The sequence below is a fragment of the Ambystoma mexicanum genome, chromosome 2p (assembly GCF_040938575.1).
Source record: "Ambystoma mexicanum isolate Mex_15411 chromosome 2p, UKY_AmexF1_1, whole genome shotgun sequence".
In the NCBI taxonomy this organism is placed as follows: Eukaryota; Metazoa; Chordata; class Amphibia; order Caudata; family Ambystomatidae; genus Ambystoma; species Ambystoma mexicanum.
The window spans coordinates 1329365027-1329509205 of NC_090923.1; positions in this window are offsets into that span (position 1 = coordinate 1329365027).

Here is a 144179-nt window from a genome sequence, read left to right on the forward strand (position 1 = left end):
TTTACTAATATCATACCCCAAAATAGCAACATTTTTACCAAGTTTCACCTTAAAACGCTGCCATACCTTCTAGCATAATTTTGAACACTTATATACTCTTTTTGCACCTTTTTCCCCTGTTTTTGTGTTTGTCGACGTCCGCAAACGTCTGACATCATCACAGACTTTCTGAACAGTTTCACGTGACCATGCGCACTGCATGATGATGTGTCCACGAATGCGTCCGCATTTCACAAACGTGTCTGTGCTTTGCAAACAGTTTGGAACTGCATTTTCTGCTGATCCAGGAACTTTTAAGCTCAAAATATACCCTTACATAGCTCCTACACCTTTTCTTACTCATTATCCATTAACAATCTAGCACAGAGCACGTACTTGGAAGAATATTAGCAAAACTGCTATTTATCTTAAAAATGACATCAGCTATTGCCATCCCTCCTCCCCAACAGCCAACACCACCACCAGCTGGAGGACCTACACAACAAAAAAGCGCAGTATTTCAAAAAACAATGAAGAGGACCAAGAAGATGAGGTAGAGGAAGTGCCTACCTCTAGCACCCAGTGAAAATCATGGGTGTGGCAGTTATTTACAACTGTTGGGAATGTACCAAAAGCTAAAGTTACCAAAGTGAAATGCACCGAGTGCAATGCTGTATTCAGTCGCGGACTACCTAGACAATACTTCTACGGGATCACTTCCATGCGCCACCATACCATATCCAACCAAAGCAATGCTCTCAGAAAGGCTGCTCCTTCAGTAGGAAGTAGTAGGTTGTCTTCCTCCACCTCATGTTCCTCAACCAATACTGTAACCACACAGCCTCCTTCTGTGGGACACCAAATCCCACAAGCTACCTTGCAAGCGATAAAAGAGGCAAAACAACAGTACTCTGCATATACTGCAAGGCACCAATCTGCAGGGGGGAGCAATTTTGAAGTGCTTCTGAAGCTGTAATCAAGGAGAATGAGAAGCACTGTCCCCTACCTTAGATGTAACACACATACACCATCTTCCCCTGTCCACCTGCCCCTCCATATTTGTGGTTGGTGCCTCATCCCTCATTTCATTTGCCACCTTACTTTCCGACCTCTCATGCAAAAATTAAAAAACACCCCAAAAAAGATTCTGTTAGGAACCACCTTTCACAGTTAAAAAATAGAACTCAAACAAATAATCTTATAGACTCCATCTACTTTACATTTCTCAGTAAATTAGTTAGACTCAAATTTCATTAGCATTTTATGTTATGCTAATGGGAATAATGGACAATTGTATACTAGAGAAAAATATAAAAGGACAGAAACAATTTTTTGTCCCAAATATGTTTCTCTAGCATGCAATAGCGACCATAATCGATGGACCTTTATAACTATCCGCTATCTCCACAGTCCCCTTTCTAGGCCATGGATCATTAAAAGACCCGGATGGCATGTGCACACCATCGCACGGGACAGCCCTTCTACCCTTTTTAATTTTATATTTGCAACACTACCCTCAATGCCTGCTTTCAAACAGTCATGCATCCATCCACCAACCACTTCCAAGAGCTGTACATATAACCCTATGACCATATTAAGCTTCACCACACCAACTGCCACTTAACAATCTACTACAAATCTTTTGCATCTGCATTTTCTTTACTTATACAAAAAATTGTACACAGTGCTCCTATAAATGCACATATGCATTGTGCAGTGAGAGAAGTGCATAAAAAGAAAGGCGGTTCGAATGGGCAAGCGGTCATGAGAACCCTGGAAATAAATACCAAGGGATGCCATGGTGGGAGGCCACTGGCTAACTACTGGAGCAGAGGAGTCCAGAGGGTGGGATGCATCTTTACCGTAACATCCCTTTAACAATGTTTTTTTCTGTCAATTTAATAGGTTTTTATAAGTGAAAATGTTTCATGGTGTTACCTCACAGGGTATAAGTTTTTAATAATCCCTGTTTTCATATGTATGAAAGAACTATAAACCGCCTTTAAGAAACATATTTTTTGCAACATATACTTATGACTGTTGTTATCAGCAGCGTATGCTCGGGATGCAAATCATTGTTCAATTGCCTACGGCATAAGGCTCCACAATGACCCCAGCCAAACCAAACCATCCCTATTATTCACTGGACCTACCTTGCATCCTAGCTCAGTGTCCACTATACACATATAATTTAAACAATGGCCAGTGCTCATGGATTGCAGCCATGGCCAGTCTCCAAATCCATGGGGCCTGGGTTTAGGCCATGCTGCATTATCCAATAAGCAAATCAGAGAACGCATTTGCATTTGCTGAGGGCCAGTCCCACTACCCAGACACCAAATGTATATCACTAGTTGTTCTACTTACATTCTTACATGTTAGAAACATAGAACACAAGACATACTTCCAAAAACATAATTTAATATCCTTGATAATGCTCATTGCACAGGTTTGTTGCAATCTAGTCCACCACTTCAGGCTGTAACCGCAAGCAGAATATTTTTTTTTCCCATTCAAAACTACTACTTCGGCCATGCAGCATCCCACAATAAGCAAATTACAGTATACATTTCTCCTTGATGACAACCAGGCTCATTCCCCAGACATCAAAGTTATATCACTGTGTTCTGAACTTATATTTTCACATTTTCAAAAAAATTAAACATAGGACATATTTGCAAAACCATGCTTTGAAGTTCTTGCTGACCATCCTTGTGCATATTTGCTGCAATCCCATCCAGCACTTCAACCTGCACCCATGAGCAGAATTTGTTTTCCTTTCGAACCTATCCCAATTTCGAAAAACCTTACCACATATCCAGTCCCTGGTGGCCATGCCCACTTTAACCCCATTGCTGGTCCCTTGTGGTGATGGCCAGTTGCCTTTGGCCATGACCCAGACAATCTGGCCACTGCCGATGGCCTCAGGCTATACCACAGTCACCAAAGGTATATCACTATATTTTGTATCTACATTATGACACTTTAAAAATAAATAAAACACATGCACATTTGCAAAACCATGCTGCTGCAAATCCGCCATGTTTTATTTTTTGAATAGTGTCAAAATGTACGTACATGAAATAGTCATATAACTTAGCCCCCACTTGACAAAATCCATTCAGACTTTGCCCAAACATTCAAGATTGGTTCTATAATCCTTCTGAAAAAAGTTTGTCCACTTTCATCAAACAGCAACAAAGCTATAGGCCATCTAATAATGTTGAGACACCCCCTCTAATTTTATGTCCCCTCTTGACAAAATCCCACCGAACTTTGCAAAAACATTCATATCGAGGTCTACAAATATTTTTGCACACTTTTGTGCGGACTTGTCAAATGGCACCACATTTATACGCCTTCAAAATATTTTGGAACACCCCTCTGATTTTTGTTACCTCTTGACAAAACAACACCACACCACACTTTCCAGTACAATTCAGAGTCAGGTCTAGAATGAAATTCCAAAAGTTCTTGCAGTTTTATTGAGTGGTGCCACAGTTATAAGCCATCCAAAAACTGCTTTTCACCAATCATGTAATACAGAAATAGCCCTGTATGCCCCTGAACATCTCAAATGTTTGCGAACATCACAGGGCTGCCCTGATATCCGGACTGTTCACGGATGTCGTAGTTGAAAACACACCTGTTTTTTGTGCTTTTTAAGGCTATATCCCATCCCACCCTCATCACCACTCACCTTCACAGAGATTGTTTTATTAATTTGACAAATGCAATGTTGTGTTTTTGAATATGTTTTTACAGCGCTGTCCATGGACACCGGAGGCTGATGCGAATCCAACATGTCAGGTGTTTCCCAAAAATATTACGCACCTCACGATTTTCACCACCCAACCAGCGAGCACGTCCGATGTCCGCTGACCTCATGTCACCCTCTGGCCCAATCGGAGGCCCATCTGTGGACCGAATAGGAAAGTCAGTTTAGGGGCCGAATCCAGATTTCACTAATTTCATTTTACCTACTTTTTGGCCATTTTAAAAAAAACCTACTGGACACATTTAAACCAAATTTACAAAAGCACGCTTTAGGGACCAAGCCGCCGCTACTTCCACAAATTTGGTGAAAATCAGTCCAGCCGTTTGTGCTGTAGACGTAAGCACATTTTATTTTCCATTGCATCTATGGGAAAAACCACACTTTTGGGGTCCCCCGCCCCCAAACTTTGATCCCTTCTGTACGAAACCTCTGCAAACTTTACAGAATCAATCTGACAGGGCCATATACTTCATTTGCAAAGTTTTGTGAGGATTTAGTCGGGGGGGGCAAAGTTATAAGCTGCACAAAAAGTGCTACTCTTATGGGTTGAGCAACCTAACCATAACTACACAGCCGCTACCGCAGGCTGTGTAATAAAAGGAAATGTGTGGCTATGTGCGTGTGTCTATTCAAAATGTTTTGCATACTTCCCAAAATGCTACAAACCTGACACTTGGCATTTGGGTAGGTTTCATGGTGTAGACAATGTAAAAGGTATCAAATAAAAATATACATTTGTCTGTTTTTTGGTCTAGACCACTATTGCATGGTGTGTCCCATGTTTAGGACTAGGGATGCCAGGGGTCAGGGACCACCCCTCGCTACTTGATTTGGGCCCGGTGGTGGTCCATGGAGGATCCACCAGGCTCCCCATCCATGCCTAGCTTCCTGTGCCAATCTCTGACAGTCACCCCAACATACCCCGTCAGTAGATTTGATACCCCCCTGATATTTATGCTGAAGAGTCCACTGCCTTCATTCCATTAGAAGTGCCAACTCATGTCACTAGAAATCATATGAATTATATAAATCAAATTTCAAAGTATGACTATGTTTAACCAGATTTTTAAAACATTGCCCCTTCCATGAGGGTTAACAGAGTTAGTACTCTCACATAATTTTTTTTTAACAGAGACACACTGTGGGATCAAAGGAGTTCACAGAGTTTTGTGGTCCCAAGAAGCCATCATCCCCAAATCAGCACACCAACAAAGGAAACTCTCACCTACATTTGACCGCTGACCGGGTACTTTGAAATTTCCATCATTGTGGAAACTGTGAAGACACAGAAAGAAAAACTACAATAGTGGTGCCCACCGAATTACACGCAGTCCGCAGAGCAGTATGCGGATCCACATACCAATGAAAGACAACTGGAAAGTGATAGTCCCAGGGAAAGCAGCTAGACCAGTAGACTGGCATGTTCCCTCCACCAAACCAACTATGGGTACTTTTGTGTTCTTTGTCTGGCCCACTACAGTACAAGGAGGGATGGAGAATCAGAAATCTGTGAAAGCCAGGAGTTGGCCGCCAGTGGTTGTGAGCAGTGCAGTGCATTTCGGATAAGCATGGAGGGTGGACAAAATAAAGAAGGAGGGAGTGGCAGAGGAAGTCCCAAGGAGAACAAGGAAGGAGGAGGACAGCGGAAGAGCAGTGGAGGAGGAAGAGAGAGAAGTGCAGGATGAGAAGGGAGTAGATGGAGGAGGAGAGGAAAGAGAGAAGGGAGAGCAGACTCAGCGAAGTACAGGTAGAAATGCAGGTATTAACCAAATTGACCTTTTACAATTGACCTTTTGCACAATTTACCTAATTATAGTGGTCCTAATTGACCATCTGCACAATTGACCTTAATATTATTTTAGTTATGTTCTATATGTATTGGGTTGGCTTTGGATTATAAATAATGTGAGGGGATTGGGTGGGGGGTTGCGGGGTATTTTGGATTGGGTTGGGGGTTGCGGAGGGGTTTCCCCCCACACATATGTCCTAATTGACCTTCTAAATTAGGTCAATTCTCCCGAGGTCAATTGTCCCGAGGTCTATGAGAAAAGGTCAATTAGTATGAGATGCAAGTAGGAGTGGAGGAGGTTAGTCCCAATGGGGGAATCAGGAGGAGAAGGCAGGAGAAAGACATGTGAGCAGAGGTGGAATTGAAGAGTCAAAGAGACAAGAGAGAAAGCATGAGAGGCTGGCACAAGAATATCAGCAAGAGTACAGGAGGGAAGGAACAGTGTGTCAACCAGGAAGAAGAGAATGTGGTGTATCCCAGGGGGAAGGGTGGGGTATTCATTCATTCATTTTGTCATTTGTTATAGTGCCCCTCACCATAATCATGGTCCCAACGCAGTATTGGTTGAACACTCTCAGACCAACAGCGGTCTAGAAATTTGGCAAAAGGTGCTATTATGCGTGTGTGCATTTCAGCCATTATAGTTATGCGAGGGTGGGCAAAACCCTGGTAGTCACCCATGTCTACAGTTCAAAGAAAGAATAATTACCAGAGAAAGGTAGATGAGATACTAGGAAGAGTGAAGAGAAGGAAATGCATAGCATCGAGGAGGAAAGTGACAGTTAAAATCAGAGAGGGAATGAGGATGTTGCCAGGGAGAAAGGAGAGCGGAAGGCGGCCTGGTCTGGAACTGAAACTCTGCCCCTTCTACTGAATGGCCTGAACAGTGGAAAGACAACTTGTCTCCAAAAGCCTGCAGTAGGGTTGAGCCTGATAACCCTTGCACACCCTGCAATGCTGAGAAGCATCTCAAATCATTGGAGGGCAGGACCATATGGCCCAAGAAACAAGCTGTTGTTTTGATGGGATATCTTACCGAGTGACATCCTGACATCAGCTACTAAAGACAAGCAAGCTGCATCAGCAGTCAAGAAAGAAGTGCAGAGCACTTAAAACTCCAAGGCTTGCCAGTCACATTTTGTTCCCCTCCCGGATGGCAGAATCGAAGGGAGAGGGCGATGAACTTAGGACTGCAGTACTACAGAGAAGGTTAATTTGTGTTGTTGTGTTGAAAGACGTCCCCCTACAACCAGAGCTCCTGCAATTCTTAGTTTTCTGTCATTTAATAAATACCCTTAAATCCTGTCCTGCCTTGTCGCAAGCTGAAGTGGATCGTTCAGGCTGCGACAATTGCAACAATTGCAACAATTGCAGAAAATTAAGCAGCACCTCATGTTAGAAAAGCCATTGACTTGCACTTGAAACCCCCATTTTAAAACAGCAAAAGAAAACCGAGAGTCCATTAAACCTAAATTGAAAAACTATTTCCTATATTGGCCAAGTCAGATAGCCACAAAGATTTGAGCAGAAGAGAAGATTTCAGCTGCAACTGTTAGATAGGCAATGTCCACTTAGTGACAAGAGGCCAACAATGGCCTCCCTCAACCATTGGGTTTGTCTCTTAATACTATACATTTGTACTGTCGATGGTTGCCTAAAGCAACAGAAACACACATGTACAGTTTAGATCCGTCCCCAGCTTATGTTGCATTGACCAGGGACAAAATGGCCGCCTTGAGAAGCTAGAATTGAGGTACCCCAAAGTCAAAGAGTGACTGACTTCACCCCTCCTATACTGTAACTCGCACAGATTTGGGGTGGGCTCCCTGGCAGAAGAAATATATAGTATAGTTGCAATGCTGGTTTCTATATTGTTGAGGGTGGACTCTATGTTCCTTTGAGTACATGGAGCATAAAAAGGTATTTAGCACCAAATGCCCCAAGACAGCATGAGGCCTGTCATGAGCCTCACGTTTTCTGTGGGCAGAAGAGGCTTGAAAGATGAGGGCACTCAGCAGCAGGGGCATTTATTTTTGAGAACCACATGTTTAGTTTCGCCATGCAAGGTGGGGCACTTGAGGCCATATTATCTTGAGAGGGGCTTCACACCATGCAGTGTGGCTGTACATTGTTGGGAAAGTCACGAAGTTTGTTTAGGCACAAGTGTCATGAAAGGGTCCTGCTTGTAGTCCGGCCATATATATGTTATTCTCTGCCAATTCTTGGGGTGTATCACATACATTGCAGACGATTTTGCACCAGTATCAGGCAATTTAGCACCAGTATTTGCCATGGCCAAAAGGGCAAGGTGCCATTTTTGCACAGGTCAGCCAGTACAAACATAAGCTTTGTACTGGTCAGTCTGTGAAAGTGTCAACGTCCTCCAGGACAGTAAAAACTAACATTTGAGTCAAACTGATTCATCTTTCCAACTACAGTTTTCTGTGAAGATGCTATTTGTGAAATACAGGAAGTCAACCGAGCCATCCCTGAAGAAGAAAGGAAAGAGCTGAAACATTCTTGTGTTAATACATGTTGTATTCCACCAGTGGAAACATGATATGCTACAGGACACACATGATATATGATATTTACATAATATCTATGATAACTATTCAAATGGGGAACACACGAAGCCCGAGAGAATGATAGAGCAGCGTGCTGGTACAGGGGCATCAAGGAAGAGTGTTTTGCGCAGGGACAGGGTTTTACCTGATTGTGTTGGAATTGTATTTATTTATTTTATTGTCCATTTGTAAGGCGCTTATAGAAGTAGATTGTGTTTCAAAGTGCTCACAGGGCAACAGGGAGGGAAAATGGGAATTAAAATCATGAAGGAAAGAGGCAGACCTGCTAGGCCTTGTGAGCATTCAGAACGTGCAAGTGCAGAGAGTAGAGAAGGGATGGGGGACAGGGAGGAAGTGCTAGGTATGCCAGGAGGGAAGTAATAGGGAGTGAAGAAGTGCTAGGGAATGGTCAGCTGCCAATAAATAAATAAGTGCAGGCCTGCGGTGGAATTGGCCACTGGTGTTAAGGTAAGTGCTGGGAGCAGGTGGAGGTTGAAGGCGATTGGGTGTGGGAGGCCATGGCTCAGAAGGGCACATAAGGGCCCTGGTCACCAATCTCAGCAAATGTAGAATTAGCAGAGGAGGGAGGAAGGGAAGGAAGAGGTGAAGAGAAAATTTACGAGGTGATCCAGCTGAAGACGAAGAGGAGAGGGGAGGCTATTCCGTAGGAGGGAGCCTGATGAGGAAAGAGATTGGCCACCAACTCTCTGTTTAGTGAAGTGCTTGACACACAGAGAGTTGGTGCCGGAGGAGCGTAAAGTTCTGGAGGGAGAGGATTTAGTGAGAGCAAATTGTAGATAGCGTGGTCCTTGGCCCCTGATAGCCTTATGGGTGATGCAGAAGGATTTGAATTTGATCCTTGCAGCAACTGGGAGCCAGTAGAGAGTTTTTAGGGCTGGAGAGAATCAGTCCCTGGGTTTGAGGCCAAGGATAAGGTTTGCTGCCCTATTCTGGGTTTGCTGGGGGGTTCGTAGAGAAGAAGAAGGTAGATTAAGGAAAAGGTTATTGCAGTAGTCTAGCCTAGAGAGAACCATAGCTCTAGAGACTTTGAGCTTTTGAGAGAAAGTGAGGAAAGGGAGAATTTCTTTGAAGAGGTAGAGTTGAAAGTCAGACTTCTTGGCAATGTCCTGAATGTGAGGGAGGGAGGAAAGAGAGGAGTCGAAGATGACTCCAAGGTTTCTGGCTTCAGATGATGGAGAAGGGGGAGAGCCCATAGAGGATGGCCTGAGTGAAGGGGAGAAAGAGGGAGCAGGAGTCCCAATAGGAAGGACCTCAGTCTTGCTGCCATTGAGGCAGAGATCATTGGAGGTGCACCAGGACTGATGGCGGATTGGCAGTGAGGTATGATGGAAGAAGTAGGGGGATGGTCAGACGGAAGTTTGAAGAAGAGTTGTGTGTCATCTGCATAATACTGGAAGTTAGGGGAGAAGCTGGAAATGAGGTATGCCAGTGGAGTAAGATAAGTCTTTAATAACCAGGGACATAGGTTGGATCCCTAGGGAACACTGCAGGTGGAGATAGAGGTAGTCGAGGCGAAAGAGCCCAGAATAACCTGGGATGGATGCTCCTGAGGAAGGAGGTCAGCCAGTCCAAAGCCCGCTCTGAGATACCAAGGGTATCATGGAGCCTTTTAATGAAGATAGAGTGGTTGACCTTATCAAATGCAGAGGAGAGATCAAGTAGAATGAGAACAGCTGGGGAGTTGGAGTCAAGAGATGCCAGCAGTTCCTCAAGGGTGTTCAGAAGAGCAGTTTCTGTGCCTCTGGGGGCTCAGAATCCAGATTGATGATTGTGGAAGCAACCAACAAGTTCAATGTGTTGGGTAAGTTGGGGGAAGGCACGTTTCTCAAGGAGTTTCCACAGGAAGGGGGTGATAGATATGGGGCAGTAGCTGGCTGGACAAGTGGTTCTGCTGATGGTTTCTTTAGGAGGGGCGCACAAGGGAGTGCTTGATGGAGGAGGGGAAAGAGTGGTTGCAGAGATCAGCAAGTGCAGGGGCAAGAGAGCCAATGTTGTCCTTAATGGTTCTGGAGGAGCAAGGGGAAACCTGTTTGGAGGAGACCTTTATGGAGCTGACAACTCTGATGACCTCATCAGGTTTGATAGGGGAGAAGGAGGAGAGAGAGGCAGAGAGGTCAAATGAGGCAGGGAGGTGGTGGAAGGGTCCAAGGGGGTGGGCGGGATGCAAGGGTGCTCAGGATGTAGTAAAGTGTGTGTCCAATGCGTTGCAAAGGCCCTGGAATGGAAGCGGTGAGGAGGAGACTGCAGAAGGGTTGGCTAGTTCCCTGCAGATTTTAAAGAGTTCATCCATGTTGTTGGATGCACCAGAGATGCAAGCCTGGATGTGGGCCCTTTTCTTGGAACTGATGGACAATCTGTATTGCCTTTGGAGCAGCCGACAGGCCAGTTTGTCAGAGGGTGAGCCTGCGTTTCAGGGCTGCGAGTTCAGAGTCGTACCAAGTATTATGCCTAGATGCAGGTTTCAGGCGGATCCTGAAAAGTGGAGCAAGAATGTCTAGAGTGTTAGTAATGGCCAGGTGGAGGTTGCTGGGAGCAGAGTCAGAGGTAGAGTCTGTGGTGGAGGGAGTGGGGTTGAAGGTGGATGCAAAAGCAGCAGCTGACACTCGTTTCATCAGACAGATTTTCATAAATGAGGTTGGTAGGGCTGGAGGAGGTGTGTTCAGAGGGCCGGGAGGACCCAGGTGAGAGGAGAGGAGGGAATGGTCTGACCAGGAGCGAGGAGTGGTCAGTGGGGAGGAGAGTGAAAGATTGGAGTGGATGAAGGCATCAAGAGTGTGTCTGGCCGAGTGGGTTGGACCAGAAGGGAGAATGGAGAGGGAGAGCGAGGTGCATTCACAGAAGAGAGTGGATGCCATGATCAAGGAGTCCAGATTGATGTTGAAATCACCCATGAAAAGGAGTTTTGAGGTGGTTGTGAGGAGAGAGAAGGAGAAATAATACCATTCAGAGAGGAACAACGTGGTAGAGCCAGGTGGCCTGTAAATAGTGGCAATGGTAAGAGAGAAGGTGGGGGAGACAACCAGCTTGCAAACCAGACTCTTAAAGGAAGAGTAATGCTGTGTGGGTATTTCCCCTGTGTGGGTATGAGGGAGGAAGGGACCCACTCAGGGGAAATCAGGGCAGCCCCACCGCCAATACGATTAGGGTGAGGATTGGTAATGATCTTATAGCCATCCAGGAGAAGGGAGTCAAAAGCAGTGATTGAGCTGGCATTGAACCACCTCTCGGTGAGACCAAGGATATCGAGGTCAATGTCTTCAAGGAGACAGATGTCAGCAGAGTGTTTGATGGCAGAAGGAGCATTGTGTGGCTAGATTCAGGAGGTCGCCACCTTTGAAGGTTTTCTGAAAAGGAGTACAGGGGTGTGGTAGACCAGTCAGAGGAAGGGGGACAGAGAGAGTGGAGGAAGGAGTAGAAGGTGTGGGAAGGAAGTTGAGGGACGGCAGGTGCCGGTCAAAGAGAAAGAGGTTGGACTGAGTACCCTGAACCAGGATAGTGCCAGTGTGATATACATTAATGATACACCTGGATGATGTGAAGCCCACCAAGAGGACTTCCCCTTTGGTGCTACCATTAATGGGAGAGGACGAGTGAGGAGAGAGAGTAGAGATAAGATGAGGAGTCCATAGATCTGGGGAGGGTACAGAGAAGAGGATATCAGTGAAGACCTGTATAGAAGTTGCACTGACATAGGTGTCTGCGATGGGTAGTCTACGGTTAGTGGTCAGGATGTATTTTCTATGCTATTTCCTTCCAGATTTCATCAGAGAGGGAGGATAGGTGATAGTGTAGCAGTTTGGAGAAGATGAGGGAGATGGTGAGTGCCATAGGGCGGAAGAGGATAGTTATAGGAGAGAGGAGTGGCTGCACAGCACAGTCCAAGCACAAGCTCTCCAAGTGGCCTAGTAGTTGCAAAAGGACACAACATGCAGTGCAACATGGGGTGCAAAGATGTTAAGAATACACACCAGGATTCAAAATTCAAAATAGGGACTCAAAATGCAGTGCAAAGTTGAGCGCAAATATGTTGAAAATACACACCAGGATTCGAAATTCCAAAATGGGACACAAAATGCAATGAAAGAAGAAGTAAAATAAATAAGGCAAGGAAGGCAGTGTGATATAGGCAAAGCTTGGTTCAAAGTTGTCAGTGGAGCAGGTAGTGAAAATGTTCAGCCATCACTCACTGATAAGTGTGCAGAGGTGGAGAGGTATAGGGATCCAAGTTCGTGGGGTAGTAGGCTGCACACCAGGAGGCTGTTCCATTCTTTTAGGAGACGGAAAAGGGTGGGCGGGGCCCTCATGGCCTTATATGTGGGCCTTGGTCCTTATGGCCTTATATGTGGGCCTTGGTGAGAGGGCAAGTTAAATCACCTGCCAACACCCTGCTATGCCAAAAGAATGCTGTGCAGCCCAATCAGGGTTTAGGAGGTGGGAGAAGGGACTCAGAGGTGCCTTCCTAGTGTGGGCAGGAGGCGACAGCCATCTTGGAAGTGCCACAAGGAGCCTGTGGTACCAGTAGGATCACAGGTTTCTTCCTCTGATAAGCCTGCTACACCCAGTGCTGCTGGCTGTGGCGTGTTACCAAGCAGTGGATCTACCTGCAGAAAGTGCCCCTCCAACAAAAACACATTTAAAGATTAAAAGGCAGTTTTTCAATTTTTTTCTTTTTCCTTTTCGATTTTGCTCATACCGCTCGTGCTATAACCAGGTGTTCCCAGCTGATTGTTGCAGACTTCATGGGTGGTGTTGTGGCCTCAGGCGTCCTGCAGGGTGTGGGGAAGTGCGGGTCTTCATGACTCTAGCGCAGGTATGGCACATCTGAGCCAGTCCCCGGGCCTAGATGTGGGCCTTTGGTGAAGGGGGTGGCTAAAGCCTACTGGCACCCTGATAGGCCAAAAGAATGCTGTGCAGCCCAATCGGAATGTAGGAGGCGGGAGAAGGGACTCAGAGGTGCCCTCCTAGTGTGAGCTGGAGGTGGCGGTCGATCTGGGAAGTGCCGTGAGCAGCCTGTGATATCAGTAGGCTCACAGGTTTCTTTCTCTGATCAGCCTGCTGCACACAGTGCTGTCGGCCATGGAATGTTACCAGGCAGTGGATCTGCCTGCAGAAAGTGCCCCTCCGACAATCAAACATTTCAAAAATAAAATGTAGATTTTTGATTCATTTCTTTTTTTTCTTTTTGATTTTGCTCATAGGCTCGTGCTATGACCAGCTGTTCCCAGCTGATCGTTGCTAACTTCATGGGTGGTGGTGTGGCCTCAGGAGCCCTGCAGGGTACAGGGGAGTCTGGGTCTTTGTGACTCTCGCGCAGGAGCTAGGTTGAAAAAGCCATACTTTCTTTGTTTTTGTTGCTAAAATGATCTAGGTAATTCTGTTTCTGAAAGAGTCAGCTATCAGATCCCTTTCCAAAAAGCTCCATGCCATAATTATAGAGCACCCATATTCATTTGGTAAGGCCATCTCCTATAATCCCTAGCACCTACCCTGTAGTGGCAGCAGGACATGTTCAAAGGTCACATTTCTCATAGCTGCTGGGACACAAAGTTCCAACATGCAGATGTAGCTTTTTTATTGTCTACACCTCTTATTCAACACATAATAATTGTATATTACTCTGAATGCTTATGTTGGCATTCATTGGTTGGATTTGCCCTTTCCAACAAATCCAGAATGTTTTGGGGGGGTTGAGCTTATGGCCCTTTGGAACGTGTATATGTAATGGATGGGATTGCACCAGAATAATTTGGAGTCCAAATAACCCGGACAAACTCAAGAAGATGGCAAGTTCAAGTTTTATTAACAATGATCTAAAACAGGGAGTTTACAATGAACATCAATGGACGGAGACTCAGTCACTGAATGATTCCACTAAAAACATACTTGATATACTCAATTATACATCAGAGTGATGTCATACTACATGGCAATAGTGAAAAACCTATCAAGGGTCGGGATTGGTTGAGGGAAACATCTAGATATGCAATCATATATGAGCTAGGATTGTTACTGGCCGTCTACTGTCAGGTGGACAACTTATGCCTACCTCGTCAAACATGTAATTTCAGAAACACTAGTTACATCGTGTTTCATTGGTCTTCTAAACTATAAGGTCCTTCGTTATACAGATGGATACAATTGGTTGTCATGCTTGTGCATTGTCTGGAACATTTGGTTAATTTAGCAGCACGTAAACCCAGGTGCATGGAGAAAAGACATGAAGCTACCTCACCTCCCTATTAATCCAGCATCTCTCTCATCACCCATGCCTTTTGCCATTAAATTGTCTTTGTACTTGGCCTTGCAGAGTATTCTTGTCTTTGGAAGAATGCACAGGAGTGAGGGCAACTCCAAGTTCAAGCTCTATTTCCATCCTTGGCTCACGTGACAAGAGACCACAATCTGATCCATTTAATGCTCTAAATTAATTTGAAACTTGCCATTCTTTGTTTTCTTTCCGACGTGTGTCATTTTATATCAAAAAGCTATACATTCTAGCATGCGTCATTGAGATTATAACGTTTTGTATATCAACTTTATAGCAAAATTCAATGTTACAAAGTGACAAAGCAAACTCAATAGCCCATATACATTTCTTGACATCATCTATACTATCTATAGAATTTATTTCCGCTCCCGATCACCGTGGGGTGGAACCCTTCTCTGACATCCTCACTGTGTTACTCTGCAAAATCCTAGATTCAGAGTCCCCGCCTTCAGAGCTCACTTCGCTCTCAGCGCTCAACCAAGCAACACCGTCGCCTGCTATGCCCATCTTTATATAGATTTTATATAGAATGTATATTTACATATATAAAATGATATAAGATGTATACCCACTGTATATAAAATAAACATTTCATATTAAATCAATATCAAACATTTTTATATCATTTTTATATCAATGTATATGAGGTTTATATCAAAGCCTATCAAAAGGGGGAGGGACTAAGACCTGTCAAAATTTAACACGAGAGAAGAGGGGGGCTCTCCCTACTACTGAGACATTTAAAACTTTGAACAACCAGCATGGACCACCATCCTATACATAAATATATAAATCCTTTGTGTAAAAGAAAGCAAATGGTTCGAGGATTGTGGCACTTTGGGGAGTTGCAGTGCTTCAAAGAAGGAAAAGACAGAAACGTTTCATTTTCTCAGCAAACCTCGAGGAAGGAGATTTTGCTTCAAGAAAGCGTTTTTGTTAATAACAAGGAGAGACTGAAATCCTTAACCTAGTGTCAAGGCTGGGAAGAATATCCTGCTGTGACAAAGGAGATTGAAAGAGTGAGAATAAGTAAAGTGTATACTCACCCTTACAGAAGCCTTACTGAGGCTCGGAAACAAAGCCTCCCCATTTCTCTTTTAGTGAGGTGTTTTCTAAAGTGGTATGGTCAGATAGTTGGATAGGATTTGTAATAAAATTGACATTATTTTTGAACTTTAACATACATCCTTACCTTTTTGTTTTGCTAGGTAGGGAAAGTCCCTCATAGAAATAGGGCAAGTTAGGCATTTTGACATTTGAATCTATATATATAAAAGTCAAAAATTGTTTGGGGTTTTGTGCTTGGCGAAGCTGGCATATGGGAGGAGAAGGCGAGGCGTATGGGAGACGAATGGACCTGAGGGGCGAAGGTGAATGCAGGTAGCATTACAGAAGATTCCAAATTGTTGCTATATAGAGAGGGGTGGCGCGCATTCCTGTTACTCTTGTACGAATATTGCTAAAGTGTTATTTCACAAGTGGCTGTGTAACCGAACCATCCTTGCTGCTAAACATATTTCTGTCAATTAAATTAATAATAAGAATCAGGATATGCTTCTGGGCACAGTTACTGAGTGCAACACAATTGATACAGTGGTGGATTCTGACAAAGATGTAAACTATCCAACAGAATTCCTCAACTCAATCGAACCCTCAGGAATGCCACCACATCAGCGTCAACTGAATGTTGGGTCACCCATCATGCTGCTTTGCAATCTCGAACCATCCAAGATGTCTAATGGCACAAGGCTGTGCATCACAAAATGTCTGACCAACATAATTAAAGCAACAGTGTTGACTGGGAAGGGAAAAGGAGAAGATGTATTCATCCCCCGTATTCCACTCATTCCGACAGATATGCTGTTCGGTTCCAAGCACCCCCAGTTCCCGATCAGGCTGGCATTCGGTAGCACGATCAACAAAGCACATGGCCAGTCAATCAAGTGCACTGGTACCAACTTGGAATCTTCATGTTTATCCCACATGCAATTACATGTTGCCTGTTCTAGAGTGGGTTCCCTGAATCAGTTGTATATCTTTGCTCCAACTGGGGAAACAAAAACATTTCTTTATAAACAAGCCATACAATTAACATGTACTTTGGAAATATTAAACTTTAGATCCATAGTTGTTGGCACCGTCGGCATGTCATCGATAATACTGCTTAGGAACCTCCATGGTGTTCTGACGTACAGTTATAAGTTTCAGAGTTCTTTTTTAAGAACACAAAACTGTGTTGTGTTTTCTTTGTAAGAAAACCTTTATTAAATAATCATAAAATGTAGTGAATTATTCTTTTCACCATTCTTATGTAGCCTTTCCAAAAACCATAAAGCTACCTTAAGGGATTTCTTAAAAATAATACTGAGGAAATGGAATCCCGGGCAGCGCCGGGTATATCAGCAAGTTTTGATTAAACCATTGAACCTTGAGCAGGCTCAGACTCACCTATATGGAAATAGGGCAATGCCTGAACCAAAAATACAAAATGCTAGTGTGGGTTAATTTATTTGGTCAAAGTGGGCCACTTTTTAGGCCAATGTGGGCAGTTTGATAAGTTACGTCATCATGTGGCTATCAGTTTTGAACAGTGTTACTGAATAAATGTTCTTTAAAATGCACAATTTGTATCACATTTTATCCAAAAACTCCCCCTTGAGTACTTCTCAAGCAGTCTGTCACAAATGGAATGAATTGCCATTTGCGTTTGTGGGCCACTTTTTCATTGGTGCCCAAGACAATTGTATTCCCGAGTCCGACCCTGACCATGAGAAAAAATCATCTGAGTCCTTCTTCTGGTTCACCACAGTGGACATGTCAAACCAACCCTCGAGCGACCCAACAGCACTTCCTTCACAGTCATAACACACCATAGCAGGGAGTCAGCAAAGGGGTAAGCAGTTGCATGCTAGGGAGGAGAGGGAGAAGGGAACCATTAGGACTGTCAGTTCTAATATATGTTTTTTTATTCATTTCATCCTTGTGTGGTACTGGATTCTGCAGTTACCAGGTGGTGCCCTAGTTTCCTGCTCAACCCAGCCCCTGCTTCTTTCAGGGATCACAAGAAGGGGAGAACCATGGGGGTTTGCAGCTACTCCAATCCGAGAACAATGCTTTGATCAGCAGTCATGACAATCCCCTGTAACATTCTACCTTTCTAAGTATAGGAATCCCTTATCTTAGTTGATTCATCCTAGGACTCCCAGAAGAATAAGGATTCACTGGAACTCTATTGGTAATGCAGTCTGTTCCAAGTCTTCTTCCGAAGAGGTGAAGACAGAATGTGCCAAAGCAGAGCCAAACACTGCTCCCCACCCATCCCAAAGGCACATTTGGGGTGAAACTGCTGTAAGTACCCCATTCAAAACTTCCTGTTTGGGAATGGTAGAAGAAATTACTTGCGTTGCCCCTGGGGACCCTTGGCTGGATCGCCTAGCAAACTAGAAGTCAATAAACAGACCTGGACCATGGTTCCTTCTTTAATTGTCTTGTGAGCTACACCAACCCAGACATCGCCTCCCTGTCCCAAGCTCCTTCACGCCACATGCTGTTGCTACTTGTACTGCGTTGCGAGTTGGACACAGTCAACCAGCTCCACAACCCATTGCTGAATCACTGTCTCAGGAGGCTTGTAGAAGCCTGGCTCAAAGCTGTTGAGCCATAAAGGCAAGAACATAAGCAGGGTCTTTACAGCTCTGCCATCCCGGATACAAAGTGCTGGTATTTCCATTTGCCAGCACTTTTCCAAACCGGCAGAGTACAGGTTTGACAGTGGGGGTTACCTGATTTACCTCCAGCTAGTTCCCACTGGCAAGAAACAACTGGTATTACCGGCACAAGTATTACCTGTGTGTGTTATCTAGTGTAGAGGAGGTCCCAGATATAGCCTGCACTCCAGCCACCCAGTTTGAAATACCAGGAACATACTCGCCGAGATATGTGACGTATGAAGAGCAAATAAACCAACAGAGAGCCACACTGGGGCTCTGCCCAGTACCCATCAGAAGAGAAATACCTGTTGAAGTGCCAATAACCAGACAACCATGGGCAGCACAGTACCCATTGAGACAACCATACCAACAGCTGACACGACATGAAGACTACTTTCAGACTGTCCCAGAAGAGACCCAAAGGGCCTTAATAGAAGGTGAATGGTGACGTCACGAGGGCCCGGGCAGACGCACAGATGAACAAACAACAACCAAAAGATAACACACTAAGACAAAACACCATGAATAAAGATATCTCAGACGTAGAAGATAAAACGATTTCAAAATATAAAGAAACGCAACCATAAAGCAGGATGAAAATATGCAACCAGCTAACGCCTGTACATAGGCTTGTAGTGCAAGAAGCTAGGAAAACAGTACAGCTTGCTATGCTTAGTAGAAGAATGGAGCGGCAAGCGCCAACTATATACATGTATATATCTACCTCAATGAAGCACATTATGTAAGTGTAGTCCACTTCACATGAAAGCAGAATTCAGCCCAGGATGGTAGGGGCCTAACAGGCCCGGATTCATATACCAGCACAAAGCCAGACGAAAGAGCGGAATCGAAATTTAGCAAGAAGCAGCTCGTGCCTAGGAATTCGAGGTCAACCCAAGGAAGGTAGGAGAGCGGCAACTCCGAAGAATCGAAACTTAAGAGCATAGCAGCCTGCCCGTTAAGGTCGAGATAAGGAGGCCCAGGCAGGTGGCGAGGCCGAAGAGAGAATCAAATACACAAATAGATGGAAAATGAAGCAGCTTCACAGTGTACTGACACGTGACCAGCCAAGCGCGAAGAGGTACCAACGTCTGATGTCACCCAAAACCAGAGGATGCCATAACCTTCCCTGATAAGAAGCTACGGTTTCGAGGCCGTCCTCAGCCAACTAATTGACACATAGCCCTAAAGTACTGATTGATGGAAGGGAGGCAGGGTGAATCTTGGGGCATGCCGCATCTGGGTAACCATTCTGCAAGATGCTAATTAAAGTGGAGATATATGCCTAGGCGTATAACCGACCCAATCACAATGGACCAAGTAATCTAGGGTCCTATAGCTAGTAGAACCAATGAGACGTCGTACTTGTAGTGACATCTAGCATGAGTGATGTATTGGGATGGGCACAGACGCCCACCTGATAAGAGTTATCCAATCCTCGCACCCCGTTACCATATACAGTTATAGTACCTATACTTAAGTTACCTTTTCCAACCAATAGAATTGCATGACAAACTTTCGAGTGTTACACGTCAATGATGACGAATATTGCCTATAAAAATTGCTGTTTGAATAAAGATTGTGGAAGTTGAAGCGAGACGGGCGATCGCATCACTGATGATTTCCTAATGTTTCCCTGTTTTTTGGACTTGTCATTAAACAGACTTCCTTTTGCCAAACCATTGAGTTGTTCTTATTGATTGGTGTTGGAGTAAGAGAATCCTGCACCCCATCCTCCTTAAGGTGCAGCTATCTCGTCTTAAAGTACTTGAGGGTGAGCTCTGATCCCATGTGCCCGTCAGAGGTCACTCTGCCCTCCTGCACACTTGGTAGCAGAGGATGGTTTTGACCATCGATTATTGATTATTGATTAAAATAAGACACCTATTGACCGTCGACATGGAGTAACTCTAGGTCTTCGGCAATATCACGAGTCCTTCATCATTTGGCTGAGTAGACTGTGAAGCTTTCCGTGGACAATGATAGTATAAATCTATCTAAAATCTGCAGTGGGTCTGAAGGAACCCATTTTATAAACAGAAAATCCTTCCATTCCTACGGGCAGTGGCACAGACCAAAGACCAAAGAAGGCAATAACGGAGGCGGTGATCCCGAAGATCCAGAGAGGAACCATGCAAGCGGTGAGTGAAACAAAAAATATAATGCTTTGGCAAATGTTGTAGGCATTAGAACAAGTAAGGGAAAAGGTAACGGAGGGAGGGGCAAAAAACAAAATAGTCAGAAGTAGAGAAGACTGTATATATATAGGGGATAATGACTCGAGAATAATTAATATATTAAAGAATACCAGGATGGACACCTGAGATTGTAAAGAATACCAGGGTGGACACCTGAGATATTAAAGAATACCGGGGTAGACACCCGAGAAGAGAGAGCATTTCAGGGCAGACACCTGAGGAGAGAGAGGATTCGTCTTGTTTCCTGCGCTTTAATATAGCGGTCAAAAGAAATGTGAACTCATAGTCCCACATAATAGGGAAAGAATAGGCTACTATGACGGTTAAAGACGTCGTAAAAGGAATTTGTTTAAACTCCATGTCGGGGCATTAAATAGAAGGCAGAGATATTTGTGTCCAGCTGGTGTCTGTCTAGTCCGTCAAATGTCTGTTGTACCTGTTCTGTTGTATGTCACATGTAAGAAATGTTGTCTTGTATTGGTTGAAATCAAATAGGGTTTTATGCGATTCTATAGTTGAGAGGGAATCACACATGGATTGATGTTTTTGAGTAAATTGGTGATAAAAAAAAGTTTGGGGCGGGAAAAATTGGATTGGAGCTTGCAGTGTTTGGTGCTCGCTCATATTATTGACAAGTGTTAAAATTGCATGGAAGCATTGAAAAGTGGTGTTTTAGAGGAAAGTAGAACAGATTTAAGCATGGAAGAAATTACACCATTAGCACACTTATGTAAGCAACTGCCGAAACATGCACCTGAGCTTAAGAAATATAGCAGAGAGTGGGTTAAGGGCACCGCCCACAAGATGTTTATGCCGTGGCCACAAAATGGGTCTTTATCTAAAGCCGTCTTACAACACAGGACGACTTACTTGCATGCCACAAATACAGGCAAAAAATGAGAAAAACGCCTTGCTGTTCTAGAACTTTGGAAAATGTTCGAACAGTCGAAGGAGGAAGAGCCACCCGCAGACTGGATATTAAACGTATGCACGGAGGGGGGTGAGACGCTTACCGCGCCACCTGCCCCGCCTGAAACAGGAACCGAGGGAAGTAAGCCTGTTGGACTCTACCCATTAAGGGAGCTTAAAGCAGCCACAGGGTACTGCAGCCCTGCATATGAGTCACGTACTTACAGTAGGGATGAAAACCGAGGGAAGGATCAGGACAAGATCCTTACCTCCGCAATCCCGAGGGACAAGGAGAGATGAGATGATGAGAGGAAGGATCAGGCACAGATTAGTGCATCTCTCGATAAGGAGAGAGAGGGAAAGAAATTGAAAGAAGGTGAAAGCAGAACTGATGAGATAGCATTCGCAAAAGACGAATGGATGGGAGGACAGATATTATTGAAACTCGATGGAAAAGGAAGTGATGATGTGAGACCGATAGAGAGGTTAGATGAGGCGCAGAGAAAGGAGAAAGACAAGGAGTCAAGGGATGAAAGGATAAAACGGAAGGAAAGACTGAGGCGTGAACAGCTATATCGCAAAGAGCAAGAGAAACAGCTCGATCGCAACAGAGAGCAGTCTATGCCTTGGACAGACAGAAACAGCAAGGTTTAAGGTTTAGAAGAAGAGCAAAGAGTACGTGACAAGATAAGGAGACAAAGGGATGAGGAAGTTCGAAGGGAAAATGAACGTAGAAATGAAAGGAGAAGAGAAGAATAAAAGGCCAGAGAAGAGGCGAGGAAGCGCAAAGAATGTGATGATGTCATAGAACGTAAGCGTAGACAGAGGGCACGCGATCTTGAATATTTGGAGCGAGAAGTTAAAAAACCCAATCCTGTTGTAGAATGGGAAGACGTTGAAGAATTCTTCCCTGCGTATGACTCAGTACCGGGCACGACCAGGGCAAATATTGAAGATGATTTCGACACTAGAAGCATCGGGGAAACGATCAATAAGATATATGACGAAATGGGGTTAGAACAAGTATCCCCAGGGGAAAGGGAAGACGAGCGCCTGGAGAGCACTCAGCTGTATGACACTGAGGATATCACCCGAAGTAGTGGGAGCAGGAGACTGTCCCTGGACAGACTAGAAATCAGTAAAAATGATGATGACACAAGGAGTTGCGTGAATTGGGAACAATCAATGTCTGACTCTGTCACAATCACACCTTGTAAGGGAAGAGAGTTTGACACTCTCTCCCGAACCACAGAAGCCGAATGAATCGACCCCTCCCACCGTGGTTGGCACAGGTACCTGATATAGATATACAGAGGACACCACGTGGCAGCCAATGGGGGGAAGAGGGCTTAGGGAGAGGTTGTGGATGGGGTGGGGGAATGAGGAACACCGGAAAGAGGGTAAGGAAATACCTAGTTTGGATAGGACTGGGGAAACACAGGGTAAACCTTAGCTACACAACCCTATCATACATATTCAGATGCGTGATACCACCTGTAGAACTAACAAATACACACATAATGCGAATAATTCCTAAACAACCTGCCTCCTAATCCTGTCTAATACATATACCTGGAAATTCAACATGAACATGTAATGAACACTTTGCCATAAACGAGATGAAGCAAACAAATGAGAAGATTCCCAGCATGATAAGACACACACATGGCCCTGTGGGCAAGCATAAGCGACATGTAACAGAACGTGAACTCATGTAGTAGCAGATTCTAGTTAACAGCACTAGTTCTTGCGAACACACATAACTTCCTGATTCCAGGAACTGTTGCGACTTAACCAACAATGGGCCTCGTTACAACCCAGGTGTTAAGGGTTTAACAGCGCCGTCGGCGCCGTTAAACCTTAACGCCTGATTACCATTTTAACGCCTGCTTTTAGCAGGCGTTAAAATGCAAGGCGCTAACCCGCCCTGGTGCTGATTACGGCACCGTAATTTACGGTGCTGTAATTAGCGCCTTCCCCACTCCCATTATGCCCTATGGGGCAAAAATGGGAATGGGGAAGGGTAAATGGGGAATGGGGATTTACCGCCCCACTCACCTTGGAATGGGGCGGTAAATCCGCCATCCACCATGGTGTAAACAGAGTAAACAGAGTTTACACCATGGTGGTAAAGTAGGGAACTTACCGCCTGGGTTGTAATGAGGCCCAATGACTTGTGATACTGGCCGTTTTGCAGTTGAACGTTCGTAATTACACAGGTTCCATCAAGGGTGATTACAACACAACAATTAGAGATAAGCCCCATCTCCCAAAACCGCCATGGCAATGCATTAGTCTGTCTGTCAAGGACAGTAGAATCAAAATTCCCTCCAGTACTTATCTTTAGTCCGGGAGCCCCACGGGACTACCCGGACAATGTGAATTTCTGCAGAATAAGGCAAGCCGGCTGCGTCTCTGTCCTCCTGCTGAAACGCTAGTCCTCCAACCGTCAGCATAACCGTGCGCTGGGTGCACCCCAAACTCCTGCTTCCTCCGACAGCATAACGCCTAGCAAACTAAAATAAGCCGCACCTGTCTGGTGCCGTTGCCGGTTAATAAGCTGTGAGTAATCAGAGACAGCTGGCAAGGCGTGTGCAACCCAGGACTACAGGCTAATTCTGCTGGGAAAGGTAGTCTTTGCTTCCCCAGCTCTCCAATGCACTTCATCGTGCATAATGTAACACTCCTCGTCTGCCCCATCATCTATTCCTGACAGACTCCGGAGAGGAAACGGAGCGCGAGACAAATGAAGAAGGGAGACGGCGCCAAAAGCGGCCCCCAAGGGACAAAGGGTTACGATGGTCAGATGCTTGTGAGTCCACACCAAGGACATCAGAGTCTACCACACAGTCGTACCGGCATGATGGAACACCCCATGGTCAGAGGGGGGTGTCAGCACCCGCCTATGTAGACAGGTTGAGGACAATGCCAGGCAGACAGCGATGCAGGAATATTACCCCAGCGGTAGACAGGAGAGCTATGAGAGAAGAGAAGGAAGGCTGCGCATTCCAATTTTCGCTGCTAGAAAAGGGGGGAGCAAGACTGCAATATATTCCATGGCCACACATGGATCGAGAAAACCTGAAAAACAAGCTTCCAATGCTGACATCGAGAGCCGGGAAGTGGATAATTGAGTTAGAAAAAATGACAGGGGGTTTCACGCTCGCAATAGGGGACATTAAAGGTCTCCTGATCGCCATACTTGGTGAGAGAGCAGACGATGTGTGGACACAGGCAGGGTACCCTGGTGTAACCACAATTAACACAGCTCACGACAGAGCACCATTTAATAATTGCAGAGCAGCAGTATGGAAAGCGCTACGAGTGCTGTACCCAGACACTTCCAATATGGGAGCGATAATGACTCGAAAAATGAAGGAGTCAGAAGATCCGTTGATTTATATCCAGAATTTCCAAGACGCGTGGGTGCTCGAAACGCATGAATCTTGGATGAAATCCATACCGGTGTTTTACCACATATTATGCCAAGGGTTGCCAGAACCAGTGCAGAAACAGCTTAAGAAATTGGTAGGGGTTGAGGCTAAACCTTGGGCTGAAATACAGTTAACTGCCACACATTACTGTAGATTGTTGCAAGAAAAGAATCTGAAAAAGGAGGCAAGACGAAAGGGTGAGGAAGCGAAGCTGGTGCAAAAGAAATTATCAAAGTATGCTCTCGAAAGCGCCATGCTAACTTGCCCAGCTGAACAGAACTTACAACAGGTGGCTAACCCACAGCAGAACAACCAGGGTAACGTAGCACAGTACCCAAGGGGAAGACGATTCAGAGGAAGAAGATGGCAAAGTAATCAAGGAGGTTTTCAGAACGTGCAAATGGGCAACCCAGATATGTCAAACAGACAAATAATTTGACCACCTTCAGTATGTTGGCTTTGTGGAATGACGGGGCATTTGGCACGCACATGCAGAAGTCAAGGCGTGTGGCAGAATAGCCAAGGAATAGGAGCCGGCACAGCGAATCCACCTGTGATCTCACAACAGGGCAATGCCCAAAACCACACAGTGCAGCAGCAAGCACCAGGCGTGCAGGGAACCAAGGGTGAATGTCGTTATAAGGGGTGAACATTATTCCTTCTTAGTTGACATGGGTGCAACACGCTCGTGCATACGAGAAGGCAAGGTTTCCTTTTCCGGCGAGGCCATAAACACTCAGAGTTTTACAGGAGCTCACAGTCGAGTTCCCTTTACAGACACACTCCCAGTCTCCGTAGGAGAGTGCGAGATGAATGTGCCTCTATTATATTCACGTCGGACCCCGGTAAAAATTTTGGGTCGAGACTTAATGACAAAATTGAATATGACAATATTGTTCACGGAGGAGGGCATAGTATGCTCCACTCCAGGAATGCATTATTCAAACGTGTGCAAAATGATCAGGGCATACTCAGGACACATAGCCATGAGGGCCGTACCTCTAGAGCCAGAGGTCTTTGCATATGGCATGCGTGTGCTTATGGAAGGGTTGCCAGGCCTCGCAGATAGAACTATGAGAACCCCTGATGAGTTTCTATTCAGACCAAGAATACCTATGCATGAAGAGGAGGGACAAGTATTTCCCTTGATAATACATGCTGCAGCAGTACAAGGGAAAATAGCATTGGTCGAAGGATAAAATGATGAAGGCAGACAATGGTGTGCGATTATCGCCATTGAAGAAGGGTTTCGAGTGACTGACGTCACTGATGATGATCTGTTAGAAGAGCAACCAGACTCAGAAGAGACAAGAGTAGAAGTGAGTCTCACATTTTGGGTAAAAATGATCAAAAGAGAAGTGCCTCAGAGAATGATGTTGGCACTGATCTGTCCGGAATACTTTGATGATGACATGGCCCAGGTGCCTGTCTCAGTATGGACTACAGGACCTTATGATGTAGGCCTCCTGAAGGGGGTGGGAGAAGTGAAAATTAAACTGAAACCAGGAGCAATTTTATCAAGGGCGCAACAATGTCCCATGTCCAGAGAGGCGGATGAAGGGATCGCGAAGACAATTTCCACCATGATGGATCAGGGCACCCTAGTGACATCAGAGTCACCCTGTAATACAGTGATTTATCCTGTCAAGAAATCAAAAGGAAGGTGGTGGCGTTAAATCCAAGATTTAAGAGCATTAAACAATATTGTTGAAGCCGAGTTCCCTCTAGTCCCTAATCCATCTACAGTCTTATGTAATATACCCACTGAGGCAAAATATTTCACGGTGATTGACTTGAAAAATGCCTTTTTCTCAATACTGTTGCACCGTGACTCTCAAGATCTGACGTCATTCACTTTCAGACAAATGCGTCTGAAAAGCACGAGGTTGCCACAGGAGTACTGTGAGTCCCCGTCCATTTTCAATAGAGACCTAAGCAATATTGCAATAGATAGTGTTGTCTTGTAGTATGAGGATAAAATTCTAATCTGCAGCACCACAGAGGAGCTGTGCAGGCAGGACTCTATCCGGCTATTGACCATACTGGCTGAGAAAGGTTATAAGGTTGACAAGGAAAAGTTACAATATTGTCAACAGGAAGTGCTATACATTGGCCAACTCATCTCGCATGAAGGCAAGAAAGTGACCCCAGAAAGGGCTGAAGCCATCTTGAACACGGCTAAGCCACTCACGATAAAACAAATGCAGAGCTTTTTAGGCCTATGCAATTATGTTAGTGCTTGGGACTTCGATTACAGTACATATACCAAACCCTTGCTCCAGGCACTAAAGAAGGCCCAGGTGACAAAGGAAAAGATTGAATGGTCTGAGGCAATGGAAAAAGGGTTTGCTGAACTCAAGAGAGCGATTTGTACAGCTCCATTTCTTGGAATTCCTAATTATGCAGAGGAATTCTACCTGTTTTCACACACAGGTGGCAACGTTATGACGGCAGTGCTCGCTCAAAAAACTTTGTTGGGTTACAAGCCCCTGGCATACTACAGTGGGATCCAGGACCCAGTAATGAGAGGCCCTTTCCCATGTGAAAAAAGTTTAGCTGCCGCAGCGTTTGCCATAGAAAAGGCAACCACTATTGTAATGGGATATTCCATGATGTTATACGTCGAATATTCACTATTCGCTATTTTAGAGAAACCTAAAGGCACGTTGACATCTCAGAGAGCATCTGCATATGAAGTGATCATATCTAACCCATCGATCAAAATAGTTCGATGTAAAACAGTGAACCCAGCTACATTCATAGCAGAGCCAGTCACTGAGGGAGAGCCGATACATGACTGTGCAAACTATGAAGAAGATTCTATGATGAAATCCACAGGGTGAGATCATTTTTATTGATGGTTCTTCAAGAATCGACCAAGAAGATGGACAAAGATATACAGGCGTTGCCGTAATGAAACACATAGGAAATTGAGAATTCCGGGTACTCGTCAGTGCACGAATATCATCTCGCTATTCAGCACAGGCTGCAGAATTATTGGCATTGCTACTTGCCATAGAGAATCACGCAGATCAGGAAGTAATGGTGTACAGTAACTCTGCCTGTGTGACGTCCACAGTGCACGAAGGACTAGCACACTGGAAAAGGAGGGGCTACCTCCGAGTGGACGGCATACCAGTGCAACATGAAGCCTTATTGGACAGGCTGATCAAGGCACTACAGCTCCCAGTGGGCATAGCAGTGAAATGCGCCGCCTACACCAAAGGGACAGATTTTGTGTCATGCGGAAACCATGCAGCAGACACTGAAGCCAAGCGTTTGGCATCCAAAAGTGAGACGATCATGGAAGTGGAAGTGACATGTACTCATGAGAGAATGATGGTGGCACGAGCCACACCCGAAGCCTATAGTAATATGGGGCAGACACAACTAATGGAGCGTCAAGGGGAGGCCCCGCAGGACGAAAAGAACCTGTGGAAACGTCGAGGGTGTTCTTTAAACCCCTCTGATGGATTGTGGCGGCAAGTCAGCACTCGTAAACCAGTAATGCCTGTAGCCCTACTAATAATAGCATTGGAGCAATTGCATTACCCACTACACATGTCAAAAGAGAATATAGCAGCAACGCTCGAAGAAGACTGATTTATTCCGAATTTAGCAAGCATGTTGCATAATTTATGGTGAACTGCATAATCTGCCAGCAATTCACTTCTGGGCACACATTAAAAGTAGTGAGATGAGTCATCCCTCGGCTAAATGGGCCTTTTCAGCAATTACGTATCGACTATGTCGACATGATTCAAGTGTGTAACGGATACAGGTACTTAATTGTAGCGGTGTGTCCATTCTCTAGATGGATAGAAGCACACCATGTACACACTCAGACTCTACCTGTGCAGCCACATTTCTGGTGAGGGAAGAGTTCCCTTGATGGGGGGTGTGTGAGGTGATGAGATCAGAAAATGGGGCTCATTTTGTACATTCAGTCTTTGAGCACATTAGCTTGTTGCTTGGTATAAAGCACAAGTTCTCATCGGCGTATCATCCGGAAGGTAATGGTATCTGTGAGAGGCTAAACGGCTTGTTAAAAGAAAGGATAGCCAAGTTGAAGCTTACTCTAAAGAGGGGGTGGTTGCACTGCCTTCCACTGGCATTGTATGCTCTTTCGGAACCAACCAGGCTCCGACGATCATTTTATGCCGCATGAGATAGTCACAGGAAGGAGAATGAATACTCCCCTACACCCCCGAGTCAGAGCTAGATGTGATGCCCAGCCAACCCGAGAGGTCCTGGGATCTAAATTACAAGAATATCTGTACTGCATGACGTCCAGTATTACTGTAATTTCAGCGAACTGCAGTGACGATGAAAAGGGTGCAGCACAGCACAAAAACGCAGCAGGGGACGCTACAACAGACCCAGCTCAAGGTCTACATGTTCCACTCGTCTTTCCTGGAGATGTGGTGGTAGTAAAAAACCACACGAGGAAGAAGTGGGACGAGGCAAGATTCAATGGTCCTTTCATCGTGGAGGACTGCACTCCATCGGCTGTGAAAATACAGGGCAGGAGAGCATGGATTTTTCTCAATGACATTAAACCCTATATCGGAGAAAGCCCTTTAGCTGCACCCCACTGCAAAGAAACTACAGACTATGGGGAAGAACCTCAGCACGTGCAGACGAGATCCATGATGAGGAAGAAGGGCGCATGAGCAGCAAAGCCAAGACAAAGAACTCTTGAGCAAATTGTGGCTTAAACTTGATATTTCCTCTTAGCAAAAAGGGGGATAAGGACATAAAACGGACATTCTGTGCATGCTAGTTGCAGGGTGAAGAAGAGAATTGCACATTTAAGCCACAACACGTTTTGCTGACACGAACTTGTGAATCAACCCACACTCCAGCATTGTTGAGAAACAAGACTCTAACAGACATTGATCTTGACTTTTACCTTAAGAGCTAAACACAGTATCCTGAATCATCAAATATCAAGACTTTGGTGTGCAGCACTTATGGTGTCCCCCAGCAGAAATATCACAAGGGATGTGCTAACCTACTTTCAGTTAGTATTGGAATCCTATCCATCACTAGTCCCTACCAGTGTCTCAGACTTCATCCAAGACCCTGCCAACAAGAAGATAATTTGGTAACTACTTACCGTCATCACAAAAGCCTTCATTGAACTGCCTGAACACAGTGATAAGGAGACAAATGCTTCCACCACAGGCGATAGTAGATGAACTCATCAATATGCTTTTCTTTTGTATCATAGAGGAGTGCCCAGCAATCGTTGGGAGAACCACTGACACTCTTACTTGTATTCGAGATCCAGCAAACTGTGAACTCTTGAGCCAGCTGTGGACCAAGCTAAGTTATCTGGTCACAATCCACGCCTCCACGTGTCAGGAAAGTGCAAGCATTGTTCATGTCAAGGGAAGAGCCTATAATCCTGAACCCAGAAAGACAGGATGAATGTCATTATCACCAGGAGACAGCAAATATGCATACCATGTCTTCTTTCACCTCATTGAGAACTTTCCAGAGCTAGTGGGAAGACCAACCAATGTTGACGTACTTACATTTGTCAAAGATCCAGTGAAAACTACTCAGCTAAACATGCTCTTGCATGCCATTATAGCTCACATTAAGAACACTAATGTCCATCGACTTCTTGGGAGATTCCAGTGAAAACTTCCGCTGAGGGACCGATCGAGGAAGCCAAGGCAAGCACTTCATCTTTCTGCCAAGGGACAGATCGAGGGAGCAGAGACAAGAACTTCACCTTTATCTGTGATTGCCATTTTTCCCATTTCTTCACATTGAACAGTGTACAGCATGTCCTCAGGACTGAAGCAGATTCGGGGGTGGACTGGGAACTCACCTACTTGTAACTTGCACTGTAAAAGTACCTTATCAAAGTGTTAGTCTAATCTATTTTTCCATAGTCTAGCAAGGATACTGCATCCTGTATCGAGAGACAATCGTCACCCGCAAGAGGGGTGACACTTGTGAAGCACCAGACACTTTATGATACAAACTGTTCGAGAAGAAGCGAATTGGGGGAAAAGAATAAACATTTACATTTTGTTATGAGCGGGATGGGGGACCAGAACAGTAACCTCGTTCTCCCACAAGCAGAGGGGTGCTCTAGCTTCTCCGGAAGGAAATGCTGCCGCCTCACGTACCGTACCATAATGTATCTATGCATTGTGTTTATCATTATTTTGCTGTCATTAACGATGCATTTTTTCTTGGTGCACGAAGCTTTCCAATTTCGGTGCACCCACCTGATGATGTACGCATGAGTCCCACAAAAGCACCCAGACCCTATATAGTAATTCCAGTCCCAAGAAAATCAGATGGTAAAGTAAATGAACTGAAAATGAATGTAATTAACAGTGACACATACACACTTGAGGTAATGAATGAAAAGAAGAGCTGGAGACAGGGTCAGCACAGAATGAATGAAAACTTAGCACTGACAACTACACGTACCCACACACTGAATGCACACAAACCAGGGCATGTGTCAATGGCCACAGGACCTCAAGCAAAGGCAATCGAGAGCACGAGACTGCCTACCGAACAATTAGCCCCAGAAATTAATGAGAAACTGAGAAGAATCAAGTAAAAACCCAACGAAAGAAGACTTAACACAAGCCTTTAAAAAGACATAAGCAGCTATAGGAGAATTCAATGCAAAGACACAAATGTTAATAGATCATTTATTCCCATTTATAGCTAGAGCAAGGAAACGGCATGAGGAACTGAATAATAAAACCACAGAGACTGTACTGACAATCACACAAGTTCCAACACAAGGAACAAGTACCAGGCCCCCAATGCAGCCATACACTGGGCCAGTGACAGGCTGGTGGCTAATAAAGGCACTTATAGAGGGCAGGAAAAGAATGCAAGTAGAGAAGGAGAGAATTGCAAAACCTCCACCTACCACATCGATGCAAATAAGGAAACCTGCTCCATCGACCAGAATGCCCGATAGTCCCCCAGCAAGGAAACGCCACACAGACGTGTATAGAGATGTAGTTATAGCGAACTACAGGAAGACACTAAGGATCAAGAGGAGCCGGCATGAAGATAATAGTGAACTGAACGACTACCTGGACAGCACAGCACACCTAGGAAACAACATTTGGTACCAACACATGAAAGAAGTTGGAAGAAGGAAATCAGAAGGAGAATGCTTCGTTTTTGCACTCCTACCGTACAGCATGGGGAAATCCAAGATCTTCATGGCTGTAGAAATTGATGTCCCTACAGCAGACTGTCTTTCACACATAGCAATGTGCAACACCAGAGGACAGTTCATGGGAAGGGATGCCTCATTGATATGGGCAACCGAGACAAATTACCCCGATGAAGACAATTATATACAGGACATTAAGATGAGAAACAGAGCCCATACAAGGAATATATATTTTTTTTAAGAAAAAAAGGGGGGGTTGTTATTTCCCATACAAGGAATCTTGTGATCAGGTATGAGAAGCCTGGAGTTAAAGGAAAAGCAATCAGATGGGAAGTGAACCCAAAGCTGAATGCCCAAGGAAAAACTCGAGAAGACGCAAAAAATTGGAAGAACAGAGGCCCATGCATATTTGGGGAACAGTGCTTTCACCAAACAGATGGGAAGAAGGAGTGGTGATCTGCCGAGCATGGATGGTCTTTGGAGCCTATGAGGAAGCAATAGAGAACTCACAGAGGTTGTGCAAACCTCTATCGCCAAAACTCACAAGATTACTGAAATGGGTTGAAGACAGAGGGGGACTCCTGCAGATAGTGCCACTGGAAAGCCCAAAATTGTGCTTCAGGAACAATGGCAGGAGGAAGATGGGAGAGAATCAGAACTGCGGACAAATCTTTGAAGCTCCAGGAATGACTCAGGGAACCACAGTAATTATGGATCATTACTTGGCGTGTGGATCCAAAGCATACATAAGACTGCCGAAAAACTGGGGAGGCATATGCACAATAGTGAACGTCCACGTTCCTGCACTTGTGATCCCGAAAAGTGACCTGAATATTGATAGTTTCCTGAAAGCAGATGCTCATCTGAGGAAAAGGAGATCTGTGGAACTGGTATCCCAAAGGAAGAGAGAAAATTACTTTTCTGCCAAATCAGAAGAAGCATTCCATGCAATCCCGTATGAGCACAGGCTCTTCAGCCTCACCTCATCTGTGTTCACAACGATCATCATGCCAAGATTCCAGGTTGGAGCAAATACTAAGTCGTTGCAAATCACCAGATGGGAATTACTGCAAACCATCAACTCGACAATAAAAGGATTCAACACAATCAAGGAAGAGTTAAGAGCAATCCGATTGATGACTCTACAGAACAAATATGTGCTTGACATGATCACAGCAATGGATGGAGGAGTTTGTGCAAAAATCAGAGAATCATGTTGCACATTTATACACTCTCATGACAAGGAAAATGGAACCTTAACAGAAGCCATAGAGATGCTAACGAAGCTACAGAACCAGATGATCGATGAAACTGGCGATGTTGATTATGACAGCTGGTTTGGAACCTTTCTCCTCATGGGTCCCACAATGGATGGCAGACATATTCAAGTTCATGGGAGCCCTGCTACTGATGATACTATTAGGATTCTGTGTTATGAAGATAATTATCTCACAATGCTAGAAAACTGCGAAGAAAGTCATTGGGATGAAGGTCATGATCGATGTCAAACCAGGTTGGAAGCCCAGTGACCTGGCTGATGAAGAAATAAGAAACTTTGTGAAGGCCAGCAAATTTGCGCCAGAACGAACAAAATTTGTGTATCACAGGAAATGAAGAAAGTATGAAGGAAGATGGATTTATTGTAGCCCAAATGGACAATGCCAGTGAATGACCTGGAACAAAGACGAACATGTGAGAACAGCAGGAAGTTTGAAAGGAGTGATAAAAATTTGGACTCCAAAGAGACACTCCTTCGCACCATCTTGTACAAACCCAGAAGATGAAGAAGAAATGAATACAGAAGAACCAAGCAAGGTGAATACAAAGGAGGAAGCAGAAGTGGTTGATGAACCAACCAGAGGGGGGAGTGTAGAGGAGGTCCCAGATATGGCCTGCACTCCCGCCACCCAGTTTGAAATAAGAGGAACATACTCGCCGAGATATGTGACGTATGAAGAGGAAATAAACCAACAGAGAGCCATACTGGGGCTCTGCTCAGTGCCCATCAGAAGAGAAATACCTGTTGAAGTGCCAATAAGCAGACAACCATGGGCAGCATGGTACTGTTACTCACCACTCCGAAATAGGCCGAAGATGCGGAGGAGTGACCTTGGAGATGATGGTGGTACAAGAATCAATATTCAGCCTTCCATCCCAGCTCCCCCGAGTACAAGACTCAGGCTTCCTCAAAGAGGGGCTCTTTTCTACAATGTACCTCTCTGCTGTTTCAGTTGGGACAGACAGAGGTGTCAATTGAATAAAAGAGCGGGAAGAACACACACCGCCAATACCAATGCTTCAAAGGAATACAAAGATATTAGACAGTGTTGAAGTTAAGGGAAGTAATCAGAACAGTTGACTTAAATGGGAAACTACCTAGATAGGTATTGGAGTGGAGCTTCCCCGGGGTGTATCTACAAGGAATATAACACTAAATGAGTGGGATTGGTCTAAAGAGCCTTTTAAAGTATCAGTCCCAACTTATATATCGAATTGGTAACAACTAACCTGAATAAGGATATTTTGAGGAAAGGAATCCAGGAAACAGAAGACAACGAAAGGAGAAAATAACAAACAGGAATGTTAGTATAGGGAAGTAGCCCCGGACGGCACGAGGGTCGCACTAATGCCGGGTTGGTGCAGTTTCAGCAGAGCGTTTATATGTACTTGAAGACAAGTTCACAAGATAGTCACTCAATGTCCCAGAATCCAACAGGAAACAAATATCCAAACAAGTTGTGGAGAGAAGTAGTAGCAGAGATGGGATTTGCCAATTAAGTATGTACCTGAGCACACATGTATCCAGAGTAGGTGTAGAAAAGTTCTGGATAGTTGACAGCAAGTTCTCTGCTTTGGTTCCGTAAGCAGAAGCGGCAACCTGGAATGAAGTACCGCAAGAGACAGAAGGGAGCCAGATCCAGTAACGTTCCGAGTCAAAAAACCAGTTGAGCACGACAGGAATAAAGGAGGAGACAAGCCAATCCAATAGTCAAGCAAGGGTCGAAACCAGGAGTTCAGATGAGGAATCGTGTAGGAAGACACGAAGAAGTAAAGGACGTAACCGCATGTAGCTTGTAATGCTAATTAGCAACAACGAGCCCCTTGAAAGATGGTGGTTTTATAGTCGTAAGGGGGCGTGTCTTACCGTACATCTTCCACATACAAGACGTGTCAGGTGACCCGGAGTCCATCGTAGTTTGTACAGGCGCCATGGCAGCCTGTATCTGGTCCATAGAGGAGCTTGTAAAGAAGTCGGATTCTGCAAGGAGGCCCGCGGGGAAGCCTGAAGTGTCACAGGTACCCATTGAAACAACCATACCAACAGCTGACACGACATGAAGACTACTTTCAGACTGTCCCAGAAGAGACCCAACGGGCCTTAATTGAAGGTGAATGGTGACATCACGAGGGCTCGGGAAGACGTACAGATGAACAATCAACAACCAAAAGATAACACACTAAGACGAAACAACATGAATAAGGATATCTCAGATGTAGAAGATAAGACGATGTCAAAATATAAAGAAACGCAACCATAAAGCAGGACGAAAATATGCAACCAGCGAACGCCTGTACAAAGGCTTGTAACGCAAGAAGCTAAGAAAACAGTACAGCTTGCTATGCTTAGTAGAAGAAAGAGCGGCAAGCGCCAACTATATACATATATATATATCTACCCCAATGAAGCACATTATTTAAGTGGAGTCCACTTTACATGAAAGCAGAATTAAGCCCAGGATGGTAGGGGCCTAACAGGCCAGGATTCATATACCAGCACAAAGCCAGATGAAAGAGCAGAATCAAAACTTAGCAAGAAGCAGCTCATGCCTAGGAATTCGAGGTCAACCCAAGGAAGGGAGGAGAGCGGCAACTCCGAAGAATCTAAACTTAAGAGCACAGCAGTCTGCCCATGAAGGTCGAGATAAGGAGGTCCAGGCAGGTGGCGAGGCTAAAGAGAGAATCAAACACGCAAATAGATGGAAAATTAAGCAGCTTCACGGGGTACTGACACATGACCAGCCAAGCACGAAGAGGTACCAATGTCTGATGTCACCCATAACCAGAGGATGCCATAACTCTCCTTGATAAGAAGCTATAGTTTGAGGCCGTCCTCAGCCAACTAATTGACACATAGCCCTAAAGTACTGATTGATGGCAGGGTGAATCTTGGTGCATGCCGCATCTGCGTAACCATTCTGCAAGCTGCTAATTAAAGTGGAGATTTATGCCTAGGAGTGTAACCGACCCAATCACAATGGACCAAGTAATCTAGGGTCCTATAGCTAGTAGAACCAATGAGATGTCGTACTTGTAGTGACGTCTAGCACGAGTGATGTAGAGGGATGGGCGTAGACGCCCACCCGATAAAATCATCACACCTCGTTACCATATACAGATAGATATAGTACCTATACTTAAGTTATCTTTTCCAACCAATAGAATTGCATGACAAACTTTCGAGTGTTACACGTCAATGATGAAGAATATTGCCTATAAAAATTGCTTTTTGAATGAAGATTGTGGAAGTTGAAGCGAGACGGGCGATCGCATCACTGATAATTTCCTAATGTTTCCCTGTTTTTTGTACTTGTCATTAAACGGACTTCCCTTTGCCAAACCATTGAGTTGTCCTTTTTGATTGGTGTCGGAGTAAGAGAATCCTGCACCCCATCCTCCTTAAGGTGCAGCTATCTCGTCTTAAAGTACTTGAGGGTGAACTCTGCTCCCATGGGCCTGTCAGAGTTCGCTCTGCCCTCCTGTACACTAGTAACTAGATTCACTGCTGTTCCCGTCACGTGATATCCCGGTAATGCCGGGATATCAGGCAGCGAGAACGGTTGGTGGTATCCCACCGAATTTAACAGTGGGACACCATCAAACTCATAATGACCCCAAGGTATTTCTATGTTCCCTGTCCCCAGGGGTGGACTGAGAACCGAAAGAGGCCTTGGACATAATGTTCAAAGTGTCCTAATATTACACATTTTTAGCAAGCTCAAACCCTTTCCCTACGAGAACATTTGGAAATAAAATAGGGTACCACACAAAAGAGGCCCAGGATTCAGAGACCTACTGGGAAATCGCCAGATTTTCCTATACGCCAGTCCAGCCATGCCTGTCCCACTGGTTCACCTTTACAGACCACAGTGGCGTCTAAGCCCTGCTTCTATTCCATTTTAAATACATCTTCATCAACTTGACATTTTGCTACTGAAACCTGTGCCTGGGCACTCTCATCTGCAAACCCTGAGGGCTCCGTTATGCTAATGTCTTCTTTCTCTGTGTTTTTACCCTTGCAATGATGGTCCAGTAGTGGTTTTATTACTGTATGCATTTTGGTAGTTCATTTAAAGATTGTATTAATTTTTTATAGAACTTTGATTTGGCTTTCTTTTATTTTGGAACCACCCTACTTGTTTTTGTTGCATTTGTGGCAGTTCATTCCCCTCATGATGAGTATAGTGTGCCCTTGCCCAAAGCTAAATAAAGAGGTGAAGGCGTTGTACCTTTCAGGCTGGTTCTCCTTTCTGATTGTGCTCTTTGCAGATTTAGAAGTAGTGTGGGGCTAAGTAGGTGGAGTAGCCACTTCTCATCCCTGTACTCCTGCAGAGCAGTAGTCATCTTGTCGCTCTGTTGCCACATATTACCACTCTTGTAAGGGATGCCTGCTGTTTCATCCGAAAGCAAGGCCCATTGTCTTGTTACCAAAGACATCTCTGTGCCTTTCCATACTGTGCTTGGCATACCACACACTTGCATGCCTCTCGGATCCAGTGCCTTTGGACCAGTGCAGAAGCATTTGCACATATAGAACCACATTTTGAATGCCTTTGTGAATGGTGGGCGGCACATGAATTCTATACAATGGCAATGTAATGTAAAGGGATTTATTGAGCGCAACCAAGGCCGAAAGGCATCTGGGCGCTAGAAGCCAAAAAGCAGAAGTGAGCCAGAACGGGTCACACACCTGCCTCAGAACAAGAAGAAAGAGAAAATCTCCCGGAAGTACGCAGGCAGTGAATTCCACAATGTAGGGACCCCAACAGAAAAACAGTCCCACCCCCCTGCACGCATTTTACAAATGAGGATTCGAACCATGGAGTTCTTAAAAGTTACAGGTATCTGCTAGACGCGCACAGGTTACATGAGGTTCTTTTCCATTCACTGCCGTCTTGTACCACTGTTAGATTAGTAAAATGAGATTGCAAATGACCCTGGATCGTTGTGAACAAACACATTGACTTCTGGAAGTTACGTGTTTCTTGCCAGCAGGGCACTGCTTATTACCTCATTCGCATTAGAGCAGCTCATCGCACCCCAAAAAATAAATCACAGGAATGAAAAAAGCAGCATCAGGGCGCCATTTTAACTGCAGCGCCCGCTTCTCCTTTCCCGTTTTGATCTTACAGAGAATGTAAATATGCCTGTGGGCGGGGAGACCGAGGAGTTGTTTCCACTTATTGGTAAGATGAGACTGCAGTATCTACCCTAGCAGTTTAATGCATGATGCCTACATTTAATTGCGGGCATATGGCTTGCTGGAAATTAAAGTCCCTTGGGTGCCTGCAAACGGGGCACTGCAGAAAACCACAACAGCATGAAACCTGCTTTCACCTGAACAGTGGGCCCATGGGAGCAATAGCCGCATTAGAATTAGTGCAGGGGTAATTAAGATCGAGCGATCACAACTGGAGATAAGATAATTGTGTGTCTGATGTGCCGAGAAACTGAATAATTTTGCTGAACAGTGGACTTGCACTTCCCTTAAATAGCTACATCTATCATCTATTTATTCATCTAGCCTGTTATTACACTGCCTGTTGCGCACGGCTACAGGCCAAACGGCTTGACGGATTTGCACCAAATTTGCGGCAGGAGGGGGGGCTTGGGTCAGAAAGCAGGCTTGTGTGTGTTTGCTAGGAATCTGACCATTACGTTTGTTGCAAAGAACTGAAATGTTCATCTCAAAATATTAGTGATATCTCCGCTCCGTGGACCCATTTCCCTGTTCACTCTGCGGACAGAAGGCTCATTGGCTTGCAGTACGCAGTGCTGTCGACGAACTTTGGACGCGGCCAGTGGTTGGCTGGAGAGAAGCGTGCTGTGCGTCAAAGTTTTTGGAAAACGGTGCCATAGTGTATCTGAGGACAGTGCGCCGCCGAAAGGGACTGACAAACTTAATGTACGGCATGTGGTGGTGGGAAGAGGGGATGGAAAGGGTGGGGGAGAGAGAAGTGGTTCATCAGAGATATGTGATTATTAGGTGGACGAAGACGGCGGTGTGCCTGCAGTATCCGTGCATACTGTGCCAATTCGCCAGTCCCTGCACAGGCCCCAACCATGCGTGGTGAATGCAGGCAGCCTTTGTTACGGCACGATAGCTTGTGCCACAACCTCTTACCGTGCTGACTGGTGGTACCTGAATAGCAGACGGGGAGTGCGTTGCAAAACATATATTACACCATGTGGAGGTGGGAAGAAGCGATGGAAAGGGTGGGGGATTGAGAAGTCAATCATCTGAGATATGTCAATAGGTGGACGAAGACGTTGATGTGCCTGCTTTGTCGTTGTGTACACGCCAATTCGTGGGTCTCTGCACAGCCGCCTCCCATGTGTGCTGCATGCAGGTAGGCTTTGTTATGGCACGATAGCTGGTGCAGAGACGTATTTCCGTTGTGACTGGTGGGAGCTCAATTGCAGAAGGGGGGTGCATTGCATATGACATGCACATTATAAAATAGCGTGTACTCTGGTGTGTTGCATGGATGGAGGCCTTGCAGCGACAACTATGTGCCGTGTTTGAAATTAGGTTTCACATTGTTCCCTTCTGTGTGTGGTACGTCAGCATTGCATACATGGTTGATTGCATGGGTGCGGTGCTCCTTAGCACATCCTACAGTGTTTAATCCATGGCTGCAGCTACTGGAGTGAACAGTTGTGCAGTGAGTCCACTGAGTGCAGTGTTGAAATACTGACAGTATTGAAGAGGCTAGGGATGAAGTGCACTTTCTATGTGCATGGATACTGCAGTGTGTGCTCTTCTTCATTAGTGTGTGCATAGAAGTGGAGATGGACTAAACTGCATATCGCATCGGATTGCGTAGTGTCCATTGCGCAAAGTGGTGACTTCTGTACTGCAGTATGAAGTATTGCTTTTCTGTACTGAATAGAGAGCTGGGAGCCCTACTATGTGAATGAAAGTGGCTATGGGTGCCAGAGGCTGTGTTATGTTTCATGAATAGCTGTATTACGGTGTGGAGGTTTGGTAGTAGTTGCGGTGGCTGTGGTATGTGTGTGCATTGTGGTACATGAGCACATGATGGTATGCATGCCTGCATTATGTTGCAATGGGTGTGGGTAAGGCCTAGACTATTGGGTGCATTGCCAAAGGCCGAAGTTGATACTGCACCTGTCACAGTCTTTTCACTTTTACAGAATGGTTGTGGAGCACATTGCCCACTTGATAGAGCACCAGAACTCAGCTGACATGCAAATATTGTTGGCTTATTGGGTTGGCAGTAACACCATCGTATGTGAATGAAAGTGGGTAGGAGCGCCCAAGGCTGTGTTAAGTTTGTAGATTCTGGTAGAAGGTGAATCTTTCTATGCGTAGCCGTATGACTGTGCAGAGCTTGGTTAGGAGTGCCGGTGGCTCTGGTATGTGTGTGAATTGTGGAACTTGATGACATGTTGCCATGCATGGCTGCATTATGTTGCGATGGGTGTGGCCAAGACCTAGACTATTGGGTGCATGGCCAAGGCCATAGGCCAATGCCTTCACCACACCCACTGCAGCAATGCATCTCTCAGAGGGTGGTCACCTTCACAGAATGGTTGTGGAACTCATTTTACTCTTCATAGAGCACCAGAAGTGCACTGACATGCATTCATTGTTCGTTCCATGGGTGCAGTCATTGTTGGAACATCCTACAGTTTTCAGTGTATGGCTGGAGATTGTGCAGTGAAAGGTGTGGCAGTATACCCACTGGATGCAGTGTTGGAACACTATCAGTATAGAAGAAGGTAGGGTTGAAGTGAATGTTCAATGTGCTTGGGCATTCTGGTTTGTACAGCTTCCTGGGAGTAGGCCCAATGTTGTGAGGATTGTGCGGTTTGGTGCCAGTGAAATAATACTTTGTGCAGGAAAGTGGGTAGGGGTGACGGAGGCAGTGGTATGTTTGTGGAATCTGCTAACTGTGACATGTTTCCATGAATCACTGTGTTATGGTGCTGTGGTTGGGTAGAAGTGCTGTTGGCTACCTTACATTGGTGGATTGTGGTTTATGGCCACATGTTCTCATGCATGGCTCCATTATTTTGTGATGGGTGTCGACAAGCAGTAGACTCTTCGGTGCATGGTCAAAGGCATGATTGGTGCCGCTCTGGACGATTTTGGATGCTGAAATTGTTTTTTCCCCATATCTTTGTACGGAAGGTGCTTTGAAAGCACACTCGACGTGTACTCGAAGTGTTGAACGGTAAATATAGAGTGCTGTACCGAAATGATAGTGTTGAATGCAGACTTCTTGGCTGTGATTGGTGCATGCATGCGTGAATACTTCACAATCCTAAATGAGGAAGTGCTGGAAGAAGAACAGTGGAGAGGGGAGAAGGACTGCCCCTGCTTTACTGGGGTGCAGCTCTCACTGTAGCTGGGAAAGCTCATGCGCGACATCATGCCATTCTCAGCATGATGGGCATGCCAATGGAACTGTGGGAATTATGGAATCATGTGTGAAAGGTGTGATTCACAGGAAGGGCGGTACTACTTTCTCCCAATACTCTCTGTGTAATGAGGGTGGTGGACATAGAGAGACGCACAGTGCTGATCATGCGTGATACATGTGTACAAGGTCTGTACAGGTATGTCGTGTAAAGAGGCATTGCTGCTAATTTTGGGTTGGAAGGAGTGGACGCTTTGTGGGCCAGTCTCGATGCGTGCAGTTTTGGTAGGATGGTCCACCTTTGCAGATATGTGGCCTCCATCGTTACTGGTGAAGTTGTCGTGGTGCATTATGGAGGTCTACATTTGGGTTACATGTCCTATGGACGTTTGCCCCGTCACCTGAAGAAGTTGATGACTGCAGTGATGTAGATGTTTCCCACTGCCAAGGTCGTTTTCTCACCCATTCCCCCAAAACGAGTATGGGACCATGCTGGTGTAATTTGTCCCGAGCCACAGCTCGGAAAGTGTCTTATGAACAGAAGCATGTCTGCATTTATGTGCACTGATGGCATGTTGTCCACCCACTATGAGAGCATGAATTTCCAAAACATACACTGCTTTCATGCAAATGGTATTCCTTTGACCAGCATTGGCACTACCATTTTACCCACGTAAAAACACAAAAACAAAGAAAAAATAAGACAGCTTCAGAAGGACCACTAATGACCCAATCGCCTACCCTGTTTCCCAACTCCCCCCCCCCCCGTTCCTATGGACGTTTGCCCCGTCACCTGAAGAAGTTGATGACTGCAGTGATGTAGATGTTTCCCACTGCCAAGGTCGTTTTCTCACCCATTCCCCCAAAACGAGTATGGGACCATGCTGGTGTAATTTGTCCCGAGCCACAGCTCGGAAAGTGTCTTATGAACAGAAGCATGTCTGCATTTATGTGCACTGATGGCATGTTGTCCACCCACTATGAGAGCATGAATTTCCAAAACATACACTGCTTTCATGCAAATGGTATTTCTTTGACCAGCATTGGCACTACCATTTTACCCACGTAAAAACACAAAAACAAAGAAAAAATAAGACAGCTTCAGAAGGACCACTAATGACCCAATCGCCTACCCTGTTTCCCAACTCCCCCCCCCCTTCCTAGCACGAAAACTCTGCGGATTACGCTGTACTTTCAGGATTACACATGCCACATCCTGCCATTTTCAGGATGGGAGCCAAGGAAATTGGACTGTGGAGCGAATTACACTGCTCAATGAGGTTTGTGGTTGTGATGTGTACGCAAAAAAGTGTAGTCGAAGGTCTCTCTGTACAAAGAAGTGCAGAAGGCTCTGGTGGAAGTGGGCAAAGTGATGGCCCTGGAACCTGGGTGTATGCCTGTACTGTATGTACTTGTTTGAAGTTCGTAACATGAATGCAGTGCTGTTTGTGAGCCATAATTTTTGAAAGGTGTGCAGTAAGAGGTGTACTGCGATATAACAACAACCTGTTCAGTGTACTAGGTAAGTGGCTGGCATCCTACTGTTATGAATGCATTCTGTGTATGATATCATATGATGTGCAATTGTATGCTATGGCATGCGTAATGCGCTTATACACATGTTTAGCAAAGTACAACGAGACAAGGGATGGGGGAACAGAGGGCAGACAGAGACAATGAACCTACTAGGCCAGGTGTGACTTGCAACGCCCAAGTGCATGGGTGGAGTGAGGGGAAGGTGCAGTACATGGATAGAAGAAGAAATGACAATACGTAAAAATATGGGCCGGTTGTGCCAACTGCAAGTATAAGTGCACACATCAGGTGGTGCAGGAACTGTTATGGATACAGAAAACAGTCCCCAAGTGCATAGTTTGCTAGAAAGGCAGTGCAGGGGTTCGTCTGGCAGGGGGAGATGGCATGGGACCAACATCACAGAGTCGCCAGGTAACCAGTGCAGAATCAGTTTACACCAGGCAGTCAGTTGGGGAGAGGAGGAGAAGAAGCAGACACAATGAGAAAGGCTTTGAGGTGCTTCTGGAACTGTAGCGCTCACCTGGTATCCACGGGGACGTCACTCAGCCTGTTCTGACCTCTTACGACCTCGAACCCTTCCCTGGAGGCTATTCGACCGGAGACTGGGCCTGAAACACAGGATTGGTAGAGTTTAACTCCCTATTGTCTCTGTGTGCTTGAACCCCTTCTTCCCTGGGGTCCAACCCTTCCCTTTGATCCACAGCTCACCTTGTTTTCTTGGATAGTGTGCTCTCCGTCCTGCTTTCAGCGCAGGGGCGCGTTGATTGATTCCGGCTCGTTGCTGCCTAGTTACTTCACTGGCAAGAGTTCGACAGGTAAGTATAATGAGTCTTTTGAACAGTTCTCTAACTTCGTTCCTTTCCTTCCTTAGATGATGGCCGGCGTCCGAGGATGGCGGCGTGCTGCTAAAATGAGTAGTGCTGAAGGTGAGTGAGAGCGCGATGCGCGATGCACCCCTTTCGTATTTGCATTGAACTGAGTTATTTTTCTGTGTCTTTTAGGTGCCGCAACGTTTTCAGCGTGGATGCCGGTTATGAAGAACAAATGCGGCGGGTAAGCGCGGTATGCGGCGCCTCTAGATGTTTCCACGCTAACCTGGAGTGTCTTTTCACTCTTGCAGATGGATGAGAAGTTCCGGAGGCAGAGTTCCGCCAGAGCGGCTGGGATTTAGGTAAGCATTTGGATGTGAATGACACCGCCGAAGATGCCCGCAGAACAGAAGGAGCGATGAATGATGGGCAGAAGCGCCGCAAGGTAAGGCTGTTCCTAACAGTGTTCTTGTTCTTGCAGGAGCTGAGCGCAGAAGAAAGATGCAGGCCTATTGGAGACCGATCCGAACACGGTGAGTATCACGCTGCAGGTGCAGAAAACGCAAAGCATGTTTCTCAGCCTGGGTGTGGCTTAAACAGTTTCTGGGTATCCCAGGTGTCCCAAAAGACTAGACCGTACATGCAGTTCTGGGAACCGAAATATGTGGGGGCATCCATCTTGTCCCCATCAATGCACTACAAGTCCAATCCCCAATGTTATCCTATGGGAGTGAGTGAGTCTGGTGCCACAAGCTCCAAGTCTGACTCCAAGTGGGTCTTTGGAGAGATGGAGAGGCCCTTGAGGGCCATGTAGGTGATCGTGGCCTGGCTCCAGCCTGACATCTTGGAGGGCTGGGGACATGAGGGTCAGGAATCATGACAGCACTCCCCCCAAGGCCTTCCTCTGGTCCTGGTTTGGTCGGATGGTTTTGATGAAATCGTCTAAGCAAGCGAGGTGCATGGATGTACTCACAAGGCTCCCATGTCCTGTCTTGTGGACCATGCCCCTTCCAGTCTACTAAGTAGTATAATTTGGATCTGACATACTTTTAATCTAGGATGTCCTTGACTTCGAATTCTGGCTCCCCGGCGACTACTACTGGCTCTGGTGGCGTTGCTACCCGGGTCCCAGTTGAACAGGTTTAAGGAGAGACACGTGGAACACAGGATGAATCTGCATGTTTGACGTTAAAGCTAGTCTGACCGCCACAGGATTTATCACAGAGGTGATGGTGAATGGACCCAGGTATCTTGGACGGAAAGTTTAGGCTCCTTTAATGGACACGTGTTTAGACACCAGCCAGACTTTGTCTCCCACTTGGTAGTTGGGGGCCTTTGCTCGGTGTTGATCAGCAAATTTCTTTTGGCGATTCTTAGCTTGAAGTAGGTGTTCAGCTGCCCTTCTAAAGGTTTGAGAAATGGTTGTGTGCAAGGTTTTGACTGCTGGCAATTCCATGGTTGTAGGAACGTCCAACTGAGAAGTATTTGGGTGCCTGCCATACATGGTATAAAAGGGTGTCTGCCCAGTGCTGGTGTGTAGGGAATTATTATAAGCATATTCAGCTATCCTTAATAGGTCGAACCAGCTTCATTCAGCTTGGTGTAACATACAATGCAGATACTGCTTGAGTGTCTGATTTGTCCTCTCAGTTTGACCATCCGTTTGGGGATGGTGACTGGTGGATAGCCGGATGTAGATCTGGGCCATAGAGCAGCATTTTCTCCAGAAGTTAGATACGAATTGAGTACCTCAGTCTTGAGGGCCATGTAGGTGATCGTGGCCTGGCTCCAGCCTGACATCTTGGACGGCTGGGGACATGAGGGGCAGGAATCATGACAGGAACCAGCAATGGTTCTCCTCAAGTTTCAGGGAGGCAGGGAGGCTGTTGCAGAGGGAGGCCCCAGCCGAAAAAAACAGGTTGCTTGCAGACGCGATTCACCCTGAGGGAGTTGGAGGCGGATGAGGGAAGAGCTCGAGCACAGAGATATATAGTGAGAGTTGAAGGTATGGAGGTCCCAGGGCCCAGAAGGCCTTGTGCATAATGCAGAGGGTTTTCACCTTATTCCTCGCAGCCACTGGGAGCTATTGCAGACAGTTCAGTGCAGAGGAGATACCATCCAAAGTAGCGCAGTCCTCTTCTGGATGCGTTGCAGAGGGCAGAGCGTAGAAGCGGGCATATTTAAAAAGAGCCTGTTGCAATAGTGCAGCCTAGCCAGAAGCACAGCTGTGCAGACAGTGCCCTTTTGGAAACTTGCTTTAGGTTGGTAAGATACATGCAGTGCTGCTTTTGGTGGCGTATCTTCACGATTTATGTAGGTGGTGGGTTACTGGGGAAAACATTTCGTAGCATTGCCTGAAGGAATGTAGAGAGCTCCTGTTTCGATATTACAATGTATGATATGGGTAAATGAAAACATTGCAAGCACATACCACTGAAGTGCCACTTGATGATAGGGGATGGGAAAAAAGACAGAATGCTTTTACAGAACGTAATGGATGCTCAGTGACAGATACCGCGCGCAGAGGTACTTATAACACAGTGGTAAACAAACAGCAGAAAAGGTTTTCATACCTCCATTTTATGGTGATGGATGTGCATGTGGAGGCATGTGGATGCGCAAATCTTGCAATATTTTACTGAGCTTTCTGCTGCATGTGCTTTCGAATGACAGGACACTTGCAGGCAGGTTTTTTAACGGTACCTATGAAGTGTTGTGCAAAACTGACAGTGTTAGATGCTAACGTTTTGGATGGCATTGGTGGAATCGTGTGTGCCTATTTACCAATACCCAATGAGGTAGCGGTGGACAAAAGATAGTGGAAAGGGAAGAAGGACTGCTCCTGCTGTACTGGGATGCGGTCCTCGCGGTAATTTGGGAAGCGCACGTACCACAATCGGCGCTTTTCACCATGCTGGGCAAAGACCTGGCCACTTTTGCTACTGCCGATGTCATCATCATCCACTATGGCGGCATGCATATGGGTTACACAAGGATCCATCTCTACAAACCCCAACTCGATCCCAGATGCGTCAGCGCCGTTCCAGGCCTTCCCACCGCTAGTGTTAAATGTGTTACTTTCCCTCCCTGGCACCTCGCTGCACAAATCACAGGGGCCTTCAATATTCTGTTGTGCCCTTTCTGTTTTTGCGACTTTTCCAAAAATAGGAAGTTAGGACACAAGGTTGGCATACCAGTCTGGGGGTGTACTGGCAATAGTGAAATTTGACCAAACCCACCCATTCGCCCTGCACAGAGGTGGAGCAGGGTCCAGCCCTGTGCTATCAGTATAGGAGATTTTGTGATGTTGCCGATTTTGTGATTTTTCAATAATAGGAAGTTAAGACACAGTAAAACATACACAAGGCTATAGCAGACCCCTAAGAGAATGTCAGCTACAGACCCGGGCAACTCCGGGTGGTACTGCTAGTTATTTAAATTTGTGAAAATTGAAAAATTATTTTTGTGTCGGCCTCCACATCACCCTTTAAATCTATCCCTTACTTTCAATTTTAATGAGAACCTTTGAAAAAGAGTCCAACTAAAAATACTGAATTTGAAATTTTAAAATCTCCAATTGCATTGAATGTATGTACAATACCTTTTAGAAAAATACCAAGTAAAGGTTCTTGTATTTACAATAAGAGCACTTTTATGCTCAATGTTTTCTGGGTATCACTACGAAAATCACCAGCAATTGAGGAAGTAAGCAAAAGCAGAGTTACATGTTATTAATATTTTAAAAAGTATATTTGTTTTACATATTTTATTATATTTCTTGGCGCTTTTAAATGTTTTTAATTAGTAAAAACAGTTTAATATGTGTTGTACAGCATAAAGCACAATTAAAAACTATATTATGTGCTGTGTGCTTTTTTAATATCAATGGATTCATTATTTTAAATTGGTATAAAATGTGTAATATTTTGCAAAACAGATTTTGTTTAAAAAATATTAACTTTTTAAAAGCATGTCTTAATTGAGGATATGTTAATTTTTGCAGCCGAGTACCTACATTTTTTCTCCTACTAGTAGTAGTAGGAGAGCAGCCTAAAATAGAATAAGCATACTTGGGATCAATATTTGGTAAATTTGTAAGTGACAAACAATCACCAACTTCTTATGTTTTAGGAATTTTAGAAGGTAGAGGTTAATTTCCTTTTTCTATAGTAACAGTTTCTGTTTTTGGTTAGTATTTAGTTTTTGTGTTGTACTAACTACAGTGGAACTGTTTTTTATTGAAGTTTGTTTAGTAGTTTAATTTTTATAAACAGTTCTAAACTATATTTGCTCATGTTTCTATAGCTAGCATTGCTAACATTGTTGACATTTCTAAATTTTATTTATGAGGATTACCCCTTTTTTTATTTTCTATTGCGTTTTAAAGTAGTCCCAAATGCAAGATCTTAATTTGTCAAATGGAATTGTTATTTTTGTGATGTTGATTTTTGTTTTCACTAGCACAGGAAATGGGTTAGGGAGGTGGGGACAAGTCTGGGATAGACTAGGTTGAGGGTGACGGCCCTAGCACAAACACCCCTGACTCGGCTAGGCCCAGATAACTTTGCCCAAAGAAATAAGGCTGTCCTATCTATAAAGAATTTTAATCAAAAATCCCTTGGACTTGCTATCAATTTCAGTGTGGCTCATTGTGGTGGGCCACCCCGTTACAATGTGCACTATGTCTGTATCTGGAAGTGTGTCTATTGTATGTTAGGGATGCCTGCACATATGTTGCTTTGTATGTAAGGTATATTATTGTATTTTATGTTTAGCATCCATGTATGTATATTTTTATGCATGTGATTATTATTGTGTTATGTATGTGTTTTTTTATATGTCTTGCTTCAGTGTATGTTGAAGTGTGTACACAGCGTGGGTGGGTGTGCATTTTGTGTGTGGATTGTTTAATATGCTCCATGTACAGTCCACATGAAATATGCACATTCATTCTGTATTTCCTTGCTTGGGTGTTTATTGGGATTTTAGTGTATGTTGTGATGTGTAAGCAGTGCAGGTGAGTGCATACATTGTGTGCGTGTGAATTCTGTATTTCCTTGCTTGGGAGGTGTTTGTTGTTATGCCTCTGCAGTGTAGGTGGATGCATGTGTTGTGTGTGAATTTTGTATTCCCTTGCTTGGGTGAGTGTTGGGATGCGCCCACTGTGTGGGTGGGTGCGTATGTTGTGTGTGTGTGTGTGTGTGTGTTGTGTGTGAATTATGTACAACCTTGCTTGGGTGTAAATTCGGATGTGCCCATATTGTGGGTGCACATGTGTGTGTGTGTGTGTGTGTGTGTGTGATTGTGTGAATAGTGTGTGAATTCTGTATTTCCTTTCTTAGGTGTGTGTTGAGATGTGTCTGCAGAGTGGGTGTGTATGTATGTGAATTCTGTATTTCCTTGCTTGGGTGTATGTTGTAATGTGAGTGTATGTTGCGATGTGTACGCAGTGTGGGTGGTTGCATATGTTGTGGGTGTGTTTGTTGTGCGTGAATTCTGCATTTCCTTGCTTGGGTGTATGTTGAGATGTGTCTGCAGTGTGGGTGGGTGCATGTGTTGTTTGTGTATTGTGTGTGAATTCTGTATTTACTTGCTTAGGTGCTTGTTGGGTTGTGTCTGTAGTGTGAGTAGGTGCATATGTTGTTTGTGTGTTGTTTCATAGCCTCCATACGAGGGTGGGTGTGCGTTGTTTCTGTATTTCTTGCTTGGGTGTATGTTGAACTGTGTACACAGTGTGTGGATGTGCATGATGTTTGTGTGTTCTTTCATGCACTCCGTGTACAGTCCATATGAAATATGTGCATTAAATCTGCACATGCAGCATATCTAGAAACATTTGAAACGTTAATAGCTCAAAATTGGCCGAGTCGATTTTCAAAATTTGTTTTCAGAGCACCAATTCGAGCTAAAATGTAGGTGTCTCTAAAAAGTTAGGTACATCGAAGCTGCCAATTTAAGGTATTTGTACCAAAATATTTCTTTCCTATGGGAAAACCCCATGTTAAAAGCTGTTCAAAACACGATCAGTGCAAATATTTTACACTTAATGTAGAAATCGAAAATGATCCATGTTCAGATTTTGTTCATGCAAGCGTTCAAAAGCTATTGAGAAAAGTCATTTCTGAAACGTCATTGAGGCTTCGTTATAACCTTAACTATGCCTTGCGCTAGCACGAAGGCATAATACCTACCTGCCTATCTGTAACTATGAGTTCACTTAATTTATGTTTTAAGCAACATTACTCTCTCATAGACATCTTAATTGTTACATCCATCTATATGTCTATCTATCTAGCTATCTATCCAGCTATGTATGTATCTAGCTAGCAGTCCGTAACAAAAAAATATGGGGCCCCACAGCGAGCCCCACTGAGGTAGACCCCTCCAAGCGACCGCAAAGAAGTGCATTCTGCTCCAAAGACTCTCAGGCCAGCCTAGGCCAACACTCATGCCTAATAATTATGATGATCTTTCTGCCGGGGCAGTGTGATGTATACTGCACTAGGTGAAAGATAGAAGGTTTTGAATCAAATCTCACATTTTACAACTAACAGAAACAAGCAGGCAGGGCCTCCCTGCCATTGTGTGTGGTGTGATGAATCCTGCAGAGTCCTCACAGAATCCCTGCCTAAAGTCTCCTCCCAGGTGGCCAGGGAAAGGCAGCTGCTTCCTGATACTAATTCTGGGGGTGTAATAGCCAGGTGGTTCACCTGGGAGGAAAAGTCCACCAACGGAATAAAGTGATTCTTTTAGGAGAGACGCAATATTTATCTTCTTCGGAGGATAAGGTTTCCCAACTACCGGAATAACGAATGGCCTATTGTCATAGTAAGGCTTCCCTTCCTAAAATCGTCCACTGCATCAGTGGTGAAAATCCTTACAGTCAAAATGAGAATGGTATGCACACAAATCAGAGAGTCAATAACATCCCTTTCAATGTTTTTGATTTCCCTTTAGGTAGGAGCTACAGAATTAAGAATCAACCAGTAATTCCATTAAATTCCTCTCCTAAAGGTATATTTTATAAAACCTTTAAACAGAGCGAATTAAATAAATAGAAAACAACTCAAAATATTAGGGACTTCAAGTCCCATTATGCTATAGGTACTGAGACGAGGAAGAGTGGATCTGAGGTGCAGAACTGTGATGCGCTGTCTAGTAGCTCTAATGACCCACACCTAAGTGGGACTTTTGAATATTTAAGGCCCCTTCAGGTGCAGGTCATTAGAACTCATCAGCAGTGGGAGCAGCAGAAGCAGAACGAAAACATCAGGAGTTGCAGTACTGAGAGAGGCGTAAGAGTTGGGGCTTGAAAGTGCAGAGATCATGCAGTGGGAAGCGATGTGGAGGCTGGCTTTCTTGTGGGAGAGGGGAGCTCTCCTAGTTCTCTGCTGTGCTCCTGTGGCTGGCGAGCACCGGTGTACGCGAGGAGTGAAGCAGACTCCCAGCATAGAAGGCACAAGCACTGGAAGTGGAACCAGAGCGGTCAGATGTCCAAACCCAAAGTGAGAAGAAGAAACTGAAACAGCAGTGGGTCGGACAGAGGCACAGGGAAATGCCGGTAAATTGGCATATGCTATGAGACCCGGGGCGCTCCGTTACAGACCGCTGACTGAAAATAAACATTTTGAATACCGAACTAATGAATTTAAGCATTTTTGGAATAACACTAATATTAAGAGAGACAGAATGAAGAAAGTTTATAATCATCATTGCCGCAGTAAACAGGAGGCAATATTTGAACAAAAGTGTAACCATCATTGCCAAAGTCAAGAGGGAGTAATACTTGAACAAGACAAACAGCATTGCCTAATCCAAAGAAAGGAAATAATACAAGGGAAATACGCTTTTGTTTTATGCATTTTAACCTTCTGCATTTTGTTACAGATTTGCCTTTGTTTGAATTGACCTCGTGTTATTTTAAAAAGTGCTTTCACGAATTTCAGTAATTGGTTAGATATCGCCATATCTTTAGGCAGGCAACTAATTGTTTACGCTTAGAACTACAATTCCCTAAAGGATTGCAGTCCAGAAGGGCTTTTTTACTTTACACCCGGCGCGAACGTGTCGGGGCTAGTCTGCAGCAGTCCGTGCCAGAACACGGCCACTTCCCTTAGCCGCTCTTCCTAAAACCACACCCGCACCGCTGTGTACCACTAGACACTCTACACCGATTTACCGTCCATCAGGTGAGTCCATTCTGGCTCATTACTAACCACTGGACTACATAGAGGGAAGGCAGAGAGACAATTATATCGGAAAGTCAAAGAACTGCGTCAAGCAAGACACCATTAACAAGGGAAAAGACAGGGGCCAATAAGGTGGACATCCAGTTACTACATCATAGAGCCCCTATAACACCAGCTAGCCCCAAGGAAAATAAACAAAATAACAACAGTATAGAGCAGACCAACTTCCAACAGTAGGTCCTGGGGTCTCTCAAAGTCTGCCTGCTGAATACCCGGTCCCTCAGCAGACACTCAGAGAACATACACAACCTCATTACGGAAGAAAAGCTAGACATGTTATTCCTTACAGACACATGGCTTAAAGCGCCTATTGGACCGGTATGCAATAAAGCAGTCCCTGAAGGATACACTTTATACTATCAGAACAGAGATAAAGGGGCAGGAGGTGGGATAGCCCTTATTGCAAGAGAATCATTTAGCCTTTTTAAAGCCTCAATGTCCTGCACTGGCTGTGAAACCCTCCACCTTAAATACTTCCCAACCCCTAGAGTGTGCATCAATTTTTATTGTACTTTATAGACCCCCATCTCTTGTTTTAGACTTTAGTTGTGAGATTACCCAGCAATTTAATGCACTGAAATCCATTAACTCGTCCTCAATCTTGGTTGGCGATCTAAACATATGGTATCAAAATCTCTTGGATAAAGAGGCCATCAGCCTTGAAAAGTCCCTAAAAAACATTGACTTTCTAGTAAAGAATAATGAACCTGCCACCATGAAGGGCAATCAGTTAGACTGGGTTGTAACACACAACCTTATTATTCAGAACATAGTAACCCAGCCATGCATTTGGTCAGACCACTTTAAAGTTATGTTTGAGATCTGTCTACCAGAAGCACCCAGCCATAAACATAGCCCTCATATTAGAACCAAGAGCAGACATTTTAAAGGTATAGGCCCAGAACAGCTAGAACCCTGTCTTCGCCAAACAGGCAAATGCTTTCAAACCGGGGACTCATGCGAGCAACTGCTACAACACTACACAAATCATATATCAGAGATGGTCAATCAATATGCCCCTCTTAAATCCAAAATAGTCAGAAAAACTAGCAACCATCAAAGCTGGTTTAACAGCACACTTCAGGACCTGAAGATAGAGAAACAACGACTAGAAAGAATCTGGCAAAAAAATCTCTCACCTGAATCCAAGGAGCAATGGAATCAGGCGAATGTCAAGTATAGAAACTGCATTAAAAATGCCAAAGCTGAACACTACAATAAGCTGATTGAGGCCGCACCTAATGCTGCCAGTAAGCTTTTTGATATCCTTAAATCTCATGAGAAACCGAAATCCATGTCCCCGCCATATATTTCAACAGAAGAGGACTGTGAAATCGTAAAAAAAGCCTTTGAAAACAAAACTAAAAAAGCCAGAGAAGCCATCATTCTGGCCAGAAAAACCGCTAAGGATTTTCATCTTCCCAAAGAGGCCAATTTACAGCCCTATGAATTGGAGAACTTTAATTTTCAACCAATTTCCGAGGATGAGATAGTGAAGGTGCTAGCCAGGATGAAACCATCTCTTGTGCTGAAAACCTAATCTCCCCCAAAATTATTGTGGAAAACTGTTTGCACCAGTGCTATCCAAGATAATCAACACATCCTTCCATGATGGTAAGATTCCTACAGCCATAAAAAAGGTGACCATTACACCACTGTTAAAAAAACCAGGCCTGGATCCTAAAGACCCCAACAACATGTGCCCCATCACTAACACCAATTCTGTACTAAAAATCATGGACAAAATCGCCACAGGACAATTGCAGGCACACGTGGAAGCCAACAATATCCTGCATGAGCAACAGTCGGGTTTCCGTGCTGCCCACAGCACGGAAACTGCAATGTTGGATCTCCAAACACGCATGCTTTCTATAGTAGACCAGGGCAAAACAGGGATCCTAATGCTCTTGGATCTAAGTGCTGCCTATGACCTTGTTGATCACACTTTGTTACAACAAGTTCTGGAGAAAACAGCGGGATGTTCCAAGGCAGCCTTGGCATGGTTAGCATCCTTCCTTACAGACACTGTAGCCAGAATACAGTGGGAAAAGAAGTTCTCATCACCTACCCTTATAAGTGCAGGTATACCACAGGGAGCTAGTATCTCCCCTCTGCTCTTTAACCTTTTTATGAAATATCTATGTGTACTCTTAGAATCCATCGGGGTTCACTTTACTAACTACGCTGATGATACACAGTTACTGTTTGAGCTTGAGGGAGAATATCAACTAGAAAAGGAAAAGATTGTAACCATCTATGATCTGATAGACAAATGGATGGAAGATAATTGGATGTGCTTGAATAGTAAAAAAACGGAGCTTATGATTTTCGGCTCTGGTCAAGCAAGGGCTAAGCTCGGCAAAGAATTCGAAGAGTTTACCATTAAAGACTCATGCATTAAGGTGGTCTCCCATGTCAAAACACTTGGGATGAGGCTGGAGGCATCCTTGGGATCAGAATCCCTGGCAAACTACCTTCATAAAAACAATGCATACTATATTAGGCTATTGAGAGCTATACACCCTTTTCTGACAGAAGATAATGCGGCCACAATAGCCAGGGCCATTATACTTGCACGCTTGGACTATGGTAATTCATTGCTGCTGGGAGCCTCCAGAAAAAATGCATCAGTAAAGGCCAGATAATGGAGAAAAATGCAGTCTAGGTCGTAAAAGGGATTGATAGAAGAAGTCATGTGACGGAGGCTAGAAGATCCCTCCACTGGCTTAGAGTTGAAGCTGGTTTAACAGCACACTTCAGGACCTGAAGATAGAGAAACAACGACTAGAAAGAATCTGGCAAAAAAATCTCTCACCTGAATCCAAGGAGCAATGGAATCAGGCGAATGTCAAGTATAGAAACTGCATTAAAAATGCCAAAGCTGAACACTACAATAAGCTGATTGAGGCCGCACCTAATGCTGCCAGTAAGCTTTTTGATATCCTTAAATCTCATGAGAAACCGAAATCCATGTCCCCGCCATATATTTCAACAGAAGAGGACTGTGAAATCGTAAAAAAAGCCTTTGAAAACAAAACTAAAAAAGCCAGAGAAGCCATCATTCTGGCCAGAAAAACCGCTAAGGATTTTCATCTTCCCAAAGAGGCCAATTTACAGCCCTATGAATTGGAGAACTTTAATTTTCAACCAATTTCCGAGGATGAGATAGTGAAGGTGCTAGCCAGGATGAAACCATCTCTTGTGCTGAAAACCTAATCTCCCCCAAAATTATTGTGGAAAACTGTTTGCACCAGTGCTATCCAAGATAATCAACACATCCTTCCATGATGGTAAGATTCCTACAGCCATAAAAAAGGTGACCATTACACCACTGTTAAAAAAACCAGGCCTGGATCCTAAAGACCCCAACAACATGTGCCCCATCACTAACACCAATTCTGTACTAAAAATCATGGACAAAATCGCCACAGGACAATTGCAGGCACACGTGGAAGCCAACAATTTCCTGCATGAGCAACAGTCGGGTTTCCGTGCTGCCCACAGCACGGAAACTGCAATGTTGGATCTCCAAACACGCATGCTTTCTATAGTAGACCAGGGCAAAACAGGGATCCTAATGCTCTTGGATCTAAGTGCTGCCTATGACCTTGTTGATCACACTTTGTTACAACAAGTTCTGGAGAAAACAGCGGGATGTTCCAAGGCAGCCTTGGCATGGTTAGCATCCTTCCTTACAGACACTGTAGCCAGAATACAGTGGGAAAAGAAGTTCTCATCACCTACCCTTATAAGTGCAGGTATACCACAGGGAGCTAGTATCTCCCCTCTGCTCTTTAACCTTTTTATGAAATATCTATGTGTACTCTTAGAATCCATCGGGGTTCACTTTACTAACTACGCTGATGATACACAGTTACTGTTTGAGCTTGAGGGAGAATATCAACTAGAAAAGGAAAAGATTGTAACCATCTATGATCTGATAGACAAATGGATGGAAGATAATTGGATGTGCTTGAATAGTAAAAAAACGGAGCTTATGATTTTCTGCTCTGGTCAAGCAAGGGCTAAGCTCGGCAAAGAATTCGAAGAGTTTACCATTAAAGACTCATGCATTAAGGTGGTCTCCCATGTCAAAACACTTGGGATGAGGCTGGAGGCATCCTTGGGATCAGAATCCCTGGCAAACTACCTTCATAAAAACAATGCATACTATATTAGGCTATTGAGAGCTATACACCCTTTTCTGACAGAAGATAATGCGGCCACAATAGCCAGGGCCATTATACTTGCACGCTTGGACTATGGTAATTCATTGCTGCTGGGAGCCTCCAGAAAAAATGCATCAGTAAAGGCCAGATAATGGAGAAAAATGCAGTCTAGGTCGTAAAAGGGATTGATAGAAGAAGTCATGTGACGGAGGCTAGAAGATCCCTCCACTGGCTTAGAGTTGAATAGAAAATCCTCTTTAAGTCCATGACTCTAGTACAAGGATGTTTGTACGGAGTGGCTCCATCCTACCTTAGAACAAAATTCAAACGATACATCCCTAATAGGGCTCTAAGATCTCAAACATCTGGCAAGCTACAGATACCCCAGGCATCCCAAACTACGGGTGCCGGGAAATCATTTCTGGTCCGCGCAGCTCAGGAGTGGAACAATCTTCCAGGTACTTTGAGAGCAGAGCCTAACCTGTTAATCTTTAGGAAAAACCTGAAGACTCATCTCTTCAAATAATGTGCCACCCCCAGTTCCCACCTAGCGTTCTGCCTAACTCTAATTTGTCTCTCTGCGCCCTGATGCCTGTGGGCTACCGACGCATTACAAACAAACAAATAAAAATAATAAAAAAATAATAAAGATAGAAACTTGAACAAAAGATATTACCAGCAGTTAACTGGTGTAGTAGAAGGAACTCAAAAGTGGCAGGAGAGAAGTCCTCCTTGCAACAATTATCAAGGGGGAGAGGAAATTAACCTGCATTGCATGTGGCAAACAAATCTGTGGAACAAAAGGCATCAACGTGCATAATGCCCTTATGAAAGAAGTAATAAATCTCAATGTTGTTGAAAGTCAAAGACTTTTCTAATGTTTGAAGCAGACCTCACCACAGAGTGCTTGTAGTAGTAGTAGGAGTTTAATCCTGGCAAGCGAGTATACCAGGAAAGGGACGGTTAGTGGTTTGTCATAGCAGGTTAGTGGACCAGGAAGAAGACATTAAGGTGCTGCATTGTGGTTTAAGGTTGTGGTAGAAAGAAAGTGGTGAGGCCATTACTGTGTTATGATTTGAACTGTGGTAAAACTAACCTGACAAAACGTTATTGTTTTCCAAAGAAGAGAAGTTGTATTGAAAACTGACTGAAAGTGGGAAGTCAAAGGGCCTCATCATAAGTTGGGCAGAGTGGTAAAAATGCAGCGGTAATGCTATTTCTGCCACATTACTGCTCCGCCCAACTATGAGCTGGGCGGAAAGTCAGGCATCTTTACCTCCAGCTTTGAGCTGGAAGTAAATCTGGCGACTTTCCGCCCATTTACGGCACTATAATGGCGCCCGAAATGCCCCATTGGGTCCAAGGAACTCAATAGGAATGGGGAACTATTACCCCCCCCTGATCCCTGCAACTCGGGATCCAGCGCTAATAGCTGAGTTGCAGTAATGCAATTCACGTTGGGCAGTATCCCAGCATATTTACCCTCAGGATACCACCCAACTTCTGATGAGGCCCAAAGTCTTTTTGGTTTATTTAGCAGAAGTTTGTGGAAACTTTGAACTATCATAGTTGAAGAGTGATACATCTTGTTTAGCCTATCCAAGTGCCAAGTGAAAGACTTATGGAGTGAAGAGAACTTGCAGAAATTGGATATTGAAAAGAACTTTATTGTTTGGAAATTTGATCTAGAAAATCCTGCATTAATCTTGGGTAAGGGGGATCCAATCCAGGTTACAAGGATACATGTTTACAAAGTTTATGTTTGCATATAACTATTATATTGTTGACTTTGATTGGCCATATGATACCTGTATAGATTTGATGTATGCATAAGTGTGAAAGACAGAAACATTTTTAGAGTGTTTTCCTTCAGTCTTAGTTTCATAAGTAGCGAAATCCTTGTTAGGTTATGGAATATTGAAATGGTGTGTTTCTCCTGAGAACATTTTAAAATAATCTGCTGAAAAGGTGCATTTTGCAACATATTCTTTTGAAAAAATGAGTTAAAAGGTCACACCATGGAATTCCAAGATGGCCGCCGAGATATCAGCACCATGAGGAGAGGGCTCCACCATGCTGCCTCTGGCTATAGGTTTAATAGAATTGCCATCAAATTAAAGCCAGCTAAGAGAGATGACCTTGACCCCCGGGAGGTGTTGAGAACACTTTCAAACACCGATGCTGGCAGATTTTTACTGAATCCACCACAAGCGCATCCAGGCATTCCCAGGGGCATGGCAGCTTCCACACAGGACACAGCATCAGTGAGGGGGACAAGGAGGATACAGCACTCCAAAGAAGCATCGGGAAATAGCAAATTCAGACCCGGAGGAGCTGGGATTATCAAACAGAACATAGGAGGTGAGTCCCCCCCCTTTATTGAAAGACAGCGCATGCGCTCTAGAAATGCAAGATCGAAGTCACGCGGTGAGGCAGATTGGACTTTCTATTGCTGCTCAGGAAACTCAGAGACACCAAAGAAGGTGGAACCTTATAGTCACTAAAATTAACCATATGGTGAATGGTTCAAATGGAACATGGAGAAAATGTGGGTGCAGATGGACAGAGAGGTGGTTGGAAGGCCCTTACAAGAAGTCCTATGGTGTCAAAAATAAGATTGTCCCATTTATATGTGCAATAGTAAAAGCACAGCTTTGATGGCACAGCTATGGGATGGAGTGGTAAAGCGGGTAGTTAGTACTATGTTTCCCTCTCCCTTTATACCTCTTTTTTGCAATCCCCAGTTTACTCCAGGATTGGATCAGAGTGAATTCAAAACATGAGAGGAAGCAGGATATTTAAAGAGGGGTGATATGGTGGAGGGCTGAGAAATTAGGTCCTTTCAACAAAGTAAACAATCATTCTCCCCAAAATTGAGGTATGCTCAGCTTCGACACTGGTTAATGGGAGTTAAACACTTTCTAACACAGGATTTCACCCCTTTAGAGAAATACATTACCAAAAACTCAGGGGACAAACGTGTGGTGATTGCACTGTATAAAATCATTGGAGAGAATCCAGGTCCAGTGGAATGGGAGTATACAAAGCTATGGGAGAAAGTCACAGACACTACCATTACGGAGACCCTATGGTTGGCGGTTTGGAAGGGAATTCCGAAACTGATGCAGGCACTTCAGATACGTGAAATGTGGGCCAAGATAATGGTGCAATGGCATCTCACTCCCAAGAAATTACATACGTTTTATGCAAATGTTTCAGGGGAATGTTGGCGGGGATGTAAGGAAATGGGAACATGGGGTCATATATGGTGGGAGTGTCCCAAAGTGAAGGTATTTTGAGAAAGTGTTAATGAGGCAATGCAAGTGATTTTTGGTCCCCGAGTATGTAGAAACATGGGATAAGCAAGTCCAGGTGGCCGCTGTGGCACTGATTGCACAAAATTGGAAACAACATACGGCCCCTACTGAGCAGGATTGGTTAATGAAAATATGGCATGGGTTACATATGTGTTAAAAGGGGAAAAAAAGAAGTTTAAGAAGGATTGGGATTTGGTGTTGGACTTTCTGCATAAAGACGAAAACTGTGGAGAGAACTGGTGCCCACAAAGAATACGGGTATTGAATTTATTCTGCTGAAGGTACAAGCAGATTGAACTCTTAAAACTGGTATTGACAAAGGTGGCAGCTGTCCGGTTGTGGGGTTAGGGGAAAGGGGAGTTGAGGGTGGGGTTGAGGGGAGATTTTGTATGTGAAAAAATTGAAAATGTTAATAAAAATACGATTTTAAAAAAAAAGGTCATACCCTTTACTATTGATTCTCTAGGGTAATGCATGAAAGAATTGAATAGATTCCATGTCACCAACAGTCCACAAGAGAATGTGATAACATTTCAATCTTACTTGTGTTCACAACATATGCCAGTATTGCCATTTTAAATCATTCTTATGTAGCTCCACCCACAGTATATTCCAGCATTGATAGTGTAATTCACTTCATGAAGTCCATAATACATGTCAGCATTCCTAGTGTTATTCACTGCATGTTTGGCCATATTCTATGCCACTATGGTCACTGTAACAGTTATAAAGCTGCAAACACACCTTAGATGTACATGGTCACTGTAAATCACATTAGTGTAGATGCAGTCACAATCTATTCCCATAGGATCACTGTAAATCATGTAGATGAAGCTCCAGCTGCAATCTCTTCCAACATTCATCATTTAGAAATTGGATGATGTTGAACAAATACTATTAGCCAGCGTTATCTCTATCAATAACTTCCATGATGGAGCCCCATGTCACCAAAAACACTGACACATAGTGCACACCCACACATCACCCACACACACCCATACCCAAACATCACTAAGACAATAAATCAAAAGCAAGAAGCAGGCACGTGTGCAGAATTGAACTCTGCCTGTGCAGGAAGGGAAGAACCAGAAGGCAGACTTGCTCTGTCTATGACCCCATGCTCTGGAACCTCCTTACCCTCAACAGCAGACATGCCCCCCACTTTTATATTTCCGGAAGGAGCTCAAGACCCACCACTTCAAGCAATGACTTCTCCCTAACACCTAGGTCCACACTTCCTCCATTTTCCACCTAACGTGAGATTAGGAGATGTGCTCTCCCCTGTTTCCTCCCCTGGTTACTTGTAGATACCTTGGTGCTAAATTGCCTGCTCTGCCCATCCCCTTTTGTTAGCACCCGCTCCCTTATATTGATCCCTTGTGATCTGCTTCCCTTACCTTCTACTTCACACTAACACTTGTAAAGTGTCCCGTTGCTTCCGGAAGCAGAGTCCACTCTCAACAGATGACATAATAATATATATTTATAAAAGTGAACATGCATGGGTTAGTGGCAGGGTTTGTGGCAAAGCATTGTTCCTTATGCAATTGCACACTGTTTAATTAATCTGCACCAAATTCTGCATAGTTACCTGTTAGGACCCTCCAGACATTACTGGCTATGTGACATGTGGACACCCCACCCCTTTCTCTGGATTTCAGCACAAGTCAAAATGTGTTTGTGGATTTGTGGCTTGACGAAGCGATGTTCCTTATACAATTCCACACCGTTTCATCAATCTGCACCACATTTTGCATAGCTACCTGTTAGTAATTTCGGACATTACTGGATACATAACTGTCATGGCCACGGGACCCAGAACACGAAAACCACACCATCTAGTGACAGGGGCAATGGGTCACTTGACTCACTTATGTCCCTTTTGGACTCATAAACATAGGGGCCTTGGCTGGACTCAGTCCTGGCGCCTTTGGCGGCAGGTTCATATAGAGATGTGAGCAGGAACACTTTATTTCAGTGCAGGAGTGCTTTTTTTATTTCAGTGCACACTTTATTTCAGTGCAGGAGTGCTTTTATTTACTTCAGTGCTGGAGTGCCTTTATTTTTACAAGAACTTTCGAGGTGCTGAAAGCCTTTAACCCAGAGAACATCCCCATGTGCTGACTCATCGGGCGTGGCTCCCTAGGTCTGGTCTTCAGGTGCTGACTCATTGGGTGTGGCAGGGCGTGGCAGCAGGCAGGCCAGAGCTACTGGGTGTGGCCAGGAACAAGACTATATAAATGCACCAATCCCTCAAGCAAACGCTTTGCGTTACTTTGCACCGCCATGCAACATGACGCTCACCGCCGCCTGGTCCAGCTACTTACCTCATGATCCGGCAAAAACAGCATCCTTACCTGGACCCTGGCTCGCATCTCACGGCAACGCTCCATCTTCTTGGCAGATCCCGAATCGATGCTGCAGCACCTGCGCTCTCTGTCCCGCGAAGTCGACGTCCTGAAACGAGAAAAGAAGAAAAGACAAGGTTAGAACTCCCAAAAACACCCAACCAGCTGTCGGACCATCTCAGCCCCGCTTCTCCGTACCGCTGTCTCTGCTTCTTCTACTGCAGCTACCGCCGGCACCGCTACACCACGTGCAAGAGGAGAGAGCAGAAAAGAGAGACATTATATACAAAGGACAGAGAACAAACTTTACAAAAACAATTACAACAGTCGGAAGACAAGCAGGCAAGTGGAAACAAGGGAAACACTTACCTACAAGAGAAGTGGACTAGTCGCAGCTGGCCTGGACTTCCATGACAAGGGACCAGTGAAGGAACTCGGTTCCCTTCAACAAGTGCCCCTGCCAGAAGCATCAGGACGGAGAGCTCATCATCATCATTCAGCAGGTGAGCCTCATGTGTAGTGCAACCCCAGGGATGACACATCCAGGGAGAAGAGGTCTGGAGAAGGGGTCAGGGACCACAGGCTGCATACTCTTACGACCCCCCTTTATATTCATGCAGGAACCGCACTGCTCCTCACCGCAGTTCCACACACAGACGCAGAGGGAGGAACAGACAAGAGGAGTTTCATCCCTGGGAGGGCTGCGATCGTGCCCCAACGCCTCCGCAGAGACTAGGTGAGCATAAGAGTACGCAAAGCCTCTTACGAATCTCTCCCTGGGCTTTATGGAAACTTCAGAAACGGACCAGTTGGCCCAATTACTGGGAGAGTTATGGGCTGAAGTTCATGCCTCAAGACAGGAAACAAATGCCTTACGGAGGGACCTCATTGTGAATCGAGAACGCACAGACGATTTAGCAAGGCAGATGCTCCAAGCACAGGCTGGCCAAGCCCCATTACCAGGGTTGGCCCACCCTATTTCACCACCACAGTCAACACCAACGGCCGTACAAGTGGTTCTTCCAGGGGTGGTTCCCTTAGCTCCGCCTGAACGCTTCACTGGTGATCCAAATAAGTACGCTGTATTCATGAATCAATGCCACCTTCATTTCCTGTGCAGACCTGGGGCCTTCCCCAACGATCAATCTAGGGTGGCATTTGTACTTTCATATTTGGGGGGAAGTGCAGTGGGCTGGTCTATACCCTTGGTAACTCAAGATGACCCCTTGCTTCGGGACTTTGGGGGTTTCCAGCGCGAAATGGAGAAACTATTTGCATGACATGCCCAAGGTCAGGCTCTGGACAACAAATTATTGTCACTCCGGCATTGTAACCAAATTTGTTAACCTACATCGCCTCCTTCAACCGTCTTTTAGTCCAAACAGATTGGCCAGAGTGAAAAAGAACTATGCTCTTTCACCGTGGATTACGAGGGGAGCTTAAGGACGTTTGAGACCAAGTAGTAAATCCCCTGGAGGGGTGTGCTGAATATATTGACCTAACAGTTGAACTCGATCATAGATTGCAGAATCGGAAAATGGATAGAGCCAGAGCTGAAGGGTGGTCAGTCTATGTGCGACCCCGTGAGAATCAGGCCAAGCCCCATGAACGGTCGGAACCAATGCAGATCGGGGGCTTGCGGAGCCCTCTCACCAAGGCGGAAAGCGAAAAAAGAAGACAGCAACAGCTCTGCTTGTATTGTGACAAAGCAGGACACTTTCTCCGAGAATGTCTGGTGAAACCACCAGGAGAACAGTCGGAGCAACTGACAAGAGTGAAGAAGAAGAAGAACTGAACTCGGGAAACTCCAATGCCTGGCAAGCGTAGGGGTTCACTTGTCGAGCAGTGAAAAGGAACCAATACAGACCTCCCACCTAGTCATCCCGGTGCTCTTGGTAGACCACAAACACCCATCGAAAATGCATGCTTTAGAAGCATATATTGACAGTGGAGCTGTGGGGAATTGTATTGACCAAGATTTGGCTATCCGGATAGGTCTTGCTAGCCGACAGAAGCAGAGATCGGAAAATGTTACAGCGGTTGATGGATCTCAGTTATCATCTGGCCCAGTGACGCATTATACCGAAAAAGTTACTCTTCTGTGTCAGGGAGGTCACCAAGAGGACATCACCTTCAATCTCGTTGGTGCTCCTCAGTTGCAAATGATATTAGGGATGCCTTGGCTGGAAACCCATAATCCCAAGATCAACTGGCATAAAAGAGTCCTGAATTTTCCCCCAGACTGTGCTAATACCTGTTTCAAGAAAGAATGCTTAGTGAAAGATCACACTAAACCAAGTTCAAAGAAAGGCATTGTAAGTTAAAACGTACTTGGATCAGTATTTAGCCAACAGCTTCATTCGCTCGCCAAAACCCCCTGCTTCCTCTGCCTTATTTTTTGTGCCTAAGAAGGAGGGAGACCTGAGAACTTGCATGGACTACAGAGCCCTCAATCAGATCACGGTAAAAAACCGGTACCCGTTGCCACTCATTCCAGAACATCTGGATCAAGTAAAAAACGTGCAAATTTATACCAAATCGGATTTACGAGGGGCCTACCATCTGCTAAAAGTCAAAAAGGGGGGGTGAGTGGAAGACAGCCTTTCGCACAAAATATAGCCTTTACGAATATCAGGTTATGCCCTTTGGGCTATTTAATACCCCTGCAGCGTTCCAATATTTTATGAACAATGTGCTTCGTGAACTATTGGACGTGTGCGCACTCGTCTATATCGACGACATCCTCATTTACTCAACCACCAAGGAGGATCATGTCAGACATGTCAGGGCTTTTTTAGAAAGACTTTGATATCGGCTGTACGCCAAGTTGGAGAAATGCTTCTTTCACGTGACAGAGGTTGATTCCTCAGGTTTATACTCACATCGCGAGGGGTACACATGGACACGCACAAAGTAGATATCATCATCCAGTGGCCTTCACCAACTTCCATGAAAGGTGTACAAAGTGTGCTCGGGTTCACCAATTTTTATCGTCGGTTCATCTCAGGCTTCTCCAGATTGTTCACCCCATCACATACCTGCTGCGAAAGGAGAAATGATTTCAGTGGACCACAGAAGCAGAAGAAGCCTCCCAGACCCTAAAAAGAGCATTCACATCAGCACCCATTTTACAGCATCCCCGATCCGAATTGCCATATGTCGTCGAAACCGATGCTTCCAACGTAGTAATGTGAGCTGTTTTGTCTCAGCGAGATCCCAAAACAGGACAATTACATCCTGTGGCTTTCTGGTCTCGTAAGTTCTCTGCTACCGAATTGAACAATGCGATCACAGATAAAGAACTGTTAGCAAAAAAAGAATCATTCAAGGAATGGAGGCATTACCTTCGTGGAGCCAGGCACACAGACACCGTCATTACGGACCATCGTAACCTACAATATCTGAAAACCACAAAAGCACAATCATCACGTCAACTCTGCTGGGCTCTCTTTTTTGTGGAATATGACTTTGTCATTACCTACAGACCCGGAGTACGCAATGGAAAAGCGGACGCCCTATCACGAATGAGCAAAGATGAAAAGGCGTTCACCACACCAGACCCCGTGGCAATCATTCCTGAAGAACGAATCCTGAACACGACTGTAGCAACTGCCACTTTGGACGACCTAAAAATTGACCTTCAACACTTGATGAACCAATCAGAACAGCAGGAATGGCTTTCAAGAGGAGACCAATACACTACTGTGAACAATCTACCGCATTTTCAAGGGAGACTGTACGTTCCGGATACAGACCTGCAAAATCGAATTATAGCAAACTACCATGACTTTTTAATAGAAGGACATCCAGGAATGGCTAAAACTCAAGCTAAAATAAAGAAAATTGACTGGTGGCCCACTTGGCGAAAAGATATTGTCCAGTTCATCATGACCTGTGGTGTTTGCGCTCAGCACAAGTCTCAAAAACAAAGTCCTGCAGGCCTTCTATGTCCTTTGATGGTGCCCCCGGCACCTTGGCGTACGCTGTCTATGGATTTTATTACTGATCTTCCCCTGTGCAACGGATACAACACCATCCTGGTCATCGTGGAACTGTTCTCTAAGATGACCCATTTCATTCCTCTCAAAGGGATGCCGACGGCCTCTACTCTGGCCACCGCCTTTTTGGAACAAATTGTCCGACTACACGGATTCCCATCAATATTGATATCAGACCGCGGAACTCAGTTTGTCTCAGCTCTCTGGAGGTGATGTTGCAGAATCGCCAAAATCCACCTTCGGTTGTCCACAAGTCATCATCCCCAAACCGATGACCAGACCGAATGGACCAATCAAACTCTAGAGCAGTACTTAAGGTGCATGTTACAAAAAATCGAAGATACCTGGAAGGACACAGTCTGGTTGGTCGAATATGCATACAACAGTTTCATCCACACCAGTACAGGACAAACGCCATTTTACACAGTATATGGTCGACATCCATGAACATCTGTCTTTGATTTGCTTGAAGCACTGGAGATGCCAGCGGTAACGACCTTACATGAAACCATCACTCGAGTCCTTAAGCAGGCAGCAGAACATTTGACCAGAGCCAAAGAAAAGCAGAAACAGTTTGCAGACCGACACCGAAAGGAGGCTCCAAATTATCTGGTCAGGGACAAGGTTTGGTTAGCTTCCAAAAACATTTCTCTGAAGGGGCCACAAATCTTCAGTCTCAGGTACCTAGGACCCTATTCCATCAAAGCCGTGATCAACCCTGCGGCCATGAAATTAGAATTACTGGCCCACATGCGGATCCAGCCGGTGTTTCATGTCTCCCTCCTAAAACCATTGAGACCAGGTACGCGGATCGATACTCCACCGGATCCCGAAATAGTTGAAGGAGAACCAGAATACAAAGTTAAAAGAATCCTAGACTCTAAGATGGTCCGGTCCAAGCTATACTACCTCTTAGACTGGAAAGGTTATGGACCCCAAAATCGGACCTGGGAACCCAGTGAACATGTGCACGCTCCACGATTGATCAGGCAGTTCCACTGCAATAACCCCCTAAACCAGGGCCAGGGGGGAACCTCCCTTGAGAGGGGCCTTGAGGGGGAGTGCTGTCATGGTCACGGGCCTCAGAGCACAAAAACCACACCATCTGTGGACGGGGGCAATGGGTCACTCGACTCACTTATGTCCCTTTGGGGCTCATACACACAGGGGCCCTGGCTGGACTCAGTCCTGACGCCTCTGGCACCGGGCTCATTTAGAGATGTGAGCAGGAACACTTCATTTCAGTGCAGGAGTGCTTTTATTTTACTTCAGTGCACACTTTATTTCAGTGCAGGAGTGTTTTTATTTTACTTCAGTCCTGGAGTGCCTTTATTTTACAAGAACTTTCCAGGTACTGAAAGCCTTTAATCCAGAGAACATCCCCATGTGCTGACTCATCGAAGGTGGCTCCTTAGGCCTGGTTTTCAGGTACTGACTCATTGGGTGTGGCAGGGCGTGGCATCAGGCAGGCCAGAGTTACTGGGCGTGGCCGTGAACAAGACTATATAAACCCACCGATCCCTCAAGCATACGCTTCGCGTTACTTTGCACCTCCGTGCAACATGCCGCTCACCGCCGCCTGGACCAGCTACTTACCTCGTGATCCTGCAACAACAGCATCCTTACCTGGACCCTGGCTCGCATCTCACGTCAACGCTCCAGCTTCTTGGCAGATCCCGAATCGACGCTGCAGCACCTGCGCTCTCTGTCCCACAAAGTCGATGTCCTGAAACAAGAAAAGAAGACAAGACAAGGTTAGAACTCCCGAAAACACCCAACCGAGGGTCGCACTGCATTTAAAACCCAACGTGCCCCCTAAGGCACCATTAAAGACTACTTACCAGCTGTCGGACCATCTCAGCCCTGCTACTCTGTACCGCAGGCTCTGCTTCTTCTACCGCAGCTACCGCCGGCACCGCTACACCACCTGCAAGGGGAAAGAGCAGAGAAAAGAGACATTACATACAAAGGACAGAGAACAAACTTTACAAATACAATTACAACAGTAGGAAGACAAGCGGGCAAGTGGAAACAAGGTAAACACTTACCTACAAGAGAAGTGGACTAGTCGCAGCTGGCCTGGACTTCCACGACAAGGGACCAGAGGAGGAACTGGGTTCCCTTCAACAAACACCCCTGCCAGAAGCAGCAGGACGGAGAGTTCATCATAATCATTCAGCAGGTGAGCCTCATGAGTAGTGCAACCCCAGGGAAGCCACATCCAGGGAGAAGAAGTCAGGAGAAGGTGTCAGGGTCCACAGGCTGCATATTCATACAACCCCCCTTATATTCACGCAGGAACCACACTGCTCATCACCACAGTTCCCCACACAGATGCAGAGGGAGGAACAGACAAGAGGAGTTTCATCCCTGGGAGGGTTGCAACTGTGCTCCAACGCCTCCAGGTGACCAGGTGAGCGTAACAATAACATTTGGACACCCCACCCCATTCCCCAGACTTCAGGACCTTCACACATGAGACGGTTGCCTGAAATCGGTGAAACATAATTGTGGTCATAGAAGGACCGGCCCTCAACCCTAGAATGCACAGCTTCTGGGACATTTGCACCGCAATGCACCACAATTAGCTGCCCCACACCAGAGTGAGGCAATAGGTGGGGAGCCGCACACCAGCTCTCACCTCCCCCCTAACGTCTGCTCTGGGGTATCTCAGCCAGCCACACACGCCCATTCTTAGTGCAGTTTACTTCGGAGTGCAAAGCACACCAAGCGATACGCGAACCGGAACAGCCACCTACAGGATCATTGATTTTCAACAATTGATGAGAGTTTTGTCATGTCTGTCAACAGGACCTTTTGATCTGCATAACATAAATGCATTTCTCTGGCTAAATTTGTAAATAAATCTCTGAAATAAAATATTCCCTCACTAATCATATAAACAATTCAGCAAGCGAGAAAAATCTCCTTTATTTTGTAAATGAAACCCCTATGGAAAAGGGTATGAGATTAAATAGCACAACAGTTCCTGGCTGCTTTGCATAAAATAAAAGAGCATTGGGGGACATAAAAACAGACAGATTTTTTTGTTTGACAAATGTCTGTGATAATGCAACTATTTTGAGCACACAAAGCACAGTGGGCTCGGTTTTCATTTGTCGCAATACTCACACAATCTCTGCAGAATATGAGTCACATATATACCAATTTGGACATGTTTTTTTCTTGGTGTGAGGATTGTGCAGAGAGAAAAAGCTGAATTAAAAACAAACCTGTGATAAATAGTGTGGGAATGCAGCTTGTCGCTTTATTCTTGATTAGAGCCCGTAGGCTGCAGACTTCTAAGCAATATTGCTTCCTCATAGGATCAGGAGACCTGCTTTTCTGGGTGCTTATTTGAAAGGCCTGTGTGCTTATTGGGTGCTATCTTGTTATGGGTTCCTTTTTAGTTATGGTTTGAGGAATGCAATGTTTTCACAGGAAACCGGCAGTGGTGGCACTGCCCTCTCCTTAAAACGTCTCTGTGTGTTAACCCAGAGTCCTCTTGTGTATTTCTAGTCTAAGGTGTCTATAGACAGTCACCTTTCTCACAAGACCCCAAGCCCAGTACACTGTATGCCCCTGGGTAAAGCATCTCTATGTTAACCCTGATCCCCTACCTAGGTGAAACTATGGTGGTATAATGTTATGTGTCTGCTCTGTTATGGCACCACAACATGTTGCTCGAAGGCTAGGGTGCCATTGACACCCTGTGCATTTTGATGTCACCCTCAAACTTGTGGTTGATTTTAAGATATCTTTAAACCTGGTCTTAATCGAAGGGGTGTGAAGGTGTTTAAACGGTTTTTGGCGGTGGTAGAAGTGTACCAATAAAAGCAGTGGAACTGTGCCCCGGTGGAGAACAGAGTATGCAGGAAGGGAGCAATGCGCACACATTTTTTCAAGGGTTACAGCCATGCTGGTTGACAGCCAAGTAACTTGAAACAGTTTAGCTAAAACGACTATCTGATGAGAAAGTGGAAAAGTGTGCTTTAACTTCACAAAGAACAGTTCTGGAATGGAAAAAGTGGTCACAAAAAGTAGTGGAACTGTCATCAGTAAAAAAAATAAAAGTAGGGGAACGCCGCTCCTGTCCGTTCCAGCTCACTTCGACCACTGGTTTTTGGAGATGTATGCTTCAAGAAAAGAGCATCTGGGGATTGTCCTGCCAGGTTTAAACACCTTCTCTGCCTGTGCATTGGGTTGTCTGGCCGAGACAAGGCAAGTTCTGTTTTTCTAGGCAAGTGAAAGGAGGTGGCAATGGGCTGCAGCTCTAATGAATCCCAGAAGTCTTTCCATCTATTCGTGCTCAGCCAGAGCAATCAGTGGAAGGGGAAGGAGAGTTGTAGCAAAGCAGCAGCATACACGCCCAATCCCTGAGTTGCAGGGTATCACCTGACCACAGGCAGATCATACCAGGGTTTGGGGACATTCCCAGTCTCCTCAACCCTTTCTCTCCGTTCTCCTCAGGTCCATGCATACTACAAGTTCCCTCACATCCGGAAAAAACAGGACCACCTTGGATTCACCTGCCCATGCCACCCCTTGAATCACTCCACCCACCAGGCCCCTCTGTTGGATGAAGGACAAATCTTGTGCAGCTTTGGCAGTGCAAGTCCTGCCTTGTTGATGGATGTCACCTTGGAGACTGAAAGCCTGACTACCCATCCTTTAGTGGCTCTGTGCCCTGGCAACCCCTGCAGTGCCCTTTTCTATGTGGAAGAAAGATGGAGATGAGAGGGGACCACCGCAGACTTACAAAGAGGATGCATTGGCATTTGAGAGGTTGGGTAGATGCGGTGAGGAAGGACAGAGAACCATTTGAGACCTGTCCTTTCGAGGCACATACCACAACTGGTTTGGGTTGATCACTGCAAATCCGTTTGGTCGCAGGAGATTTGGTCCGTTTTTTTTACATGTAAATGTGTATTTGTATTTATTTTATTTATATAGCGCGCCAAGCCCGAGGGCATATGGGAGAATTTCTTCGGGTTACAGTTACATATATACAATACCATGATTGCAGTTACATTTACACACATACAGAGCAATGGAGCACAGGCATGAGAGTATAAACATATCCATGGTGCACAGGTATGAGGAAAGAAAGATACATTACTTACAAATAGTACAAATTGAACATTGGGCCAAGATGTGTTGTTGTAGCTTATTTACATAGTTACAGATGGCTAGGTTGGGCGCGCGGGTAGTGTCTAGTGTTCAGGGCTAGTGGTCTTGGCCAGATTTTGACTTTACTTCTAAATGAGTTGAAGGAAGGTTCAGTTCTGAGTGAGATAGGTAGGGTGTTACAAAGCTTTGCTGCAAGCACAGGGAAACTGCTGCCCTCAGCCTTCTGGAGCTTGAACCTTGGGATTATGAGGCAGTGTGTTTGGGCCGCTCTATGGGACGGTCAGAGGTGTTGCAAGTGAATAGATTTGAGAGGTAGCTTGGTGCATGATTTGTGAGGCACTTGTGCGTAAGAGACAATGATTTGAGGGTGATTCTGTGGTTGACTGGTAGCCAGTGTAGGCTGTGTCTGGAGTCGGAAATATGATGAGATCTCGGGATGTTTAGCGCTGCCCTAATGGCGTTGTTTTGGATTACTTGTAATTTATTAGTATTCTGCTGGCAGGTCCCTAAGTAAAGCGCATTGCAATAGTCGAGTTTCGACAGGACCAAAGTTCTGGCTAAGGTAGTGCAGTTGAAGGTTGTTAGAAAAGGTCGACAAGCGGTGATGAGTTTGCATGTATTGGCCATTGAGGAGGTTATAGCATTAGTTTGTCTGGCTTATGATAAGGTGAAGTCTAGGTATATCCCAAGGGTTTTTACGTCTTTGGATACCTTAATGGTGTTACCATCGATGGTGAAGGAATCAAAGTCTGGATTAAATTTGTTGAGTCGAGGTTGTGAGCCAAGGAGGCGAAGCTCTGTCTTATCGTCATTAAGACAGAGCCCGTGTTGTGCCATCCAAGCCTGGATGATAAGGTAAATGTTGTTGAGTGCTTTAGAGTCTGTTTTGTGGTTTCCCGTGATCGGGATAAGTATTTGGGTATCATCTGCATAATTTGTGTAGATGGCACCCAAATGATTAAGGATATCGAAGAGGGGCTTTGTAAATACGTTGTAAAGTGTTGGGGATACACATGATCCCTGTGGGACTCCATATAGGACTGGTGTAGGTTCAGCAGAGGGCGATGGGGAGAAGACCTTCATGGATCTGTTCTCCAGGAAGAGTCTAATCCAGGTGGTGGCTTTATCTGAGAAGTGAGCTGCAGAAATGAGATGGTTGCATAGTATTTGGTGATTGACCAGATCAAATGCAGCCGAAAAGTCAAGCAAGAGGAGGCGGGCCAGCTTGCCATTATCTTTCTAAGTCTTCAATTTGTGTCTTCAGATCAATTAAGGCCATCTCGGTCCCATGCCTTGGTCTGACGCCAGATTGCCTGAGGCCAAGGAGGTTATTAGATTCTAAATTATCTTGACTCTGCAGGAAGGCTGCTCTGTCCAGGATTTTGAGTACAAAGGGGACTGTAGTGCTGGGCCTGTAGTTGGTGGGGATACTCGGGTCTAATGATGGTTTCTTAAGGAATGGGAGAAACAAGGCGTCTTTGAAGTTGTTCGGCACGATACCATTGTTGAATGAGGTGTTTATTAAGGAGGTGATGAATAGGGCTATTTCTTTATATTGCCTCCTTAATGATGGGGAATGATGGGGGCTGGACAGGTGTCTCCCTGACAATTAGATGGTTTGAGTTTGAGGATTATGTTTTCTACGTCTGTGGTGGAGAGTGGTGAGATTTTGAAAAGCTTGCAGGCATGCTGTAGGGGGACTGAAGTAGTGTTTTGGAGTGTGTCAAGTGATAGGCTACTTTTTTGGGAGTCAATTTTGTTTTGTAGCATGGTGATTTTGTCTAGTAGTGCTTTTGAAATGTTGGAGCACCATCTGATGTCTTTAACGCACGTGTCGGGGGAGCTGCTGGAGATTCTAATTCTCTGAGTATCTTAAAGAGTTCTTTGGTACTCGATTTAACTTGGGAGATCCGGTTGTTGTACGTGTTTTTCTTTGCTTGGAAAATCGCCTCTTTATAGTTGAGGGATGCTAATATGAAGTTGTTCTTGTTAGATGCAGAGGGTAGGCTCTTCCAAAGGGCCTCCGAATTTCTTTTTTCTTTGTGAAGTGCTTTAAGAGGTGGAGTAAACCAGGAATTGAGGTGGGCGCACGGTTTGGACTTTCCCCTTAATATGACTCAATATGATTTAAAAACAACCAAAAGGGAACACCGAGTAGGAGACAGGGTCTACATGTACAATTTCCAAAGGAATCAGACCAAAGAGCGTACATTTTTGCCAAGCTGGCGGGGTCCTTTTGATATTGTAGATAAAACGTCACCTGTTGCCTATAGAATCTGCATCCCCAAAGGAAAGCTGACAGAAGAGAATCGGGTCCATATTAATCAGTTAAAGAGTTGTCACCCTGGTCACACTTTGCAGCTTATTGAGGAGCCAAGAAAGAATCAAATAGAGGAGACATCTGAAGAATAAGAACCAGACAGAGAAGAACCAGAAGGGAACAGATAGATTTATAGGGTTAATTATGTAACAGGGAGTATTTTTCTTCATTGTCAACTGTCTTTATTGAATGCATGTGTGTCCCACTGCTGTCATCCTTCAGGGGTGGCGGGGGAGGGGAGGGCGGTCAGTCAGTGGGAAATTGTAGTAACCGGTTTGTGTTTATTTCATAGATATGTACTGGTTGCGCCTTCACAACCAAGGAGGACCTCCCTGGGAACCTGGAAAGGAGAAATCGAAGAAGATCTGGGGGTGTCGCTCAACACCATAAAGGAAGATCCAAGAGAAAGCTGTGGGTGTCGCTCCATACAACAAAGATCACCAAATAAACCTTCGCTATCAGGAGGATTGAAGGTGAATTTGCCCACAGCTGTGACTACCTTCCACTCAAAATCAATCTCTCTCCTAACTTCACCTTGGCTCTTCACATCGCTTATCGACCCCTGGGTCCGATCACTGAATTCCATGATTCCCTTATTCACTCTCAGGCAATTTGAAAAAGACCTCCAAAGTCCTACTCACAGGTGACCTTAATTTAGGCCTCAATGATCCTAATGACGCCCACGCTGCCACTTTGAACAAAGGCATATCTACTCTAGGGTTCTCGCAAGCCATTTCCAATCCAACCAACATTAAAGGCCACTCGCTGTACTGGGTCACCCACCATAACTGCTCAGTGCTAATTACTGAGAACTCACCTATCCCATGGTCTGACCACCACTACATTCACTTTGACCTAAATACCTCGAAAGGGCCCCCCAAGTCCACATCCCACTTCCTGCAGCTCTCACCAGGAGCTCACATCAACTCACTGTGGAAAAAATCACGCCCTTCCTCAAGGTGCCAGCTCTCCAGGCCCCCTTCTCGAAGGACCCTGACACTCTCGTTAGCACCTTTAAACTGGCAATCACCCAAGCAGTTGATTCTATTGCTCCCCTCACTCTCAGGAAGGCTAAGAAATCCAAGCATACCAACGCCTGGTTCTCTCACGAGCTGCTCCAACGACGTGCCAAGAAGCGAGCTGCCCTTGCAGCCTGGAAAACCAAACCCAATGATGTAACTAAATTGGTCTTTAAGGCTATTTCCAAAGACTATAAATCAGGCATAATCAAAGCCAAAGCCAATCCCTTTAACACTAGGATAGCTAATGCAAAATCTGGCACCAAAGAAACGTTCACCATTTTCAGGGAGCTGGAAACTCCGTCCACCCCACCACCTACCCTCTCGAAGGATGAAAACTGGTCCAATAACATCCAATCTTCCATGCTTAACAAACTAAACACCCTGCAAACTAAAATCCTAGCTCACCAAAAGGCCTTGACCCTCCTAATTGCCAACCAGAGCAAGGAGACAAAAGTGAACTCATCCCTGCTATTCGACTTCAAGGATATAAGTGAATCTGAAGTCATCTCTCTTCTAAAAACCATCAAAATCTCGAACTGTAAGGGCGACATATGTCCTGCTAAGCTCATTAAAGATTGTGGCCCAACCCTTGCTCCCTTTTTGACAACGTTTATCAATGCATCCTTCCAGTCTGGCCATGTCCCGACTGACCTTAAAGAAGCTTGGGTATGCCCGTTCAAGAAACCCTCCCTTGACCCATCAGTACCGGGGAACTACAGGCCCATCACCACTGTCCCCTTTTTACTGAAAATATTGGACAAAGCAGCCTACCTGCAAGTCTAAAAATTCCTTGAAGACTGCCGTCTTCTGGGCCTTCGGCAGTCTGGCTTCAAACCACGACATGGGACCAAAACGGCTTTCCTCGATCTAAAAAATCAAATGGATGACATCAGAGACACCGGCAAACCAGCACTCCTTCTGCTCCTTGAATTATCGGCTGCGTTTGACCTTGTGGATCACAACACTCTGCCACCATCTCGCCATAGCAGCCAATTTCTCCCCCAAGGTGTGTGCGTGGATCACCTTGTTTCTACAGGAAAGGGCCGTGAAAGTCTTCTCCGACTCAGCGTGGGCTTCTTCTAGTCACATTAAATGTGGGGTGCCTCACGGATCCTGCATTGTGCCTACCCTTTATAACCTGTTCACCAGGCCTCTCTTCAACCTTCTTGACGCCCTGGGCATCACATACACTAATTATCCTGATCACACCCAGGTGCTCATCCCTCTTACAGGTGACAGGAGGCAGACAGGAATACCCTTAACTCCATATATTGTACAATCCAAGCCTGGATGGCATAAAACTGGCTTTGCCTCAACAGTAAGAAAACCAAGCTTCTGCTAATTGGGTCACCGACCATTCTGGCTAACCTCAACAAAAAATACTGCTCCATGACCATTGATAATATATCCATTTCTGTGTCCCGAACAGTCAAGACCTTGGGAGTCTATTTTGACTCTAATCTCACTATGAACAGGCAGGCCAATGCCATTGCCTCTTCTTCGGCACACTACTCCAAACTGCTCAATGCAGCAAGACCCTTCTTAACCTCACAGAACTGCCTCACCATTTCTAGGGCTACGATAGGAGCAAGATTGGATTATTGTAATGCTCTCCTTGGGGGACATCTGGCAAAAATATTGCTAAACTCCAACTGGTTCAAAACAACGCCTTTAAGGCTGCCACAGGATTCTCCAAAAAGAATCACATCTCTGACCTGAGAAGGCAGGTCCATTGGTTTCCTGTTAAGGAGAGAATCATCTTTAAAATCCTATGCCTTACGCACAAATGCCTCCATGATCTGGCTCCCCCATACCTGGCCCAGAGAATAGCCATGCCAACATCCTCCAGGCCATCTAGAATGGCCTATACCAACCTGACCTCGTTTCCCAAAACCCATAGAGTGCATGCAGGCTGCTCCAGCTTCCCAGCCATCTCAGCCACACACTGGAACGCCTTACCTATGCACCTTAGGGGGATCGACTCTCACCCAGCCTTCTGCAAAGCCATTAAAACTAGGCTATTTGTCTAACTTGTTAAACTTCCAGTGCTCACTCTGTAAACTCCGAAAGTATACCGAATTGTATCTGTTACCTAGCACCTGCCTTTTGTAACAAAGTAGAAACATGTATTTTCCACCACCTATTGTAACCATAATCTTGCCTACGTACACTTTCTGTAATGCCTGTGATAATTCACAGGAAGAAATAAACACTTTAATAACTGGCAGGTTATCCCAAAGACTCACTGGTACCTCTCTTGCTCTCCTTGTGACTGTGACCTTCCAGTAGTGGGAGGAATCTGCTTGTTCCAACAGGGGGACAAATGCGAAAAGCCTCCCAGATACCCCTTCTCCCCACTAGAAAACCAGAGAGGAGAAGAGATCTCAGGGAAACCCTCTGGGGAAGAAAACCCTGTGTCGACGACTGCGGGAAAGTTGTCTTCAATGCAGCGGAGATTCAGGTGCAGTCCGGAGACTGGTGGTCTTGAAAAAGAAAGAAAATAGTAAGTACTTGCAGGTAGGTGAGAGGTGGAAATGTTGGAGATTATAATTCAGATTACCCTTAAACAGGAGTGAACTGCGAGAAAAGGTGCCCGCCGGAAACTTCTGAGAATCCCTAGGGTAGCATGAAATGGTGAGATTAGAACGAGTAAGAGGACTGGATAGAATCGGGTTGAGGCCACAGGAGAATCTTTTACCTGGATAGAAAGAAGGGCGGAGCTTGGAGTTGATTCAGTAGTGAAGGGTTTGGAGCGAACGGGTGCGGTACCCGTGTTGCGTATGTCTGTAGATGTAAAAAAAAGGGAGATAGTAATTGAGTAGGGAGACGTTCGGAAAGTGGAGGATCTCGGAGAGTCTGAATGTCGCTTACTGTGTTCTGGAAAGGAACCAGTGAGCCGTTTGGAGCGAGAAAGAGTTGGAGTCCAGGGAGTCGGGAAACAGAGACGAGATACGGTAGGCACTGAAATCGAGATAGGAAAAAGATTGTGTAAGATACAGAAAGGTTAGTAATATGCAAGATGTATCAGGAAGATCCTAGATGCGAACTCACGGAGCGTTGTTGTTGAGGAGTAGCAACGCATCTGTGCGTCGTTCTCAGGAACAGATAAACCTTCTCTCGGGTAGGGGGACGGTACTTCCTGGATACTGAGGCGTGCAACATCTAGACCCGCATCTTTAGTTGCGGCGGCCATCTTGCCAGTAAAAATGGCCGACACCCGCTGTCCCAAGGTCCATCGATGCCACAAGGACCAATGCCTTCGGAGAGGCGTGACACTTTCATGTAATAGTGCCTCGATGCCTTTGGGCTGTAGTGCGCTCTACAAATGTAAAAAATTTAAAAAAATGTTTTAAAAACAAGAGACAACAGAAGGATTGTGGCATGATGATGAAAGGACTACACCTGATGAACTCTGTTTTGCCCTCCTGGTGAACCCTGCTTTGCCCCATTCATGAAATCCCACTTTCCACTACTCTCCCTCGACAAGGAATCTCAGTAGAGTCAGGGGGGATTTATGCAATATATTTACCCACTCAGCAGTACTTCCCCTCGTCACCAAGCTGCACGTCAGCAGTACCAGCAAAATGGCTGCACTGGCTCCTGTGAGCACCATTGCCTCACACCAAAACGGCGTTTTGCAGTGGCAAAAGAATGGATGCATTGTTTTGCCAAACGCCATTGGGCAAGATGGAACAGGGAGCCCCCCGAGAAAGGCTACTAGGCTGTGTTCTTGTTTGTCTTAAAGAAATGGAGTGAAAAAGCAGCGCTGTTTTGCTGCAAACCCAAATTCCCATTGAAAAAGGGAATATTTCACCTTTAAAATTATGCGGCTCTGATGCTATTTGTCCCCATTCTTCATCACACTACCTTTATCAAAAAGACCTTGTCATGCCCAGCCATATTCACATTGTGCTCCATCAGAAAAAGAGCCTTATTACTGAACGACAGGCTTTGCCAGCCAAATCTGAATAAAATCAGCAAAATCTTTCCTTCAGCTGCATGGGAAAGGCTTACATTTTGCTACAAAATGTAAAAAATCACTGTTTGAAAAGAAAATCATAGCTTTCTGTGCACAGATCAATTTCATGAAGACGTTTGCCTTGTACAGACTGTTGTGTAAAACAAGCTGACTACAGCTACAGAACAATATTGGGCAGTAGATGGATGATGAATCCCAGCATCATTGACCACGTGTCAAAATGGGCTTTTACAAACTCAACAAAAAAAAAACGCCTGTTTTAAAAAGTACAATGTAGAATGAAACCTTGTCCGTGCCTAGCAATGTAAAGGGGTTTGTTTCTGGGGAAACATATATGGGCTGTTTTATTCAACAGTCTTGTTTTGATTCAGGACAAAATAAAAGAAAAATAAACCTGTTAAACTGCATTGGCTGGATTTTGCAAGCTCCCAAAACAGGTTATTCCAGTTGGTCAGAGCTAAGGCTTCCCCCAAAAAGGAACCACCATAAACTTCCAGGACACCTGGCTGATAATTACTAGGTTGGAAAACTTTGACTGACCAAGACAAAGAAACTTCACATACTCATTAGACTTTGGTCTGGGCTGAGCCATCTTACAATGGAACTTCTAGGACAAGGGTGTGCGAAGTGAAAAATCACACCTACTTGCGACTTCTACAGGAAGCTTCAAAGGAAATCTCTGTGACAACCCTGGATTGAGGGGGTAGCGTTGGAAAGGCATGCCCATATATGGGGGAACAATACAGACATTTGCCTCCAAGGACTATTTATTAATACAAATGTTAAAGACGTTTATCTTTGCAGCAGGACTTTGCAGAAATGTGAAAAGCTAACCATTTAAATGTGATTTTATGGGCTTTAATTTAAGATAACATAGACTTCAACGACACATGGGGAATAGAAATGGCAGAAAATTGGGTATCCCATGGAAAGTGTATAGGATGCCACTGTCAAATTTAACACTGATATGCCTAATAATAATCTATACACATGTGTAAAGTTAAACAATTTTAAGTAATATAATTCTCTCTGAAAAGCGTGAAGAACTGGTAGAAGGGCAAAACCAGGTCCCACAACCGTGAGGATTGGACTGCTAAGCTCTACATACAATATGCAATCTGCCCATGTGATTTGTTAAGGTGCCACAAATGTATAAATGTGTATATTAGGTTATGACTGATTTTTGGCAAAAAGGACTGTGGGATGGCTTTTTACCTCATAAAATGCAACCTCATAAACTGGGACTCATCTTCGAGGAGGCAACCAACATTGAGTGTCCTATTCGCTTCTTGGAGGCAGGCCTAGCTCAATTCTGCCAACCAATAATTCTGTGATGTCACCATGATCTGCAAGAGGGGTTGACAGAGCTCCAGACACACTCTCTCCTGAATTTCCTGCAGCTGCATTCCTGATCTGCTCCATTCCTCTTGCTGATTCTAGATTTCACTACAAGGCCAAAGCATTTCTGACCCTACTCCAGCAAGGCCAAAGCATTGCTGAACCTGTTCAAGCAAGGCCATTGATCCAGAAAAACCCACTAAAATCCCATTAATAAAGGGAAAAGCTGTGGTACCTTTTGCATTCTGAAATCAGACCAGCTTGCTGCCCACTACCTGCATGCCTGCTGCAACCCTGCCGTCCAGCTGTCCTTGCCATCCAGTGACCAGAATTGCCCAGCTGTTTGCTGTATGGTGCGTTCACCGTGTGGTGACCAGACCCAGTTGGCTGTTCCATAATTCCAAACCTAAGCGTGGAATGTGAGTTATCTCCCCATCACAGAGAAACACATAGTCTCCCCATCGTGACACTTTTCTCTGTATTACACTCTCTAAGCAATCCTATGTATACCCTGGTAACTTGTTAAAACTTTTAGAATTCTCTGGGCACTCTGACCTTGATTTCTAAGTGCTAGCACCATCTCTCTTTTCATTTCTGTCTGGTGTAAATCCTAAGCCCTTAGTTATATGTTGAGTAATCAAACTCATTTCCAGTTAAAGTTAAGCACTGAGGTGATAAGGTTGACCTTGCGAATCAACCTTGGAGCTTACTGTGTTCCTCTTTAACAATATAGTCTAGATAATATAGTTTAAGTAACATTTGCCTTTCTTTCAAAACAGAAGTTTTCATTTTAACTGCTCTGTTTTTCCTAAAACTGAATCCCATTCCACCCCGAAAATCTCATCCAAATCTTCAGCTACCACCATTCTTTCACTTTGATATTGTCCCTGTGATATACATCTGTCCCCCAGACCAAAAACTGTATTGTGATTTTCAGTATTTCACCCTTTTTTTTTTATAGAAAACTGTTTGGGTCATTTTAAACAGGAATTGAAAAAATTGCAACTTTCCAACGTGTTGTTCGGCTGCAGCATGTTCTAACTTTTACTCATTTTTGAATTTTATGTTTCTTGTTGATCTATTGCATTGCGATTCCTAGTGTTTCTGCATTCCTGTTGCTGGGAGCAATCATATTTGACTCCCACATTTAACCACAAATTAGTTATTTATTTATCCATTTCCGAGTGTCATTTCATACCTTTGCAAAGGGTTTAAGATCCGTGTTTGCCTCTCATTCTGTGAGAAAAGTGCTCCTATTCATTGTGCTTTGTATCTGTTATTAGAGAAAGTTAACCAAATGCATTGATTCCATTTTCATTGTAATTATCACCCCATTGGTGATTGTTGCCCCATATTAAAATTGTATGATTTCCTTTGAATTTTAAAAATAAATAACATATTGCATTTTCACTAACCGGCCTGATTCATGGTCCATTGTGACCAGGGGTATTTGATAAAGGGGGTGTGAGACGAGTTGTGTACCATCTCAAATTGAATCCGCACAAAATAAAGAGAAAGGCATCTCAGTTGTGCGCTACATACTAGGCTGAGAACAAGGTGTGTGTTGCCCGATTGAAATCCTCAACACTATAACAGGGCAAATTTAACGGCAATGGGACAAGAGCCCCAGCAAGCTCTACTGGAAAGGAGGCAGTACAAGGAATTAAAATCCAATGATAACAAAACAAAATAAAGCTACCCCAAGAAGGGATCTGGGTGTCCACTCCAATCTCAAGTGTTAGGAAGATTTTCTTTTTGCAAATCCTTTCCTCTCTGTTCTGAGCCTCCCAGCACCACTGCTGTACTCTGGGAGATAATTCAGACTCCAGAGGTGAGTGAGGCCTCTTTGTCTCACCCACCTCCTGTGTGTACTTTGATTTTGGGATCACTGAACCCCTCTTAAAGGGACCCAGTGACCCTAGTCTATTGAGTCTCATGCTTTCCTATGGCAGCACCCCCACCACTGGTAGTATGTTGCCAGTGACCCCAAGTGTCCCTATGTCATTTGGTTCTCTGGGGTGTGCCCAGGCCCCACAGTGCAGTAGTGGTCACCTACTTTTTGTGACTGGTATTCTTTGCCCATTTCCACACATGCCACCTTCATTGGAGTGCTATGGGAAGACTTTCTATCCCCTTAACTGTGTTGAAATTGACAATAATGTTACTTTTGAGGCACCCCCTGAACAGGCTCATGACAGTCGCTGCTTTTTACCCTATTTTGTGAATGCATTCATCAAGGCTGCACATGCAGCCGCGATCATGCACCATAGGGGACCACATACTCAAAATGTCTCCTCTTGTCGTTTCAAGTCCTGTTCAAGATGTCTTGTCCTTTGTTGGCCATTCTTCATCCTTCCCAGGTGTGGTTGAGCCCTTTCTTTGCATACACCTTTGCAGGTTTCTTGCAGAAAGCCTGCAAGGCCTCTCCATTGTGTGTGCAATGGCAGGAAGTGCGGAGCAGTCACTCAGACCCAAAAACACATTCCTCCAGGAGACTTGTCTGTTTCTGTGGAGATTTGGTGAGGTTGTCCCAATTGCACAGCCATCTCGAAGTTTGAATGCTGCAAGTGTCCTTATTGGTGGGCTAGGTCTGCCCTCAGCCCCTTTTCTGGATATAAGTAGACAAGCTGTACCCAGGAACAGAAGTCAACCACTGGACCAGAAGAGATACGAAGAAGATGACTGAGGGATGCAGGTGTCCAGTATTGACCGAGCACCTCAACCTTCCAATCGATAGGGAAGACCTCTGCAAGGTGCCCTTCTCCCTAAGACTAGTGGGACCAACGAGTCACCTTTCCCACTCGAGGTTTGTCACCAGTTTTCCGCCGCTGGAGTGTGCATTGCTGCATTTGCTCTGCAAAGCCTGAAACTAGCTATCTTCTGTAGCAAGGACTTCTGGCTGTCCAAACAGCTGGAACTTGATGTGGGCATCTCCAAGGCCTGTTGGAGCTCTGCAAATCTATTGTGCAGCCCTCTACCATGAGACATGCCTGCCAAATTGCTGAGTGTCCCATGACCCTGTTCGGTGGTCAATATAAGAATTGCATCCATGAAGATCTCCTTGAGGGTGCCTTCTTCAACGTTGAACCGAACCACAGTATCCTGCCTACAGTCTGAAGTCACTAGTAACTTTTAAAGATGACCGGGGTTACTGACCTCTAACCCGTGACTCTCCCCGATGAACAGTGAGCCTTGCGTCTCCCAGCAATTTACTATCACCTGGGCCTGTTTCCAACTTTCTAGTGGATCAGGGCGCTGAGATTGCTTAAATCTTTTGACCTGGGCACCCTTCCCATAGAGTTTGCATTGGGTGCAAAGTCCTGCTTACCTTAGAGCTATGCAGGGCTAACCCAGGGCAGTGGTATCCCGGTCATTACTTCTGTGGATCCTCCTCAAGACTCCCAGGGGTGGTAGTTGCTCCTCTTCAAACCGGAACAAGACTTAAGCCCTCTTAAATCCCAATTGTGCATCGTTATGCATGGCCTGCATTGACTAAACTCTGTACTACACCTGCCCAAGTTGAGTTTATCCTCCCAACTACTCACCTTCATCCTCCATAACCCTTTGGAACCACTAAAGGATCTAGAGACTTGGGGTAGACAAGGGCTGGCATTCTAAAGTTTAGTGTTTGGTGTTGGGCCTACCTATGCAATAACATAAATTGCTCCTTACTTTCAATCCTTGCATTTAATGTGTATGTTTTATGCCAATGAACTTTAGAAGTAGTGTGTAACCCATTTTGGGTGACCAACTGCGATTTGGATACATGTTCTAAAGTATGTTTAACTACCTTATGAAATTTACAGTGTGGCTTAGTGTAGTGTCCTAATGAAAGAGCTTTATTTTTATAACTTACCTGTATGGGTTTTTTACGTACCTGTTAATTGTACTACACAACAGTGCCCCCTTTTTCCTTAGTTCAGCCTTGCGGCTTATTCATGTTACTACCATGAGTGGCTTTGCGCAACTGGGGTTGTAAGAAACCTTGTGAACGGTAGCTTGGCTTTTCCAAGTCCTATCCCAGATAGAGACCCCTCCAAACAACCTATGTGGAAGATCAAAAGACCCTGAAAAGAGGCAGGAGCGAGCAAAGTGTAGAACTGTTCCATGTCACATGTGACTAGTACCTGCAAAGTCAGCACAGGGCAGCTTCAGTCTGTACTTGCTCCACCTCTCAGCCTCAAAACCACCGGCTTCCTGGTTGTGGCAACATGCATTCTTACCAACTTCACAATATTTCCTCTTCATTCACCTTCAGCTTAATCCGGATAAAAATATGTAGTTTTGATTACTAATATATATATCATACAATCTTATTCCTAAACAAACAGGTGCATTAAATGTAACAAACTATACAACCTGGAACCCTGATTTTAGTCAGTCTAGAGCATTACAGAAAAATTGGGAATGCTATCTTATTGACAGACAATAATTCCAATGTAACAGGTTGCATACAGCCCTTCACTGTCAGTTCAGCAAAGCTGATTCTGTCAGGACAGAGCTGTAACCAAGCTCAGAGATGTAAACGTTCAAAGGAAGATCAAGGAGGGGATCACATGTCATAGTTTGCAAATAATAGAGGTCTAGGGGAACCTTCTGCAAGTAAATTTACATGAACATACCCATTAGAGGTGTTTCACCAAAAATGCCTTTTAGAACCAGGTAATGGCACAGAGTAATTACCCCTTGCCATGCCATGATGAAAAGATTGACTAGCTGAGATAGCTCAGCTAGTTAAGCATGTGTTATGAATATCCGGGTACAACCCACAGTCATGTGAAAAAAGGGGAAGGCGAGGCGCGCACTCCAGTTCCCAGTCAAATATAACTGATACAAGTAGTAACTGGGTTAAATCCCAAAATTGAACAAGTATTAACAGCGTTGAATCCAATCTGCGTCAGTTCAGTTGATCTGTTTTTCTTCTCCTCCAAGCGCTTACTTGTCACAAACAATCATCAGGGAGGCTGTATTTCTTTACAGGTGTTACTAATTAGTTGCTCTTTCAGTCTCAAAGGATTCTGGTAACTGTAGTGATGACATTTTTATAATTCAGGTGACCAGGAACCAACACCCCTCCAAGAGCACAAATCTTTTCCAAAATTGGGGGAGGGGAGAAAACCATCAATATGTCTCTCTCAAGTGGGGCACAGTAACCCTGGTGCTGCTGCCTCTGAATACTCCCCCTTGCCATGCCCTGATGAAAAGATTGACTAGCTGAGATAGCTCAGCTAGTTAAGCACATCTGGTGAATATCAGGATGCAACCCACAGTCATACGTTTGTATCTCAGTAGGGACGGCTATGCCTTTTATCCTTCTGATGGCAACACGTTGAGTACCATAATTAGTTAATAACAGCAATTAGTAAAGTGCTTTGAAACAGAGTGATATATAGCCAACTGATATTATCAATTATTTTATCAAATTAGGGGGCAGTAGTATTTTTTAAATGCTGATTGCATGCATCGATTGTGTGCTGGTCACCACTATAATCTTGACACTAGTTTCAATGCGTTATGTCTAATTTAACAATGTTTAGGCAACAATGATAATGTCTGCATCTAAGTTATCAGACTGCCACTAAACACAAGCAGCTTTTGCTACTCACTTGTCCATGTGATAACCAAACTTATATGCATATTTTCTGTATAAATAATATATGCTAGTGTTGGCAATGACAATTAAACATGTTCTGTGGGCTCATTTAGATTGAGGTATCAGTCTTGGTGAAACAGCAATGCGTGCCCACTTGATGCTGGTTAAAAGATCTGCTTGCCATTCTTGAAATGTTCAATGCACTCATTTTCTACTAGCATTTTACACAAAATGTCCTTGCTCAATTTATGAAAATACAAGTAATCACTATGATAAAAATTGAGTTTCAAGTACAAGCATATCATTTATATTAGTACCCGGCGAGGGTCAACCAGAATGAAACAAACATTCTAATTGGCCCTCGCTGGGACATTACCCAGCCGGGAATCGCTCAGCCGGGATTCCACTCCTTTGTCGCCAGGGGGTTGGGGGGGCATGGCAGCCCCTCAGCCAATGAGGAGGCTGGAAGTGGGCCATCCCCGCTCCTAGCCTCCACACGGCTGGAGGCCGCCATTGTCCCCCGCCGGGGAGTCAGGTATGTGTTTTTTTCATTGTTGCAAGAGAAGCAAGGTGAGTGGGGACGGCTCACAGACAGGAGGTTAATAGTTAAAAATAACACACGATCCAAGCAGAGTGCCGTATCCAGGGGGATCTGATATTTATAGCCAGTAGGCAGCAGAAAGGTCCACAGCAGGCCTTTGTTTCAGAAACAGCAGCAGGCCCCTGACACTTTTCCAGTGTTATGATGGACAAGGAACAGACCCTCGGAGCATACCCGGATGGGTCACCCTATTGCCAGGAGGGGAGGCCTACAGCGGGATGAACAGGAGGGCAAGCACTGCAAATTCAGCATTTCCCTAACTGCTGAATTGCAAGCATGTTTGAGCCCATGTCGCCTCTGGCCACCACACACTGGAAAAGTGCTTGTAGACAGTATTTTGTAATTAGGAGGCAGAAGGGGGATTCCTGGAGAGTCAAAGCATCTTTGATATTCTCCCCATGGCAGACGTGTGCAAGTAAGTGTGATGGATTTCCAGAGACTGTCTCCTGTGAGGTCTTCTTTCTTTTTTCACTTAGGATTGTTGGCCCGGTGCAAGGAGGAGTTAACTGATAAAAAAACTTCCAGCGCAGAACGTGCAAGTGAGCGAGTAAGTGTGGTCTGCGGTGCTCAGCTGAGGCAGATGAGTGTGGTGGGCCTGGAAGCCCATCTGCAAGAGCTAGCTACTTAAATGTTTTGCCAGTTGTAGGCTGCAACTGCCCTTTAAGAAAGAGCGTCCCCCCTTTCTCGACCTCCCCTTCTCTTTTTGGTGTAGTTCTGCAATTTTTCTGATTGACTCATCAACTAGCTCATTACACAGCTCCTTCTACTTCTAGCTACAATGTATGTAGTAATCCCAGCTATAACATCAACTCGGTTGGGCCTCAGCCTGACAACTCTAACACTTCTATTGTTTCAACGAATTCTGTGACCCACATAATTGACTCTGGCCTCTTGCCCAAAGAACAGCTTGCCCTCACTGACTGTCTTTTAAGGAAGAAACAAGTTAAGATTAATCACTTTTGTCTCCATACTGAATTAGAGCCTATATACCCAGCTTTTCATTTAGAGGTGGCAAATTTAACAACAATGAAAACTGCTGCAGGTCTAGTTCCACCGGCTTTACTGCTTGCAGCCAGCGTAGCACTGGCCCTAATCAAGGGATTACTGGGGAATGTTCAGACTCGATCGTGTTGGATGGATCCTTTTTGCGAGACAGGATTTGGGGGACGAGTCCGGTTTGCCTCAGTCTTCAGACAATGCAGGGAGGTTGGATACAGGCCCAGTCATAGTACCTGCCTCACCCATTTCCAACCAGACTCCACAAGTACCGCCTGTGAAATGTAATTGTCCTGAGGACTACTTCCCCACTAGAAACGTTCAAATGCGGCAGGAATAGAATTTTCTCTCTAACCTGAATAACCTTGGGCCTTCCTCCATCTCGGCTCTACACTCAGTGTCGAGATGGATGCATTGAATTAATGTGCGCTGAAATTTTCAGCGCAAGCGAGCGAAAGCGTGCGAATCGCAGTGCAAGTGCGAAAATCGCAGCGAAACCCGCGCACAGCGATTCATGGAAGTCCGTACGCGTGTAAATCCCTGGATGTGCTCTAAAATTCTTTGTGGCGCACGCTGGCGCACACATCTCCAAACAGCGTGCGCTAAGCGTACAGCGAAAGCGCACATAGCGCAGCGCACACAACAAAAGTAGGTGGAACAGGGGGCGTAACACGTGGAATGGGGAACAACGCGTGAAAATGTGGGCATCACGGGGAAGTACAGGAGCCAAATGCGCGGAACGCCCACACGCACGTCTACAACACGTATTCATGGAATTGACCAGGGCTCATGCGTGCACCAAAAAAGACACGCTAATCCGGAAACACGTACACCAGCAGGAAGCAGGCATACGTGGACCTGTGCAGCATAAAAGTGCACGCAAACAACAAACAAGCCCAGACGCCAAAATGAATATAACGTTCCTAGCAGCAGTGGTCGTGGGATACTGCAGGTGGAGGAGGAGGATAGTCAGGCCCAGAATTTTTACACCCAGAACCAGCCTTTTTGGGATGCCTGATGACCAGGTGTATGGGAGGTACAGGTTTCCACCTCACATAATACTTGACCTGGTGAGTGAGTGGGAGGATGACCTCACATCACCCACCCTGTGCTCCCAAGCAAATAGGCCCCTGGAGAAGGTCCTCAATGTACTGCACTTCTTGGCCACTGGATCATTTCAGCGGACAAGTGCTATAGTGGGGGGGTGTCACCGGCCACGCAGTCACGCTGCCTACACCAGGTGTTGGCCATCATGACTGCACGCCCATCAGTCCGCAGGCACATATACCTGCCCAGAACACCTGCAGAAAGGCAGGCTGCCATCCAGGATTTCTATGGGGTGGCACAATTCCCCAAAGTGCTAGGTGCCATTGACTGCACCCATGTGGCTCTACGTCACCCCAGGGCATCTGAGCACATCTATAGAAACCGCAAGCACTGGCATTCCATCAACGTGCAGGTAGTATGTGATGCCAAGGGAATCATCACCTCAGTATATGCCACTATCCAGGGTCCACCCACGACAGTTTCATCTACAGAATGTCAACCCTAAACCGGGACCTAGAAGCTGTGCGGCATGGCGAAACATGACTGCTTGGTGAGTATAAATGCCTCTGCACATGCATGCATGTCAGATACTGAGTAATGTCACAACCCCACTAATGATACCCATCACCACCTCCCCAGGGGACAGTGCCTACCCTCTGAGCACCCACATGATGACGCCAATTCGGAACCCCACCACGCCACCCGAGGTAAGATACAACACAGCCCATATTGCAACCCGGGTTATAGTGGAGCGCGCTTTCGCTCCCTTGACCGCTCTGGTGGGCAGCTGTTATATTTTCCCCCAGTAGTGTGCAGGATCATACAGGCAGCATGTGTCCTGCACAACGTTGCAACACGCCGGGGCCTGCCGGTGGACATGGTGGTGCCCCCACATCCCCAACCACATGCACGCCTGCTGCGCATGGGAGGGGAAAGCGCACGTGGTGAGGCAGCCCGTACCCAGCTGGTGGCTAATTACTTCACATAAAATCACACCCCTGTGGAGTGCACACAGCCCTGACACATACCAGCAGACAATCAATGATGATGACATAAGGGACACTCAACTGTCACAACCATACCATCCTGAGTTTGGTCACCAGGAAGTGTTACATTGTGTGCATCCCTACCTACCCAAACACCACCAATGCTGTGTCATCAAAAGACGCACATCTATGCTGCTAAATTCATTACCCCCTTGCTAAATACAACATGAGAACAGCGCCATGTCACCCAACCCCTCCCCAGCTCCACCACCAAACACAGCATGGCATGTCATGCAATGTGAAAGCAAAAAAAGCAATGCACAAGACCTGACACAAGTGTCACAAAGTACACTGTCCCTAATGGAAACTGCCCACACACAATATGCTCCCAGTAATGTATAACTAACAGCACACATTACCAAATACTTACCACCAACACAATGCTGCAACACACCATGGAAAAATGCAAAAACATGACAGTACTAAGTTCAAGTAGTGTTAGTCTCACAACCTGAATACGCCAGCACATCGACCCCTTACAACTGTAGAGTGTTGTTGCCACGCAAATGTCTCAGTGTACTGCATACAACATGAACTGCATCTGCAAAGCAGACGGCCTTGTGAAGACATGAGGAAGGAACCTGCAGATTAGGAGGAAGGCATGGATGCACAAGCACATATCAATACACCATGCAGTTTACAATACAACAACAATATCCACTAGGGATGTCTACACAGTATTGACTACAGACTTCCCACACAGCTCATGGGAGCCCAACGTCACTGTGTAATTCACTGTCACTTGGTCACACCCTTTGCAAGCCATTGGAAACGGGAAGCAGGAGGGGTGTGTGTCTCACGAACCCAAGCATCTAACCCAAACTCAGGACAAGCCTGCATGGGCCCAGCCGGAATACAGTGGATGCCCACAGGACACACACAAGGCAACACACTGTAAAAAAAAAAATCAAAAATCAAAAATGGCCATGTGGTGGACAGGGGGGTGGGGGAGGCCACCCAGAAGGTTCGAGGACAGGGTGCACACCAACACCCACCTGCGTGGATGTTGCGGAAAAAAAATACCTCCTTGGGCTCATAGCCTGCACAGCTATGCCATTGTGGGAGAACTGCTGTCGCTCTGCTTATCCTCTGCTGCTGCATCAGGAGGCGGTGGCACTATGGGAGGCAGCCCACGCAAAGCCCTGGTATGGTCCTCCATGGCAGCAAGCATGCGGGTCTGGAAGGTCTGATTCTGCAGGATTAAAGTGCGGAGATCCCCATGCAGCATATCACGGGTTGCCTGCATTTCTGCACGCATGGCCTCACGTGATGCCCGGATCTCCTCACGTTTTGTATGCAGCTCAGCTGAGAGCGAACGTGTGAGCTGCTCAAGCTGCTGTTCTGCCCTAACATTTCGGGAAGCCTCAAGTTCAAGCAGACTCTGCCTGAGGTTATGGAGTTCTACCCTCAGGGCTTCCGTGTGGCCCTGGGACTCTATTGATATGGAATCGCGCAGAGTCTCCAGTGCCTCCCGTCGGTCCCTGTTGGACGCCAAACATGTCTTCCCTGTGTGATTGGCAAATGGAGTCTGTTGCCTGCTGTTGTTGCTCCATCTTCCTTTCAGGGGGGATAATGGAAGTGGCCACCCTCTCCATTGCCTGAGCCATCATTTCTACTGATGCTGCCTTTTGGGTTGGCATACTGTACATGGAGTTTTCCCATACAGTATTGCCTGGTGGCTCACGGCCACCGCGTCGACGGGCACCACACCTGTTTGGGGCAAGGCGATCTGCCCCTTGCTGTGCTGGCACTGCCTGAGGCTGCAGGACTGCATTCCCCCTCTGATCTGCTGTGCCAGGAACAGGATCAGATGCTGTAGAGTGTGACCCTGCATCCGTAACCACCAAAGGCGGACCTACCAACACTGACATCCCCATAGAGGGTTCTACCCCTGGTCCAGGTGGGTTGGACAGAACAGAATCCCTGCCAGAAACACTTACCTGCGACTGCACATAAGTCTCATCATCCGACTCAGCACATGAATAGAGGTCTGGGGAGGTGCACCCAGAGGCACCCCTGGACAGTATGGTCTGCAGTAACATTGGGTTTTCACCCACCACCACGTCCCGCACTGGTGCCCGGTCGTGCCTGAGATTCCTCCTGGGTCTGCACCATCTCCTCAACCTCAACAGCACCAAGTGCGTCATCACCTCCAAAAACATGAAAGACAACAAATGGAAACAGGCATGAGCACCATAGCACACACATAGGCCGTGACAAGCCAGAGATCCAGTACATGAATTACACATGTCCCACATGACTGTAACCTTGCCATGCATGCACTGTCAAAGAGTTGGAAGTGGAGTCAAAAAGCTAGACACTGGGGAGAGCAAGATGGATATGCAACACATTTGCAGCATGTTGAGTAGCACTGGCATCACATATCAGGCTGTGAGTTGCATGTCCAATCCACATACATGACACATGCCACCACACAGATGTCATGTAGCATAGCCACGGTAAATTACAAAAATACAGCAATAAGTAAGTGAATGAGTACTGTCACACATCCATGTCACATCGACATGATGCGAAGATTGATGCTGAATAGTGTTGCAAAATATGCATTTGCCACACACTGAAACACATCCAGTGTCCAATAACACAGTCATTGTGGGCTGATCAATTGTTGGTCACGTTAACATTACAGGAAACACCTGTCCTCTTCCACATGCAAACAGGCCGTAATAAAAATTGTCTGCAGCCCAATACTCCATCGACCTGAATGGTGTAATCATTAACATAACCAGGTAAAAGTAGTGGCCCAGTGTGGGCTGTAAACAATGACCGAAGCATATCACATATGTTGCAATAGGGCAGAATAATGTGTACTAAAAATGGGAGAGTGGAAACAATCAGCTTGAATGAACACTTACAAAATCTGGCCAATGTAGTTGCAAGATGACAGTTCAAGGTAAAGTGCACTAATCTGGGCGTAATTGGCAACTGTGGGCAGAAGGGATACAGTCATACCCAAATCCAAGGCACGTGAATGTATGGGAGGAAGCAAATGGGTGACCTATAACACTCAGGAGTACACACCCTCACCGGGCACTCAATCAGAACCCGTCACCCAAACAACAGACACATGGATTACACACACACGCATGGGCACTCACCGGACAATGCCTCGTAATCAGGTAGTTCTCCCACACCTTGGATCTGTTCATCTGTGATGAAGGTCCCAGCAACAGACTTATGTTCAGTGAGTTTGTTGTCCTCTTGTGGAGACCCACCACCAGTCACCAGAGTAGCGGCATAATTTGAGGCCAGCTTGTTCTTTGCTCTGTGTTTCAGGTCATTCCACCGCTTGTAGCAATCATCAGCTGTGCGCCTCACAAATCCAAGGGCAGTTATGCGGTCCGCGATGGTCTGCCAGTGTGCCCTACGATGACCAGGTGTGGTCTTGCACCCTGCAGTCACCAACATTTCGTGGCTATGTGCAGACACATAGGTCACAAGTGCATCAAGTTCCGGGTCATTAAAGCTAGGCTTCCTTGATGTGTCGGAGTGTGTAGCTGTGTCTGGGGTCTCAGCCTGTTGTGCCAGAGCACCCTTCTTCCTCTTTTTCAAAGGTGGAGCGGAGCCTGAGTGGCTTACGCCGCTCTAGTCAGTAGGGGCAGAAGCACCGGTGGACTGGGTAGTAGGAGTCTGCAAATGCACAATGACCATAGGCCTTGCTAAAGGCATTGGCAGAAGTGTGATGTTGGCAGGGGGAACATCAGTTTGATGGACCTGGACCGACACTGTCCTGGCTGGGAGACTCAGAGCTGTGGTGGATGGAGCTGCAGCTGCCCCTGCAGCCTCCCCACCCTGCCTACTTGGGGCAGCAGATGACATAGCTGCCCCAGATCCATGTGGCTTGGTGACACCAACTTGCACCGCCACACGTGGCCTAGACTTGCTGACCTGGAAGTCAGCCTGGGAGTCATCCTGTGCCAGGTCAGGTGCCACAATGGGCTGGTCCAACAAGGGCTGAGCTGGGATGGTGTCAGCCACGTTTCCCTCAACCATGGGGGGGGGCAGGGGTGTCCCTGATTGGTCCTCCACACATGGTGGTCTAGGGGCACCCTGCAAATCCCAGCCATGTCCCCTACCGCGCCCACCACGCTCACCTTTTGAAGGTCAGCCACCTTTGCCTCCCTTACCGCTTGGTCACCTCCCAACCATGGCACTGATGTTGTTGTGTGTATGGGAGTAGCAGTAAACTATTGTCCTGGGCAATTGGGGGTGAAAGGGGTAGGGTACTAGATGGAATTCATACCCTAGTGCTCTAACAAGGCTGTCTGTGACCCCTGGGGGAAGATGAAGGGTCACGCAACGCACAGGCAGCCCAAAATCAAAAAATAACGTGCACGCAACCCCTCGTAGACCACGTGCTTGAAAAAATGAACCCGCACTACGCTGTGGCACCCAGAAACACAAAAATAAGCGTACGCGTGATACACGCAGCCTACAATGACCTCTGAAGGGGTACGTGACACACGGGGCAAGCACAGTTGGTAAATACGTGCACGACTCACCATCTGCCTGGAAAAAGAACATGAAAAAGACACACGAGTGCGCGTTGGCAACACCCCCGCCAAAAGAAGAATTGTACGCTGTCTGAGGAGACAGGACAAAATAAGAAGTGAACGCTGTTTGAGGAAACAGGCCCAAAAAGGATAAAGAACGCTGTCAGAGGTAACAGGGAGTACGAACTTGAAACGCTGTGAAGTAATCACGTGTGAACCGACAAGAAGTACAGAATTCACCCACTCGCTCTCCACGAAAAGCACGTACAAGGGAATGCGGTCCTACACGTACCTTCTGAAGTGGCCCACACGTACAGCGTCACTTACGCGTGTACGCGCTAAGGCCCTTTCCTCCAATTACACGAGCTGACACTCGGACGTGCAGTTTTTGGACGTGTATGATGAACATGCACCCGTGTTGATGGAAACGCCCGTGCGTGTCACGTCACTTACGCACGTAGGCCCTTTCCTCGGATTACACGCATCTACACGTGGACGTGCAGTTTTTCCACGCGCGCTGCCATGTCATGAGGGAAACGCCCTTGCGAGTCACGTCACAGAAGCGCTTACGCGCTAAGGGCCTTTGGTCCAATGAAACCGCGTACGTGTGCTGACACGCTTATGCGCGAAGGGCCTTTCCTCGAATTACACACTGACGTGCAAGATTTTCACGTGCCAAATCACTCTGTATCAAGCTGGCCACGCAACAACACACGGAAGACCACGCTCCTGCCCAGAAGGCCGAATTACTGCCCCCCAGATCCCCGAGCACGCTACCACCTGCCATCTGCTGCTGCCTGCTACCCACATGCCCTGCTATTTGCTGCCTGCACGTCAGCCAGGGGTGCAGTTGCTGTGACCACCCCTGCTGGAAATGAAGACTCCCGACTGGGATACCATCGCTCCACAGCCCAGCCCCAGGACCCAGTTGCCCACCCACTCCTGCCTCTGGGGTTGCCATGTCGGGCACAACACCATCTGGCACCACTGGCAACCCCCAGCCTGAGAGGCAGAGGGCCACCAGCTTTAGTGCCAGGGAAGTTGGTGTCCTGGTGGAGCAAGTCCTGGGGCAGTATGATGCCCTCTTTGGAAGTTCGCGCGCCAACAATGAAGGACGGACCAGGATCTGGATGGACATTGTGACTGCCATCAACGCGGAGGGGGAGGCAGTCCGCGACTTGCACCATGTCAAGAAGCGCTGGGAGGACTTCAGGTCCAGGACCCTCAATAAGGCCAGGCCCCTCTTGAAGGCAGCGGATGCCAAGGGGTGCCGGGGCCACCTGTCCGACCACCAGATGAGGGTCCTGGAACACATATGCCGAGGGCTCCACGTCCAGGTCCTTGAGAAGCAGACCCGACTGGAGTCGAGCTGAAAGTGTACATGCATACTGATTGGACGCTGTTCGTGTGGTGGTGTGCCAGTAGTGTGCAGGTTGCACATGTGTTTTTGTAAGGCCATGTAGGGATGTGTATGAACAGGGGGCGTGAGGCTGCCACATGTGAGTCCTCTTAGGTGTGAGACACATTGATGGTGTATGTGTTGGTAAGCATGCTGTGCAAATGCAGATGTGGTAGCGCACATGTTTGAATTTCTGTGTATGTACGTTGCCATGGTTGTGGTGTCACACATGGATGGTGGTTCCTGCTGCATGTATCGGCACTGTGTACATGTGCATGTGTGTGTATTTGACAAGTGTGCAACTGTGATGCAACATGGATGCACGTGACACTGATATGTACAAGGCTGAATGCCAGATGTGACATGTATGGCGATCGCATCACTGCAACAGTTGGAGGAGATGTAGACATGCATGTAAGTGTGGTGGCGTGTGTGCGTGTCTAGTGCGCTCCCTGTGTTTCATGTGATGTCAGGCTCACCTTCGGCTGTTCATGCTGTTGTATGTGTATGGATGTTGCTGCCTGGTGCAATATTCCTGTGGAAATGCTCATGTGTGTGAGTTCAAATGACATGTGTGTCGTGGAGTGTGATGCCATGTCTGAAGTTTGACACTGCCACTCATGTGCTACTGTCATGTGTGTATCTGTCCATTGTACAGTGCCCTGATGTCTGTGTTTTATCTCTCCCTGACTGCAGCGTCAACTGATGAAGAGGGCGGAGAGATTTCTGTGGAGCACAGCTGCAGGAATCCCACCACCAGCCGGAAACGCAAGGCCCGGCTCCCCTCCCAGATTGTCATCTCGTCGGGGAGTGAGGAGTCTGGGCCGCGTCCCAGGCCGCAGCTGCCGAGGGTAGGTCCAAGAGGCAGAGGTCGGAGGTGGACTCCTCAGCAGCAGAAGGGGCAGCTGAGACCCCACAGGGTCCAATGGAGGAAGATGGCACGGAGTCATCCAGGTTGGTGGGGGGTTTGGTGGAGGAGGAGGCCGCGGAATGGACACACACGGGGTCTGGAGGGGGGGATTCCACTGGTGCTAGTGGTGCAGTGCAGGGGCAGGGACAGGAGGCAGCACAGGCCACCACGGAGGTGCCTGTGTGTAATCCTGTCCATGATCCTGTCACTGCATCATCTGGCACCAGCAGGGATGCCTACGTCCAGACCCGTTTTCAGGGAGGAGATGAGTGCACAACAACTGGCCTTCCTCTCCCTGCAGACGTGGCTATCTGGGACTGTGTTGAGCCTATCCTGAGTGGGATAGCGTTGCATCAACGGGGCATGCGAGGTGACCTTTTTTCGTGGAGAGACTGCACGTCGTCTTGCATGCCTCTTTGACCACGTTGACCTACTGGGACGTTTCACAGGGTCTGGATTCCTCCGTGTGCTGGACCTTCTTGTGACCCCCTCCTCACCTGAACCCCCTATGCGCCAGTCATCCTCCTGCCATCTTCCCACCCATGTGTCACCTGGGTACCCTGTGGAGCTGCCCCTGACCCAGCGGCCATGCTGATGGAGGACACATTCCTACCAAAGTCGGGAGTCGGACATCCAGTAGGGGTGGCCACCATGACAACTGCACCCCAGCCGGAGGAGGACGTGCAGGCAGCAAGAGCCAGGGCGCAGGCACAGGCACAGCAGCAGCAACATGGTGGGAGCAATGATGGCTCGGGGCCTTCAACATCAGAGGGGCAGGCATCGGCCATAGGGCAGGAGGACCCCGGATTTCAAGTGTCTTCCGTGTGGCAGCGGTTGGGCCACGCCATAGATGCATAGCGGCAGCGGGCGGAAGAGGCACGGCTCACAATGGTCAGGGCGGAGAGGGCCCTGAGGCGGGCCGAGTGCCTCGAGGCAATTCACAGGGAGTTGGAGGTGAACATGTCGTCGTCCCTGCGAACCCTCCGGGCCAAGGAAGAGGATCGCCTCCAGGACATTGAGCGGGAGTTCGATGATGCCCTGGCCCGGGACATCAATAAGTGAGCCGTCAGACTAGCCTGCTGCCATTGTAAATAGTTAGATAGTGTTAGGTTTCCTTTCTGTTTTTGTTTATTTTGGGGTGATTGGACAATGCACCACGTTTTTATATGCAGTTCTTTATTAGGTAGTCTTTTTTGTAGGTTTCATTTCATTTGTTGGGCTCATGGACCCTGGATTGGTGATTTCTATATAGTTGAATAGTGGATTTTCTTTTTTTTCTTTTCATTTCACCATGGAGCAATGGATTTCACTTATTCTTTTCCCTTGGATTTGCTTTGTTGGACTGAGACTTTGGACACATTTTCATTTGGATTTCTTTGGATTCTGATTTAATATTTTTCATCATTTTCTGGACATGCTGCGTTTTATTTCTTCTTCACATTATTGTGTGTTTTCTTTTCATTACATTAATTTTGAATTCAATACATTTTTGTTTCATGCATGTCATGATCTGGGTTTTCACATTCACTTGCACCCATTGTGTGTCTGTGATGGACATGTGTTCATTTACATACTTGCCATTCGGGTTCTATCATGTAATGGGCATTTCTATGTGGGTGGATGCAATACTTGGTTGGGTCTTTGGGCTGGGGTGGCATGGGGTGTGATGTGGCTGGCCATTAGGCCCATGATTGAGGATCGTCATGACGTGGGGGCAGGGGGACATGAGTGGGGGCCTGCTGGCAGGTGCCCCTGACTGCTGGGGGGTGGAGGTGCTGGGGGACATGAGTGGGGGCCTGCTGGCAGGTGCCCCTGGCTGCTGGGGGGTGGGGGTGCAGGGGGACATGAGTGGGACATTAGTGGGGGCCTGCTGGCAGGTGCCTCTGACTGCTGGGTGGTGGGGGTGCTGGGGGACATGAGTGGGGGCCTGCTGGCAGGTGCCCTGACTTCTGGGGGTGGAGGTGCAGGGGGACATGAGTGGGACATGAGTGGGGGCCTGCTGGCAGGTGCCCCTGACTGCTGGGGGGTGGGGGTGCTGGGGGACATGAGTGGGACATGAGTGGGGGCCTGCTGGCAGGTGCCCCTGACTGCTGGGGGGTGGGGGTGCTGGGGGACATGAGTGGGACATGAGTGGGGGCCTGCTGGCAGGTGCCCCTGACTGCTGGGGGGTGGGAGTGCTGGGGGACATGAGTGGGGGCCTGCTGGCAGGTGCCCCTGACTGCTGGGGGGTGGGGGTGCAGGGGGACATGAGTGGGACATGAGTGAGGGCCTGCTGGCAGGTGCCCCTGACTGCTGGGGGGTGGGGGTGCTGGGGGACATGATTTGGTGATCAGTAGTGCAAGCTGACATGTGGCTTGGCTGGGCGGCATGCCCATGGTGGATAGGCTGCCTGTGGGACATGACCAGGGGTGCAGGGTATTCCCCTGTGGTGTGGGCTTCCTGCAGGGGCCGTGGAGGGTGTAGAGGGAACACCTGGGAGGACCCACACTGCCAATTCATGGGTAGGATTCCCCGCGCACCCCCGAAATTCACGGACTCCGCTCTGACAGAAAAATGGCGTGTGAAACTTACTGCGCCCCCCTGAATTACACATACCCTGCTCCGATCACGTGTGAAACTTCCTGCGCAGCCCAAGAATACACGTACCCCACTCACACAGGGCCAATCGCGTGTATAACTCCCCACGAACCCCAGTAATCCACGTACCCCACTCACACAAGGACAATCACGTGTGAAACTTCCTGCGCACCCCTGATTTACACGTACCCCGCTCCGATCGCGTTTGAAGCCTCCCGCGCACCCCAGGAATACACGCACCCCACTCGCACAGGGCCTATCGTGTGTGTAACTTCCCGCGCACCCCAGTTATACACGTACCCCACTCGTACAGGGCCAATCGCATGTGGAACTTCCCACGCACCCCATTTATACACGTACCCCACTCGCACAGCGCCAATCGCGTGTGAAACCTCCCGCGCACCCCAGGAATACACATACCCCACTTGCACAGGGCCAATCGCGTGTGAAACTTCCCGCGCACCCCAGGAATACACGCACCCCACTCGCACAGGGCCTATCGCGTGTGTAACTTCCCGCGCACCCCAGTTATACACGTACCCCACTCGCACAGGGCCAATCACATGTGGAACTTCCCACGCACCCCCGAAATACACGTTCCCCGCTTGCCGTGTGGCGGCCCTGTATACTGGTACAGGGTTAGCGCAGCCCTTTGCGCTGGATTGGGGATTTTGATGGCTTTTCCTTGCGCGAGGGGTGTTCTTGGGGGCATAACTGGCGCTGCTGCAGGGTCGCTGCGCCACTGTGCGCCACGGCTGGTTTTGGCAGCTAAAATCCATGAATACGCTGTGCGCGGAAATGGATTTTAGTGCATGCGGCTGGCGCAGAAAGTCGCACGCGCACACTGTGCGCCTGCCGCGTGCGCCACTTGTGCGCTGAATTCTATGAATTACCCTGTCATTATTAGAGTCATTACCAAGGCTCTATGACATTAAGTCCCAGCGGATCAGGAAGTTAGGCGCTGGAAAATGTTAGTCCCCATTCCCATGGAGCCCCATAAGACTCCATGAGAATGGGGACACAGAAGCACTGGCACTGTTGCTAAAGGTGCTGGTGCTTCCGTGAAAACCCTGCAGGCGGGGGCCGTTATGCCCAGCAGGTCAGACATGCTAGGCACAATGTTCCCCGCCGACAGAGTTGTAGTGTGATGGTCTGGAAATGGGTGCCAGTACGCTGCGACCGGCACACATAATTCCGGACGGCCACACTTGTAATGAGGCCCATACCTCAAGAAAATGCTAATAAGATAGCCTGCATTGATCAGAATGCGACCATCCTACTGGAGCCTCTTTTGAAACCTCTTGATAACCTTTCTTGTGTGAGTGGATTGGACTTGGAGTTGGATAGGTTAGCGAACCGAGTAGCAGATGTGGAGGCTCTGGAGGACGAAGTTAATAGCCCCAGTCCATTACTAGAATGCCACTCTAGGTTGACCTGTTCTCCTGTCCTGTTTTCTACCCCAAGAGAGGATGATCTTTTAACTGAAGAGGTCCACACCATCATCTGTGAGGGTCCACAGGCTCTGTCCATCTGATCAAACTAGGAGTAAAAAGAAAAAAAACACAGAAGAAGAAATCGACAATCCTATCTAATACCAACAATAACAAGCATAATTCTGATAGAAAATGTCTTGGGTCTCTCCAAAATATAGGAGAAATGGTATAGCTAAATACACAGGAGATGTTGGAATGTACCACGAAAGCAGGCCTTCATAACACCTTATAGTCATATCTGCTGCCACAAAAAAGAATGGAGATGTTAACAAACAGAAGAAGATAACTACCTTTCTGCTCTGAGCTACTAACCCTGAATTGGGACAGAGGTTGGATGTCGGTGTACAGGTTGACATCCCTACAGTGGGGCCTGAAACAGATGTTTCTGCACCTAAAACAATGCTTGTTGTTTCTCATTCAACAGGACTCAATGAGGAGCCTTTTCCAAAGGGAGGTGATACAAGAGGTGTATCTGTGGCTTCTGAAGCACAGCCAAATCACGTGCCTTTCATGAAAGAGTTATTGTCCTAGAGAATATTGTTTTAGTAAATGGTGTGTTAAAATTGAACAGAGCCACTTTACTTGACGTATTCTCCCGAATCCCTGCTTTACGTTTATTGCATATAAGGGATACTGATTACGTTGCCATACCGGATGATGGTACAGATAAACTGGTGGGCTATTTCTATTCCTACACACTGGCCCATTTAGTCTGGGAGCAGAGCGATGCATTTAGATCAGTGGGCCTAGGCTTGTTGCAGTTTCGAATCTCAGCGCTGTAAGTTCCTTTTTGACTGCATGTCATCTGAGGGGTCCTTCTTCATTGATTATCCATCCTTGCTCTCCTGTTAAAAGGGGTATAGGTTTGGCAACTAGTAATAGTTTAACATCTACTGCTCAACGTCAAGCCAATTTTAGATCTTCTGATCTTGATTGGTCATGGCTGACTGCAGCGATAAATATGTTCAGCAAACTGAAAGAAACTTCATCTAATCTGAAGCCAGTCTAACCGTATCTTTTCATCATGGAACGTTTGTGGTTTTGGAAATATTCTCATGGCAGTCAATCTGGACAGAACTCTCCAAGGCCAACATACACTGCTCTTCCAAGAAAGGATGGCCCTTGAACACTTTGTGCTAAATTGTTTTGAAACATACTCCAAAGTGGCCACTAAGGCTCCTGTCAGTAGGCCCTCGGGTGGGTCTGTTTGTCACCGGGTCTGCTAGCAGTGGGTTTATGTTTAGAAAATCTGTCAATGGAACTGCTTATTATACATTTATATTGGAATCCGGCCAAGACTTAAAATTCCCTCCAAGCAGCAATTGAAGTGATTATCAGTGACTGGTTAGATCATGAGCATTTCAACAATAGAATCATTGGGCGGGGGGACTTCAACATGGACTCTGTTGAGGGGGCTAGGGTAAATGCATAGTCTAATGACCTGGCCTGAGACCATGTACCCCAAGAAAGATAAAGGGATTGTTTGGGATCTCTATATGCACAGCAGGGACTTGGACCTATGTTCACCACAGGGGGGGTTGCACACCTGAGGTTTTACTTGGCAAAGGGGCACGTGATCATCCTGGATTGATCATGTGTATGTATCCATGGCGGTCAAATTGCTTTGTACCGTATTGATGTTGAAGAACCAAGGCCTAAGTTACCATCTAATATTGTCTTTATCTATGAATTGCCCAGTTGTATTACATGAGTTTTAGCCTGCTATGTCCTTGCTATCCATTGACAGAGGAGAACTAACTGTTAAATGGAACACAGCCTTATGTAGAAAATGTACCACTGAGATCAAATTATTGGTAGAGGAGAGCGATGTCCGTGGTGACATCTTTTCGGTTGCGTGCTTTAATGCAACTATACCTTCATGCCTGAAGAAGTTGACGGGGAAGGATCAGCCTGTCGCCCTTAAAAAATACTTTTTATTTATATGATAGCAGGATAGCCTGTGCTAAAAAAAATATACAAGGAGGCTACTTAGGGAATTGTTGCACAATCAAACCCTTACTATCGAAGTTCATAAGAGGGAGAAGGGGAAAATCCTACAAGGAGATAAGAATTGCACCAAATCACTGACAATGTACTTGTTTTTGTTTTGTTTTGTTTATTATTCGTAGTGCGCACCTAACCCGGGGGTAGCAGGGCGCAAGAGGATTGTACAGCTTAGGTTACAGAGAACACAAGAGATAGGGTCCAGCTGGGTTACATTGCTGGAAGCATCAAAACATTAAAAATCGATACATCAAGTTATAATTATAGGGGATATACATAATGTACAGGTTATGTAATATGCCTAAACATAAAGGAACGATGGATATCCACAGTATGTACACAATTTACAAAGTTTATAGTGTAGCGCAGCCAGGAGATACATTAAATGTCATGTTCCTTGATCCAGAGGATGGTATTGGATCTGAATTGTGGGTAGGGAAGTTCTTCCCTCACGGATGGTGGTAGGGTATTCCAAAATTGTGCTGCTTTGACCGGAAAGCTGTTCCCTCCAGACATAGTACGTTTAAATCTTGGCACTAGAAGGAGGTTGGAGTTGGCCTTTCTAGAGGGGCGGCAGGATACTGGTCTAGTGAATCTCGTTATCAAGTATTGAGGGGCAGCTTGGTGGAGGCATTTGTGAGTCAGAGAGACAGATTTAAGGAGAATTCTGTCTTTTGTTGAAAGCCAATTGACAGATCTTCTAGTCTCTGAAATATGGGCTTTCTTTGGGATGCTTAGGGCTGCTCTTAAAGCATTATTTTGTAGAATTTTAATTTTGTTTGTGATGTATTTATTACTGCCTACATAGAGAGCATTAAAATAATCCAGCTTGGACAGGATCAACGCTCTGGCTAAAGTGATGCATTTATTGGGAAAAATGAATGGTTTGGCTGCTCTAATAAGTTTGCATGTATAGGATGTGGTGGATGCCATAGCATTAACTTGTTTTTTGAAGGTAAGTGTGGAGTCTAAATAGAAGCCGAGGGTTTTGACCTCCTTGGATACAGCGATGTTATTATTGTCAATTACAAAGGAAGAGTAGTTTTGGCCTAGTTTATTAAGGTTAGGTGTGGTACCTAGGATGAGGAGTTCTGTTTTTTTCATCATTCAGGCATAGACCGTTTGAGGCCATCCATGCCTGGATGATGAGGTACACTCTATTTACAAAGGCCAAATCCTTGTCATAATACCCCGTCAGCGGGATGAGGATCTGGGTACAATCAGCATATTTTGTTTAGGTGACACCCAGACCATGTAGATTATCGAAAAGGGGCTTTGTGCAAATTTTGTACAGTGTAGGGGAGACACAAGAGCCAGGGGAAAGAGGGGGGGGGGGGAGGAGGAGAGCTGTGGACAGGAGGACTACATTGGGATAGTCTGGGAAAGAGAGACCAAGAGCACGTTCTGGAAGAGGATGCTGGCGGACTGGTGGGGGTGGTCTGGCCCTTATATGACTCTGAAGGGAACAGGACAGTGTGAATACAGTGACAGATAGAGCGTTTAGCATGGGAGGGGGAGAGAGAAGGAAGAAGAGAAAAGGAAGGTGTTAGGAAGTTTCTGGAACTTAACAAGATCCAAGTCTGAGTGGGCAGGGAGACTGTTCCAGAGGGAGGCGCCAGACGAGGAGAGGGATCTACCTCCCACGCTCTGCTTGGAGAAACATTTGACCTGCAGAGAGTTGGCCCCAGAAGACCGAAGGACTCTGGCTGAGAGGTATTTCCGGAGAAAGGTGCTGGATGTAGAGAGGTCCCAGGCCTCAGGCAGCCTTGTGGATGATGCAGAGGATCTTGAATGTGATCCTTGCAGTCACCAGGAGCCAATGGGGAGATTTTAGGGCTGGAGAGATGTGGTCACTGGGCTTGGGGCCAAGGATAACTCTTGCAGTCCTATTCTAGATTAGTTGGAGGGGGCGAAGGGAGGAAAGAGGAAGATGAGGAAGAGGCTATTGCAATAGTCAAGCCTACAGAGAACCAGGGATCTGGATACATTGAGCTTCTGGGGGAAGGCCGAGGAAAGGTAGAATGTGCCTGAGGAGATGAAGCTGAAAATGTGACTTCTTGGCAAGGTCCATGATGTGTGGAGAGAAGAAGAGAGAGGAGTCAAAGATGATCCCAAGTTATTTTGCCTCACAATTGTGTAAGGGGAGGGGACCCAAGCAGTCTGTCCAGAGAGTGAGGGGAAATCTAGGAGCAGGTCATCTTGCTGGCATTGAGGCAGAGATCATTGGCAGAGCACCATGCCAGAATAGCAGTCAGACAGTCAGGTATGAGGGAGGAAGAGAAGGAGGTAGGGGAAGGCAGCCGGAAAGTGAGCAGTGTATCGTCTGCGTAACACTGGAAATGAGTGGGGTAGCTGGAGATCAGGCGGGCCAGAGGGGCTAGGTAGATGTCGATAGGATAGAGCCCTGAGGGACCCCACAGTTAGAGGGTGAGGTGGAGGAGAGAAAAGGACCCATTTGCACTTGGGAGGGTTTATTAAAGAGGAAAGAGGTAAGCCACGCCAGTGCCCTCTCTGTGATGCCTAGGGTATCAAAGAGACGGTTTATGAGGATGGAGTGGGTGACAGTGTCAAAAGCAGAGTAAAGACCGAGGGGGATCAGAAGGGAACGAGTATTAGAGTCCAGATTAGAGAGTAGGTCTTCTCAGGAGTGCAGTTTCAGTGCCCTGAAACAGGACTGGTGGTGATGGAAGCAGCCAGCCAATTCGGTGTGGAGGATCAGTTGGGGATGACCGGAGAGGACAGGATATCAAGAGTTTTGGAGGAAAAGTGGGAGACCAGTGCAGAGCATAAGGCCTGGGAGGGAGGAGGAGAAGAGGAGACTGCGGTAGGATTGGCGAGTTCCTTGCAGATTTTAAAGAGTTCCGCTGTGTTGTTGGTGGCTCGAGAGATGCGAGCTTGGACATGAGCTCTTTTCTGTGAGCAAATGAAAAGACAGTATTGCCTTTGGAGTAGACATCAGTTCAGTTTGTCAAGGGATTAGTTCAAAGTCTGCCATTTCCGCTCTACCGCTATGCACTTTCTTTGCAAAGCGGCTAAGTCGGAGTCATACCAAGTGTTGCATTTGGAGGCAGGCTTCATGCGGTTCCTCATGACAGGGGCAAGGACGTCCAGGTTGTTAGTGATAGAGAGATGGAGGTTAGTTAGGACAGAGTCAGAAGGAGAGTGCAAAGAATGGGGAGGGGGAGGGATGAAGGAGGAAGCAAAAGCATGGACTGACACACACTGGTTCCATGTGTTAAAATCATGTCAAAAATGGCAGTTTACACAAATAATTACAGCAAAAAGGCAGCGATTGTGCCGCCGCAATCCATGTAATGGATGCAGGGGACACTTCTGCAAACCTCTGACTCATTATAGGATTTTAACCCCCGCTCCTCTTAAATGGTATAATGGGTACACCTTCACTGGGTCAAACCACAGCATTTTTGCAGCAATTTCTTTTACAGGCAACTTTTTTGCCACAATTTTTTACTACACACCCACAAGTGTCATTGGTTTTATGGCGGAGAAGGATACTGGCAGTGCAGGGGCAGTAAACTGGAGTCAGGGGAGGTCAAGGAAGGAAGAGAGGAGAGAGTGGTCAGACCAGGAGAGAGAGGTAGTGAGGGGGTTGGAAAGAGGGATATCTTTTGAGATGAGAGCATCCAAGGTGTGCCCTGCACAGTGGGTTGGGCCAGAGAGAAGGATAGCGAGGGAGAGAGTGTTGCAGAGGTCACGGAAGAGCACAGTGACCACATCAGGCAAGTTGAGATGGATGTTGAAGTCCCCAAGGAGGATACATTTAGGAGAGGAAGCAAGAAGAGAGGAGGAGAGGTCGGCCCATTCATAGAGGAAGAGGGAGGAAGGACCAGTGGGTCTGTAGATGGTAGCAAGAGTAATGGAGAAAGAAGGGGAGCCAGGCAGCCTGCAGACTAGGCTTTAAAACGAAGAGTAGGATTGAGTGGGGATGATGGAGGCAGGGACCCACTCAGTGAAGGTCAGAGCCACTTCACCACCAGATTGGGAGCACCTGGGGTTGGACAAGATATTGTAGCCCTCAGGAAGAAGAGTGTCAAAAGCAGTGACAGTTGTTGGCCTTGAACCATGTCTCAGTGAAGGCGATGAAGTGAAGGTCAAGGTCTTCAAGGAGGTGACAGATGTCAGAGGAGTGTTTAATAGCAGAGCGAGAATTGAGGGTAGCTAAGTGAAGCTGGTGGTCCTCTTTGAAAGATTTCTGAGGGGGGTCTTAAAGATTTATGAGGGGGGTACAGGGGTATGGTGCTACCCCAGGGGGGGTGGGGATGAGGGAAGGAGGTTTGCTAGGAGAGGGTGGGAAGTTGAAGAGGGAAGGAAGACGCCTGTCCAGAAAGAGAAGGTTACGCTGAGAGCCCTGGGCCATGAGAGTGCCATTGGGATAGACATTAATGATGCATTTGGAAGATGCGAAGTGAGCCAAGAGCACTTCCCATCTAGTGGCACCAGTAATGGGTGAGGAGGAAAAAGGGGAGAGGACAGAGACCATATAAGGGTCCATAGGTTAGTAGAAGGAACAGGTTAGAGGGTGTCAGTGATAGTCTATCTGGAGGAAGCATTGATGTAGGTGTCTGCGATGGGCAGACCAGGGTTGGATCTTAGGAGTGCCTTTTTTTAGTGTCTTCCTTCCAGACTTTGTGAGAGAGGGATGGGAGGAGATGGAGAAACAGTTGGAGAAAATAGGGGAGACGGAGAGCTCATGGGGGAGGGAACAAGAGGGGGAGGTCAGAGGATAGCAGGGAGAGGGTCAGAGGCAGTATGCAACAGTTTTATCATACCAGGCGGCCAAGCAGACAGAAACAATGGGTGCTCTGGAAGAGCCCAGATTTACAGATCAGCAGTTTGTAAACGCACCTAACTTCAATTATGTAGCAGGCACTATAAAGCATGTAAAACGAAAAGACAATTCCAAACGCAGTGATATGCCATGAATTTGGACTGACCTCATTACAGTACAAGGTTTTATGGAGACAATAATGTATGCAATTGACGGGTGTGAAACGGTAGAGCTATTAGATACATACAGAACGTATACAGAATATGCCCAGTATGCTAGAAGAATGACTTTACCTACTTACTTTCTTCGTTTTCCAAGCACAAAGTATAGAAATGTGTATCTACGCTTTAGGTTGAACCTGTTGCCAACTCTCAAGCGTATTAGCATGTGGAGTTCCTGGGCGGGTCAGTCTTGTTCTTGCAGACTTTATAAAAAAGATAGTGAATTAGAAACTCTTAGGCACCTCACCATATATTGTACAGCAATTAACAGCCTAAGACTTTCTCATTTCAATCCTTACATCTCTGTTCAGTTTACACAGAATGCTGAACTTCTATGATCCGGTCTTATGCAAGGAAATTGTATTTCTTTAATTTTAAGGAGGAAGGAAGGAAGGAAGGAAGGAAGGAAGGAAGGAAGGAAGGAAGGAAGGAAGGAAGGAAGGAAGGAAGGAAGGAAGGAAGGAAGGAAGGAAGGAAGGAAGGAAGGAAGGAAGGAAGGAAGGAAGGAAGGAAGGAAGGAAGGAAGGAAGGAAGGATCAATGGATAGAATGATGGATGGGCCGATGAATGGATGGATAGATGAACGGATCAGTGAATGGACAGAAGGAAGGATGGATGGACAGATCAGGTGTTGGATGGATAGATCAATTGATGGATGGATAAATGGATGGATGGACGGACGGACGGATGAATGGATGGATGGTGGACTGATGTATGGATCAGTAAATGGATGGACAGATGGACAGAGCGACTAAACAGTGGATGGATGAACTGATGGATGGACAGGCGGATAAATGGATCAGTGGATGGACAGACGGACGGATGCATGAATGGATGGATCAGTGTTTGGATGGAAGGGTGGATGGACAGAAAGCTGGATGGATGGACAGATGGAAACGTGAATAGACTGATAGATGCATGGATCAGTGGATGGATGAACTAACAGATGAAGAGATGGATCAGCGGAGGACAAATGGATGGATCAATGGATGGTCGGAAAGACAGACAGATGGATGAGTGGATGTATTAGTGGATGAAAGGACAGATGGACGAATGGAGGAAATGATGGATGGATGGATGGATGGATGGATGGATGGATGGATGGATGGATGGACAGAAGCACAGATGGACAGACGGATTGCAGGATCAATGGATGAACATACAACGGGTTGGCTGGATCAGTGGATGGATGGATGGAATGTTAGATCAGTTGATGCATGGATGAATGGATGGATCAGTTAATGCATAGATGGATGGGTTTGTGGGTGGATGGATCAGTGTATGCATTTATGGATGGACATATCAGTGGATGCATGATGAATTGGTGAGTGGTGTGATGGATCAGTGGATGCATTGATGGATGGTGGATGGCTGGTGGATGGATCAGTGGATGCATGGATCGATGGGTGAATGTAAGGATGTAGGGATGGTGTATGAGGGATGGATGAACCGAGGATGGATGAATCAGTGTATGGATGTGTGGATGGATGGATCAGTGAATAGATAGATCTGTGGATGCAAGGATGGATGCAATAATGGGCATGTTTGTATGGATGGGCAGACTGATAGGTCAATATGGTTGCATGGATGGGTCAGTGGATGAATATAGTATGAAAAGATGGGAGGATGGATGGATGGATGGATGAGTCAATAGTTGAACAGGTGGACGGATGGAAGGGTGGATGGTTCAGTGGATGGATTGACAGATGGATAGATGGATGGACAGATGGTCAGTGGATAGGCAGATGGATGGATGCATTGATCAGTGAATGGATGGACGGATGTAAGGGTGGAGGGACAGATCAGTGGATGGATGGACTAGCAGATTGACAAATGGATCAGTGGTAGATGACAGATGGAGAGGTGGACGAATTGATCAGTGGACAGATGGATGGATCAGTGAATGGATGGACAGACAGATGGATGAAACAATCAAAGGATGGATAGATTGATGGATGGACTGACGGGTCAATGATCAGTGGATGGACGGATGCATGGATTAATGGACAGATGGATCTATATTTCGTTGGACAAATGGATGGACAGATGGACGGACGGATGGATAAGTTGATGGACCGACAGATAGATGGATGGACAGATGGATAAGTGGATGGATGGATGGATGGATGGATGGATGGATGGATGGATGGATGGAAGGAAGGAACAGTGTATAAACAGAAAGATGGGCAGATGGATGGATCAGTGGATGGACAGACCGATGGATGGATGTATGGATGGATGGATGGATGGATGGATGGATGGATGGATGGATGGATGGATGGATGGATGGGCAGCGCAGTGGACGGATGACTAGGTGGATCAGTCTGGGGACAATTGGATGGGCGGATGGGTCAGTGGATGTAAGGATGGATGGATCAGTGGATGGATAGACAGTTGGATAAATAGAGAGATGGATTGATTGGTGGATGCATGGACAGATTGATGGATGCATCAGTGGATGGATGGATGGATGGATGGATGGATGGTTGGTTGGTTGAATGGATAAGTGAATTTACTAATTGATGGTTGGATCAGTGGATGGATGGATAGATGGATGGATCAAGCAATGTATACATGGATGGAAGGGTAGGTGGTTGGATGGACCAGTGGATGCATGGATGGATGGGTGGATGGATCAGTGGATGCATGAATGGATGGATGGATGGATTGATCAGTGGATGCACTGACAGATGGGTGAATGTATGCATTTGTGGATGGATGAGTGGATATGTGAGTTGATGGATAGCTGAGTTGATGGTTAGATGGATGGGTGGATGGATCAGTGGATGGATGAATGGTTATGTTTGTATGGATGGGTGGATGATTGAATGAGCATGGTTGCATGGATGGATGGGTTGATGGATCAGTGGATGAGTATGATTGTGTGAACCGATTGGTGGATGGATCAGTGAATGAGTATAGTTGTATGGGTGGCTGGGTGGATGGATACATGGATCAGTGGATGAGTATAGTTATATGGATGGATGGAGCATTAGCAAGTGAATTTTTCTGGATGGAAAGATGGGTAGATGAGAAGGTTAGAATGGATCGATAGAGGGATGGATCTGTGGATGGATGAGTACATAGATGGGTTGATCAGTGAATGTGTCTGGTTGCATGAATGGATGGGTTGATGTTTGGGTGGATGGATGAGTAGGTGAATGTGGTTGGATGAATGTATTGATTATTGGGTGTTGTCTTTCGGTGCTCAAAGCGTGACTGATTATCTTCTAGGCAGCACCAGATGGGAAGTGAACGTTGGGCTGATGTTATCCACACTCACCACACACCTTACCTGCTCCCAAATATGTTACTATGATCTGCAGATTTCCCTCATCTTTAAGTTACCAGAAAGCTTTCTGCTTGGAGAAATGCCAGACCGCACTCCACTGCAGTTTAATTTAAATGTGTCCAGAGTTTAAGTAGTACCTACAAACTCCATGCCAGTGGAAGCAATTAACACAGAACTTCCTCTAAAGTGGACAGTACACGAAATGCGGTCTTAGCAATGTGTTTCTTTGTCAGGGATGGTTAAATGTGCATAGTTAAATGGCAAAAAGTAAAGCAATAATTTCCACACATTTCCATTTTGTTCACTGCATCACACTTCTTGTTTCCTTTGTCCTTTATTTGAACATTTTGGAACATCATTTTTTTATTTTCAGACTTCTGCATAAGTTAGGTTTGGTTGTCAGTTGCTTATTGTGGGGCGTATTGTAATATAGGTAGCACACAACTAAAAGATGTATAAAGTTGTAGCTCACAGCCTAATACTAGCTTAACACGGAAATTAATTTAAAAGAAAAACGCCATAAAGTTGTGAAACACATTCTGTTGGCAGCTATTGTTAGTGGGGAAGGATGCAGTATAAAGGTTGTGAAAATGAAAGCGTTCTACAGTCCACAAATACCACATAAAGCCTACACACATCATTAAAGAAGCCTTCCTGCTCGCTGTGCCATTAACATGGGTCACACTCCTGGGACCGTCCGCCTCTGCTACTTGGGTATGAACAGGAGTGGTTTAGGTAAGACACTTTATTTGTACCCGGGAAGAACGCCAGTGAAGTTGACCCCCCCTGGAACGCAAACCTGTGATCTGCCTACCGTGTATACACCTCTATGCAGCTGTGGAGTAATGTGAGCTCCTTTTGCACATCCTAATAACAAAAGGGTTTCTTTGTGAAATGGCCCAAGTGTTAGCAGTGTTCAGACACTGCCATCCTTGAGCCCCCCACCCCCGTGACACAGAGAGACACGGAGACAGAGATGTTTCTCGTGTGGGCTCCCCGGTGGTTCTGTCGCCACTGGACACGCCCCGTTTATTTAACAGGGTACGCGGCGGAGTGAACGTCACCCCGTCGCGTGCGCACCCTTAAAGGGCCAGCGACACACTCTACCTTTTCCATAACAACAAATTGGATAAAAGAGGATCTAACTATCAAACGTTTGCACATCACACCAAGTACACACACAGTGAACCCCCATTTATTAACAGCTACCCTGGAACCCCCGAGGGTGCTTGCCACAGCCTGACCATTACCCCAGGTCAGCCTCCCAGCTCAGTCTGTTACATAGTCCGTGAGATGGGCAGGTTTCCCAGGCCCTGCTCTCAGGGGGTACCTCCTGCCAACGTCTCTGGCCGGTGTGTTTTGCCCTGGCCCGCCCCGATCAGGAGAGTCCACAGTGGGGCTTTCACCCCCGCCTTCATCCAGCGCCTCCTCACCTCCTCGGTTGTCCGGGCTATCCACTCTCGGCTTGCCGATTTTCTTGAAGAAGCAGGCATTTCTCGTCACAGATGACGTTCCATCAGATGCAGTCACCATAGAGCCCTTCACCCCCACGACTTCCAGGGGGGCAGGTTCGTACGTGAGGGACAGCTTGCCTTGTGGGTGGCGATTCTTCACCAGCACCTCATCCCCCAGAGCAATGTGTGGGGGTCTCAGACCTCTTCTGATGTTTTCCATCTGCGTCCTTGTTCGTCTGTCTTCCTCGACCTGTTCATTGTCAATGACGGCAGGCTCCCTGTCCCCCACCTCCGGTATAACGTCCCTCGGGCATCGTTGGAAGAGAGCCTCTGCCGGTGCCACCCCCGTTGACAAGTGGGGTGTGGTTCGATATCCCCACAGGAACACATACAGTGCCCTCTGCAAGCACTCGCCCTTTCCTTGGGCGATCCTTAAGACTTTGATAAGTGTGCGCATCATGCGCTTTGCTTCACCGTTGGCCCGGGGCCAGAGTGGGTTGCCTCTTCGGTGCTGGATACCATAGTCCTTCATGAGCTCAGCGAAGCTCTCACCCTGGAATGGTGCCCCATTGTCGGAGCACAGCACGGAGGGCAGGCCATGGGTGGCGAAAATCTTCTCCAGCGCCACCAACACGTTCTTAAATGTGACAGACTCTATGAAATCGACCTCCGGATATCGAGACCACTCGTCGAAGTGAGTGCCTCTCGACGTAGACCCTGAGTCCGCATGCACGACTTCCCATGGCCTAGTCCCTCTTGGCATCATTTCGATGGACGGTTCTCGCTGGGCCAGTGCCGCGGCCTGGCACCATACGCACAATGCCACAAACGCCTCCACCTTCCGCTCTAGCTCCGGGAACCACACCTACTGGCGGAGGCGAGACTTTGTTTTGGGGGCCCCTTGGTGGCCCTGGTGCGCCAGGGCGATGACCTGCATAACTTTGGCCTGGGGCACCACGATCCTCTCACCCCTTAGTAACAGCCCCGACTCCGAGAACGTCAGTTCTTCTCTCACTCAATCACCATAACTGCTCCAGGGCCACTCTGGCTTCACATGTTCAGCGTTCCACCGCCTCCAGCAACGTCTTCCAGGCACCCCGCTGCATGGCCTCCCTCAGGATGGCAAAACACTCGTCGCTTTTGGACGCCAGCTCCAGCTCTTCCACCTGCATGGAGTTTGGGGTGGCCGTTTCCACGACCAGGCGAACATATTCGTCGGCTTCATCTGCCGACGTGGACTCCTGCGAGCCCCCTCTTGGATGTCGAGAGAGGTAGTCTGCCGCATTGTTAGCACCAGGGCGATATATCAACGATACACCATACTCGAGCAGTGTGAGCATCGAGCGCTCTATCCTCACTGGTGGTCTGGATGATGAGCCAGCCATGATCGGCAACAGCGGTTTGTGGTCCGTGATGACGGTCACGGGGCGCCCCAGGATGTAAAGGCGAAAATGTCTGCAGCCCCACAACACCGCCAAGGCTTCCCTCTCAATCTGAGAGTATCTTTGCTTGGTGTCAGAGAGCGCCTTGCTGGCGTATGCTATGGGCCGAATCTCTTGGTCGCTCCCCACCTGAGCCAGCACTGCCCCCAGGCCATAGGGACTGGCATCCACTACGATCTCCATCTGCAGGCTCGGATTGAAAAACGCCATGGTGTCGTACGCCGCCAAGGCACTCTTGATATCATCGAATGCCGCTTGCTCAAGGGGGCCCCACTGCCAGACGGTGTCTTTCTTTGTCAGAGATCTCAGAGGCTCTGAGCGGGACGCCAGATTCTGGATGAAGCGGCCACAATAAGTGACCATGCCCAAAAAGCATCTCACCTCTGCCACATTTTCTGGCGGACGCGCTTCTTTTATGTCTCTCACTTTGCGGGGGTCAGGCGACAATCCATCCGCCTTAAATACGAATCCGAAGAATTCGATGGTGGTCTTCAGAAACTCGCACTTGTCCTCGTGTAGGGTAAGTCCCAGCGAGCGAAGGCGCTCAAAGGTCTTGGCCAGTCGTGCCAGATGCTCCGATTCTGACTTGGCGTACACCAGGATGTCATCGCTGATGTTAAGAACTCCATCCAGATCAGCCAGTGCTCCTCTTATGATGTTCTGGAACACCTCCGCCGCGGAAGACAACCCAAAACTCAACCTCTTATATCGGTACAGACCTCGATGAGTGGTGAACGTTGTGATGTAGCGGGACTCGGGTGCAGGACCATCTGATGATAGCCTGCTCTGAGATCCAGTTTGGAAAAGAACCTCGCCCCTTGCAGTTCCGCTATAATGTCATCGATGGTAGGGGTCAAGTGCCGTTTTCTCTTTATGGCCTTGTTGGGGAGTCGCATGTCCACGCAGATCCTCACTGCGTCGGGCTGTTTGGGCTTGCGTGCAATCACAATGGGAGACACCCATGGGGTGGGGCCTTCAACCTTTTCAATGATGTCCAACCCTACGAGATTGTCCAGCTCTTGATCCACCAGATCCCTGAGATGAAAAGGTACTCGCCGGTGCTTCAGCGCCACTGGTTGGATCGACTCATCGATGTGTAGCCGAACCGGCTCACCCACCAACTGTCCAATGCCTTCGAACAGGGAGCTGTGTTTGGCCAGGAGCACCTGAATGTCGTCCAGATATTCCGAATAAGCGAATATCACAATGCCCAGAGCTTCAGCCGCAGCACAGCACAGCAGTGTGTTGTTACTCACCGGCGTGACATAGAATCTGGCCTGTATAGATGAGTCGCCGTACTGAACCTCTGCCACGAACACGCCGTCCAAAGGAATGGGCTGGTCGCCTCCAAATGCGAAAATACGTGCCCTTGGCGTCGTCAGCGTGGGCGGGGTCTGCATCGTGTCATAGTGCTGTCTGGCCATCACATTCACGGATGCACCGGTGTCCACTAGCATTGGTATAGAGTCCCCATTGACCAGCACGTCGCATCTGGGCTGTCTTTTGGAGCGAGTTCTCAGCATGCTCACACTGGACACAAAGAAAATGTTCTCATCATCCTCTTCCTCTTCCTCCCCTTCCTGAGGGGCCCCTTTGTCACCCTGGTCAACCTGGGCAACGTTTGATACCCTCTGGGGGCGGAATGCACCAGCTCGAACAGGCCCCCTGGGCACTACCTTCATAGCTGCAGTTCTGCACATCCTGGCGAAATGATCTGCGCCTCCGCACTGGCACACTTCACCCCCGTCGCAGGACATTCAGCCGGGTGCAGGAGGTTGTACCCGCATTTCGGGCACGATGAGGTTGTTCCTGGCGGGCGCAGGCCCTGGGTGTTCATGGGGCGCCTCGCTCCGCGGCTTCTACCAACCGTGCAGACTTCCTCCACCTTGCCTGGGCGCACACTCGCTTCCATTCTAGTTGCCCGCAACTCAGACACCCCGTGGCATCTTCCATGTTCTAGGATGTGAGGAAGGGTGATGCAAGGCTCGCGCAGTATTTGGTGCCGCAGTTTCCCAGAGGCGCACCCCTGAATGAGCTGATTGCGAATCATGACTTCTAGGTCGTTCCATGCACATGGCGCCGCCAGTCTGTGCAGCCGCCCATAGAACACGTCAAGAGTCTCGTCATCCTTCTGTCGAGCAGTCCCCATGAGAAAACGTTCATAATCAGCATTAGCCATCGGTAGAAAATGATTATGGAGTGCATCCTTTGCCGCCGCAAACGACCCATCCGCTGGTTGTAGGGACAGAAAAATCTTATGCACAGCCGGGCCAGCCGAATACAAGAGAGTAGCCAGCTTACTGTCGTCACTTGTCTCCATCGTGGCCCTGAAGTACATCTCGAGCCTGTCTTTGCACATCTTCCACCTCTGTCCCAGGCTTGATGGTGTGCCCGAGATATCAAACTCAGGCATTGGCTGTAGTGACCCAGGTGGCTTACGCAGAGGTCTTGGCAGGAGGGTGGGCGGAGGCTGAACGGCAGGAGCAGCGGCAGCAGCCGCAGCAGCAGCTTGGCTCATTGTGGATAGCGCACAGGCACCCCAGAGTATTTGAGTAATGGGGCCGCAACTCACCACCAGATGCCACCAGCACCTTCCTCAGCAGGCAGTCTCCTGATGCGGTCCAAAATGCCATCAATCTTCAGATGTGCCCCTCGTAGTTGCACCGCTCCGGCCAGCAGGCAGGAAAATGAAGAGTCCAAAAATTGAGCAGAGCGGGCCCCAACGTGGATTTGTCAGGCTTCCTATGGAGTCTCACCCATTCACTCAGTGAAAAACGGTGAAAATGTCAATGAATCATTTGAAAATTGACACGTGTTGTTTCCAGTGGCTATCTGCCACTGGATGGTCCAAAAATTGTGTCCGGTTGGCTCACAGATGCTTCGTTATGAAGCAGTGAGCATCCGAGGCCTATTCATCAAAATGGCCGCCGGCCGCGTGTGCCTCTCCCCTCTCCGAGGTCAGATTTCGCTGCAGCGCTCACGTGGGATCATCTGCGCTGCAAGCGATTATCTCCGCCTGTCCCAGGGAGTGGTCCGGTCCTCGTCGCCACTGTTAGCAGTGTTCAGACACTGCCGTCCGTGACCCCCCACCCCCCGTGACACAGAGACACGGAGACAGAGATGTTTCTCGTGTGGGCTCCCCGGTGGTTGTGACGCCACCGGACACGCCCCGTTTATTTAACAGGGCACGCTACGCTGTGAACGTCACCCCGTCGCATGCGCGCCCTTAAAGGGCAAGCACAACACCAAGTATTGTTTTTGCCCCAGTAAAATTACTCCAGATTATCTATGGAATTAAGTGACATACAGGAAAGAAGCAACTCTTACTAAAATGTGTTTATGGGAGCGTGTAGTTCGTCAACTATAATTTCTTGGGTATGATCTTGTGCAAGCAGCAGTTAAACCCCATGGGAAGCCAAGCCCTCTGTAAAGAAATGCATCGTTGCAAAGCTGCCGGTTTCCAGTCTTGGTTTTCAAATTGAATGCGGAGTGTAAACCCCTACTTTAATGGAAAATTAAAACTACAAGTCGCAACATGCATTGAGCAAAATACGAAATGGTCGAAAGCATCAGACGTGATGTGGGCTCACGTGGCAGCTATACAGATTCTACTGTGAGCCAATTGTCTGGCGCTCATTTTAGCAACTGTGGAAGAATGAGAGGAATAGATGGGGGCTGAAATGTGAACTTGTTATAAAAAAAATAGTTTGAAGTAAGTGAAGAAAATGCAGCCCAATGGTGTTGATGAAAGCACATTGAACCAATTAGAGGGGTTCTAAACATTCCCTGGGAAGTCAGGACTCTAATGACATCTAATTTCCGGCTGAGCTTTCCCCATTACACATCTACAGTGCATCTCTCGGATGTTACGCAGTCATCTTTTAAGGGAAAGGCCGAGTAGGATTATAGGTCAACAAGCGATGACATCACAGGAACTCTATGCTCTCCCAGAGGACAGACAGTTGGATTCACAAGTCAAAGTTGACAGAGTTCCCCTGGCAAGTGCACCGGGAGGCTCTGCGAGAAAACCTACTTTGCCATAAACAGTAGGGAATGAGGCCTGGCCCTTCAGGGCATGTAGCGTTCCCGCAGTTCAGCTCACTTCTGAGAGACAGTGGAGGCAGTTGCCTCTGCGTGGCAGTTGTGTAGCAAAGTTGCTTCACATGTTTTCCAACCTAAGACTTAGTGCAAGGTTGAGAATGGTGTTTACATACAGTATCACAAGATTCAGTGCATGTGACGCATGTTCAATGCTGTCTTTTCCGCCTTGTTACCCGCTCATTATTTTTAAAAGGGGGCAGAGGAGTGCATTTGTCATTTATGTCAAAATGTTTCCACATTTGCTGTCATGAAATGAAATTGTTACCGGGCTCCTGTAGGTGGGGGTGGGGGATCGTGGGGTGGCTAGTGGGGTCGATATCATTAATGATCTGATTATTTACCGGTAATCTTCATTACTCCTAGTCCTGCTCTTCCTCGTCTACTTACTTATGCAGCACCAGCCTCCATGAAAGGAACTCTTTTTTTTCCATGCCCCTCTCCCATCCTGGAAGTATAACACTACCCTTATAACCAGCATGCCTTAATTTGTTTTATTTTACAACCAAAATGCCGAGACTGAATCCATCCCAAAACGCAAGGGAGAGTTGGGACGTAAATTCAGAAACGAGGAAAATCGGGACTAGGAGTAATGAAGATTACCGCTAAGTAAAGAGAACATTACCTTCATGTCCCTCTTCTTCATCCAGTACTTACTTATGAGGGATACCGAAGCCCCTATGAAATGGGTTGATAAATCAGACTGCCCAGAAGGATGCTGTGCCCACACACCGCCACCAATGTATTCAAAGGATTAGTCAAACAATTTGATTACAGTGTGCCTGAATGCCCCTTTTTACCAAATTCATGTGATAATTTCTGGTGTTCTGATCTGCCCAAGTTGCAGCATAACAAAAGTCCTACAAATCCACACCCTGGGCTTCCACCCAGGAAGCTTGCATTTCTCTCGTAGAGCGTCGCTGAACCACCTTAGGAAGGGGCTAGCCCGATCCCTTGTAAACCATATTAATGACAACCTTTATCCCGTGACTGAGAGTAGGGACAATAGCCTTTCTACCCAGGTTTGCACTCCCATCTGATCTGCGCATGGACGAAGTTTAGTCCAGATCCATAAGACTGGCCCATCTGACAACCAGAGTATGCCACCTCACTGCCTCCAGAGATCCTGGGTCCTGGAAGGAGAGAAGGGCAATCTCTTGTGCCAAATGAAACGTTGGGACCAACTTAAGGTCAAAAAGCTGGGTCACACCTCAAATATAACGCATCTGAGTGATTCTCCAAGTGGGGGGGCTTACACAAAAGAGACCCAATTTCTCCCAATCTCCCAGCAGAGGTGATAGCCACTAGGAACACTGCCCCAAGCATCAAAAACTTCAAGCCAATCTCCTACAAAGGCTCAAAAGGAGCATCCTTCAACGCCTTCAAAAGCAACAGCAATACCCATTGAGAGACACAACAAGGTCAGGAATACATTAAGCCTTCCAGCAACCTATTTACCAGATTCTCATCCTCAGTTTTGTGCAGTAGCACCTGCGGCGTTCCAAGTTCCAGATGGAATTACCAATAATCAATCTCAGACCCAAATAACCGGACCGACTCAAAGATTATGGCAAAGTACTACTTTATGACCAGCTCAAATAAAGTAGAGAAACCTGGTGGACAGACAAATTGCAGCTCACACAATCTCATCTATATTTTTATTATACAAAGCCTTTATACCTCGATGTACATCAGCTATGATGTCATCCTACGTGGCAAACAATAATACCTCTTGAAAGGAGGGATTAGTTGAGGGACCATATATACTTATACATTATTTAGGTGTTAGGAACATAATTGGCTGCCACTTATCTGGTAGGCACACCTAGAACTACCTCGAAGTACGTGTGATACAGATTAAATAGCAGAATAACAGCAGCGGATTGGCTTCTGCAACATTGTATAGTACACTGCTACATAGGCCCTCATGATTGGTTGGCATTCTCTCAGAAACGTGGAAATTTGGCTCGTTAGCAGCACGTGAGCAAAACAAAACCCAGGTGCGGGGAATAACTTCAGACTACTACCCACTTGGTCAATTAGCCTAACATCTCTCATCAGTTAGGCCCTAAGCAGAGGCTTCATCTTTGTAGTTGACCTTGGTGACTGTTCTCTTCTCTAGGACATTTAAAGGAGTGTAGGTACATCACTATCTTCATTTAGAGTCTAATACATAGCCTTGTTTTCGAGTCCTAAATCACGTGTGAGGAGACCATGATTTTGTCAATTTTGACCTTTTATTTAGTTCTATTTAATTCAATTATACTGGCCGATATTACTCCTCTTGGCCTCTGGAGACTTGGTTGCTCCATCTGGTACATGCTTTCTGCACCTTTGATTGTTCAATACTTGCCACTTGCAAATGTTTTCTTCTTTACTTAATCTAAGAGAAATATGCTGTGCATATGTTGCATATCCTCTTTGACTCCCCTGGTACCTTGCAATTATTTCCTGATGTAACATCCTTGATCCCAAGCCAATAGATTTTCCTTGTTCCTCGCGCAAAGCTGTTTTCCAGCACCTTTCAGCTCTGCAGCCCATGTCTGTTTCTGAGGTAGTTTGGTTCTTTTTAAGTTTGATGTCCATTTTTTCATCATGGCCACTTCACTCACGTTATATTTTCTCTTGCAGCAAGCTTCTATATATCTCATCTACCTTGCGTTTCTGTATATATACATTTACTGATTCTCTTCTCACTTATCTTTATGGATATGATTTCTTCATATTTGCATTCATGTTTCTTTTATTACTTGAGTTACATCTTCGTTCATTAAGTGTTCGCATATCGTTTCAGTGCGTCCTCATGTCTTCTCTTCATGACGTCACTTTGCTCAGGTCTGATTTCTCTTATAGCTCTTCTATGTCCAGTGGTTTATGCAGGCATCCTTCCACCACGTCAGTGCGAGGGTACATTCAATAGGGTTGTCTAAGTGCATAAAATCTCTCGTATCTTTGATGTGGTACAGCGCTCTCTTTCTGCTATTCCAGTGTGATGGAGGTGATGGGGCGGGCACTAGAGATGACATATACATCTGCCTCTACACAATTTCTCTCTCCCAAGAATCTCGCACTACCTTGATGGACACCCATTGGGCCCATAAGGTGGAAATGGCCGGGTCCATCGCAAACCCCTCACTCAAAAACTGCAGAATGGTGGAGTAGGTCCCTGCAGGGCAAGCAACCCCATTTTAGAACACTACTTAGAGAACTTCCTTCAGTGCCTATAATTCACCTTTAAGGGGGTCAGTTTCCTTACACACAACACCCTTGTGCCAATAACTGGGTCAGACCAGGCGCAAACCGCTGTAAGCCTGTTTCAATGCCCCCAAGCATTGCACCTTGGACACTGGTACTCCCGGCCACTGAATCAATGTAGACCTCGAGGTTGGAAGCAGAAATACTGGAGCAACTGCCATCGCCATCACCAAAAAAAACCACAGTCTCCTCGGTCAAAAGGGCAGCAGTTGAATCTTGAATCGCCTCTGCTGCTGAGTCCCTGATCTTTACCACACCTTTAAGAATCAACAGGAGAGGAGTGGAAACATATAACAGGCCCTCCAGCCAAGGATTATTCCTTTCATCTATACCTGATGCATGAGGGAACCTGGAACAAAATCTCTCCACATTTGCATTGATAGGAGAGGCAATCAAATCCAGAACCAGGGTCCCAAACTGCAGGCAAATCACCTGAAACATATCCTTTCTCAGTTCCCATGATTCTGACAGGGAACCCCTGCTCACTCAGTTCTCCCCCAAATGCTCCCCCTCCTTGATAAGAACAGCCTTCAATGACAATAGGTGCACCTAAACCCATTCCGCCATGGAATTTGCCTTTCCTACCAAACCTCTCAACCTGGTTCCACCTTTCTGTTTATATATGCCATTGCCAAAGTATTGTCTTTTCTGAGCACTCTAGCCTTCCTCTGGAGAATCGATCCAAACATCTGCAGAGCACTGCTCGCTGCTGCCAGATCTCTCCAGTTGGAGGAGTGCCATGGCTCCTGGTCCTCCCACTTTTCCTAATACCCCCAACCCCATATTGCTGGCATCTGGCGTAACCGTGATTAGACAAGGCTGAAAGACTGGAAACCCCTTCAAGACATTATGGGCAGTAAGCACCACTGTATGTGAGCCTTCAGGACCTCCGGAACCAGGAACAACATTTTGAAATGTGCAGATGAGACAGCAGGGGTCTCATGTGCATCCTGACCCAATGCACCAAGAACACACAGGAGGCCATATGACCCTGGACCTGTAAAATAAATCTCACTGAGGCCTGCTGCCGCCTCATTCAAGTCTGGATCAGGTTCTGAATCCTGACCACTCTTTCCTCCAGCAACACCACCTTGCCCATAGCTGTCCAGATCCGGCCCCTGTAAACTTGAGGTCCTGAGATGGAGGAAGATTGGATTTTTCTTTGTTAAACAGAAACCCCATCTTCTCCAGTGTACTGCAGGCAATGGCCACCTGTTGAATCAGCTCCTCCTGAGATTGGGGCCCTGATAGGCCAGTCATCTAGATAGGTAAATGTCTGTATTCCCTGTGAATGGACAGTCTCCGCCATTGGACCCAATATCTTTGTGAAGATTCTTGAAGCAGTCTTGAGCCCAAATGGGTGAGCCTGGAAATTATAGTGTTGATTGAGAAACATAATCATCAGGAATCTCTGATGGGTCTCCCAAATGGGGACATGGTAGTATGCACCCTGCAGATCTACGGAAGCTAGGAAGTCCCCTTTCCTTATCATCAGGATTATCTTTTGTAAGCTCTCCATCTTGAATATTTGATTGGCATGCAGATTCAATATTTTTAGGTCCAGGATAAGTCTGTATTTAACTGATGGTTTCAGCACCTGAAACATGTTTGAATAAAATCCTGAGCCTTCCAGGCCCTTTGGAACTTCCCAGATTACCATCTCGATCAGCAATTGTTTGTCATGGCCTCTATTTTGGATCTGCCCCTGGCACTAGCATGATGATTGTTCCAGGATGATAGATTAGGGGCAGCAACACAGGTTCAAATCCCAGTTCTACACTTAGAGACTGGTCTCCGGTATTAATGGTGTTATAAAATATTACTTATCGCTCATGCCCTTGTTGGTGTAATCCCTCCCTACCCCCAATTCACCCAAATGTCTTTGGGGACGGCCTCTCAGGCTTCTGTGAAGATGTAGCTTTTCCCAAATTTCCTCAGGGTCTGTTGCTTTCCTTATCCCCAGATTTTACAAAATCTTTTGTTGGGTTGCTCGATTCTGCCATACTTCTTTGCAACTCCTGGAGATCTAGATGTAGGCTCCTGTCTTTGTGTAGTTTTCCAGCATGTTTATTGGCCCTGAAGATTCCTGATGGACTTTGTGTTCCGACTCATCTCCAAACAGCATTTTTTCCTTCAAAGGGCATTTTTGTTGCTGTAGCCTTCTGATGAGACTCTGTGGGCCAATCTGTCACCTGTACATGCAGTAAGGAAGGCATGGTATCAAACACTGAAGACAGACACAAGTGATCACAGTTCAAGGGTGTTTATTGAACTTCAAATTGGTTGGTTTAACACTTACCTAAACCTAAAGCTACAACCATCAAATAATAATAACGCAGTCCTAGTTAAGTCTCTGTCAAATAAAAGGGCCTATACTAATAAACCTATTGCCAATCCTTACTTCTAAATACAAAAGGTGTGGGACAATTGTGTATGCAAAAAGGAAAGTGTTCAAGAAATAATATGTCAGGACGGTTGAGCAGTTGGCTTCCCTTCCCCACGTTTTCAGCACGGGGCAAGGCAGCACGTTTGCACTTCGCACACACTCTGGCTTCTCTGCCACGAGGATACAGTTCAAAGCACAGCCATCAAGGTCTTCTGCCAACGCCTCTCCACAGTCTCTTACTGCAGGGTCTGTCATAACAAACAAAGTAACAAAGTTCCATTCCTATCAGGATTTACACATGCACAAGTTCTCGCCTTCAATGTTCATCATGGGTCTCCCTCTTCATGCTGAGACACCCTTTGTCTCAATATTCACACTTGATCTCTCTCATTCAGGCTCAGATCCTCTCAATGTGGATCTCCTTCGTTTGGGCTCGGATCCTTTTGATATCATAATCAAAGACTTTCAAACGTGCAATGGGTTTTGCTTAAACCATTGCAGGACCACTTTGATTAACTTCACACAATTATTCTCATCAATCTTCTACTCTCGTTTCTCTTGGTGGAATACCCTACAGAGACTTTTGATTGAGCACATCCACGGTGCCGCACCACTCTGTCAATGGTATCATATCTTTCCTTCTTAAGTCCAAACATTCATCAGCAGTTAAGCTTTACTTGCCTCTTTCATCACACGCATTTAACACTTTTTGTTGCAGTGCTCATTATGCAATGTTGCCACTTGGAACCTTGACTTCAACACACACCAGTCTTGCATCGGTCTCCCCAACTCACCGCCTGTGTTGCTCTTTCTGGTACTTCTTTGTTCTTGGATCCAAGGTCTATACCATGGCGGCTGCTGCTGCTCCTCCCCGCCTTGGTCAGTCACGTAGGAGGGCCTTCGGTATCTCTGAAACACAATGCAGGATTCTTTAGTCTGGTTTCCTGGCATTATGCTTTCTGCCTCAGAGGTTTCTTAAAATTAACAGTGTCTTGTCAAAGAGGTCAAGGGTAATTCCCTTCTTACAAACCCTTGTTGGTTTTCTGACTTTCTCCCTTTATTCAGCTGGCAACTTGAAACTGCTGTACCTTTGTATGTATTGCCTCGCTCAGAGTGTGCTTTCGTGCTCGCTCCACCTTTTATCTGTGTGGAGGAGTCTAATAAAAGTCAGGTGGGAGTGATTGTCAGTAATTGCCTGAACTTGCCTGACCACAGTAGCGGGACATGTCAGATACACTGTTCAGGTGTGTCTGTTTTCTCCCAGAGCAGGCTGTCCATGTGACGACACTCAGATCCTTCTCACATTAACAGGTGACTATGACACTGACTGCAGAACTCTCAACGACATATATAACACAATCCAAATGTGGATGGCCATCAATGGCCTTTGCCTTAACTCCGACAAAACTGAGCTCCTACTCGTAGGTTCCCCTGACACCCTCAAGAAACTTGACGTCCAGTTTAGCCACTTTACCATTGACTCAATCAGAATTCCAGTACTGGACACGGTAAAGACACTAGGGGTCTTGCTAGACTCCAACTTGTCCATGACCAGACAAGTAAACGCAATTGCCTCCTCTGCGGCTTACCATGCAAAACTCCTCAATGCAATCAGGCCTTTTCTGTCAAAAGACACTTGCACCAACATAGCCAGAGCCATAACTGGTTCCCGGCTAAACTACTGTAATGTTCTCTTCCTAGGGACCTCTAACAAAAACCTCGAGAAGCTGCAAGTAATACAGAACAGCGCCCTGCGTGCTGCGTGCTGCTCAAGGCATTGCCAAGAGAGAGCACATCACTGCTGCCAGAAAAGCGTCCCACTGGCTCCCCATAAAGGAAAGGATCTTATTCAAAGCGTTAAGCATCACCCACAAATGCATCCACCTCTCAGCCCCAGCGTACCTATCCCAGAGAATCAACCCTGCCGCCTCCACAAGACCCATCAGGATACCCTATGCCAATATGCTCTCCATACCCAGGGTAAAAAGAGCTAGAGCAGGTGGCGCTAGCTTCCCCAACCTGGCTGCTTTACACTGAAACACCCTTCCCATCTCTCTGCGAGCGGAACCCTCATTAATTGCTTTCCGCAAAGCCATGAAAACTACCTTGTTTACCTAACCAGCCCACACATGTTTAAACTCTCATGACTAACATGTATGATGTACTATGGTGTATGATGAATTATGGTGTGTGATACTCCTGATCGCTTAACACAGGATCCTGCCTTACTGTAACCCATGGCACAACCTGTACCTGTACCTGTCACTAAGTTCCCTTACAAGTAACAGCGCCACAATGCCCCTGGCCCCTGGGCTGCCTGCACGCTATATAAATGTAATAAATAAATAAATAAATAAATGTGAAAGTGCTGGAGAAGGGAAAGGGGCGGGGGGTGCGAGGGGTTGTGTAAAGTTCCCACATATCCTACCTGGTAGGATGGGGTAAAGGTGTTGCAGGGGGAGGGATACCGCGTTTCGCCATCCGGTGTCCCACTACCCGAAGACTCACCCAGGTGATCCCAGGTGATCCTCCCGCACTGGTCCACCCCCAGGGTCTGGATCCAAAGGCAATGGCCGTGTTCTGGCCACCTGAGAGAGAGATCCACGGCGACTAGCGGGTGAGACACCTTCTGGTTTCTCACAGTGCCTTTCGGTCTGCAATGGCTGCTTCCAGATCTGAAAGTAGTCCAATTATTTTTGTCTTTATTTTATTCATATACCGCGAGAAAAAAAGCCCTGAGGCATGGAGGTGCTTACAGAAAGAAACTGTTCTGACTTGAGTGTCGTGTAGACCGATGAGTCCTCTGTCCCCAAGTGACGCACAGGGGAACTTAAATAGAAACCCGCTGTGCGACCTTTGAGGCCACAGGTGGGAGATGTCTTCCCAGATCCACGGAGCCTCTGGAACACCGATGCTGCTGTCGAGAAGGAACGGGGTTAAGTACCAGGCAATTACAACACAGTCAGATAAACAAAAGGATCTAAAATGTCTTACCTATCTGGTGTAAGGGTAACCCAGGTAACCTAGTAGAGAGGTTCGAGACTCAGTTGATGCGGCGGTCCCTGGAATGGTAGAACCGCAGGTTAGCGTGGATGAAGGGCTAGCCACCTGTAGGAGAGAGGGCTTGACTTGAATCCCAAGAAGGGAAAGGGCGTAGGAGTTCGGCAAGGAAACCAGGGATGATCCAAAGGCAAGTCGAGGTGTAGTCCAAAATCCGGCAACAGGTTAACAGTTCCAAGTAAAGGTACAAAAAGGGGTGTCCGAGGGAGTCCGAGGTAGAGTTCCGTGATCAAGATAGCAAGGAGCAAGTAGTAACGCCAAACAGGGTCTGAAGCCAGCTGAGAAGCAATGAGTGTTCTGTCTCTCAGACCTTTATACTGTGTGTCTGGGAGTCATGTGACGTCCAACAGGGACACGTGACTCTGGATCACGTGACCGACGTGGTGACGTAACACCGCCCCTTCTGCTAAACGCTCTCCAAGGCAATTGCTAATGCAGAAAGGGTTGCAATCGAGCCCGTACACCAAAGCTGGTACGGGGATTCCGGTTCTTTGGGTTAACCGAATCACCTGAGCCTGGAACCGTGGGAGGGGATGGTGAAGAAATGTGAGCAGTGTTCTGATGTCTAGTGAACTGGCGTGCAGAGGATCGTCTAACATAGCCCCCCCCCAACGGCCCACGACCCCGTGGGCAGGACGGATGATCCTTATGGAAGCGGGCCACCAGCCGAGGGGCGTTCAGATCCAAGGCGGAAACCCATGAACGCTCCTCCGGGCCGTAACCCTTCCAATCCACCAGATATTGGAGCCTACCCCTAAACCATCGGGACCCTAAAATGGCCGACACCTCAAAGACGTCAGGAGAGGACAGGGACACCGGTGCAACAGGGGTACGAAGGCGGACAGAATCGGGGCAAGGCTTGAGGAGGGATACATGGAAGACAGGATGGATACGCCAAGAACTAGGAAGCACAAGACGAAAAGCCACCGGATTCACTACCTGTGAGACTACATACGGGCCGACAAAACGAGGTAGCAGTTTCCGGCAACCCACTAGGCGAAGATGACGTGAAGACAACCAGACCCTAGAACCCACCACCAGAGGGGGAGCAGCCAGACGTTTGCCATCCACACGGGCCTTCATGGCAGTCTTCGCTTCCGTGAGATGCACCACAGTACTAGCATGTACAGCAGACAGATCCCTAAGACACGTCGTGGCCGCAGGATTCGAAGAACTAGAAGCATCAGGGACTGGCAAGACCTTGGGATGTTGGCCATAGAGGGCGTAGAAAGGAGAATAACCTGTAGCTGAATGAGCCGCGTTGTTGTACGCGAACTCAGCAAGCCGCAAAACGGCCAACCAGGAGGTCTGATGTTGCAATATAAGGCAGCGAAGATACTGCTCCATAGATTGATTCGTCCTTTCGGTCTGCCCATCGGTCTCAGGATGATATGCCGAAGAATACCTGGAATCAATGCCCAACAATTTAGTCAACGACCTCCAAAACCGAGAGGTGAACTGTGATCCTCGATCGGATATAATGACCGAAGGGAGGCCGAATAACATGAACACATGTTCAAAAAACAAGTCCGCCAAGACCGGGGCCGAAGGAATACCTTTACAAGGGACAAAACGAGCCATGTTTGTAAACGTGTCCACCACTACCCAGATGGAGTCAAAGCCTCGTGATTTGGGGAGATCGGTAACGAAATCCATAGTCAGTGTATGCCAAGGCCTGGGAGGAACTGGAAGCGGAAGTAGCAACCCAATCGGTCGGCCTCTCCGATGTTTAGCCTGAGCACACACTGCACATGAATTGACATAGCAGTCTACATCGCGCTTTATAGATGGCCACCAACACCAGCGCTTGAGAAGATCTAAAGTGCGCTCTTGACCGGGATGGGCATTAAAAGGGGCATCATGAGACCACTCAAGGGCCAGATTACGAGTGTCAGGTGTGGGAAGAAATAGACGTTCATGTACGAAAGGCAACCCATCAGAAAACACGGGGTCCCATTCTCGCAACTGGTCGGAGTGATTGCTAGTCCAAGATCGGACCGAGTCCAATAACGACAATGAAGGTGTACACAGACAAATCACATGACTCTTTCCGAGAACAGTGTCAGGAAAGGTTGGCAACACGACCCCCCCTGGGGAACGTGACAAGGCGTCTGCTTTTCCATGTGCAGTGCCAGGACGATGCATAATACGAAAATCAAAAGAGGAAAAGAAAAGATGCCATCGGACCTGTCTGCTATTAATGCACTTCAATGAGGCCAGATCCTGTAAATTCCGGTGATCTGAGTATACCGTGATGGGATGTTTGGCCCCCAGAAGATGATGGCGCCAAACACGAAAGGCATCCATGACAGCCAAGAGTTCTTTCTCCGTAACAGTGTAATGAGTCTCAGTACTGGAGAACTTACGGGAATGGTATGCCACTGGATGTAATTTGCCTGTTGTAGGACACGTTTGTGACAATACCGCACCAAGAGCAAAAGAAGAGGCATCTGCCTCTACTATGAACGGCAGGTCAGGATTGGGATGCTGGAGTACCGGTGCGGTAGTGAAAGCAGTTTTCAGAGCCTCAAAAGCCTCCTGATGTTCCCCGTGCCAATGATAGGGTACCTGAGGACTAGTCAGAGCCGTGAGCGGCGCAACAATTGTGGAAAAAGAAGAAATGAAACGTCTATAAAAGTTGGCGAATCCCAAAAAGGCCTGCAAGGACTTGAGTGTTTGAGGTACTGGCCAATCTAATACTGCTTTGACCTTAGATTCGTTCATGGACAACGCCCCAGGGGTGATATGGAAACCCAGAAACTCAACAGAAGTTTTATGGAACTGACATTTCTCAGGTTTGGCAAATAAAGAATGGTCTCTCAAACGGGATAGTACTTCTCGTACATGCTTTACATGGTTATCAAGATCACGAGAAAAGATTAAGATGTCGTCCAAATACACAACCATGTAAACGTCCAGAATATCCCTGAATATGTCATTCATGAATCGTTGGAATGTGGCTGGGGCATTACATAGGCCAAAAGGCATGACTAAATATTCGTACAAGCCGTAACGAGTACAGAAAGCCGTTTTCCACTCGTCTCCCTCGCGAACGCGTACTAAATTGTATGCGCCACGTAGGTCAAGCTTGGTGAAAACGGAAGCATGAGTTAAATGGTCCAGAAGTGGGGTGATTAACGGGATTGGATATCTATCCTTTTTTGTGATAGCGTTAAGACGTCGATAATCCACACAAGGGCGTAAATCCCCCTCCTTCTTGGGTACAAAGAATATGGGACTTGCTGCTGGTGAAGTGGAGGGACGGATGTGTCCTAAACGTAAGGCGTTCTGTACATACTCTTTCAATGCTTGTTCCTCCGAAGGGGACAAAGAATAGATCCTGCCCGAAGGGATAGCGGAATCAGGAAGTATTTCGATTGGGAAGTCATATGGTCTATGTGGAGGAAGTACCTCGGAAGAGCCCCGATCGAAAACCGATTCGAATGCATTGTACTCAGGCGGAATCCCAGACACCAACCCCCCAACAGTATGCGAATGAACAATCTCTGGATCATCAACAGTGAGCTGAGCTAATGCTCCTAAGGCCCGAGAAGGTGTATCAGAGGCTTGATGGACCGGGAGACAGTAATTCTGACAGACTTCGGACTTGAAGAGTACAGTGCCTGACTGCCAATTGATCAGTGGGTTGTGTTCACGTAACCAAGGAATTCCTAGTATGATACCGAATTGGGGTGTGGTAATTAAATCAAAGCATATGGTTTCTGTGTGTGTTTCTTGTATGTTCAACAAGAGGGGTGCAGTTTGGTGTCTAACAGGACCAGAAACCAATGTAGAGCCGTCTACGGCTTGGACATGTTCCGGTCGTGTTTTTACCACTAAAGGTAGGTTGAGGGAATGGGCCAAATCAATATCTACGTAATTACCAGTGGCACCTGAATCAATGATGATATTGACTGCATGAAGAAGGCCTGTAGAGGGACATAGAGTAGCCTTTACAGAGACGGGTTGGACACGAGCAAAGGCAAGAGAGGTACCCGGAGATGATGACGGGACACTCGACCTGTTCTCCGGATCTAAGGTCGAGCCATCCGAAAAACCTGGCTCTTCTTGGGGCGTCGAGGACACTCTTTCACAACATGTCCAGTGGTGCCACAATAAAAGCATGCATTGTCCACCCTTCTACGTTCCCTCTCTGATGTTGTGATAGGACTACGTAAACCTCCCACTTGCATAGGTTCTTCTGTACTGGAAGCAGGAGCACTAGCAAGAGTAGGATGGGAAGAGACCCCCAATTCAGCTCTACGCTCTGATCGTCGTGCATCTACCTGCAAGACGAGATCAACCAATTCCTGATACTGAGTAGGCATAGAAGGGATCACCGATAAAGCATCTTTCATGGTGTTACACAACCCCCTATAAAAGACCACCGCCCGCTTGTTTTCTGGCCATGATGTTTCTGCAACTAGCTGATTGAAACGGGTGATGTATTCTATCAAAGTCCTTCTACCCTGAGTCAGTTCCAAAAACTCCAAATCCCTAGACTGCGCCTTGTGACGAGTATCGAATACTCGAGACATTTCTAGAACCAACAACTCAAAGTCGTAAAGGACTGGGCTATTGTTCTCTAGCAGGGGATTAGCCCAAGCGGCAGCCGTTCCGGCTAAATGGGAGAGGGCGAAGGCGGCTTTAGTAGTGGAAGTAGGAAAAGCCAAAGGTCTGCATAGGAAGTGTAACTTGCACTGATTAACAAAGGTTCTGAATTTCTTGGGGTCACCTTGATAGCGTTCCGGAGCAGCCAGAGGGGAAGGAGATGGGAGGATCATTGGAGTTGGGACTGTAGAAGTAGCCAAGGGAGGGGGTGTGGTGAAGGAGCTGGCATCTCCAAACTCAGGGTCTGCAGGAAGGGAATGCTGAACACTCTGTATGGAATCCAACCTTTGGTGGATCACTGTGTTCGCGGCTGCCATATCTGCCCTTAATATTGTAATTGCCTGGACTAAAGCAGCTATGGGTTCTTCCGTGGATCCCTGCATCGTCAAACACGACTATACGGCTTCTCAGTCTGTTCTGACTTGAGTGTCGTGTAGACCGATGAGTCCTCTGTCCCCAAGTGACGCACAGGGGAACTTAAATAGAAACCCGCTGTGCGACCTTTGAGGCCACAGGTGGGAGATGTCTTCCCAGATCCACGGAGCCTCTGGAACACCGATGCTGCTGTCGAGAAGGAACGGGGTTAAGTACCAGGCAATTACAACACAGTCAGATAAACAAAAGGATCTAAAATGTCTTACCTATCTGGTGTAAGGGTAACCCAGGTAACCTAGTAGAGAGGTTCGAGACTCAGTTGATGCGGCGGTCCCTGGAATGGTAGAACCGCAGGTTAGCGTGGATGAAGGGCTATCCACCTGTAGGAGAGAGGGCTTGACTTGAATCCCAAGAAGGGAAAGGGCGTAGGAGTTCGGCAAGGAAACCAGGGATGATCCAAAGGCAAGTCGAGGTGTAGTCCAAAATCCGGCAACAGGTCAACAGTTCCAAGTAAAGGTACAAAAAGGGGTGTCCGAGGGAGTCCGAGGTAGAGTTCCGTGATTAAGATAGCAAGGAGCAAGTAGTAACGCCAAACAGGGTCTGAAGCCAGCTGAGAAGCAATGAGTGTTCTGTCTCTCAGACCTTTATACTGTGTGTCTGGGAGTCATGTGACATCTCTGGATCATGTGACGTCCAACAGGGACACGTGACTCTGGATCACGTGACCGACGTGGTGACGTAACACCGCCCCTTCTGCTAAACGCTCTCCAAGGCAATTGCCAATGCAGAAAGGGTTGCAATCGAGCCCGTACACCAAAGCTGGTACGGGGATTCCGGTTCTTTGGGTTAACCGAATCACCTGAGCCTGGAATCGTGGGAGGGGATGGTGAAGAAATGTGAGCAGTGTTCTGATGTCTAGTGAACTGGCGTGCAGAGGATCGTCTAACAGAAACACAACAATCAACAAAAAGATCAGGTAGGTTATGCAAGAGTCTGAAAAACAAAACAGGCAGTAACACACTGAAATACGCATAATACAGATACAAATTCAAACCAATCAGAAGATACAGAAAAACATGAATGCGTTAATTAAGCACAATCCTTAGGTTGAATGCAGGTGCCATTTGTTCAGATTTTTATATGTGCTCAGAAATGAGGGGAGGTTACTCTGGCCACAGCCTATAATAATCTGTGCTATTCCCGGTGCACCAGTCCATAATGTCCAACCTTCGCAGAAGTCTAAAATCCTACCCTCTAACACAGCCAGGACCAACTTTGGAGCGTAGCCATGACCAGACCTTATTCCTGAGTGCATCTCTAGTTTCAGCCCTCTATGGCTTGTCTACGTTTGTGATAATAACATTCCTACAGTCCATAACAAGCTCTCTTTGGGCAATGTCAGTTATCACAGGTATCCTAGACTTCTTGGTGTGGATATCTTGACTGCAAGAGTAACTGGACGGTCTGGTTGAGGAATATATTGGCCTTCTGATCTTTTGCGAGGGTAGCAGAAGCTCACCCGATCTATTTGCAACAGCCAATGCCACAGCATAGTCAGTATCATGCCACGTAGAGTGAGATAGAGATATATTGGTGTCATAATCTACAGTTGACGGGCTGGTATTTATAGCTGTACTGGTTTGACGTGCTACCTCCCTAGTATTTAAGATATACATTGAAATTAATGAATAGAAAGTTTGTCAGAGGATGAACAAGAAGCCCTCCATTTCCTCTCAGCCGCCCTACACTGTAGCTAGGTCAGAGTCCTACCAGGAATTGCACTTAGCTTTGGACTTCAAACGGATCCTCATGACAGGGGCAAGAGCATCAAGAGTATCAGAAATTGAAGATTAGAGCAGAGATAGGGCTGTGTCAGTATGTAAGACAGCCAGTGGTGGAGGGGGGAAATAAAGTGGCGACAAAAGCCTCAACTGACACACGCTTCATGGGCCGGATGTCCGAGAAGGTGGGTGGCAGTGTTGGGGTAGGCTTGGCTTGGAAGGAAGAGAGGGAGAGATGAGAGGAGAGGAGGTAGTGATCGCTCAGGGAGAGAGAGAAGTGGTCAGGGGGATGGAGAGGGGGAGGTCAGAGGAGAGCAAGACATTGAGTGTGTGCCCTACAGAGTGAGTCGGGCCAGAGGGGAGGATGGACAGGGAGAAGTATGCCCCTGAGAAGTGTCTTACACGTGGCTGCACGCCTCATCAAGGGTCTAAGCAGATACTACCACATCACCTGGGCTCTCATTGACCTTCACTGGCCCCCACTGCACACATGAATCACCTTCAAGTCATGCTGCATCATTTGTAAGGTAATCGCTACCTCGCACATAAACTCTACATCTCCACCAGACAGCACACCACTAGCACCCAAGACATGTGCAGACTTGAAATCCGCCACCTCAAAATGGAAAGGATCAGAAAACAAGCATTATCTGCCTATGTCCCAAGAATATGGAACCCCCTCCCTGTCAGCATCAGACTTGCCCCCACGCTCATACAATTCAGAAAATAACTCAAGACCTACCTCTTCAAGGAGTCTCTCCTCTGCAACACCTAGGCCATCACGTCACCCCTCTCCAACCCTGCCACTCGGTACAGCTGTACCCTCCTCTGTCTCCCCCTGTATCCTTCCGCCCACTGTATATCTGTTCTGTTACCACTGAAAAGTGCTCTGTTATGCATCTGTAATGTTGTACACCTCTATAAAGCATTCTGTTATGTATCAGTATCGGTGTATACCTCTGTAAAGCGCTCTGTTGTTTCTCAAAGCTAGGTCCATGCTAAACTTGTTAAATAAATACCATAATAATATATAATAATAAATTCAAATTCTCACTGAGGTTCAATAGACATATGTAGTCACCCTAGGAGCCGACTACGTACATTCCTAAAAATTCCTAATTCTGAATGATATACTACAACTTCTAAATATCACACTTAATTCAATGATTACAAGCATGTTCAAATACTTTCCACAACTTTTAAATTCAATTAATCGTCTAAGGAAATGACAATTTAAAACCTTCTCTTTCATTGTTTCCAGCATCAAAAACAAGTATGGGCACCATAGAAAAGTTACACGGATTGATATTTCACATTATCAATGTCTTCCCATGTATAATGTGGCATGATTGGTTTCTAGCATCTGCTTGTAAATAAAATGCTAGCTCCAGTAAACAGTGTTACCAGTTTAGAATTTACAGTATGCTGATTAATTTACACAATGTATTCAACCAAGTTTGTGATTTTCCGAAAGAACAACTACTATCTTCCAAATTCTCTTGGGTGATTTGGGTGTATTTAATTCAGGTCCTTCTTCCCTCAACACAATTTAATTGGGGAAACGTTACTGTCCTCTTGAAATTGCATGTTTTATATGGAAATTGATATGCTGTAGATAAACTCCTTTTCACCCAGTATGTCTTTTTAAATTACTAGGACTTCACAGGTCTTTATTAATCGACTGTCAGGCTATTAAACTCTGCACAACTGTAGATAGTCCCAGTCTCTGACTGCACCTTGCAAACCACGGTGTTCATTTTATTTAGCTATAGTTTATAAAATTCTGCATTCTCAACGATGAGAAACTCTATCTGTTTTACACTGCACACACAGCACAAAAAGGCAGAAAAGAGTTTCCAGACATTTCCTAGTTAGCTACCCCTCCCGGACCCCCTTTCTGGTCTCTTTATCCCTCTTGGAAACTAGTTCTGGCTCCGGTAAAAGCTTCAGGCTTATTCATGGACAAGGCCCCTTCACTTCCAGATATTATCCAAGCTCAGCACTCATCCATTTGGAACATGTGCTTCCCTTTTCTGTAGCATTCAGTCCCTGAGCTCCTCACCCAATTCCCTGTGTTTTTCTGCTTATATAATGTGTAATGTTCCCACACTGTTCATTGGGACATTGCACTTTTTGATTGGTCAAGTGTGTCCATTGGCTTGCTTAACAGGATGATTCTCTTAGGAAACACACCTCTTCCTTTTAATATGCAAATCATATTTCTTTAAACTTGACAGGGCGTGTACTGAACAATCTTGGACTCAGAATGATACTTTCTCCCAAATTTCCTGGTAGAAATGCTTCCAATCAGTAAAATATGGATTTTTAGATTTGCCTTTCTCACAAATTCAAGGACACCCGACATGAATATGTGCAATGAAATATAACAAAGTTATTGATATGTATCTTTTTATCAATTATTGATAAATCTACAGTTATTGGGTTTAGACTAAGTTTGTACAGGGCAATCTCACAGTGGCAAAACATCTTTCCTTTTGACTCAAAGTCATTTTGTAGTGAGTTCAGAAATTAAAGCTGGATCAACTTCTCAAACAGCACTTATGATGTAACTCAATGTTGAAATGGAAAAAGCTTTTCCCAGAGCCTGAAGAAGATGAGGCCTTTTAAATCCTGCCTATTAATTGGATGTAGTGTTCCCTAGTCACAACATGTTCTACATAAGAATCTGGTCAACAATCCTTGCGGCTAGATTTTACGTATATGAAAATGTATGCTATATGCTTTTCAGTTGGGATGTTGATAACTAAAAAAAATAGGATCAAAAAGTTACAATAATTCTTGAAAATAGTGCTTTTTGAATATTTCTGTATTTAATTGAATGCGATTTTCTAGTTAGCCATGTTGATTTGCACTTACCCTTTATATACAGCGCTTGTATTATGTAGGTGTTAATATGAACTTTGTGATTAGGATTTTTGTATTCCCTATATTTGCATTCCCTTTTGTCAATATGCATAACATTTTTTTGTAAATTGATATGTGTGATTAAATCCAATTTCTAAATGATATTTGCAATTGGTTTTTCATTAATTCTTTTCATGAAGAGTTTTTGCTGTATTACAAGTTGAAGTGAAAGACTGCAAAGTTTAACTTTTTCTAACATGAGTTTAAAAAAAATCTTTTTTTTGCATATTATGTCATCCATTACAATTGGCACATCATGGCATGTTAAATTAAACACCTTAAAGTCTACATTAAAGGGCAAATCAATCTAGCTCAAACAAAAAACATAAAAACAAACACCAGCTTGTCATATTCTTGAATGTATGTTATCTGAACTACTGTCTCTTTCCCAAAGGCCTCTTACTTCCCTTCTACCACCATCCTCAGGTGACCACCCTAATGCAACACCAACACACTAGAGAACAATAGACGTGCCATATATTGAGGGATGACTATCGCTGCATACATCAGCAATTTAAGACAAGGAATATGGATTTGTTGTAATACCGAAAGACGTGACAAAAGTAGTAAAGGTAAGATCGCCTCTAACTCCTACATTAACGAACGCATCCAGCTTTATAAACTGACCTTACGTACGATGCCACCTGCAGCCGAGATTGAGAGAATTCTAGGTAAGTTTATGTTTTTGTAGAACTCAATTTTAAACGAGTACAAGCAATGTGTGTGACTTGTTGGCACACAAATTAAATAATATATGCACTATGAATGACACTAATGGGTGATACATCATGATGTGTTAAACACCCAAATTTGAATCTAACATCGGCTAACAAGTGCTCCATTAATGGATGGAGCTTCAGCCACATAGTTTAGAGTAAGTATTTTTTACTTTGCATTCCAATCATAAAGGATAATATAGAGCTGACAATTCAACACTTTCAGAACCTTTTTACCCTCTATAAGCTGTAGTAATAATAATCTACGAGTAACAGCACACCAGAAAAAGTTATTCTGAATTTATTGCAGATACGTGTTATCTTCATTTTGTCATGATCCACAGAACGTGCCCCTTTTGGACTTCATGGTCCTTATCACAATGGGGCTTGCACTCCTTGGTACTTCCACCATGGCCGTCTAACGTGAAACACCCTCCTTGGTCTTCACGTCGGACGTAGCGTAATCTACAAATAGGCCACGCCCCCGCGGCCCCGCGGGTCTCAATGCTATTGCAAGTAGCGACTAGACGTGTGCTCCGTAGTTCGCTGAACTGTTATCCTGGTTCCTGGACCTTCTAATTCTATTCCCTTTCCCCTCTTCCTTCTTTCTTGCTTCCTGGACCTGTGTGCCGTGCTTGCGCAGCTTCTTCGTTTCCTGGATCCCCAGAGTATCTGAATCCCGAAACTCTGAATGCACGCTGGAGCCAGAAGAGGCTCGCGCGGGCTTATACAAGACGAGGACCGTGCGTAAGAAGACACCGCCCAAGAAATCCTGCAAGGATCGCTCTCATGTGCGAAAGGGGGAATTCCGTGACACATTTTACGATACTCTGAATTGGTGAACTGTAACACTCTTGTACATTAGATCCGTCCTGGAAAGTGAAACACTCACAACTACTCGGCAGCCCCTCTCCAAGTAAGCAAATGTGCCAATGCTGTTATATTGTCAACTGTTCATAGTGACACTACCCAACACTGACCTTAAGTTACACTAATTTGTGTCCCCATACGAAGAGAAGTAAGAGAGAAATTGAACTTCTCCACTATTTGATTTTTAATTGAAAAGGTAAGGTGAGTTAAGAAACAGAGTCACTTTATTCAGTCAAGACTATTGGCCTCTTATGATGAGATAGATTGTTCTATTCTCGAAGTTACAATGAGTAACTAATTTAACGCTGTTCATATGTACTTCATGATACAGTTGACCATAGAATTGAAAAGGAGCGAACCACATCTTTTATTAAGGCTCATCACCATGCAAACAGAAGAATAACCACAGAAAGTCCTCTGAAGAATTTCCTAAATTAATATATAATGGCTAAATAGGAATGAAACATGTTGGGTAACAACTACCCTGTATTTTCTTAGGCTAAGTATTCTGAATAGGTTTTGATTAAATTAGAAAAATGTATATCTAATTAATTGTTTTTTTTATGAAATAGTATTTGTATTGTGTATGTAGTATTTTCTCTCTATGTCCCACACTTATTTCAATTATTTTTTGTGTATATATGGTTGAGAAAGTTATGTATATTTCTGTTTATTCGTATGGTTTTTAAAAGATTATCTTCAAGGTGTATTGCAATTATTAACCTGTAGTTTTAATTGAGATCAATCATGTTCTACCCTTTTTCTATATTTGACTCTTAATGCATTTTCTAATTTGATTGAAATATACAATAAGGAGCGAATTGTATTCTTTCTCTCCTTTGACTCCCTATTGTGTGGTCCTCTGTATGAATGTTGTATAGCACTCAGTCTCTATTTTCTTGATAGTTTAACCAGGATCAACCGTAGTGCATTTAATCCTGATGTCCCTCTTTGTATTGGAAGACTGCCCTAGCCAGCCAATCCACTTATGCTGTCCTCCAATAGTCTTAAAGTAGAACTCCCCCGTTCCCAATCAGCCTCTCTCTTCAGTGGGGTCTGTCATCCGAGGGGTGTTCCAAGTCATTATATTGTCAGTAGCCTCTTTTGATAGCCTAGTACCACACCGTAGCGACAGCCATACACCACCTCTTCATGTCCTCTTACTGTCATGTGTTATTTAATTTTTGGTAAAGACATTATGCTGGCACATGGGGAGTGCCTGAATGTTGCTTCATGGGGAGAGTGCGTGCACTTGACCATTTATTGGTTCTTCAAAGTCTTCATCTTCGGTGTCCAGACATTTGGTCGACAAACAAATGGTCGACAGACAAATGGTCGACGCAATTTGGTCGAAAGACAAATGGTCGAATTTTTTTTTAAATTATATATATATTTTTCAGGTTTTCGTTTAGGAAAAAAAGGGTTTTTTAGCAAAAAAGGGGGATGGGGGGGACCCCCCCAAAAAAAAAGTGAAAATACAAAAAAAAAAAAATTCGACCATTTGTCTTTCGACCAAATTGCGTCGACCATTTGTCCTGTCGACCATTTATTTTCGACCAAATGACCTGTAACCTTCATCTTCTTCTTCTTCTTCTGTCACTTGATCTCCATCACTATCTGTGGTGTTGTCAAAGTGGAGGTTTCTGAGTTTCGTTCCCCAATCAGGGGATGGAGCATAATCTTTGTCATGTTCTTCATTATTGTCAGTTTCTAAGAAAATCAGAGGTGGGGAATTTTTAGGAAAGGCCTCTTGGTCCTCATTCATTAACTGCTCTCTATGTCGCTGATTGGATGCAATCTCTTCTCCCACTAATGCCTTGGTTGGTGGGGATCCACTTCCTCCTCCTCCTCAACCCTTTCCTTAGGCTCCCGAGTCAAGTGCAAAGGCAGTCCATGCAAAATTAAATATCTTCACAACGCACCAGATTCACATGAAACCAAAAAACTGGTCAGTAGGAACACTGTGTGCGGGAGTTGTGCCGCCACATTCACATGAATTACTGGCAAAATATTTGAACATTTAAACAATGGTGCTCAGAAAAAATTATACAAACACTCGTGCATAGAGGGTTATTCTCAAAAAGTGTTTAAATTCTGAACACAGTATATTGCAAACTTGCACTAGGTGTACACATCATTAAAAAGCACAACGTAATGCAATAATCAATATCGTGCACAGCCCAGGAGAATTCTCCTACTCTCACATCCCAATATTATATTCGCTGACAAGTGTTTGAATGCACCGGAGGTGCTCCCAATCCGTCACCAAAAACGTCTGGATTTTATTGTATAGAGTTCCTCCTTTAATCCCATTGCTGAATTTATGATTGATTGTGGAGGTCCTCCCGCGTCTTCGTCAGGGTTATTATTCAAAGTGGGACACAAATCTATATAAACAACATACAGGGGAAGTATAATTAGTTATTCTGTCATAGACCAATGTATGTGCTAAATACAGTACACTGTGTGAATAAAAAGAAATTGAAGTGCCTGTCAGTGAAATTCTAAAAGCCTCAGGTACCCGCAAAGCCTGCCTATTATGCTAGTGTAATGGACCTCAAGACATTCATATGTAAATGAAAACATACTCGTGACTCATTATTACAACAAATACTGCAATACAATTCGCATTGATAATAGTTGATATCAAACTAATTTGTTTATATGGACATAAAAATACAAACAGCAACTAAAGTAAAATTATACATACCCTTGCATCTGAATGTTATATCTGCTAGAAGCTGCGACATAATGTAACCAAAAAAAGCTGTGATTTATTGTCCTGGCTTCTTGTGATTTTCTGACAAACCAGAAAGAGAAAATGTTTCTGTCCCTCTCAGTCATGGGCCACATGTCTTACACTGGTAGTTGTTATGGAACTCGCTTGCCGGTTTTTCTGCCATGTGTGGGCAGATACTGCGTTCAAGATGATTACAATCCAGTCAAGTGTATTTACTCGTTCAGTGATGGCTGGTTTTTTTCTCTGCTACTAAATGCACATGGGGTTTCTGGTGGTTTGGCCTTCTCTTGTGACTACAAAATGCATGTTGGTTGTACCTCCACTCGCATCCACCCACAAATCATGTACCTCCAAAGCACCCTCCCCAACCCCAGAAATTCTAACTTCGAGCTAATTTCCTAACTCTACCGATGCCCTATTATTAATGTAATGTAACTCTAACCTACACTTTCAAAGCTACAATTCCATTCTCTAGTAAGCCTGACCTGCTCCTGCCTTTCAAAATGGCAAGCACCGACTGTCCTGAGCCTCAGCGCGCCTGCGCACCTCCTGTACATATTCACATGGTACTGTTTCACATGACTTCTCAGCATCGAAGATGGGTACCACGTCATCTGAAGTAGGATTCATCATATAAATCTGATTATAAAATGTGCACAGAATATATTCCCTGTATTTCACCGAAATAAATCACACCTGTTCTGTGAGAAAAATTGACATACATTGTCAACCTGGCTACAATAACCTTTGATGGGAACCTTCTCTGGCGGGAGAGTAGTGCTCTCCATTGCATCAGCATACATTTGTAATAACTTTAGCCTTAAGAGGTTCAGACATGTCAAGGGTGGCACTTCGATAACATGGCTACTTGGTTAGAGTATGACGACAGCTCTTGCAGGTTACATATTCCAAGGAGAAGGGCTGAGTTGCTACCTTTCCTTCCTTAGGTAGCTAATTTGAGTGCCCATAATGAACGTTAAGGTGGATTGCAGGTTATCCAAGAATCTCCAGGGTATTATTTCCAGGGGATCACCACATGAGAAGCTTACAGGGCTCTGGCCCTTTAAGAAAAGGTATTCAAAATGATTGAGGGACCACCAACAGAGTCACACGGTCAACAGGCCCTTTAACACATGCCACCGTAACCAAAGTGTGTGCTTGTTTTGGAAATGTCTGCCCCCATAATTAGCACAACAGAGCTATAAGCCACCTCAATGAGCATTATCAGAAATCCTTTGAACACGCACTGAGATGGCTCCACTGTCAAACCTGGAACTTGCAAACATGCGCGCAGGCGCATGTTCTTCACAAACAAGACAGCAGACCGCCCTCTTGGACGCATGGTCTGCAGAATGCAGGAGTCTTGCAGAACTGAATTAGACGCTACACAAATGGAAAACCAGTTGAGAGTTAACCAATCCCAACAAGCAGTCATAATCACTCATACATGCATGCCATGAAAAGAGCCTGGCACGGGGGCAGGATGTCTGGGAACATAGAAGGCAGTAGTCCAAAGAGGGCAGTGATGTGGGTGTTTGGAGATGGAGGAGGAGAATTTTTGGGAAGAGTTCGTGATTGGATAACGAAGCCTAGAGGATAGATGGGAGAGAGGAGAGGGGGCGAGAAGGAGGTGGTGTGGAAGACGAGTGTAAGAACCTCAGCAGAGAGGAGGAGGAGTTTGGTAAGAATAGAGCAGATAACCCGTGGATGAATATCACATTGATGAGGAAATTGGGAAGTAATGTTTAGAGGATGAGGAGGTGGAGCATCAACAAGGAGGTTGGAGTGAGTTGAGAGGTGTAGAGGTGGAAGAACATCAAAGATGGGGAGGAAGCAGAGGTTAAGCCAATACTCAGGGAATCCATAGGAGAAAGAGAGATGAACCCTGCGTTCAAAACGATTGCATAGGTGGTAGTAAGATCATGAGAGGCTAATTTAAAAGTGAGAAAAAGGACAGATGCCCACTGGCCCTCCCTGCCACGTATCTCTCACCTCATAGACAAACAGCCAGGGCTTCACATGGCATCCTAGTGAGGTATTTTCATTTTAACACGTCTCAGCAACAGACCACTTGAAACAGGAAATGATTAATGACGAGAACAGGTAACTGGCAGTCACTATTGCAGTGGCACTATTTCCCCTTAGAAATATATACAGTTTAAATAACTTATGCAAGTATGATTGTTGGGTGATTAGTGTTAGGCGGAAACCTGTGCAGTTCCCTCTGGGACTACTGCAAAAGATTTAGGACTACAGGTGTTTGGCGGTGAACCCACTTGGTAGCAGTCTGTACCACACAGATTCACTTGGTAGCTGTGGCTGAGCAGTCAGACTTCCCTCAAGAAGAGTTGAGCAGTATGTGGAGTTTACAAAATAGGGCAATTCTTCCCAGCAAGACAAGCAAACACGCAACGAGGCTTAGTGTAAAGATATTAAGGTATTTATTTATAACGAAACATCTATGAAAAACACTATGGCGAATTCACGGCAAACAAATCAAACACAATTACTCTACGAAGAAGAAACGATCAATCCCCCTAGCAATATTTCGACAAGTCTAGGTTCTACCGGCACCACTTATTTTCAGACAGAGGTGTATACCTCAACCTAGATGACACTCTAATATTAGTTAGGACGGGAGAGAAAAAGATAGGCAGGTTATGAAATCAACACAGTTCAATACTTCACGGATAAAATGCAAGGCAGGAAGGCAAGAATCACAATAGATCGTAAAGTTCAGAGGCCAGGCCCACTCGGAGAGAGGCAAGGCGCGATGTCCCAAAAAGTCTCTAGTGGAGATGCATTCAAGTCTTTGTAGCAAATTGGTATCGGCAGATTGAACCAGTTCAGAACAATAAATGACAAAAGCTTGGAGGCGACCCAACGGAACAGAGAGGATTAAGACACCTCACTCGAACCGATCGAAAGGGAAGCCAGGTGGACACGGTACCTTGTTGTGGAGGGCAGCTCCGGCGGGGGCAGTTGTTCCTGGTGGTGGATGCACGTCGGGTCTTTGCCAAGAGTAGAGATGATCTCGTCGTCGAAGAAAAGTGAAGTCCGGTGCACCACCAGGGAACAGACCAGCCGCGGAGTGGTCCGTCACAAGGCACCACCTTTTGGTCGCGGTACAGGGGTAGTGGCTATCCGGTTGCCGAGGTGCGCTGCACGGGCAATTCGACCACTGCGTCCTGAGGTGAATAAAAAGCAAAGGGGACTAGTTGTTCCCACCAGTCAGGGGAAGAGACTCTCCGGCAGGGAGATCTCCTCTGTCGTCGGGAAGTGGTGAGTCGGTTCCGCAGGGCTCCACTGGAGGTGTCGTCGTGCAGGTCGGCTCAGCGTTACCCTCGTCGGATTCTTAGGTCCTGTGGCGACTTCTGAAGATCCAGTCCCAAAAGCCCTGCTTTTATGCAGAAAACCCCCATTCATTCGGCCTAGCTGTCAATCAACACATGCTAAGTGGTGAGCGGGAAGGCTCACCACTTGGGCCAATCACTCCAGAGTGCGACCGGAGTTGGCAAGGCAACTCGGTCCAGGGTGCCTAAACCCCCTCCCACACCCCTGTGGTAACCCAGACAGAATGGCACCACTTTGGAGGGTCTCTTTACAGAGCCCGCCAAAAGTGGAACAAAGGGCTCGACCTTTGGTTTAGGAGTCACAGAGACGAACACAGATGCCATTTTACAAACCGAGTTCTGGCAGAAAATACCATCCGATAAACTTATTTAAGATAAGTAGATCGGTGGTACGTTAGAGATTAACGAGAAAAAGTATCAATCTCCAACAATGGGACGAATCCCATAGGGTTACGTTCGGGGTCGAACATAACAAGTAGTTTCCACTGCCATCAGCCAAAACTCGACGAGGGGGGACGGGACAGTGCCCCCCTCGAGTAACAGATCCAGGAGTAATCGAATTACCCCTACTAGTACGTCCATAATAAGATGGTTGGTACTAGTTCTGTTAGTAAATTTAGGTCTAGTAAAGCCAATGGTGACTTTACATGCCCGGGGAGACAGTAGTCAGTCCCCGGGTAGGGAGTCTATGGTGGAGGTCCACTAGGACGCCCCAGTGTTACGGCAAGTAGGGTGCGGTGTAACACACATAGAAAAACATATGAGACCCTATGGAGTAAAAGACCCCATAGAACACATTGACATTCAAAGGGATTACACACATTCATGTCCAAGAGTGGGAGGAAAAGAGTCTCACTCTTGGCAGGATGGAGAAAAAACAAACTCCCGAAATCCAGCAAAGCTGCTGGGGGACTCACTAGGTTAGGAAAT